We start from the raw sequence: 113,499 nt of genomic DNA, 5'->3' as shown, positions 1-113,499 counted from the left end.
TGTGTAACGCCTCTCTACATCTTTCATCTTGCGACTCTCATATGCGATCAGATGACCATCTTGCATAATAACTCCGCCAATGGCAAAGTTTGAGGCATCCGTGTGGACTTTAAAGGGTTTCGAATGATCAGACAATCGCAACACTGACTCCCTCACTAAGGCTTTCTTCAAGCCATCAAAGGCATCTTGGCACACTTCTGTCCAGAGCCATGCCCGATTTTTCTTTAACAAATCGGTGAGGGGCGCAACAATGAGGGAGTAGCCTTCGATGAAACACCGATAGTAGTTTGCCAAACCAAAGAATGACCAAAATTCTAGCACTTTGCTTGGCAGAACCCATTCATAGATGGACCTTATCTTTTGTCCATCCATAAGCAGCGCACCACGCCGCACAACGTGGCTAAGAAAGTTGATCTCCTTCTGTCCGAAACGACACTTCTCTCGTTTAACACAAAGGTCATTCTCCTTCAACACCTGAAACACGATTTGCAAGTGCCCGACATGTTCCTCCATGTTGTTGTTGTAGATCACAATATCATCCAGGTAGACTACCATGAACTTGTCTAAGTAAGGGTAAAAGATCTGGTTAATTAAAGTCGTGAACGTGGCTGGAGCATTTGTCAACCAAATGGCATTACTAAGAATTCCTAAGCACCATAGCGAGTGACACAAGTTGTCTTCGGCTCATTACCTTCAGCAATCCTCACTTGCCAGTAATCCGATCGCAGATCTAACTTGGAAAAGATACGGGAACTGCCTAGTTGGTCAAACAAGTCCGCTATCAATGGCAATGGGTACTTGTTTTTCACCATGACTTTGTTTAAAGCACGATAATCCACACATAACCGCTTGGAGCCGTTATGTTTCATCTGAAAAAGGACCGAGGTACCAAATAGGGCTTTCAATAGACGAACAATGCCTGCATCCAACATCTCATCTAGCTGTCTGCGTATCTCCTTCAGCTCAGCTGACCCTATACGGTATGAAACCATTGCAGGAGGCTTCGCTCTCGGGGTCAACTCAATCTTATGGTCGACCTCACGTCTTGGCGGAAGACGCTTTGGCAATTTCGGAGGGATCACCCCTCCGAAATTCTTCTAATAGTGGGGCTAGGGTCAGCGACATTGTTGCTTCTACCTTCCCTTCTTCTGCACCCACTGCAACTAAGAATGTCTGCTCTCCATGCTTGACACTCTTCTTTAGTTGCATTGCCGATAGCACTGAAGACTTGCCTTTCTACGCAAGGCACTGCACTGTGTGGGACAGGTCTGACCCAATTATCATCAATGTGTTAAACTTTGGTAGCATCATAACATTCTGGCTTTGCAGAAAATCCATACCCAAAATCACCTTGAAATCGTTCAGGGGCACCACAGAGAAGTTGACTTTGCTGACCCAACTCCCCACTTGAATAGCCACGTCTCTTGCTTCACCAAGGATGGGCTTGACCTCAGAGTTTACCGTTTTGATGGTCCTTTGCTTTGGCACAGGCTTTAAGCCCAACCGCTCTACCTCTTCTCGCGAGACAAAGTTGTGTATGACCCCTGAGTCTATCATTGCTAAAGTAGACTTTTCATTCATAATGACTTCCATGTACATAAGTTCCTTACTGACATGCATGTTCTTAGCGACGCAACTTCTAGCTGCATTAATCGATTGCATGACCCCCATCCTGGGTTGCATCATCTCAGTGTCACTACATTCAATATCGCTGCATTCTTCCTGTACAACATTGGCTTGCCCATCGTCCTTCACGAGGCGCTTTGGGCACTGCCTGACGATGTACCTATCGCCACTGAACCAGCATGTCATAACTGCACCCTTGTTGCTATTATTATGGTTTGTGTAATTTTGTTTCTTTTCGGATTGATGGTGTGTCGACGCCTCACCTTTATCATTGCACCGCTCATCCTTCTTGCTACCGTGGTCAGGCTACTTCCCGACTTTGGTGGATGGAGTAAAAGGCTTGTGCTGAGTGTCAACTAAAAGCTCGGTCGCCACATATATATCTTCCAAAATACGAGTGTTGCTCCTTTCCACTTCAGACTATGTCCATGGCTGAAGTCTCACAATGAACCAGTTGAGTATGTCATCTTCTGGTATGTTAGGTATCTCCAACATAAGCTTCTAGAACGTTTTGACATAGTCTTGCAACAAACCAGAGTATTTGAGGTTGCGAACCATCTGGTATGCCTGCCTCTACATGTTTCTTAGCATGAAATAGTTGCGTAACTCCATTTTGAAGTCGTTAAAAGTGTCTATCACGCATTGACCCCTCTCCATGTGGCTGCGCTTTCACCTCCACCAAGCGATGACATCTCCATCAAGTAAGGCTGCTGCGGCCTTAATCCTCAAATCCTCAATGATCACATTCTGGATATCCAAGTAGTCTTCTACTTGGAACAAAAAGTTCTCAATGACCTTGCTATCACGAGAATCATTGAATTTTGTGGGTCTTGGCACATCAATCATTGATGGCCTCTCACCATTTCTGCCATTTAGGGTCACTATCTGCTGCAACGTATGGTTCTTCAACTGAAGCTCCCCTACTTCAGTCTGCAAGTCGGCCACTATAGTCATCAACGAAGTGACCTACCTCATTAGTAAGTTTACCTGCTCTTGCAGGCTCGCCACCATATCATTCAGTCCACTGAATGATTCACATGTGTGTGAAATCATTTTCTCGTGCGAAGTCACATCTTCCACCAGCTTGTTAACAGTTGTAGCCAACTCTTCTTGGCTCCGAGGTGAACCCATCTCATCAGGTTCGGCAATTGCCTTGCCTTTGGTGTTGCACAAGTTTTGATAAGGCACCACGATGTCTTGCTCACAAATCGCAGCCTGTCGACGTGTCTATCGACACCGACTACAGAGTCCTTTCCCTAGCACAAGAACGGGCTCTAGTACCACTTGTCACAGGCCTATTTTCTTCAATGGGCCAGTGCAGCACAACGGTTCCTCCTCATCGCTGCAAGCCTACTTGTCAGCTCGCTTGCCGATCGTGGAAGCTTGTAATCAGAGTGCAAGAGAGCAAGCGAGAATAGATGGAGAGAAATTGCAATCACAAGAAGCAATCACAACTAGGGTGAACAAAAGAAAGCTCAATGCATTTACTTCATTTACAATTTTTCCCACATGCTATTACAGTTCAAATATATGGACTGCTTCTTCAGAGTATTGATTCACTTGAACTGGTCTGCTTACATCAGACTCAACAAAAGCAAAATAGACTCTAAGCACAACTGTATAATGTAAGTTGCAAGAGAACAACTTCATTAATGACAATTAAGGTTTGTTTTGGAGGTTGCCTTTCCTTAAAGTGAGACTCCTCCTCCTTCTTTACCCTACTTTTCTTCTTCTCCACCCGCTTGTTGTGATCAAGAATCGCAACACCAAGGCTCAGTCTTGATCAGAACTTTTAGCACCCTGTCAAGGGACTCTCCCTTGTCCGAACCTAATTTGTTTTAGACATCACTGCCTTTCTAAACATTGATCCTGATGGATGGGGCACAAACAGGTTTGATACATGGCTAAATGGTGATGCACACAAATCCAAAACTTAAGCAGCAGGATCATATTGAAGTCTAGATTCAAGTTAGATTTCCATATAGTTGTATATGAATCTAAATTTTTGTGTGCTAATGTCAGATTGGATAGAAACGGTTGGAAACTATGTTTTGAGGATTAGTAAAAAGATGGGAGTTACAAGTGTGATAAGCAAATGAATAGAGAAGTGCACATTACAACATGGAAGGTGAGTAAGTTTAAACAATTATCGAGTTCTTACATGTAAGCATAAACCAATTGGACTTGAATTGGATCTCTGTATAGATCCAACAAAAAATATTGATATAGATCTTGTTGGACAAAAGATCATCTCCACCATTATGCCAGCACCCTAACATATTTGGTTGCTATTTGGATCTCTGGCCAAGAGTTACCAGAAGCTTCTTAGGTAGGTAGGGAGTGTGATACTCCTCGCTTTCAAAACTTTATGGGAATCTCAATTCTCCCATGCTTCTTTATGTTTCTTATATAGTTTTCTCATGTTTCTTTTTCATGTGATTTTCTCATGCTTCTACTCACTTCTCATGTGCTTTCTTTAAATTGGTAACCATCATTGTAAAGATTTTAACAAAAAAATTATTCTTTTAGTGAAACTTATGAAATATAAGAATAATCAATTTTATTTTAATTTTTATTTGTTTTTTGTTTGATTCCTATTTAGTTCCCATATCGTCCATCATTGTTTTTTTATTCTCATTTTACATTCAAATTGTTACCTCACTTCTTGCTTCCTATAAATTTTAAAATGCCTCACTTCTTGCTTTTGCTTCTCATACTTGCTTCTGCTTCCTAACTTGTTAACCTTGCTCTACCCTATCTTATGGACTACCCTTCCAAATTGGGTTTTATCTTCTTTAACTATCCTTCCTTAATTCAAGGAAAGAATTACATTGGATCTATATATGTGGGTGTCCCATTGTACTTGGATTCATGATTCTTAGTAAAACTTTCTCTGAGCTGGTCTCATGGATGTAGGCCTCCATGGCCGAACCATGTAAATACTTGTGTTTTGATTTGCATGCTCTCTAGATCTGAACCACGTTAACATGGTATCATAGCAGCAAAGGCATTCTTGTGATCATAACATCATCAGTTTCATGCCCTCTCAATGGTGCAGCCTCATCTCAACATGGTCATTCCTCTCCCTCGAGTTGTTGCTGTCTCTTTTTGTGGTCCACCATCACCACCATCATCGGAGCTACCTCAAGCAGTCACCAAACCAAATTGTCCTCTCCCTTTAGGTCCCATATGTGTTTCCTGAGTTTTCCTCAAGGTTGAGGATAACAACCCATCTCCGCCCGAACCAGACCCCATGCCACTTAAAGTCTTGGTGCAGGACCAGCCTCACCCCAGTCTAAAAATTACCACAATCCTTTAAATGGCCTTAATTGCCTGTCATGGTCCTAAGCCGGGAAACTCAGGTATATCATGGGTAAAAGACCAACTCTTCGTCCCAACGACCCTTTGTATGAAGAATGTGAGTCTAACAACCACCTAGTGATGTCATGGTTCCTCAATTTCATGAAGCCCAGAATCGCCATGGGACTCATATTTCTTGAATTGGCCGAGGCTATATGGATTGTTGTCAAAGAGTTGTATAACGAGCAATACAACATTGCCTGACTGTACCAACTCACTCAATATATAGAGTTGAAAAAGCTTGATCATCCCTTTAATGAGTACTTTGGGAGTTTTTGAGGCATGTGGGATGAGTTTGACTTCTACTCCCATGTCTCTTCTGATCTCACTGTCCTCCAAAAACAAAAAGAACAAGAGAAGATATTTCAAATGTTTGTTGATCTTGGCTTGGATTATGCGATCCTCAGAAGTTAAATTCTTATGACTTCTCCTATGCCTTCTTTGAATGTTGTGTGCTCCACTATTAAGAGAGAAGAGACTCGGTGTAAAGTCATGAACCCCACCAAAACTGATTGGCTCAGAACCAGGAAAAAAGATGACTTGAACCTACTGCAAAAAAAATAGTCACACTCGGGAGAAATGTTGAAAATTGAATGGTAAACCAAGTACGAGTCAACCTGATAAAGAGAAGAACAAACTAACCACTCAAACTGATCAGTTTGCTCCTTCATAGACACCCTTAACATTGAAGAAACTCACTCATATCCTCTAGAATCTAAGCAAGGTTGGTCTGGTTTCATCCGAGCACTCAAATGTCATGGCCAATTTAGGTAACGCAGGTAATCTTGTCTCCTCTTCTATGAATCGATCTATATGGGTTGTCAACTCAAGGGCCACTAATCACGTAACCGAAACCAAAGACTATATAACCTGCATCAAACCCCCTAATCTCAAAGGGCTAATGACCATTGCCAACGATTCTCTTGTTCTGATTGGTGTTGGGGAAACTCACTTTTTTAACCATGATGTGGCTTGTAATGTTCTTTATATGGCTAAACTCGCATCAAACTTGCTATCTGGCCATTAGATAATTAATCAACTAGCTTGGTTTTTCTGTTGATCTTAGTACACATCTAGTGTAGCTATTGGGTCTCACACATGAAACTCATATGTTAGATTCAGGTATTGGAATCATACTATATCATTGAATCTCATAAAAATTCAATGATCCAAAGTAGTGGGTCAAAAATCCAATGGCCTACTTAAATAGTGGGCTATTGAGATAGTGGTGGCCCCACATCACATTGGATTCTCAGCATATTTGAGAATCCAATAAAACAGTTATGGTTAGGTAACAACTACCCAAGGAAGGATAAGTAGACTTAACCTTTGCCTCTGCAGGTAGAGAGCTTGAACCATACATTGAAAAAATCTCCCCTAAAGAAGGCATTTGATCTAATACAATCCCTATTCTCTCATCTCACACTATGGACACTACGGTCCTCAAATTCCAACACTTTCACGATCGAGTGACCAGGAAGATGATTGGTGAAGGAAGGGTTGTCGAAGGTCTCTACCTACTCGAAACATGAAGTGAAGTAGGCCCCAAAGATTGAGCCACCCATCCAATAAAGCTATAAAATCTTTCATGTCTCAGTTAGACTTTGATTGCTTATCATGTGATGGTTACCAATATGCTAAGCCCACTCAAGGCCCTTTTCTACATTCACATAGAGTTTCTAGTAAACCTTTTGTCTTGGGGCAGGTTTGGAAGAGAGATAAACTCTCATAGAAAAAGAAAGTTTTGCCTATAAGAGTTTTTGATACGAGAAGTTTTTCAAAAGAAAGTTTTTTGCTTATTTGTGTAGCATGAAAAAAATAGGGTGGGAAAATATGAAAAAATGAGAGAGGAGGGTGGTGGTGATGGTAGTAGGTGGTGGTGATGTTGAGATGGTGGTGGTGAGATGACCAATGGTGGAGAGTGTAAAAATAAAATTTTTCTTGGTAGGAAACATTCCTTCCACCTCTTCATGGAAGAATATTTTATATCAAAAAGTGTACTTTTTTAGAAAAACTCTCATTTAGAAGGGTCAAAAAATCGATTAAGATTTTTTATTTTGCATCACTTTTCCCACATCTTTCTCACTTCCAAACGTGACCTTGGTGCACTCTAAGGTGTGTCTTATTCAGGTTTCAAATATTATGTCACCTTTATCAACAGTTCTCAAAGGCGACTTCAGTTTATTTTATTCCCTCCAGAGAAAGTTCACTCACACTTTAAAGATTTTTTCAAGTTTGTTAAAAAGCAATACGAGACTGAGGTGAAAATTTCGAGGACCAATAATGGCATGGAGACACCAACAAGTTCGTGCAATTTACCCAGGAAGAGGGGATCAATAACCAAACCACTTATGTGGGCACTCAGCAGAATGGAGCCACTAGACACAAAAATCAAAGTCTTCTGAAAGTCGCTATGGGCTCTTCTATTCCAAATGAATATCCCAAAAAAATATTGGAGTCATGAGCAGTTGCCACTGCATGTTAATAAACTGGTTTTAAAGTGAAAAGTTTAAAGGGAAATCTCCTATGGAAATCTTGAAAAGAAATAAGGTCTCTCTCGACCATCTGCAGGTTTTTAGGTGCACTGTATATATTTTGAAAACCCTTCAAGGACGGGACAAACTTAGCCATCAGACTGTTAAGTGCTTAGTGTTAGTTAAAGGAAGATGTACATCTCCCAAGATATGAGTTTTGAAGAAAAGGTTCTCTATTTCACTGATATCTAGGTCAATCAAGTCAGAGGATAGGGGGATCAAAGCAATATTCCTGCTCTACCCAACCATAGCAATCTAGATGATCTTGGCATTCCTCAAACACACGTGATTGAGAAAAATGAGTGTGCAGTACAATGTTCTTGATAAGACTAACAATACCTAAATCACACCACCTGCACCCGACATCACCCTTAGGCGTTCAGAAAGAGTGACCCAACCTTCCCAGAGGCTCAAGACCTTATTACAGATGAATCCTCAACCTACCCAATTGAGAAATATATCTCCTATGTTCATCCTCTCACAGGTTATATGGCATTTCTTAGTAGCATTTTCTCTCACCAAGAATCGAGCAGTTTTCATGAAACCAGAACTCTGCCAGAATGAAGACAGGCTATGCAGGAGGAACTTGACACTCTCCACAGAAACCATAGATGGAATGGATGAGATTGCTTATTCAATGTAAGGGATATTCCTTTCAAAACACAAATATGCCTTGAATCTTTTAAGGGAGATTGAGAAACTTGGGGCCAAACCACCACACTCCGATAGAACTCAATAGCACTGAGAATCGCTTGAGAATGTCCAAAACTATCGAAGGCTTGTGAGGAAACTCATATACCTTACCAGACATTAGCTACGTTGTAAGCTTGGTAAGTCAATTCATGCACAAGCTTAAAAAACAACACATTGAGGCGGTGAACTGCATCCTTAGTTACATCAAGAGAACACCAGGACAAGAGATTTTGACGAAGAGGAATGGGCACACAAACATTTATGACTTCTCACTGGACATGCAATATATACGACAGAAAGTCTACAATAAGCAGATACTGCACAAGAGTAGGAGGTAATGTAGTTGCTTGAAAGAGCAAGAAACAAAAGGCGCAGAAGCTGAATATCGAGTCATAACTTCAAACATGTGCAAATTAGTATAGACCAAGGCCCTTCTCTCAAATATAAACAAGAAAATGTATTGCTGCAACCAAACTGCCACTGTCAACTTAATCTTTTAAGAAAGAACTAAACACATTGAAATAGAATGTCACTGTATCAAGGAGAAAGTACAATGGAATGAAAAATATGTACAACCTACTTAAAAAGCCAGGAGCAACTCAGATATATTCACTAAAGCAGTCACCAATAGTAGATTCTAAGAAATTCTTAGCAAGTTGGGTTCTATGAATATTTTCATTCTAACTCAAAGGGGAAGTATTGGAGATAAGATCAGCTCCACCATCACATGGCATCCATGGTCGAACCATGTAAATAACCGTGTTCTCTCTCTCTCTCTCTCTCTCTCTGTGAACCACGTTAACAGATAATCTGACAAGCGATCATATAAACACAACTCCAATCTAAATGCACAGTTGAATATTATATTAAGATAAATCACACAATACTGCATAGCATTTGGGTCTTTGGTGGTGATTTCCCATATGATATGGATGAAAAGGGTAAAAGGTTGATGCCCCAAAACTCTCTCTCCTAGAACAATGGACCCCACATGGATTGTAAAGGCGCAATTATTTGGGAGGGTGGTGCGTGCCCACCAAAGCAGTTCTTGAGCACATGCATTGGGCCCACCCCCTGACCTAGTAGGGCTGTCAATGGGTCGGGTATCCACCTTTCAGGGTGTACTCGAACCCACCCAAATAACTTGCAGCCCAACTCGGGTAACGTCCGGTCAAGCAAATGGAATCCCAAACCCAAACCGTATAATCTAAGAAGTATTTAATTTGCTTTTACATACATGCAAAGTAGTCGGGTCAGGGGTCAGATTGGGTATCTAAAGAAAAATCAAAGCTCAAACCAAACCACATATTATGCTGACAGTGTTCGGGCCAACCCGATTAACACTCAGGTTAGCATTTTTATGCCCATACCTGATTCCCTGCCTCCATTTATTCCCACATAAATGAAGCCATAAAGCTCCCTTAGAAGGGAAATGGTCCTGGGATGTGTGTTTTATCCAACAAGGATATTTGGAACTGATAGTGATAGACTGGCAGTCTGTGGGACCCAAATCCCATAAAATTTGAATTATGGGGGTTGTCATCAGCCAGTGCCATCTCAACAGTTGATCTCTAAAATCAGTGTACTATATGGGTGTGGATGCTAATGGTTTCAATTGTTATGCATACCTGACCTTGACTAAAATGAGCGGTGTCCATAGGTCGGACTTCTATGGGACCCATGTGGGTCCGAACTCGGATGGAACACTGAGGTGCCGGTACTGTGTTCAGGTATGGGTCCCACAAGACTTCCCATAGGAAAAACCATACAGGAAGAGATAAGATAAACCAGACCCGGTTCATATCCTGTAAAAATAATATTTTTACGTTTTTTTTACATTAAAAAATTGTGGATCCTAATCAGATCTGGGGCATAGTTAATGAGATTTCATAAACCATACTCGGTTCAATATACTAATTGGACCCTCTGGTTCCAACCTGAATCGATAATTTGACCACCTCTTTAATTACCAAACCTGGATTATACTGGATCCAGTAGAGTTGGAATCAGGTCATGCCCAACCTGTTGACACCCTGTAACCAGTCAGTTCTGTAACCATAACCGGTTCAATATAAGATGTTATTGAAAGCAATAACCAGTCAGTTCTGGAACCAAATGAATAGGATCCAGCACAAGGACTGGGTCAAGAATCTTTGGTATGGCTCCAGACCCAATCCAATTTTTCCATTTTAAGAGCCAGTGAATGGTTATGATTTGATTCATACTACATCCTGTTGGGTCGAACTCATCAATCAAGATCCATGTACGTCTGGATCTGGTTGGCATACCATTTTAGATAGGTTCGTGTCCTGCCCCATTTAAAAGTTTTACTCATTTCCATGCTTTCCTCTGCTTGCAAGTCTCAATCTAGATTTGGGGAAATGTTGGAAGGGTAATTGGATTCCTCCATGTGAGAATTTTTTGATGTTTGTTATTGGTGATAAGTCATTGCCATGTCCCTTTATTTTGTATTAATTCTTTATGCTTCAAAAAAAAAATAATTGGCAGAAAAAATAGAAAAACTGAAAGTTGCGGGAGCTAGGGAATGAAAACCTCCTCAAATGTAAACCCTACCAAACTTTTTCAATGGATTTTTTTGGGTATTTTTTTTTTAAATTTTGACCGTATTCAACATGATGATCATGAATTTTGGATAGAAAAAATAGTATTTGGAGCCTCAAAATTTTATGAAAATAGTAGGCTGTTGATTTTGAAACTTATGAAAACCTATGTATGCATTGGAATTAAATGCTCCAAAACCTGATTCCTATAAAAATAAGAATATAGATCACATCTGTACGGTCAAAATCTTTAAAAAAATACCAAAAATCTAATAAAATATCCATTGGGGAGGGTTTTCCATTAGGGAGGTTTTCATTTCCCTCTTCTTGGGTATCCAAAGCATATTAACATTGAAAATTTTGTGATTTTTAATGTGGCGTTCAAGGGTTGATTGTGCAAAAAAAATGATATTTAAAAAAATAAACTATTGTGCAAATATCACATTTTTAAGAAATTATAATACAATATTAAAGTGTTCAATTTTTTTTTAGAATTTTTAGAATTATTTTATATTTACATATTTACAAATAAAACAAGTAAAAAATTTTAGCCCATTCTTAATTTGAATTTTTGATCTAAAGTGACTGCCTGCAAAGGTAAGGTGGTAAATCGAACTCCATGGAAGTCACGAGGCACACGGTGTTTACAACATGTTCCATATTTCTAAGAAGCCTCGGGGTGTCAACTCGTCAGGTTCGGTTCAGATTCGGGTAGAATCAGACCCAAACCTGATTTGAGATGACGGTATCAGGTCCGGACCCGGGTCTAATTGGATTTACCATAAAAGAAACCATACCCAGATTCTATATGGATTGCATGAACCAGACCCTGACCATACCTGATAAAATAATGTTTTTTTATCATTTTTACATTGAAAAATTACGTATCTTAATCGAAACACGGGTCGGGCCCTAGTCCGATATGAAATTTTACAAACCATACCCCACTCCATATATTAATCGAACTCTTGAGGTATGACCCGGATTCTAATCGGGCCTTCTTATTTATCACCAAGTCTTGACCTTATAGGGTCTGGTACGAGTTGGGTCTGGGTCAAACCCGACCCATTGACACCCCTAATTAAATAGGACTCCAATGAAACCCCACCTTCAAGGAAATAGGAATTCCAATTCATGTTTGGAAAAGATTTTTTGGGGGATAGGTGAGAGCAAGAATCAAACAGGATGTGAGGTCAAATGTGGCATCTAAATGGCTAGGTCACACTATCATAACCAAAGGGTCTTGAGCTCGAATCCAACGGGGGAGTGACCACTCAGCTTGATTATCCAAAATAAGAAAAAACAGGATCAAAGAGGAAGCAGGGTTGCCAAGTCTATAGAGACAAAGCCAGGAAAGGAATTGAGATGTCCTCCCAAGTCTCCAAAATCAGCCGCAGGCTAAGCATCTCAGTCCAAGGAATGATGTAAGCCAAAATCCTGAGAATTCAAGATTTCTGTTGTTCCCTCATAAAAATTTATGAGGTGATGAAAAGAAATCCGTACACTTTTTTAAGTCTGGCACAATGTTGTCAGTGTCGATAGACTGTATCGGCCGATACATATCGTATCGGATACTAACCTGAATCAGCTATTTTTTAAAATAAGTAAAATTAATTTTTTAATATTATTTTAATGGTTTTAACACATGTCACGTTATGATTAACACAAAATATTTTTAAATTATTTTTAGCCAATACAAAAAGATTCACTTGAGAATCGGTATCGGCCCGATTCACCTGAATCGTTGGCCAAACGATTCAGGGACGATACTGACAACATTTTGCAGCAGTTTTCTTTGATAAAGGGGGTGCGTATCACCAAACTACAAATAGAAAAATTTAAAAGGAAGTCTAGAGTCTTGACTACAGCGACAAAAAGGTTCTTTATTGTGGATTGACTTTGATCAACAACTTCTTTAATCGCAGTTAGTGCCTTCTTTGACTAAGTATTTGTGGATGAAGGTCAAGAAATTAAAGAGTGGCTTAATCCTATGGACCACATCCATCTTTCTACTCATTGTACCACAAAAAGTATAGGTTTTCTTTCCCATTCTAGTCAAAACAACTTGTGAACTTCTTTATTTGTCAACTACCTAGACAGATTCATCCAACAAATAGAGAACAGTAGACTAATGCATACAAATATGTCAATAGACATGTGGAGAGAGAGAGAGAGAGAGAACAAATATGGCAATATGTATGAACACACACACACACACAGAGAGAGAGAGAGAGAGAGAGAGCAAATATGGCAATATGTATGAACAATATTATAAGTTTATACAAACTTTTCTTCTTTTACCAATGCTATCAGTTTTCATAAGATAGATGAATATATTGACTACAACTATAAAAACAATCAAAACCCCAGTGGTATGATTGAATAATAACTGGTGGGGGTCTTCCTAACCCCAGCTTGCCTTTCAAAAAAAAAAACTATAAAAACAATCAAACATGTTTATGCTTTATGTAAATGGGAGTATAGCTTGCTTATTTCTTAACAAAACAATAAATATCACACGTAAATTGTTTAAATGTAACATATGGTTTAATCAGTGTCGCCGGAATCGAATTGAATTGGCCCCTTTCGACTCATTGGAGCTGAGTTAGACCCCATATGAAATCGGCCGGTTCAGCCAAATTGAGCTGATTTGACCTAAATTAGGTCCGAATCGTAATATATATATATATATATATATATATATATATATATATATATATATATATAAAGGTTTTAAAATTTTGAGAAAAGTTGTTTTGAAAGACCAATCCAAGCCCATTTGATTCAATTTGATTTAGACCAATTCAGGTTTTTTTTAGTTTACATTTGATTCGGTTAACAAACTGATTTTGACAACATTGGATTTATTGGTTAAGATAGAATAGGTTCAAGAAAAAAAAGTATAACTAATGCAGTGACATTAAATTATGAGATTTCACTATTTCATTCAATACATTACATCTTTCATAACGTTAAAAATATAAAAAAATATGATTTTTCCAAAAACAAGTAATAAAAAATTTAAATAGCAAATATATTTCAAAATTTTATTAAAAGCATCTGATTTAAGTAAAATATGCGAGAAACATACAGAAAACTTGTTTCCATGATAAGGGGAATTGGTTTCCCATATAAAGTAGGTTTTTTATGCATTCTTTACAAGTTTCCTACAAGTAAACTTTAGGTTTCTGATGAAAAGAGTTTCTCAGAAAACCAGTTTTCTATATGTAAGTAGTGTTTTCAGTAACTCTAGGTTGGAATACAGTGCAAAACAAATTGTTGAAGTGCAGCAGTATGTTTAGAATTCAAATCTTAATGGTTATAACTTTAATCAAAGCTACTTCTTTCATGCCAAAAAGTATGTAACAAATTTAAGTGTTTTTCTTGCATTAATATCACTGTAAAATTGTAATTTCTAACATTGGTGATATGTTGAGAACATTGCATTTTTAGGACTTACACTGATTTTGAAATTATGAGAATAAAATCACGTTTTAGAAAGTATAACCAATATTTGTGGCATAGACATACATGCGTGCTTAAACACACACACAGTGAGAGAGAGACTAAAGAAATTCAACATTACCACTCATGTAGATCAACAAAATGTTGAACCCATGAACTGAACAAGAGCAAAAGTCAAAACAAATAAAAGAAACAAGAAGAGAAAAAGAACATCAGACAGACAAAACGGGCTCACGCAGGACATGATCGCATAAACATCCACCAAGATTTTATGCACTATGTTATGAATGTTAACCAGAATTTGACGAAAATGAGCATCATTGTGCGCCATCCAAACAAACCACCAAAAGGTAAGCAACTATGTTTGCTAGATCAACCTTCACCTCGTGCTACGCCTAATACAAACCAAACCCAAGATCAAATCGAGCGCAAAGGACTCCTCCTTACCAAACACTTCCGGATGCCTTCAGGTTCTGCTAAAGAGTTCCACAAATATTGGGCAAGACCAAAACAAGTGAAACATAAATTCTTCCGCAGCTTAACAAAGCATGCACCAACTCCGGAGCTGAAGGCTCCACTTCTTTAAATTAATGTGGGTCTGAATCCTATCGTGCAAAATTAATCAAGCTAGGACCCAAGAACGGGGAGAAGAGCCCTTCGCCCAAAGCACATTCTTGAGCAACCAATCAGCCCCAAGGGTAAGCAATGATCTATAGACTTTGGAGGTGAGGAACTCCCTGCTTGGCGACAACGCCCACTGCAACCACTGACCAAAATTTTTGGAGTTCTCAAAATGGTCATTGAATAAGGCTAAAGCCCTCAACCACTATTTACGCAAGTGCGAAAATGCCAAAACCTGGGTTCCCAGACGAACCGGGATAAGAGCAGAAGCCACATATTTAGCAAGAAGCAAACGAGCACAAAGGTTATCCGGTTGGTGGGCCAACCAACATTGCTTAGCGACAAGAACAATGCTCTGCAGTCTGGGCATAAAAATGCCTAAACTAGTCATACGCCGAGGTAAGACCATCGAACGCCAACCAATCAAGTGACGCTTACCCTTGAGTTGACACCCAGACCATAAAAAGCCTGTCAGTAAGCTCGTCAGTTGTTTCTCTACTCCCACAAGCATCACAAACATAGACATGAAAAATTCTAGAATAGTGAAAAGAACATGTCTAACTAAAGTTAGACAGCCAATGATGGAGAGATAAGACGACTGCCATGATAGTAATTTGCGCTTCATTTTTTGAAGCGTCGAATCCCACGCAGCAGAAGAGAGGCACTTCACTTGTAACGGCAATCTCAAGTACATTATAGGCATGTCAGAAATAATGCAATTAAAAATCTTCCTCACAGCTGCAAGCATATTGGACTGAACATTGAACATGGTAAGAGAACATTTGTTCTCATTTAGAAAAAGCTCGGATAGAGAGAAGAAGAACTGAAGGATAAGCTTAAACTTAAGCATCTGCTGAACATTTGCATGATAAAAAATGATCATATCATCAGCATAAGTGAGAATATGAACAGAGAAATTTGAAACATGCAAAGGATCAATGAAACGCGATGCTGCAACCCGCTTAAGTAAGACCACAAGACCCTTAGCAACCGCATTGAATAACAAAGGCGAGAGGGGGCATTCTTGCCACAGACCCCATCCCAGCTTGAACCGGTCTCCTCTAACACCATTGATATTTAGCATGGCTTGGGCATTTGAGACTAGCTCCCTCACCCAACCAGAAAAACAATGATCAATACCAAAATTTGAGAACATTTGAAATAAGAAGGCCCAATGAACGAAACCAAAAGCTTTATGAAAATCTAATTTAAAGATAAAATATGGCTGACCGCTATGCTGCAAGGAATGAACAACCTCGAATGCCATGATGAACGAGTGTTGGACCCTCTTATTATGGATTAAAATGAACTGAGAGTCTGAAAAAATCTGGTGAGCCACCGATTTCAGCCTATTTGTTAAAACTTTGGCAAACATATGATAGAGAGCACTCATAACCGAGATCAGACAGAATTGAGAAATATTAGTGGCCTCATCATCTTTCGAAATAAGCAAAATAATAGCTACGTGAAAATGATAAGGCAGTCTGGAGTTATGATAGAACTCGTCAAACATGCTCACCACGTTTGATTTAACACAGTCCTAAAAGATTATGAAAAAGTCAACATGAAACCCATCAATGTCGAGCGCTTTCCAACCCGACAGATCCTTAATGGTCCTAAAAATCTCATCTTCAGAGAACCTCCTTTGCATAGATCTGGCTTGCTCATGCTGAATCGACCCAACTAGGACATTACCAAAGACACCCTCTACAATTAACGAAACAGAATATAAAGCCTTAAAATATAGTGAGACTGTCGGATTAACATGCTGATTGAGATAGAAAACACCCCCAATGGAGATAGAAGGAACAACCTTCCTCCTATGACGATGAGAAGCATATGAGTGAAAAAATTTAGTGTTACCATCATCAGTCACAAGCCATTTCACCCTAGACCTCTGCTTCCAATGAATTTTCTCTTTGACCCTCCAGCTTTTAAAGAGCATAGTTAATTCTAAGGACCTGACCTGTAAACTGAGAAGTTGCAAATCAGAAAGAGAGTCAGGAGAAGACATAGACTGATATAACGCAAAAATCTCATGATCCCATGCAGCCATTTGCTGAAATTTCACCACATTACGACTATGAAGCCAAGCTTTGATATTCTTAGCTAGACGAGAAAGCTTTTTTTGAACCCAGAGCGCCACCCAATGCTCATCAAAAGGCTTGTTCCAAGAATTAGCAATAATCGTGAGAAAATATGGCTCTTGGAGCCATCATTCTTGAAACACAAAGCTCTTGGTAGGATGAAAGTCATCCCTCCAATGAGTGATAATCTGCTCATGGTTCGAGATTGAGGAAGCAAACAACACACACTTAACGTCAGAAATGAGGTCCAGTAAATTAGGAGTGACAAAGACCCTGTCAAGGACCCTACAGCACGGGCAAGACCGCATATTCGACCAAGAGAAGCACTCTTTGGTTAAAAGAATAGGGTAGAGGAGATGTCGATGAACAAAGTCTTGAAAACCTCGCATAGAGGGATTAGGAATGATGAGGTTATTAGAATCATGAATAGATAGCAAATAATTGAAATCCCCAATAAGAATGTGACACTTCGTGCTAGAAAAAACAACCCTATCTAAATCATCCCAAAACGTGGGCCTCATGACAGCGAAATTAGGGCCATAAACAACAGAAACTACTACCCTTTTATCAACTGCCTACAAATTAAAAGCAACAAACAGAGAGAAAAAACCCACATCCAACTGAGATAAATTTAAAGATTGCTTTCTTAAGATAAGGATACCTTCGGCATGGTTGACCGTAAGCTTAAAGAAATAGTCAGCTCTCCGCCAAATGCGAGAAGCGACCGCGAGCGGGATGACCTCCATTTTAGTTCCATATAAAACAAGCAGGTCGTGCTTCTCCTCCCTAACCCAATTAGCCAAAAACAAGTGTTTCGTGGGACAATTCGGGCCCCTAATATTCCAACAAACAGTCTTCATGGCAGAAAATTTGAAAAAACCCGGGGCTGGTGGTATCAAGATGACCTTCCTGGGAACCTAACATCAGTAGCCGAAATAATTGAGGAAGGCCTCATCCTTCTTCACTGACCATTTTTTATTTGCCGAACACCTCTGGTACTAACAGACGACCTCGAGTGACTATTGAAAACACTCATATGCTCGTAGTCTACTCCACCGAAGTGGCAAAGGAAGTCCCCAATAATAGCAAAGATAGTTGAAATCATAGAATTCATGTACAACAGCTATAGCTTGTAGCTGCGAAGAGGAGAGAGATATCCAACAACTTAGCTACGTCGACAACCTCGACACCCAGAGGCTACGAACTGGGACGTTGTCGAAGCAAAGGCATAAACAAGTGGCTACCTTAACCCCACGCTAGACTACCAGATGAGACACCGTTTGGCAGAAGACCAAAAGTCTAGGCAAAGAAAAAAACCTCAGAGACATAATGTGATACATAAAGAGGACACATAACCAAAAAGTCAAGAATCATGCATTTGATTGATGGTTCTAGCATTAAATGCGATAAGATTGATAACCAAATAATCAGAACGTCTGGAGGGAAAATAATGAGGGACGATGGCAAAATCGTTCTTTGCCCACCACGTGCAAGCGTACCCAACCGTGCCTCCAAGTTGTTACTGAAAGTGGCACAAATAGAAGCGGACACTGGGCCCCGAGCATGAGAAATAATGAACGATTGAACTTCAAGAGAGAAAACATTGCTAGTAGGGTCAGATTTTTGTGGGCCCACCCTTGACAAAACTTTCGATGGCGATAAGGGCAATATATGCTCTCCACGAGCATGCCTACCCAACCGCGCCACCAGTCCGCCTCAAAAACCAACAAAAGAATCAGACGTCAAGCTCCAGAGAAAAGATCTTCAGGAGAGAGAGAGACCCCTAGTTCAAATTCTCTATGATAGTGGAGACCAGCATTCATTGTGAGCCGCTTAAGTAGGTTGGCAGAGCTTAGTTAATGTCACCAAATACCAACCTCGCAAAAGTTATCAATGGACATCCTAGTACCACTCAAAAGTCCATGCCAGCATTCCTTCACCTAACTTGCATCCAATCTTCATAAAATTAATGTATTATGTTGATATTGTAGCTCAAGGTCCTTATTTGTTACATTATGATGCCATGACGAAAATCATACGGGCACATCTACTATCTTAAGGCTTTGCTTCAACAACAACAACAACAAAAAGAAGCCTAAGACGATGCAGGGAGGTCATAATCATATGCATGCTGATGAATTCATGCGTATCTGTGATATGAATTCTGGTACTATTGAATTAGGGTACGTTGGGGTGCCTCAACTCGCACGGCAAATCATTCTGATTTCAAATCCCAGGGCAACCGTGAGATTTGAAATCTCACGGGTTGCCATTATTTCTAATCAGAATGATTCAAAATCACGGCTGCCTGAAATCTCATGTTCAGGGCTTTTAGAATGGCGGTTCTGACGGAAACCAACCTAACATGACCTTAAAGTTTATATTAATATGTATTAGCAAATGACATGATCCTAATATGCGTGCGCATCACAATTTGTGAAAAAAATAATAAACTAAAATAATAGATGTAAAGATTATCAGTTAGTCCATCTACTCTACTAGTTGTAGGGATAGGTAGGATGAGTAGGCAAGCAACATGATGTGATCGATGAAGTGGACGTGAGCCAAGGCATACTCACATAAATCATTTACATCTTCCCAAACCTAGCAGTTAGCCAACTAAACCAACCAAACGGATAATACTCAAGGGCAGGGGTGGCAATCGGGTCGTGTTGGCCGGTCGGTGGGTCAGCATACCTCAATACGAACCCGATCCATTTATTAAACGGGTAACCCGACACGGTTAACCCGTTTAATAAATGGGTCATGTCGGGTAAACGGGTTGGGTTCGGATAAACGGGTTGACCCATCCGCCTAACCCGTTTATTAAACGGGTCAGGCGGGTTGGCATACACCTAACACGAACCCGACCCATTTAATAAACAGGTTAGGCGGGTCAACCCATTTACGATAGCCGAACCCGGCTAAGAAGCGGGTTGGCGTGTCACATTTTGCCACCCCTACTCAAGGGTGCACCTCTCAACATCTTTCAATCTCAGCATGTCCCACCACATATCCACTTCGCTCACCAAATAAATTTGATAAGCTCATCAAGGTGGACCAAATTGCATATAGAGATACTCGACTACACAACTTCATTGTTTTTTTTTTCTTTATTTTCCCTCTATACAAAATAGTATAGAACACAAAATATGCAAGCTTTAATGGGGCTTTTGATTATTCTACATATAAAACAAGGGAAAAATAGAATTATAATATTTGTGATTTTTTTATCAAAAGCACATCCATATGACTTAACATCTTATGACAAAAAAAAGGAAAATAAAGCATGCCACTAGTGGCTTTTGCAGAGTTTGGGCAGTTTCTTATTGAGCTTTGGGTTCATCTGGTGAAGGACCAAGCAGCGTGGCACTTCTCGATCATTGAAGGGCGGGGGGACAGACGGATATCATTATTTTGGACATTAAAATGTGATCACCACTCTCATTTTCAACCAATAATGGTTGCCAAAAATCATGGTACAATCCTTATCATCAGTTTCACACACGGAGCAATGCAGATGAGGTGTTAACTGAACCTAACAAAACAACCACTGTAATGAGCTGTTTTAGGAGGTGTTTAGCTTCATTGGGGTATATTTTTTTATGACAAGGAACCTTTGCCCAAGGGAGAAACCAACCCCCCCCCCCCCGCCGGCTGAGGCCCAATAACCACCCTGCCTTACGTGGCCCACCTCTGAAAGCTACGGATACACCCGTGTGCCAGTGAAGTTTCCACCCCGCTGGCTTCAGTGGTGCTTCACTGGGGTATATTACTTATCAGCTATTTGACAAATATCGGTGATATTTCGAAAATTTCATGCAAAAAAAGGCAATATTTTTTGAGGAATATTTTTATAAAAATGTAGTTAGCCCATCCTAATTGCAATATTTACATTTTTATCTGCAAATTTTCATTAAAAATGGTAATTTCATTTATATATATTTATTATTCGTGACAATCATAATTTCTCATATGGGAACTTGGCAGCTCTTACTTTGGTGTTTTAAACGTATATCAATAAGCTTATCGGTGACTCGAGCTAGCTAAAATCTAAAAAATTACTAGCTGTAACAAAAAGGAAATTACTTCAGTTAACAAACGAGACAAGGAGAGAGAGAGAGAGAGTCAAGGATCACCAAGAGCCACACCACAAGAGTGGATCACGAATGGGGCATCTTTTAAACGGAAAAAACGGTGAAAAATCGGGTCGTGATCAAACGTGGTATGCTAGTGGCCCGATGTATCTCCCCCACTTAAATATAGTTAATTCATTATAAACAAACCTTTTTATTAATATCTCTTTTTTGTTGCTGTCAGTCAGCACGGGAAATTAAAAAAAAAAAAAGTTTAAAGCAACAAGGAACCGTGAAGACTAAATAGGACAAAACCAATAGATAAATATAATATTTTGTTGTTCTTATTTTGTTAAAAAATAACAAATTAGTATAGTTAATGAAAACCCTTGATTAGATGAAAAAGAACTGAAAATAAATATAACACCAGCTTCCTCCTTTGGCCTTTGAGTTTTTTCTTCCCCTATTCTCCTTCTGTGTTGGGGGGGAACAAATTGATGAAGCAACAATCTCACACTCCATCTCTTGCTTCTCTTTATCTCTCTACCCCAAGAGAACCCAAACGGCCAAGAAACCCCTCATTCTACCACAAGTGAAGGAAAAGGAATCCCAATTCCATTCTTGTAAGTCTCCTCATTCCATATGCCTTCTCTCTTCCCTTCTTCTTTACTCTGGTTCTCTTGGCTCAAGTTGACATTTTTCTTTCATCCCAACTCTCAATCTCGGTAAAGAAACGAGTTCCCTCATCTGGGTCATCCCTCTTCCCTCAAAAATCTCATTTTTTTTCACAGTTGTGAGTGAAAAGGTGGGCCTTTTTAATGGGATCTACGTTTCCTAAGAATTCGGTTTTGCTTTTTCAGGGTGTTTTCTGCGGAAACTGAGCTCAGAGGAGAGTCTGTTTCTGCAGATGGGTGATCATTTTGTGTTGTTGGTGGATCGGTTGATCACTGCATCGACGCTGGAGGCGGCAATAGAGAGCCGTAACCTGAGCCAAATCCCAGTGGCGGTCGAGAATTCTTCGGTCGACTCAACGCCGCCACGATGGAATTCTGGCGACGAGGGATCGGGATCGCCGGTACCCAAATTAGTGGAGTGCCGGATTTGCCAGGATGAGGACCGTGACTGCAACATGGAGTCTCCTTGTGCTTGCTGTGGCAGCCTAAAGGTAATTTTTTTTTTGTTATGGTTTTTTACTTACACCGGAGCTTTCTGTGTACAGTTTCGGTGCAGGACGATGCTTCTTGGTTATTGGTTGAGATAAAAATCTGATCACACTGATTCAGCTTTTTCCTTGTTCGTTTTATTGTCTGGAGCTGTCTCTTGGTTTCAAAGTTTACTGTGAAAACTGCCCTGAGTTGGCTAGTTTGTCTTATTAAATTTGCTTTTCTCTAGATTTCCGTTTATATGAAGTTCTTAATTGAGATTAGAATGCTTTGGATGGTTTAACTAGGCTGTTATTTTAATCTTTGCAGCTTCAGTTGTTTTATATATTTGTGATGCATGATGGCTAAGAATTCTACAATTGAAAATATCATATTGGATATAGTTTTATGAGCTTTGGATGCTTCCACGTTGTTGTTTCTCATCTTCAGCTTCTTTTCGATTGAAGAACTGAGGGAATGCCTCGTGATGCACTAAGAAAAGCTGGAATCTAGTTTTGTTTTTCTTTTCTTCTTCTTTTGTGGCGAAGGAAAGAATGGCAATAAGAATGCATAAAATTCTGATAAAGTACAGAAGAAAATTAGAAAACTGAAATACAAAGATCCCGATACATGGAACCAAAAACAATAATCCATCACAGTAAGGAGAAAAAAAAGGCTTTGGATTATAATCATAACTGTGAAGTTTGTGAATGCAACCAATGGGAGATAGGTCCTATTGCAGGTTGCACCACTTGTTACCTGTCATTCAATAACTTGCCGTTGTCCCTTTGCAAGTCATGGTTGATGATAAGTCTCAGACGCATTCCAATAATTTAGTACCAAATGGTGCTAACAATTAATTCTACTTGCTGAATTTGTGTGACTTACACAAGCTATCAGTTTCTTTGTGGTCTGTTCTTCGCCCATTTTCTCAAACTGTTAGCTTCCTTCTTTCTATTTATCGCTATGTCTAAGAAGTATTAAAGGTTTTGGCCTCTAATCAGTGCTGAATTCATCTTTTTGGTGCACTTCTTCCAAAGATTTCAAAGTACATTTGGAAGCAGAGGTCTTTTATTAGTTTTTAATGGTTTCTTATAGTTGGCTCTATCAATGTTGCTTTGCGATTCATTTCCTGCTTATCCTTCTATTTCTAATGCATCAACTTCTTACATCCTGCAGTATGCTCATCGCAAATGCGTTCAGCGGTGGTGCAATGAGAAGGGAGACACCACCTGTGAGATATGTCATCAGGTGAATAAACTTTGCTTTTTTTAGGTTCTCTTATCTACTAATATAACTCATAGGGCTTTTAATTGTGAACAATAATCTTTGGTTTTGAAGATCCAACTTTTCTTTGCATGGAGTATAATTCTCTGAATGTGCAAATGTATTACCAAATTGCAGCCATTTAAGCCAAACTATACGGCACCTCCTCAGATGTTCCATTATGGAAGCATCCCAATGAACTTTAGGTAAATCATGTGCTGTTTAGCCTTCTTATATTTCCTCTTCAATACTTTGATTGTAGATATGTATGCATACAAATTTGTTCAGTTGCTTTGTAGAGTTTTCTTCTTAAGGTAATGTTTCTTTCAGGGGGAGTTGGGAAATCTCCAGACAGGACTTGCACAATCCCCAATTTATAGCAATGGTTGCAACCGACCGCAACTTTTTGGATTCTGACTATGACGAATTTGCTGCTTCTAGTACAAGAAGTGTGCTATGCTGTCGTATTATTGCTGTTATTGTGAGTCCTAAACCTGTTGAACTGAACTATGTTCCTTGCTTTTTGTTTGCTTGTTTACTGATTGGTGGCACCTTTTTCCTGTTACTGGTTTCAGTTCACGGTTCTACTGATCCTAAGACATGCCTTGCCTATCATAATTGGCAGAGCCGATGAATATGCTTTCACAATATTAACAGTAAGACATGCAGAATAGACCATTTGCTGAATGCTTATGAGATTCACCACTTTGATGTCACCCTAACTGAAAATGCCTGGATTTTTCTAACAGTTATTTCTGTTGAAGGCTGCTGGAATCCTTGTTCCTGTCTATATAATGGTGCACGTACTCGCTGCTTTTCGTCGGCGGAGACGGCGCCAGGTATTTTGCAAGTTTATGTGTTCCGTATCCTGCTTGCCATTTTTTGACGAAATAGTAAACAATCTTGACTTGAATGGCATACACAGGAGGTTTCAGATGCTTCACTTAGTGCATCTGATGATGAAGATGAGCAACAACATCTACATGTGATCCATGTAAGTTAGGCAAGTGGATTGATTCATTGAAAGCTTAGCTGCTCAATATGATGGTGGCCTTGTCCCACTGGGAAGGGCGAGTTCCTAGATGAAAAAGATGTGATAAATGAAAAGGTGTTGGAGTCAACTTGCAGGGTATATACACTCTCAGGGAAAGATTCAGCCAAGCTGTGTAAAATTATGTAAATAACAGTAACACCCCACCAAATTTGATATATAAAGGAATGCCACCTTTCTCTCTGAAACAGATACAATGATGTAACATACATGAAGGAATTTTTGTTCTTACTGATGCCTCTTCATTTAAGAACAAAAGAAAACACCATTCAAAATTTGAAAAATCAAGATTAACTGGTTTCAAGACAATGGGTGGGGGGTCAATTTTTTAACTTGAATCATAATGCCATTAATTAGTGGAAGACGGTTGCTGACTTTACCAACTCATGCCAGATTCTTCATGGTTAGTTGCATGCCCAGACAAAAGGCTGCAGAATTGCACTTTGAAGCCTAACACAAGGCTTTCTAAGATCCAACATATAAGACCTGTCAATGTTGTGTGATATAAACTGATAAGCTTATCATTATCACCTCAAGAGAGGCTTATGCTGCTATTCATTCATAACGATGATTAATGAATCATGTTATCTTCATTATGTGGTCCGAAATTCTTCAGGATCTGTTTGGTAGCCGTTGTTGGGAGCAGTGCTGGCGGCGGTGTTGAAAATGGCGGATTTGGCAACAACAGCCTGGTGAGGACATTGTTGAAATCCACCCATTTATAATGTCATCGCCCCTCCCAACACCACTCCAATATCCGTCTCCCCTCTCAAAAATGGGATTCCTGTCCATGGAAACGACTGGGATTTAGTGAATCCCCTATTGCGCCGCTCCCAAACAGAGCCTTACTCTCTTATTTGCTCCCAAGTGACTTCAGTGGAGGCTGGGGAAATCTTTGAGAACTTCTATCCATAATATCAGTTTATAGGATTAGGGTATATCTCAGCTGATACAATGATAAAAAAGATGTCCATGAATATGCATCCAGGCCAGTCCAAGGAAAGTTTTTCAAACTGTGACCGTCAAGAGTTTTCTGCTCAATAATAAAAACCATGCCTAAGTCTAATCGGGTATGGTATCAGGTCCAGACCCAAGTCTAATTGGGTCTACTATAAGAAAAACCATGCTCAGACCGAATAAGAACTACATGAACCAGTCCATGTAAAACAATATTTTTTATCATTTTTACATTGAAAAATTACGTGTCTCAATTGGAACTCAGGTCGGGCTGAAGTCTGGTATAAAATTTCACAAACTATACCAAGGTCTTAATCGGGTCTTCTTATTTGGCACCATACCTGGACCCTATAGGGTTTAGTCTGGGTCAGGTCCGAGTAAACCGAACCAGTTAGCACTCCTAATTTTTAGCAAAACTCACGAGTAAGAGGCATATGCACGATTGCCCCAAGGGGGGGTCGGAGTAGTGGGGTGGGGTCTTGGCTGCGATACGGGCAGTCAAGGTTTGATTCTCATGGGCATCACCCCTATGAGTAAGCCAATGCATAGCATAGGCCCCAGGGACAGGGGTCCTAGCCACGGAGTTTTATGCAGCCACGATTGATTTTGTTCTAATTCATAAATGAAAAGAGGGGCAAACCTATTTGAATTTTTTTATATAAAAAAGGAAAGTCATCCATAAAAAGCAAAAAAAAAAAATACAACATACTTTATTCAAATGCAAATTACATGGCACCAGAATACAATTTTAAGCTAGAACAAAAATGCGTTTTTTTTCATAAGCCTTTCAGAAATCCTTGGATAGCTTGAAATAATCAGGAACGTACTCTTTCTGAAGCTGATCCCATATATAGATCTATATCTGTGATGTTTTTTTATCAATTGCACTCCCCATCCACCTATGAGTTAAGAACATAGAACCTGTTGTGTAACTGCTCAATAATTAGTCACGCATTCTTAGGTCAATCTGAGCACCAGGTACAAACAATCCAAACAGTGCAGGAATTGGATGGTACCTTCACATCCATTCTGGCAAAATTATTACTAAAATTGACCCAAGGGGTTTAGCGTAGTGGGGATGGGGCCTAGACTGTTTGACGGGCAATCTAGGTTCAAATCCCATGGGCATCACCCCCGAGTAGGCTGAAGCTTGGCAACTCCCTGGGGTCGAGGGGTAAGCCATCGGAATTTTACGCTGACAGGACAGCGACCATAAGCACAGAAGGCTGTGCCAGAACAGCTAGGTCTCTGTGCCTGGGGCAGTTTCTCCGAGTAAAAATAATAAAAAATGATTACTAAAGAGGACTCCATATAAAATGTGCCAAAATCCTTGGAATGCGTGGGAGACAGTTGACAAGCTCTGTGTGCTTGTACAATAGAGTGATTAATTGAGACTACAAAGTCAAAATCATACATCTTCAAGCACAAAAATTCTATAACTCAATATGAAAATGTACGCGTGATTAAAAAGCAGCCATCTCCTCTTAAAGATGGATACTCAGATCCCAGTACACTGAAATTTTAAACTGATCGTTGGTGAATCAATACAATGCCTCAGGCTTGATATACAGAAGAAAAGCATAGGAAAAAGTGATGGGCTTGCATCTGGGAATAGCGGATTCAAAGATGCCATCATGCATATTCTGAGCATGCGTAAAGCCTTGAAGCAAGCACAGCAAACATACCTATTTGGTAAAAGCTTTGTTTCCATGGATAATCTCATTTAATGATCCTCCTCTGCCTAACCAAACAAAAGAATATGCCAATCAGCTTCCTGTAAGATGATTAGGAACTCTACCACTTATAACAAGACACTAAATGACAATTTACCCTCCTAATAATTATATGTTCTTTAAAGAGTGTAGGTGTAAGTACTTCCGGCTCTTCTGCTGTGATCGCCAGAAGCAAGCGAGTGCCCCAAAAGTGCAGCTGGCAAAAGCAATGGCTAATGCAGCTCCAACAGGTACTGCAACTGCATTTGATGTGGTCAGGTCATCAACCATTTCCAGATCCCTCTTTCTCCTACTCAGATCATTTGCCTCTGAAGATGACTTAATCATCTTCCCATAATAATCAATTAAGAAATGGAACACCTCTGTTTCATTCCATTCAACTTTAGCAGTGCCATTTTCTTTCCTGCTCACAGAAATGTAACAAGATGGACATAGTACCCTGGGTGGCCAGATTCGTTTTGGGAATTTTGGGTCTCCGGTACCAAGAGCTTCTTCTTCTTGCTTTAGCCTCTGATTAACCTTGTTGTGTGTTTTCCATAACCACAAAGAAAAATCTCGGGTTGTGTTGAAAGGACGAGAAACACTGCAACCACATATTAGAAACAATCATGTCAAAAGAGAGTTCTTCATGGAATGACTGCACAATAAAATCTGGAAATACCTGGAACACATCTTATAGAAATGATGGCGACATTCCTCGCAAATGAAGAAGTTATGAATGAAGTTACATATAGTAGAAAAGGCCAAATGACTCTCTCCATCAGCAACTCTAACAGACAAAGAGTGGAGCAGTACCCATAATCCACAGCTGTCACAACAATAAACAGTTAGAAAAACAGAATTAAGAATATACATTGAGGCATATGATTAATAATTCAGAACAGCATAGTTGAATAGAGCAAACCGCCAGAGGAAACAACAAAGAAGTAGCATACTCCATATATATATATATATATATATATATATATATATATATATAGGAAAACCCGTATCTTCAAACGAGCGTAATGCCGTGCATTTTTTTTTAACGACATTCAGTGGCGGTTTTGTACCGCCACTAATTGTCGTTTTTCTGCCCAGAGATTTAGCGGATATAGACCACCGCTAAATCTCCTGAGCACGCAAATAAAAAAATGATGCAGTGTCACCGTTTGATTGCACGTGATCAACAGCGACGCTTCGTCCAATGTATCTTCAAACAATTTAACTGTTTGAAGATACGGGTTATATATATATAAAGTTTCATGGGCTAAAATAGTAGAATAATACACTTTTGAACAAACAAGTCTACTTAATTAAAGCATTAGTATACCGAATATGATCATGCTGATTAACCAGAGACTGGAAGTTAAGTGCCTTCAAAGACAAGTATCCAAATTAGAAAAGAAGTTCCTTTTTGCACACTTCACACAAATGTCATTCCATTAGAACTAAAAGTTCAAGTTTAGCAAATGAGAGATGATTATCAAATAATTGAATGAGGGAAACCCATCATTCAGATGGAAAACATGTGGAACTCTTAACTGGGGCTACACAACATCCCAAGTCTTTAGCATGATGAGCCAAGCATTCATCAAAGGCGCAGGGTCAGATCATCCATGCTCTGCTTGAGCTCATTCATTTTCATATAAATTAAGTGAACTCAACTAATTCAACATTAGTTGGCAGGGGTCGCTGTTAAGATTAATGTAATATATATAATATATATGGGAGTCAAGTCAAAGCTAGTTTGACTTGCTCCCAACGGCTATAACTCTAGCCATTGAGGGCTCTCTCTCATTCTTTAATGAGAGAGGACTTCCCTTCTCTATGCCACTTCCCTTCTCTCCTCTACTTTTCTCTATAAATATGGGTGGGTGTAAGCCTTTGTAAAGTGTGAAAGTGATGGGTAGTTCTAGATATTTTTGAGTGTTCTTGAGTGCATTTTGTAGAAGGTTTTTATGTATTTATTTTTATGTATTTTATTGTCTATTATGAATGAAATTATTTATTTACCAAACTTGTATTTGTTTGTATCTTGTTAGTATTCAAATGTATTTTGATTTGGCATTTGGATTACGATTGAGAATGTCTTGGGTTCCATGCCATTTCATTACATGGTATCAGAGCAAGGTATCTTGGTCTTGGTAACTTGTTTGTGTTTGTGCTTCGAAATAAAGATGCAAAAAAAAGATATCTTGTTTGTCTTTTGATATATGCTTTTGTGTAAGTATGTTTACATGAAATATATGTTTTGATTATGAATATGTATATGTTTTGAAAAATGTTGACATGAAAATTAGATTTTACAAGAGTATGTGGTTTTCTTTAAAATCTTAAATACTATGCTTATATGTTTTTCATGTTGTTTGCAAAATACTAATTTTTGTTGTATGTATTTTGTTTTATAGTAATGATCATTGGTACCCTTAAGCATGTGTCAAAGCATGATTATTAGGTATAATAATGTATATCTTGAGTCATTATAATTTTAATTCTTTGGTAATACCATGAATAACTTGTATACTCTCATATCGACATGCTCATGTCCCATATTTTTTAAATGATTGACTTTAAGATATTGCTCTCATTGTGCTAAATTAATTCTTTGAAAAACATCCTCAATTGATTATGCTTGAGAATGATCTTGGATATTTTTATGACTTGTGTTCATTTCTGTCATTCGTATTACAAATGACTCTTGCATTAGATGTTTTGTTCACATATAATTGAATGCATTTTGTATGTCATAATATTAACTTGTTTTTCTCCTTATAGATTGCATTTTGCCCCTTAGAAGGTTTATATTTGATGCATTGTGAGTGATATTTAATATGTAGTATTAAAATTCATAGCTTTTGCATAGCCTATGTGACTATAAGTTATTAGATTATCTTATTGCTTTGAGTATTCATGATTAGTGATAATTATGTATGCTTTTGGGTTTATAAATAGTTCCTCGAGAATCTCTATTAATGTTACATGTCATTATTGTCTCATAATAAACTTATGATTTAAATCTAATGGCTTCTTTTTAGATCATATATATTGTTCTTGTCTTCGCTTTGAGAGTCATTGGATCCTTTGTATGTGATATGCCTTAGTGCACTTATTCCTTGATTGGTAGATTTATGAATTAATTTTTGAAGAATTGCTTATATTAAGCATGATTCTTGTTTGCTTATTAAAGATTGTAAAAATTGTCATGGGACATATTGTTGGGCATATGATTGCACTACATTCATTCTAAGATTTTATCTTCTTTATTGGATATTTTATTTGAAACTGTCTTTTCAAATCGTTTCTTTTATGAACTCACTTATTTGGAAAATGATTTTCAGGAGTATTTATTGCCTTCTTATGGCATTTGTTGTGTTCATCACAGAATTTTATATGACGCGTCATTTCTCTTGGCCTTGTTATTTTAGTGGCATGATGTTTATGCTCTTGTTCTACTCGTTAATATACTTGATGTTTGAGGTTTGGAGACCTAGGAGGTGATTACTTGTGGTGGTCAAACTAGTGTTTTAATTTGCAAAATTCATTCATTATGTTGTATGAGATTTTTAAAATATCTTCATAATTTTTCCTAAACTCATTTACTCTTTTATGAGGAATGGTTGTTTAAATATTTTCATGCATTTTGCACTATGCTTTAGTAGTATGAGTTATTTCATAATTGATTGTCTTGCATTATTTGTATAAGTTTATGATTTTTCAATCATATATTCGTTAAAGAATATTTTTTTTAGTTGTTTGTGTTGCCCTTCGTTGGTTCTTTGTGTTGTCCCATATTGGACTTGTGCTTTTGCACTTTTGTGCTTATATTATGCTTTTGTGCCTTTGAATTATCCACTCTTGGACTTGTATGTGCTTTTGCACTTTATTTTTGTAATTCCGCATATTTCATTACATGCTTTTCTAAGCATTTAATTAGTGAAATCTCTTATGTATATGCCCATAGTGGCTATTGTGTGAATTTGATTGCTCTTGAAATTGATCTCACTTTGTATTACTTTTTGGCAAAACTGGTGCTTGGGCACTCCTATTGTATTTATTTGGATCCTCGTTGGGAGCTTTTTTTTTCTTTTGCTTATTTTCAAGCATGTGTTCTTGAAAGATTGTTTATTGTTATTGGTCTATATGTGACTTCTTCATTGGTTCTAAATTATTGCATGATTCATTCATATATGTATTAGTTGGTTTAAATATTGCTTCTAATTTATCTATGCCTATTTATATCTTCCACTGTATAAAGATGATTTGTTATTGAGTTATTTCTTCATAGTATTAATAATGATGAAAATCTATGATTGTTATACATTAATATGTCTTTTGTGATAGATATATATGTGCATGATTTTCATAAAATAACTTTATCATTGTTTGCATCTCTCTTAATATTATTCTATTATGGTCAATTTTGTCAATGACAATCATGTTTATAGTTAATGACTGTTCAAAGTCAATTCTTACTTTAAATGATTTTGAAAAATGTTAAATAGACTTATTTTGTACATATCTTATGCTTGTGTGTTTGGTCATCCTCTCTTCATAATATATATATATATATATATATATATATATATAGTTATATATATAGTTATTTCTTGTTAGATTGCTCTTGTTTTGCTCTTTTTACAGGTTCTCCAATATGCGGTATGGATGATTCTAAAGACATTTCGAGAATATCAAGAATTGATGATATTGAAGATCCTTTATGTAATAGAGCATATGATTGAGCACCTCCCTTGAAGAGGCACCAAATGGAAGAACTTGACGAAGTCTAAGAAGACATTTTGTGTAATAGGTTTCTTCTATTGTAATTTCAAACTTATAGTGACACACTGTAAGTTTGAGGAGAGGTGTTAAGATTAATGTAATATAAGTATATATATATATATATTGTTTAATATATTATATATATTGTAATAATACATATATATGTATAATATAATAATATATATTATATATATTATAAATATATATTATATATATTGTAAATATATATAATATATATGGGAGCCAAGTCAAAGCTAGTTTGACTAGATCCCAACCTCTAGAACTCTAGCCGTTGGGAGCTCTCTCTCATGATTTAATGAGAGAGGAATTCCCCTCCCCATGCCAATTATCTTCTTCTCTCCTCTACTTTTCTCTAATAAATATGGCTGGGTGGGTGCCTTTGTAAAGTGTGAGAGTGAAGGGTAGTTCTAGATATTTTTTAGTGTTCTTGAGTGCATTTTGTAGTAAGGATTTTATGTATTTATTTTTTATGTATTTTATTGTTCATTATGAATGAAATCATTTATTCACAAAACTTGTATTAGTTTGTATCTTGTTAGTATTCAAATGTATTTTGATTTGGCATTTGGATTACAATTTGGAATGTCTTGGGTTTTGCGCCATTTCATTATAGTTGCTTGGTCACTTTAGTGCAAGAACAAGGATATCCATGTAACATTTTCATTGACTGTCCCTTGTATGTCCTACAAAAACTAGTAAGGGCAAAGAATGTGCCTCCTAGGTCATCTTGGACTGTATACATAGCCTCTTATTATAGACTTCTAACAGAAGACAGGGTGGAGCATTTCGGAGTATCCCTTCCTAATAGATGTTGTTTATGCTGTAAGGAAGAGGAGATGCAAGATCATCTGCTCTTTAGACAATGAGTGGCTGAGGTTGTTTGGAGGGAGATGACTCAGAAATTTGGTTGGCAGAGTACCTCAAAAAACTTTATCTCTGAATCAGTGGTGGTTTTCCATAAGCACCACTGGCTTGAAGAATATTTGCGGGGACTTTTTCTTTCACTTGGTTTTGTGGAAATTGTGGCACATCAGGAACAAAATTCAGCATGAAAACATCGTTTATACTAGATCAGATGTGGTTAAAAAGGTCTAGGCCACATGCACAGATAAATGATATATTATGGTCCACAAATATCATCCAACCATTAAGAACTTGATTAGATACTGACTCCATTGGGCAAACTGTTAAGATATATAGATATGTTGTATATATATATGCATGCATATCATGTTTATTGATTTGTAATAAGTATGCCGTTTAGGGGTATTTTGGTCAGTTTGTACACTTGTAATAGGGTCTGCCCAATAGGGAAAATTTGATCCTTTTGTTTTTTAGTGATATTTAGGATTTTTTCGTCTTTTAGATCAAAGAGTTGTTGGGACTCCTCAACGGCTATAAATATAGCCGTTGGGAGCTCTCCCAACGACTATATTGAACATTAATGATTGAGTTTGTTTATTTGTGCATAAGGTTTTGAGCATGTTTTCTTTATGCATCACTTGTTCCTTATGAGAATTATGCACTCACCCTTGTGGAATTTATGTTGAACTCTCCCATGAGGTTTATGAATACATTTTGATGTGCTTTTTAAAGATTATTAAAAAGATTTATCTTATTGTGTGCAAACTTGTGTGTTTAGTGGCCCTTGTGATTGTGCCCATTTGTGACTCATGTTTTTGTCCCTTGGGAGGTGTTTATGACCTAAGTAGTTTTATGAGGGCACTTAAAGCACTTGAATAATTTGTGCCCTTAGTGGCCCTTTGTGCTTGTCCACTTTGGATCTTTCTGTGGACATTTACTTGTATCTTGTCATATGGTTGCATTTATTGCATGGATCTATTAAAATTATTTGAGGATTCAAATTCTTGTTATTTGACTTGAGTTGAAAATTTTATTGTCAAATCGGTTTTTGTTTCCTTCGACTTTGGAAAGAGATTTTTCAAGGTTTTTATGGTCTCTTTGTTTTGGCTTAGTCCATCTCTTTTTTATTTGATGTATCAATTATTTTGTTCAGCCTTTTTGAGGTGAGTTATGTGCACCCAGGTGTTATGGAGCCAAAGATGTTTGTTGGGGTGAGTTGTGTGCAACTCGTTTCTTTTATCAGTTTAGATTGTTAAGTTATGTGTGTAGTATTGATGCTTGTTTTGTCTCTGACTAACAGTTGTTTAATCTCTGGTTCTATGAGTGAGTCGTATCACTCGGTTGTTTATATGACCCTTGTTATTTATTAGATGCTCACTGTCACAAGCCTACTTCTTCAATTGGCCAGCGCAGTGCGACGACCCTTCCTTATCATCGCAAGCCTTCTGATTGCTCACTTGAAGCTGCAAAAGCTTTGATATCTGAAAGTGCAATAAAGAGAGATAATAGAGAGGGAGAGAAATCGCAATCACTCGAAAGCAATCACAACGAGGGTGAACAAAAGAAATCTCTTTGCATTTACATTCATTCACATTTTTACCCGAAGGCTCGTTACAGTTCAGATCTATGAGCTGACCCTTCGGGGTATTTTTCAACCTGAACCAAAGTACATGGGTGGCCCGGAGAAAGTTACAAGTGACTCGACATTTTGCATCAAGACTCAACCAAAGCAAAACAGACTATAAACACAACTGTACAAAGTAGGTTGCAGGGGAACAGGCGGCCCCCTTCAAGTCATGCGCTGCCCTCGGCGCCATATGCTTTGTGGTAGGCCCTGACTTCAACCGGATAACGGCTCTTTATTCGGAATGCTGGCTCCTACTCCGGCTTCGCAATCTCCTCCCACTGCACCAAATACTTCTTCGTTTCGCACAAGTAATTGACCTTGTGGCAAAGGATCTTGCTGAGACATTTCTCGGCTCTTTGTGCTGTCGGGGCGTTCTACAGGATAAGAGCGCGTTGTGACATGCTACGTTCTGGATCCCCCTTGTTCGCATGGAACAGTTTCAGGTTGTACACATGAAACATCGGGTGCACCTTGAAGTTTAGGGGCAGGTCCGACTTGTACGCTAGGTTGCCCACTTTTTTTTTATGGTGAATGATCTCTCGTACTTCCTGATCAGTCTGTGGTGCCGTACACGGAAGATACATTTGCGATCCGGGTAGAGTTTTACCAACACCTGGTCCCGAACACAAAACCCAAAAGGACGACGGTGCTTGTCCGCCCATTTCTTTATCCTCTTGGCCGTATTGTGCAAAAATGTCTTCGCCAGCTCAGTTTGCTCGTGTCAATCTCGAACAAACTGATAGGCAAAAAATGACCTTCCCTTCTCTTGCACGGCTAAAGTGTGCGAGGTTAGCGGCTGTTGTACTGTGGCTATCTCGAACGGGTTGTGGCCCGAAGACTCGCTCTTCTAAAGTTTATAACAGAATTGGGCTATGTCCAAGAGTTGTGGCCTGTGTCACTCCATCAATTCAGCCAACCCCATGCGATAAGGGACAATGGCTTGTGGTCGACCTCGCGTCTCGGCGGCAGACGCTTCGACAGTTCCAGGGGCATCACTCCCCAAAACTCCGCCAATAGTGGGGCAAGGGTCGGCAGCACTATTGCTTTCACCTTCCCTTCTTCGATGCGTACGACGACTAGGAATGTTTGATCTCTACGCTTGACACCCTTCTTCAATTGCATACTCGCTGCGAAGAAACTTCATGCCCAAAATCATTTTGAAGTCGTCCAGGGGCACCACTGAGAAGTTAGCTTTGTCGTAGTCACATCCCTTGCTTCACCAAGGATTGACTTGGCCTCAAAGTTCACCGTCTTGATGGTCCTCTACTTCTGCCTAGGCTTCAAGCCCAACCGCTATGCCTCTTCCAGCGAGATGAAGTTATGCATGGCCCCGAAGTCTACCATTGCCATAGTAGACTTTTCATCCGCAATGACTCCAAGATACATGAGTTATTTGCTAACCGACATGCTTTCGACTGCGCAACTTATAATTGTGTTGATTATCTGCATGACTCCCATCCTTGGTTGCACGACCTCGGCATCATTACTCTCTACCTGCACTGCATTGGTCTGTCAGTCTTCCTTCACGAGGCGCTTTAGACATTGCCTGGCAGTATGTCTCTCGCCACAGAACCAACAAGTCACAACCGACCCTTTGTTGTTGTTATTGTTATACTTTCTATAATTCTGCTTGTCAGAATGGTGTTGGGTCGACGACTCACCTTTATTGTCGCGCTGATCCTCCTTGCCTCCGTAGTTCGGCTTCTTCCTCGCCTTAATCAATGGAGTGAAAGACTTACACTGTGTATCCACTAGTCACTTAGTCGTCACATACACATCTTCCAAAGTCTGGAGATTGCACCTTTCCACTTCAGACTATGCCCAAGATAGTGCCACAATAAACCAGTTGAGTTTGTCTTATCCGACATATTAGATACGTCTAGCATGAGCTTCTGAAACGTCCTGATGTAGTCTTGCAAGGCTCCAGTGTGCTTGAGTTTTGCCACCATCTTATTAGCTTGACATTGTGCATTCTTTGGCATAAAGTAGTTTCGTAGCTCGCTTTTGAAGGCTTCACATTGGCCCATTTCCATGTCGATATGTTTCCGTCTCCACCAAGCTATATCATCTCCATCGAGTAGAGCTACTGCCACCTTCACCCTGAGGTCTTCGACCAATACATTTTGAATGTCCAAGTAGTCTTCCACCTGAAACAAAAAGTTTTATATGGCCTTGCTATCCCTAGAACCATTGAATTTAGTTGACCTCGACACATCTATCTTTGATGGCCTATCACCATTTTCGCCATTGAAGGTAATTGTCCACTACAGAGTGTGGTTCTTCAACTGAAGCTTCTCAACTTCAGTGTGCAGGGTGGTCATTGTTGTAGTCAGCGAAGTAACTTGTCCCATCAGCATGTTTACCTGCTCTCGCAAGCTCGTCACCTCATCGTTCAGTCCTCCGAACGATTCAACTGCGCGTGAAATTGTTTCCTCGTGCGAAGTCATATCAGCCACCAGTCTGTTGACGGTTGTGGCCGTCTACTCATAGCCCCAAGGTGAACTCATCTCCTCAGTCTCAGCAACTGCCTTTCCTTTGGTGCTCCGCAAGTTATAACGGTGTTCCACAATATCTTGCTCACAAATCGCGGCTTGTCAGCACGTCTCTCGACACCGACTCCTGAGTCTGTTACCACTTGTCACGAGCCTACTTCTTCAATAGGCCAGCACGACAAGACGGTACTTCCTGACACGACCCGCCAACCCGACCCGCGAACTTGAGAAGTCATTTACCTGACCCAACCCAACCCATTTATTAAATGGGTTGTCGGGTCGTGTCGGGTTACCCGTTTATTAAACGGGTCAGGTTCGTGTTTGCCACAGCCGACCCGTTTAATAAACGGGTCGGGTTCGGGTTGAGGTATGCTGACCCGCCAACCCGACACGATTGCCACCCCTAATCTTGAGTGTATCGATGACCTAGCAGCACCCTATCCACTGTGAGTCTGCTTATTGATATTGATAGAAGCATCTTGATAGTTGGGAATTTATTCAGTTGCAGCATATTAGTGGTAGTATTCTTGTGCTATCACTTGTTCTGGTGCAGCATTGTATCATTGTAGCTATGTTTCTGACATTATATATATATATATATATATATATATATATATATATATATTGCAGCATATTAGTGGTAGTATTCTTGTGCTATCTCTTGTTCTTGTGCAACATTGTATCATTGTAGTTATGTTTCTGAGATTATATATATATATATATATATATATATATATATATATATATATATATGCTATGTCACATGGGTACGGGTGCGGGGGTGCGGCAAAAATATATAAATATATATATATATATAAAGTCCAAAAGTTGGACATAAATGACCCTAGGTGTGTTGACTGCACCCAGGGTCAGGTTGACCGCATCGGGTGCGGGTGTGGCACCTATTTGGAGAATCCCTGTGACATATATTAAAAAAAAAAATCTTGGAAAATTTTTTTAAGTCCGAAAAATTGGACCAAAATGACCCTGGGTGTGTTGACCGCACCCAGGGTCGGGTTGACCGCACCCACGTCGCGTCGCGTCGACGCGGGTGTGGCACCCTGCTAGCCGAATCCCTGTGACATTGTATATATGTGTGTGTAATTTATATATAATCTATTTTCTTGTTTTTTCTTTTTTTTTTCTTTTTCCCATAGAATATGTTTTGCGCACACACACACACACACACACACACATATATATATATATATATATATGTTTTCTGTGTAAATATATATAATTATATATATTAACATATCATAAGCATATATTATAATATTCTATATTTCAGTTATATATTATATAAATTATAATATTCTGTATTTCAGTTATATTATATATTTTGTATTTCAGTTATTATAATATGTATATTAATCTTAGTTGTCATAGGCGCTAGGTGGAGCCTAGGCGGTGAGCTCTCTAAAAAGCCTAGGTGGTCTAGGCAGTACCCCAAATAAAAAAACAAAAAAAATATACAAATATGTAAACAAACTATTAAAACTAATAACATGTATACAACATAAAATCAATCAACAATAAGCAATAGCAAAACAAAATATGTCGTTGAACACTATAAGATAATTATATTAAATAATATGCTCAATACATTGTCCAACACAAAACATTTAACATTTAACAACACAATACATTTAACTAAACATAGAGCTCAAAAGCATATCTATACATGAACGTCATCTTCATTCTTATGTAGCAAACTTTATTTCAACGATTTTCTTCGTCTATTGCATCGTTTAATTGCTTGAGATGATGATGGCGGGTCATCTTCATCTTCTGAATCAAAGACCACCTCTGGCAATTTCTGTCCAACAAATGTTGCATGTACTTGTGCCTTTCTCGCATCATCTTTTTTAAGACTAGTAAGAAGCTCAACATGAATATCCGAAAGAATGCTATGTATACATAATTTTACAATGAAGTTGATATGCCCCACAACATGACATTTAAACCTATACAATCCTCCATGCAATATAAAATTACAGAAGTTACACATCACTATTCCTTTAGGAGGCAAATCTAAGTCAACTAGTGTAGAATATTTCAATATAGGATCTTTTTGAGAGGCATCCTCCAAGACCTTCACTCTCTATCAACAAATGCCAAATAATTTAAAAATAATCTAAATTCTTAAAACAAGGTGCTAAAACTAACAACAAACATGTATCAAATATAAAATTAATCAACACCAAATGCACAAAGCATAAGATATTGCTATCGTCAAGCATACTAAACATGTTATATTACAAAACGTACCCAAATATTATTAAGACTAACAGCTTGTTCAACACACAATTTAGAAGGAAAAAAGTTGATAATACTAACAGCTTGCCCAAATCTCTCTCTCTCTCTCTCTCTCTCTCTATATATATATATATATATATCACCCAGTTAAAAAAGTTCATAAAAACACACAATTTTGAGGAAAAAAATTAATCACAAACATATTACATGGATACTAATAAGTAATAACAGTTCAACACACAATCACAAAATTAGCCGTAGCAAAAACTCATTTCATCTAAAAATGAACTTGCGCGAGCGAGCCAAAGAGAGAGAGAGAGAGAGAGAGAGAGAGAGAGACCGAGCGAGTGACAAAGAGAGAGAGAGAGAGAGTCATAACTTTTTTTTTCTTCTTCTTCTTTGTGCCATAATGGGAGAGAGTCAGAATGAAAAGAAAAGGGGGAAAAGCCCTTTTCCCCCTTTTTATAGTCATTGACACTTGGTCAACGACTTTTTTTTTTCGCCTAAGCGTTCCTCGCCTAGGCGTGCTAGGAAGAATAGTAGGGCCCCACCGCCCAAACTGTATCGCCCAGGTGGTGGGCCTGCGCCTAGTGTTAGAAATGGTATCCCACCTTCAACACAAGAGAAAGAGAAGTAGAGAGGGAGAGAGATATAGGTGGCTACAGAAAACTCACTCAATTAGGGTCTATTGATTTCTCTATTAGATATACACACGTACACTTTTATTAGGGTACAAAAACACCCTTTACACAAAGTATGGAATTCACAACATGCCATTAATGAGCATGTGTTTAAATACAACTAAAATAGATTGGGTCTGGATCCTGAGATACAGACCCAGTCGTGATAATCTTTTCACCCTCCCTCAAGTTGTACATGGTTTTGAACCATGAACAACTTGCATTTTAACATCCAAAATATGTCCTTGATAAGTCCTTTTGTAAACAAGTCAGCAACTTGATCAGCAGTCCGAACGTATTCTGGTTCAATTTCCTTCTCTTCGACCTTTTGTCTTACAAAATGCTGATTAATTTTAATATGCTTGGCACGACTGTGGTAGATGGGATTGAATGACATGTTGATATCACTTTGATTGCCACACAAGAGAATGCTTTTAGAAATCAATTCTCCTACTTCTGCCAACAGGTGTCTGATCCATGTCACTTCGACTGTAGCAACTACCATTGATCTGTATTCAGCTTTTGTGCTCGACCTGGCAATAGCCTTTTGTTTTCTACTGCTCCAGGAGATAAGATTTAGGCCAATGAAAACACAGTATCCAAAGACTGATCTACGCTCATCTGGATTTCCTGCCCAATCTGCATCTGTGTAAGGAAGAAGTTCATGCATGTGATGGTTATGTTAAAATGTATTTCCAAAACCTTTGTTGTAAGTATAAATATATATACTTATATACATAGAGATACATATACATATACATATATATATTATATGTATATGTATCTCTATATATATAAATATATATATTTATATACATTTTTTATTTTCTTATTTTCTTACCCAAAAAGGGTATTCTTGTAATTTCCTATCTTGCGCATATTCCATTTGGAATATGTTGTAATTTCCCTCTTTATTTTTTTTGTATTTCTTTTTTATTTTTTATTTCTTTTCTTTTTTTCATAAAGGTGCATTGGGGGTCCCCCAATAGAGTCGTTGAGGGCTCCCCAACGACTCCTTTGGGAGCCCCCCTTTGCACCTCTTTGCTTTTGTATAAATAGGGGTGTTCCCCCTTGTTATTCTTTAAGCTTGAGAGTCTCAAGCATTTGCTCTTTTCTATAAAATACATGCCTTAGTGCATGTTTGCTACTTTTACACTTTTTTGCGTATTTTGTTCAAGTGTTGTGAGAGTGCCTTCGTGCACATCTTTTATAAAGTATTTATGCTTGTATGCGTATTGTCTCTTCATAGACACTTTCACAGGTTATGCATACTCTTTCTGTACAGAAGACCATCACCAATAGTTTCCTTCAAATATCAAAGAATGCGTTTAACAGCTTCCATATGTCCAATATGTGGTTCATGCATGAACTGAGATACTTGATTGACCGAATAAACAATGTCAGGTCGAGTGAAGGTAAGATACTGAATCATTCCGACTACCCTGCGATATCCTGTAGGGTCTTCATACAAATCTCCATCTTGGGAACTTAGTTTCTGATGAAGTACATTGGGTGTGCTTAGAGGCTTGCAATCGGTCATACCTGCCTTGACAAGAACATCAACAATATACTTATGTTGAGTAAGTGTCATACATTCAAGAGTCCTATCAACTTCTACTCCAAGAAAGTATCGCAGTTTACCAAGATCTTTCATCTTAAATCTATGGTTCAAAAGTTCTTTGACCTGTTTAATATGTTCATTAGAGTTACCTGTAATGATAATGTCATCAACATATATCAATAATAGGGTAACTATATCTTTGCATTTGAATATGAAAAGGGAATGGTCAAGAAGAGACCGACTAAAACAATATTTTTCTACTTCAAGAGAAAAACTATCAAACCAAGATCAAGATGCCGGTTTCAGACCATATATAGCTCTCTTTAATTTGCACACGTATTCTAGAAAAGCATTTTTTAGTGAGAGTCCATTGGTGCTCAATAGCCAATGACAATATAATGTGGATAGTGCCTATTTTCACGACTGGACTGAAGGTCTCATCGTAGTCTTGTCCTGGCTCCTGTGTGAAGCCTTTGGCAACCAATCGAGCCTTGTATCGCTCGATAGTACCATCTGGCTTATACTTTATCTTATACACCCACTTTAAACCAACCACATTTCGATTGTGTGGTCTGGGAACTATATCCCAAGTGTCATACTCATGAAGAGCCTTCATTTCTTCGTTCATAGCTTCAATCCATCTTTTAGAATTTACTGCTTGATAAAACGTGGTGGGTTGATCTTCTTTGCCCAAGGCGGTTAAGAAAAATTGAAAATTCATTGTGAAATTCTCATAACTAACCCACCTATCAATAGGATGTTGAGGCCGGGTGTACAGGTGATTGAATGGAAGCAGAAGGATAATTCAGCTCCTGATTAGGGTTGGGGAAGATCTCCTTCTCACGTCGAGAGTAAACAATGCCTTTATACCTTTCGGGAGCCAATGATGATTAAGAGATACACTTTCCTGAGTTCTTTGCACAACAATAGACATGTTTTCCTCATCTCTTTGATTGCAGTATGTAGAACAAACAACGTCAATACTAGAAAAGAGATCTGAGTTCAGCCAAGGGTGGTAAGTTTCAATTTCAAGAGGAGTGTCAACATTATGACCAAAATTTGATTCATCAAACACAACATTTCTGGATATCTTGATGTGTTTGCTCACGAGATCATAGCATCTATATCCTTTGTAATCATCAGCATATCCCACAAATCTGCACTGTAAGGCTTTATCCTGAAACTTGTGTCACATTGAACTGTCAACATGAACATAACATACACACCCAAATACATGCAAATCGTGATAATTTGGATGCACACCATGCAAAGAAAATGGGGTGATTTGTTTTCCAAGATTTTCATGGGCAATCGATTTATGACATAGACTGTTGTATGAAAGGTCTCTGCCCACAAGGTTGTAAGAAAGTGAAAAATACGCTACAACAAATGTCTCTCAACAAGTTCTCACAAATACATCATAAGAACCACAAAGGTTCACAAAGAGAACTTAAGAATACACACAACCCGAAACGGGTATAAAAATGAAAAATAAACAATTTTATTGATTTGAGATAAAAACACAAAACAAAAGTCTTTACAAGGGGAATAGCCCCATATTTATAGAGAGGTAGAGAGAAGCCTTAAGAGAGCTGTTGGACTCTCCAACGACTCTAATAGAGCTGTTGGGGAGTCCAACAACTCTTTTTGGATTTACCTTTTTGACTTGGTCAAAAAGGTAAAGGCCAAATCAGTCCAATGATGGACTGGTTTGGCTAATTCTAGTTGTATTTTAACTAAAATTAATTAAACGAAAAATCCTAACTAGAAAGGAGATAAAACATTACATGTCTATGAGATTACATATGAGATATTATATGAGATTACATATTTTAACACTCCCCCTCAAACTTACGGTTGGATAACCGAAAGTTTGCCTAAGAGAAAGTGAAACCTAGGAGCAGCGAGAGGCTTGGTGAAGAAATCGGCCAGCTGATATTCTGAAGCAACATAGAGAAGATTGATGGTGCCACGCAAAAATTCCTCTCGAACATAATGGCAATCCATTTCTATATGCTTGGTGTGTTCATGAAATGTCTGATTGCTTGCAATATAGATAGAGCTCTTGTTGTCACAACACAGATTTGATGCTTTTGGACTTTCAACTCCCATATCGGAAAGTAGACGTCGAAGCCAGACTAATTCCATAGTAGTTGTAGCCATTGCCCTATATTCAGCTTCAGTTGATGAGAGAGACCTTTTGTTGCTTCTTACATCGCCAAGACACCAAGGATTCTCCTAAAAAGACACAAAAACCTGTAGTTGAGTGGCGGTCATTTGGATCACCACCCCAATCTGCATCAGTATAAGCAAGCAATTCTAAGTTAGAGGAAGCAGATAAAAATAATCCTCCAGAAATAAAATTTTTGATATATCTAATAATACGCAAAACTGCTCCCATATGAACAGAAGTTGGAGCATGTTGAAATTGACTGGCTGTATGGACCACATGTGTAATGTCAGGTCTTGTGATAGATAGATATGATAGAGCCCCAACAAGTTGCCTATACGGAGTCAGATTCTCGAGTGACTCTCCATCATCAATCTTCATTTTGACATTCACAATCTCAGGAGTATCAACATGTCTTTCATCTGAAATACCCGACCTGACAACAATATCTAATGCAAACTTAGATTGAGTTAGCAAGTAACCTCTAGGTGAGTAGGCAACTTCTATATCAAGAAAATATTTCAAAAAACCCAAATCACTCATTTCAAAATGTGTTTTGAGAAATTTTTTAATATCATAAACTCCCTGTTTATCACTTCCAGTGATGATCATGTCGTCAACATAGAGTAGAAGGATGATAATACCTGCATCAGAATTCTTAACAAACAAAGTTGTGTCAGTAAGACAAAATCGAAAACCAAAATCAAGCATAACCTTACTAAACTTATCATACCAAGCTTTTGGAGCTTGCTTGAGACCATATAAAGCCTTGTTTAGGCGAAGTGTTTTCCCTTTAGGTATATTCATTCTTGGTGGTGGGTCCATGTATACTTCTTCAGCTAAAGTTCCATTTAGAAAAGCATTTTTAACATCCATTTGAAAGATATGCCATCCCTTTATTGATGCAAGAGTTATTAGAATTCTAACAGTGGTCATTCTAGCTACTGGGGCAAAGGTCTCTTCATAGTCTATTCCATATTCTTGAGAATAGCCTTTTGCCACCAATCGGGCCTTGAATCTTTCAAGAGTGCCATCACTCTTGGTTTTCACCTTGTACACCCAGCGACAACCAATAGGTTTCTTGTTGTTTGGAGGATGGTCTTGAATGGTCCAAGTATTTGCTTTTTCTAAGGCTTCTAATTCGACTTTCATAGCCTTGACCCATTCTGGTTGATCCTTGACTATATTGGGAGGTTCTTCATAAGAATGAATTAGAGCAATAAAGGCTTGATGTTTTGGTGAAAAAGACTGATATGACACAAACTTTGCAGGAACCCTTGAGATCCTAGTGGATTTTCTAGATGAAGAGGCAGATTCATGTTCCCTTGTGTATTTATCCAGGGCACACTGTCTTTCTAAATTTCCTCGTCTAGAGTATTGAATACAATCTTGACTATTTCTATGAGGATCAGAATCAATCACATCCATCTGATCATCTAGATCAATTTCTCTTTCACCACCCTTTGGAACTAGATCCAACAAGAAGGAATACTCATCTATTTTAGTAGAATTTTTGTTTTCAAAAAAACTTTCATTTTCTAGAAAGGATACATTCCTTGAAACGTATAACTTGTTTTTAGGGTCAAAACATATGTATCATTTTTTATTATTTGCATATCCTAAAAAAGTACAGGGTATAGCACGATGAGAGAATTTATCATTCTTATCTGTAAAAACAAAGCACTTGCACCCAAACACCCTCAGTCTAGAATAATCAGGTTTTTGTTTATAAAGCTTTTCAGTAGGAGAAATATTCTTTATTGAGGATGAGGGCATCCTATTAATAAGATACACAACAGTTAAAATAGCTTCGACCCAAAAAACTTTAGGAACTTGATGTGTGATAAGTAGTGTTCTAGTTGTTTCTATAATGTGTCTGTGTTTTCTCTCAGGTAACCCATTTTGTTGAGGGGTATAGGGACAAGATTTTTTGTGTGAAATTCCATGTGAGTTCAAATATTCTTTAAATTCAGTTGATAAAAATTCTCCCCCTGAATCAGTGCGAAATATTGAAATATCATTCTTAAATTGATTTTTGACCATATTATGAAATATTTGAAAAAAAGAGAACACTTCAAATTTGTGTTTGAGAAAGTAAATCCAGGTATATCGTGTAAAGTCATCCACGAAAATTACATAGTATAAAAACCCACCTTTTGACGTAACTGGTGCAGGACCCCAAACATCAGAGTGAATTAATTCAAGTGGTCGAGTGGAGACAAAAGTTCTTTCTTGAAATGCTAGTCGTTTCATTTTTCCAAAAATACATTTTTCACAAGTGAAAGTTTCAAAATTACAATTTTTTCCATGTTTGGAAAGTACTGAAGCTTAGATATACAAGGGTGACCAAATCTTTGGTGTAAAAGATCCAAGCCTACTTTTTGAACATTGCAGCATAATGTTTTCTTGGGTAATTCCAAAAAATCCATATAATATAAGTCTCCTTCTCTATGGCCTTCCCCAATCAGCTTCCCTGACTGGTGATCCTGTACTTGACAATCATGAGAAGAGAAGGAAACATTACACCCATGATCAGTTAATTGAGAAATAGATAAGAGATTTAGATTAAGTTTGGGGATATATCTAATCTTTGGAACACAAAATCCTTTTGAGTTTTGAGAGTTATTTTCGAAATTTCCTATTCCTTTTATCTCAAGGGATGTTTCATCCGCAGTAAAAACACTCGATCCACTTGAGTCATAACAATGCGACAGTAATTTTAAATTTGGTGTCATGTGAAAAGAAGCACCAGAGTCAAGAAGCCATAGGGGTTTACCTGGATTGGAGGTGCCAACAGAAGAGATTGCAACTCCAGCTGAGGGAGAAGTTCCTTTAAGAAGAGGTTGTAGAGCCTCCACCAGCTGAGACAGGGACATGTTTCCAATGGATGTCTCATTTGATTCTTTTGATTCAACAACAGCTACCTTCTTCTCATAAGATTTTTTCAACTTTGGACAGTAAGTTTTAACATGTTCGGGTTCATGACAGTAATAACAAATAATTTTTCTCCTTTCAAAATCGCCTCCTTGCCTTTCATTGTTTATTCTCCCAATATGTGGAGGTTTGTATGTGCGAATGTGATTACCTGGTCTAGATACAACTAAAAATGTATCATCATCGCTTTTGTCGACTCGTTTCTTGAGTCTATTTTCTTTCATACTTAGCGCTTCAATGGTATCTTCAATAGAGGAAACATTTCCCCGATGTAGAAGAACGGACTTGGTTGATTCAAATTCGGGTCTCAACCCATTTATAAATTGAAAAAAATGCTCCGCATTTACTTGATTTTGGCGAAGCTCAATGTCTTGTGAACAATGCCACTTTGGTTCAAGAAGAGCCAACTCTTCCCATAGTTCGGATAAGCTATTGTAGTATTCTCTAATACTTCTATCTCCTTGAACCATATTCCGAACATTTTCTTGTAAGTTACATATATGAGCAATATCTTTAAGAGAATACATTCTCTTAAGATATTCCCACGCATCATTGGCATGTTCAAATTTTGCGAGACTTGAACACTTCTTTATGTTTACACTAGAAATTAGCCAAGACATGATCTTGGCGTGACCCATTCTCCATTCTTTCCATTCCTTTTCATATGTGGAGATGGCCTTAGTTTTTTCCACCTCCGAAAGAGGTACTTCTCTTCCACCTTCTTCTTTAGTGAGTGTTAGTTTAGGTTCCTTATCGGTTCCATCAACTAAGCCCCATAGACCCTTTCCCCAAATAAGATGCTTCATGATTGAAGCCCATGTTACATAGTTTGAATCGTTGAGTTTTATGGACTTAATGGTGACATTATCATTGTCATCTATTTTACAAGCTTGGGAATGAGAGGAGAAGAAGAAAAGCAAGTGGGAAGAGGAATATTTTAACCACAAAGATCGAAAATAAGTAGCCTTCCACGCCCTTCCAGGCTACACACGAGCACTCCTTCAAAGAGACTTCACTTTCTTGTAGAGTAGTTGCATGGCACGCTTCCCAATACACGTCCACCGACCTTGCTCTGATACCATGTAAGAAAGTGAAAAATACGCTACAACAAATGTCTCTCAACAAGTTCTCACAAATACATCATAAGAACCACAAAGGTTCACAAAGAGAACTTAAGAATACACACAACCCGAAACGGGTATAAAAATGAAAAATAAACAATTTTATTGATTTGAGATAAAAACCCAAAACAAGAGTAAGTCTTTACAAGGGGAATAGACCCATATTTATAGAGAGGTAGAGAGAAGCCTTAAGAGAAATGCTGGACTCTCCAACGGCTCTAATAGAGCTGTTGGGGAGTCCAACAGCTCTTTTTGGATTTACCTTTTTGACTTGGTCAAAAAGGTACCTTTTTTACTAGTCAAAAAGGTAAAGGCCAAATCAGTCCAATGATGGACTGGTTTGGCTAATTCTAGTTGTATTTTAACTAGAATTAATTAAACGAAAAATCCTAACCAGAAAGGAGATAAAACATTACATGTCTATGAGATTACATATGAGATATTACATGAGATTACATATTTTAACAAAGGTAACTGGAAGATTACTATCATGCATCATGCTCATTGCACTTTCGACAATATGACGATGCTTCTGTTCAGCAATCTCATTCTGTTGAGGTGTATGAGGGCAAGACACCTGCCTACTTATTCCATTTGTCTGGAGGAAATTGATAAAGTCATTTGAAGAGAACTCACCCCCTCCATCACATTGGAAACACGTAATATTTTCAGAGAATTTATTTTGAACAAAGGTATGAAAATTCTGAAACAATTTGAAGGTTTCAGATTTACTTTTCATGAAGAAGATCCATGTATATCGAGAATAGCTATCAACAAAAATGAGATAATATCAAGTGCCAGACATGGAAGGAACTGGAGCGGGACCCCAAACATCAGAACATATAATTTCAAATGGTCTTGAAGCTCTTTTATTAATGGAATGAAATGGGAGAACATGACTCTTACACTGAAGACAACTGGAACATTTTTTATTATCGACACTTAAATTCAGACTTCACTTGGGAATAAGACTGCTTGAAATAAGCTTATCAATAAAATGACTATTACAATGACCCAGACGACCATGCCAAAGATTCGGCTCAATACATTCAGAAAGATTAAAAACACTCTCAGGAGAAGCTAAAGATGATGATGTGAGCTTCAAGATGGAATCAACAGGTTAAACATGAGAGGAAGGATTCTCTTGAAACACATACATATTCCCTTGCCGTTTTCCTTCAGCGAACGTTTCCCTCGTGTAAAGGTCCTTAACATGAACAGAAAAAGGGGTAAACTCGACTGAAACATTAATGTCATCGACAAGTTTAGAGACTGAAACAATATTTTTCTTGATATTAGGAGCATGAATGATATTTGAAAGAGCAAGAGAAGAGTTAGACATAGAAATTACAGAATTTCCAATGTGCAAAATATGGTGATGAGACCCATCCCTAGTGACAATACTATTTCTACCAACATAAGGAGCAAGATTTAGGAGCTTACCAGCATCACCAATAACATGGGTGGTTGCACCAGAATCAACATACCAAGTACCGTGATCATTCTGTTTGATGTTCAATTCAGCCAAGGCAGATAACAACTCCTTGACTTCCACAGTATTATTCAATGTATCTGTTCCCTTTCTTGTCTTCAATTGTTTCCCTTCATTTTGCGGGTTATACCAGCAATTTGCTTTGATGTGCCCCCTTTTGTTGCAGAGAAAGCAGGTAGGTATCATCCTTTGCCTTTGCAGATTAGGAGACATACTGGGAGTAGGTAAAATTCCACAGGCTCCTTGTCCATTCTTCTCTTGACCTCCTCTTTCTCGAGATTCACACCTGCCACGTACTCGACCAAAAGTAACACCTGTAGCAAGGACCTCATATGCTCCAAGAGGATTGTGAATACCTTCAAAGTCATCTCATATTGTAAGAGCTTAGCACGAATGTCTTCAAAAGTAGGTAAGTCTGGCAAACACAGTAAATAAGTAACCATCATGTGATAATCGGGTCTCAGCCCGCTCAAAGTCTGTTGCACCATATCTTTGTCACTGATCGCGCAACCCACGATGGCCAACTGATCTGTGATAGTCTTCATTTTGTTTAAGTACTCCATGACCGCCATAACTCCGCCTGTGTATAACTGTTTAGTTATACACTGCCGGTCCCAAGCCCGGATAAAGGAGGGTTGCGGTAGGCCTGTGACAGCCAGCATAAAAACTTAGTCATACCCTATGAATATGAACCAATATGAGAATTTCGTTGGGGCGTTCCCTACTGAGCGACGCGCTGTACTCTATAGGCCCGGAGGCAGTGATAAATGGGCAAGGGTTGCTAGGTCGTCGCCCGGAAGCGACGCGTCACACCGGCGCCCGGGTGTGGTGTCAAATAGGCAAGGGTTCCCTCACTTTGTTGGACGGGTGGGGGTAAAGAAGTTAGTCCAAGACCATAAAATTAGGTTAGCCACTTAGAACATAAGGTCTTTAACTGGTAAGTTGGTAGAGTTAGTAGATGTTATGTGTAGGAGAAAGATTGATATTTTATGTCTACAAGAGACCAAATGGGTAGGTGAGAAAGCAAAAGTGATAGAACCTTGGGGATATAAGATTTGGTATAAAAGAATAAATAGGAATAGGAATGGAGTAGGGATTGTTATGAGTCGTGAGTTTATAGATAATGTAGTTGAGGTCCGTAGGAAGGGTGATAGGATTTTACTTATTAAATTAGTATTAGGTACGAATATTATTAATATTATTAGTGTTTATGCACCTCAAGTAGGTTTAGATGATTCCACTAAGCGTCAATTTTGGGAAGATTTAGATGGAGTAGTACAAGGGATATCTTATGGAGAAAGGCTTTTCATCGGCGGTGACCTTAATGGGCATGTAGGCATTAGTAGGGATGGATTTGAGAGTATCCATGGAGGCTATGGTATAGGAGAAAGAAACGATAGTGGAGAAAGGATTTTAGATTTTGGTTTGTCCTATGATATGATCTTAGCAAACACTTGGTTTAGGAAGAGGGAGTCTCACCTAGTAACATTTAAAAGTGGGGTTAATACGAGTCAGATAGATTTTTTCCTACTTAGAAAGAGAGATAGGGGTTGTTGCATCGATTGTAAGGTTATACCGGGAGAAAGTGTAGCTACACAACATAGAGTCTTAATTTTAGATCTTAGAATTAGACAATACCGCAAAAGGGATAGACATAGGATAGATCCTAGAATTAAGTGGTGGGCACTAAAATGAGCTAAACAAGGAATGTTTGTAGAGCGGGTAGTTAAGGAAGTTGATTGGTGTCTCGAGGAGGATTCAGAATCTATGTGGAATAAGATAGCGGGTGGCATGAGAAAGGTGGCTAAGGAGGTATTGGGTGAGTCTAAAGGCGGTGCACCGCTAGGTAAGGATACATCGTGGTGGAACGAGGATGTCAAATTAGCTATTAAGGTTAAAAGAGAGTGTTATAGAAATCTAAATAAAAGTCGTGATAATGAGAATTTGGAGAAGTATATGATAGCAAAGAAGGAAGCTAAAAAAGTAGTTCGAAACGCGAGGGATAAGGTATATAAGGAGGTTTATGACAAGTTGGATACCAAAGAGGGTGAGAAGGATATTTATAGGATTGCAAAAATGAGAGATAGGAAATCGAGGGATCTGGGTATGGTTAGATGTATCAAAGATGAAACACAAAGGGTTTTAGTCAAAGATGAGGAGATTAAGGAGAGATGGAAAGATTATTTTGATAAGCTATTTAATGAAAGTCATGCTCAGGATCTTGGAGACTTTTCCATTCCTTTTCATGAGATGAATCGTGACTTCATGCGCAAGATTCAAAAGAAAGAAATTGCAGAGGCTTTGAAGAAAATGAAATCAAGAAGGGCAGTTGGCCCAGATGGTATACCTATCGAGGCTTGGAAATGCTTGGGAGAGAAAGGTTTAGAATGGTTGACAAATCTTTTTAACAAGATTTGGCGGACAAATAAGATGCCTAACGAGTGGAGGAAGAGTACTTTGGTGCCTCTATATAAGAATAAGGGTGATATACAAGATTGCACAAACTATCGTGGTATAAAACTCATGAGTCATACTATGAAGCTTTGGGAGAGGGTGATTGAGTCTAGGTTGAGGAAGGTTGTCATGATATCGGAGAATCAATTTGGTTTTATGCCTGGAAGATCTACTATGGAAGCTATACATCTTCTTAGACAACTTATTGAGAGAAATAGAGAGAGGAACAAAGATTTGCATATGGTTTTTATTGATTTGGAGAAGGCTTACGATAGAGTACCTAGGGACGTTCTCTGGTGGACAATGATGAAAAAAAGTGTTTCTCTCAAGTACATTAGTATAATTAAAGATATGTATGAAGGAGTAGTAACCAATGTCCGCACTTGTGGAGGGGTGACAACCAATTTTCCTATAACGGTTGGGTTACATCAAGGATCTGCTTTAAGCCCTTTCCTATTTGCTATAGTGATGGATGAGCTTACGAGATCAATTCAAGAAAATGTGTCGTGGTGTATGTTGTTTGCTGATGATATTGTTTTGATTGATGAGTCTAGAGCTGGGGTTAATGCTAAGTTAGAATTATGGAGACAGACATTGGAAGCAAGAGGTTTTAAGTTGAGTAAGAGTAAGACAGAATACATGGAATGTCAATTTAGTAAGCAACGAAATAGAGATGGGAGTGTAGTGAAGCTTGGTGAGCAAGAAATACCGATGGATGATTCTTTCAAATATTTGGGATCTATCATTCAAAAGTATGGAGAAATTGATGGAGATATAAATCATAGGATAAAGGTTGGGTGGATGAAATGGAAGAGTGCAACTGGAGTGTTGTGCGATCGTAGAATGCCATTGCGGTTGAAGGGAAAGTTTTATAGGACGACTATTAGGCCCGCTTTACTATATGGTACAGAATGTTGGGCTGCCAAGAGACGTCATATTCAAAAAATGAGTGTAGCTGAGATGCGTATGCTGAGATGGATGTGTGGAAATACAATAAAAGATAAGATTCGGAACGAGGAGATACATAAGAAGGTAGGCGTTGCACCCATTGAAAATAAGATGAGAGAGAATCGTTTACGGTGGTTTGGACATATTTGACGAAGGCCTAATGATGCTCCAGTTAGAAGGATGGAGAAATGGGAAAATATATTAGTTAAAAGAGGTCGGAGTAGGCCTAGAAAGACATGGATGGAGGTGATAGGAAAGGATATGAATGCTTTGAACCTCACCGAGGACATGGCATTGGATAGAAATGATTGGAGGAGAAGGATTCATGTGGAAGACCCAGAATGATTTTCTTTTTTGGTTCATATCGCCAACCCCAATTGTTTTGGGATGAAGGCGTAGTAGTTGTTGTCGTGTTTGTTGTACTCCATGACCGCCATGGAGTCCTTCCTCAGCATTTGAAACTCTTTCTTTAAAAATAAAATTCTAGCATGAGAAACTTGAGAATATGTCTCAACAAGACGGTGCCATAACTGCATAGCTGAGCAGTTATCTGGGATTGCCATAAGCACCTCCTGTGACAGAGTGGTGATGTAGGCAACCAAAGCCTGATCTCGCTTCATCTAGGATACGTACTCTGGATTTCTAACAAATGAATTGAAGTTTCATCCTCCCCATTCTTGCCTTCTTGTGATAAGAACTCTGAAGGGACAGGAACAACGCCATCCAGATGTCCAGAAAGATCCTGACTCCTTATGAATAGGATGATTTGTCTCTTCCAGGTTAAAAAGTTGGAATTGTTCAATTTCTCAGACACAAACTGACTGAGAAAGTTGGAAGATAGGCCAGAGTGCGAAGAAATGAATGAGTCCATAGTCAATGGGTGAAAAACAAGAAGGATTAAGAGACCGGAAAGAGAAATCACTTTTAGAGCAAACAATGTAAACTTAGAACTCGGCTGCTGTTTTTTTTTAAACATGCAGACCCAAGACAGAAAACATAATATGCAGTAAGAAAGAAAAGAAAATGCTCTAAAGGAAATATGGATCAATCAGTAAGGCACGTTAATATGAAAATAACATGTTTTATTTAATCGTATTTTCTTTCTAAAAGGAAAAATTCCAAAGTTGAGAGGTAGACAGAATGATATTAATCAATCAAGGAAGTACAGTGAACGTCAGATTCAGTTCTGACGTTGATTATGAGGAAAGATAAGGAACAAATTTGACGTGATTTCAAACTTTGAAATCACGCAAACACGAATTCAGATTTGTGGGGTTAGAAAAGATTATTTTATGGGTGAAATCAGAAAAGAATATGTTGTATGAAGAAAGGAATAGAGAAAGAGGAAACAAACAGGATAAGAAGAAATCTTTGGATTGGGAAGAAAGGAAGAGATGATGGGAATCAAGAGAAAAATACCTTAGAGAATAGCAAGGAGGCTGGACACGATCTTCAAGGGATTTGTTGCTCTGATACCATGTTAGAAATGGTATCCCACCTTCAACACAAGAGAAAGAGAAGTAGAGAGGGAGAGAGATATCGGTGGCTGCAGAAAACTCACTCAATTAGGCTCTGCTGTTTTCTCTATTAGATATATACACGTACACTTTTATTAGGGTACAAAAACACCCTTTAGACAAAGTATGGAATTTACAACATGCCATTAATAAGCATGTGTTTAAATACAACTAAAACAGATTGGGTCTGGATCATGAGATCCAGACCCAGTTGTGATAATCTTTTCACCTAGATGTCGCCTTTAACAACCAAGATATATATATTTTTGTGTTTGTGTGTTTCATTTATTTTTATATATATTATATATATACATATCTATATAGCTTCAGACTTGGATGAACAAATAATTCAAATTTGTATCTCTTTTTATCACCCCTCAATATTCCTAGCCTTATTATCCGCATCCACCTTGTCCCTTCAATTGTTTGTAGTTGTGCTTATTTTTTCTATTCCAAACCAATTCTGAGAAACTTTGTTCTTTTCTCACTTCATTATTTTCTCTTTTAAATTTTCATGTATATTTTTCGATATTGCCTTCACGAGATGATCTTGCATGGCAAAACTGCAGAAACATTGATAATTAACAAGACCATATGTGTGTTTTGTAGTTATATTGTTAAAGGTGGATTGCATATGTTTAAACAACTGCAGGTCTTCCTCAAAACGTACGCCCATATCCTTATCCATATATTCTTATCACTTTTCGTGATGTTATTATTGATGAACTAGAATAAGCTAAAAGAAAAAGAAGGTTGCAAAATTGCAAAGAAGAAACATTCCAAGTATTATTTCAAATTCTGAAGATGATGATGATGACCCATGGTAAACTCAGTTAACTTTACTTGCCAAAAAGAAGCGCGAATATGAATAGACTATGGCGCAGCAATTGGATGCAACAATGAGGATTGTTTGTCCTAATTCTTGGCTTATAAAAAAATAAGATCTTTATAGTTTAGACTTTAGAGATGAAGATTACATATAAGAGTCATAATACATCGGTTATATGTGATGTTTTTAGTTATCATAAACTTTCAATAGTTTAATTACGACTTATGACATTTTTGTATGACTTGGATATGAACTTAATATTGTTAAGGCTTTAATTGTGTTTAAATTATGTAGTTGCCAACTTGCTTTTTATTTACATTAGGCAAGTTATCAATTGTATGGTTTGTTTATTTAATTGTTCATTTCTTCTTATTTTTCTATTGCTTATATTATGTCTATTGTTGTTAATTTTTTGTATACATGATTTTTTTTGTATATTGTTTATTCACATTGTTAGTTGTATAATTTGGTTATTCAATTGTTCATTTATTCTTAATTTTTTTTAGCAGGTTATCAGTTGTATGGTTTACAACAACAACAACTACGCCTTCATCCCAAAATAATTGGGGTCGGCGATATGAACCAAAAAAGAAAATCATTATGGGTCTTCCACATGAATCCTTCTCCTCCAATCATTTCTATCCAATGCCATGTCCTTGGTGAGGTTCAAAGCATTCATATCCTTTCCTATCACCTCCATCCATGTCTTCCTAGGCCTACCCTGACCTCTTTTAACTAATATATTTTTCCATTTCTCCATCCTTCTAACTGGAGCATCATTAGGCCTTCGCCGAATATGTCCAAACCACCGTAAACGATTCTCTCTCATCTTATTTTCAATGGGTGCAACGCCTACCTTCTTACGTATCTCCTCGTTCCGAATCTTATCTTTTATTGTATTTCCACACATCCATCTCAGCATACGCATCTCAGCTACACTCATTTTTTGAATATGATATCAGTTGTATGGTTTGTTTATTCAAATTCAATTGTTCATTTTTCTTCTTATTTGTCTATTGCTTATATTATGTCTATTGTTGACTTGTTAATTTTTTTGTATTCATGATTTTATTTTTTGTATATTGTTCATTCACATTGTTAGTTGTATGGTTTGTTTATTTATTCTTTATTTTTTTTAGCAGATTATTTAATATAATTGATTGATAATGTTCGACGATTGTTGATTAATTTTATGTTGTATACATGTTTGTTATTAATTTTAGCAATTTGTTTACATATTTTGTATGTTTTTTTAATTTTTTTATTTGGGGTACCACCTAGGCTCCACCTAGTCTTTTTAGGGGCTCACCGCCTAGGCTTTGCCTAGCGCCTTTGACAACTAAGGTTTAGATAAACAGTATTGTTAGTGCATGGCCACTGGTATAGTTATTGCTGACATTTGTGTCTGATCTCTTGTCCTATGGGCAGATACAATCGAATTTTGAGGATATTGAGTTGGAGGTCAAACAGGTGATTAATTGTGGTGAGCAAACTATTGTTGATATTTGTAAATATCATTTCTCTTGTTATAATTTGTTGTATATAGGATTTTTTAAAATCTCTTTATATGTTTTCTAATCTTTTTCATTTCCCATTTGCTTAATTGTCATAGGTGCTAGGCAGAGCCTAGGCGGTGAGCCCTTAAAAAGCCTAGGCGAGGCCTAGGAGGTACCCCAAATAAAATATATATATATATATATATATATATATATATATACATATATATATATATACAAATACACTACTAAAATTAATAACAAACATGTATACAACATAAAATCAATCAACAATAAGCAATATACAAAACAAAATATATCGTCGAACACTTTGCTCTTAGAATTGAGGTATGAACTCAAAAAACTCAAATCAATTCATGATGTTAGTTTGATCCAGAATGTGTCTAACTATTTGTTGTAGACCCTTTCCAGATCTGTCGAGGACCAAGGATTGAGGGTGCAATCAGGCGGAATTGAACTTTGTTGGTGCTGTGTTTTTGAGGCGAAATTGGACTGCCCAAGCCTGTGCCTTGCTTTATATAGTGTGTCTTCATATTTGAAATGTGGAAAAGTGGCATCACAATGAAAGGATGTACCTTGGGAAAACAGAAAAAGCAAAAGCAGAGAAACACAACCAACATAATGACCAAGGGATCAACCCCTTCCCAAAATCAAATGACCAAGAAGAAATTATACATTTGACAGAAAAAGTACACAACCAATCATGTAGATCAAATGGAAGCCAGGTCAACAAAGAAAAACCAATATTTAGAGAGACAGAAAACTCAAAAAAGAACATCATTACTAATAAAGATGAAAAACCCATAAATAAAAAGAGCATCATATCCATGGAATCAACCAAGAAATAAACAATACCCTAAAAAATAATCCTACCCATAACCTTGCAAGAAATAATTACCAACAAAAATCAAAAGGGAAACCAAATAAGATTATGGGTTTTTTAAGATCTACATAAGCAATCCATAAAAACTCAAATGGGCTTTTCTCCTAAAAACCCAAAAACCACCAAGAAAGAAAGTATCAAACATACATCTCCAAAACCAAATAAGAAAACCCAGAACAAGATTTCCCTATGCCAAACCCCAAAATAAAGAGAGAGAGAGAGGTGCATGTACGCGAGAGTGAGAGCGTTGATGCTTCTTCTTCTTCTTCTTCGTTTTCTTCTTCTGCCCTATCGAGAGAGAGCAAACACGAGGGGTGAAAAGGTCCCCCTTTTATAAGTTGATTTAACTCAACCAAAAAAACAGGTGGACCGTCCTAGGCTTAAGCCTAAGCAGCAATATAGGGCCCCACCACCCAAACCTGGTCGCCCAGGTGGTGGGGCTACGCCTAGGCGGTGCCTAGGTGCCTAGGTGCCACCTTTGATTCCATTTGGCTTTGTATGGAAAATGGTTATCCATTAAAAAAATTTCATGCATTTTGGGTGCATCTCTCCTTAATAAAATTATTATTTTTATGTGTGTCTTCTTGGTCCTTAGTGGCTTTTGTGCTTAAAGCCATATTTAGATTGTGTGACTCTATGAACCTTATTGGGTTATCATGCATTATTATGTGCATTAAATATGCTTTAATTGCATGTTGATATATATGTTGAGGATATTTCAATTTGTTCCATGTTGGTTATCATGTTTTTTTGTATGAATTTAATTAGTTCTTTTGTTGTGAGCTCCTTTGTGCTCTTGTAGTTAATATGCATGTGTTTTGTTTAATATAATTAATGATTAGTACTTTCATTTGAAATGTTTACCTAAGCCTTTGGGACTCTATTTATGCTTATTTGTTTATATCTTCTTCATATTGTATGTCTAATATGTTCTTGTCTTTGGACTTTAGTGGTCAAAATTCTTCTATGATCAATATTTATGTTTTTCTTGAAAAATATGTTGATTTTATGATTATGATTATCTAAACGAGAATTATTAAAAATTGTTTTTGAAGTATAATATTTGTGTCTATCTTAATGACTATTGTACCTTGCTTGTATTGGTGGTAATTTTCTTAATACTAGCTTTTAAAATTGATTAGTTTATTTTCTATATATGGTACTTTTATGTTTTGTTGGCATGCTTATATAATATATATATATAGGAAAAATGGTAGTTGTGAAATACTTAGGTACCAAATCGGTGCTCAATCTCACTGGCCGTCCATCACGCACGTTGATGGATAGTCACGCGCAAACAAAATAGCGTCAAAATGACGAGTTTGTCCGCCAAAAGGGCATTAGCGGCGACGAAAATCGCAGCTAAAGGTCATTATCCGCGATTTTTATCATTGCTAATACTCATTTTTTTCCACCCAGAGCATTAGCAGGGACAATTTTGTCATCGCTAATGCCCCTTTGGTGGAAAAACTCGTCAAAAACGCAATTTTTTGTTTTGTTTTGCGTTGACCGTCAATCAATGCGTGCGATGGAAGGTCAGCATGTTTGACCATGGATTTAGTACCTATGGATTTTGCAGCTACCAATCACTATATATATAATATTCGATCTATTTTAATTTGTGTTGTTCTTGCTAAAAATATACTTTGAATCTATATACATATACAATGCACAAGCCAATCAATGGCAAACACACAAGATCACAATAGCCACTAATGGGCATACAAAAGAACACAAAACACTTAAAAAATATGATTTTTATTATGAGAGAATACTTAGAAAAGCATTCAAAGACAAGAGGGGAAAGCACCCCTTTATATACACTCTTAGAGGACTCAAAGAGCTGTTTGGGATCTCCCTAATGGCTAGAAAAAGAGTTGTTGGGGAGATCCCGATGACTCTTTGGACATTTCACCAAAATTCCCATAACAATTAAAAACAAAATAAAAAAAACAATAAAAATGTAAAAGACGGTTGTGCCTCTAATGAGCACAATCTATTACAATACTATGAAAAGACAAAAATACCCCTAAAGGGTATTACTTATTATAATATATATATATATATATATATATATAACTTAACACCCCTCCCCTCAAACTTAGCGTGATTACCAAAAGTTTGAAAATACAAAAAACAATGTGGAACAAGTCTTCATTGATAATCTTCTCCAAATGCCTTCATCAACTATCTCCATCTTCATGATATGATGCTTCAAACACAAAATTTCTCTCATCCCGTATCATCTTTAAGAATCTGCAAAGAGAAAAAAACAAAAGTTCCAACTAGACAAAGGAAGATATCCTAACCAAATAGTTATTAAAAGAAAATGTTATAGGATATATGTATATAGTTTCAAAACAAATATATATTTTGAACAAGAATAACACAGATTAACTCATATATATATATATATATATATATATAGGAAGAGAGGATGATTAAGTTTTCCAACAAAACATAGAGGTACTATAAACTAAAGAATTTTTAAAAGCGAGTCAAATATGCACCTTAAGCAATAATTTTTAAGATTTTAGAAACATTAACAACAATTCAAGGTACAATAGCCATTAAGATAAACAGAAGGAATATACTTCAAAATCAATTTTTAAGAATTTTTCATTTAGACAATCATATAAAAACATATTTTTCAAGGAAACAATTTCTGAACATAGTAGAATTTTGATCACTTAAGTTCAAAAGACAAGCACATATTAGACATAAAATAAACAAATTTGCAATAATGTCCCAAAGGCTTAGGTAAACATTTCAAATAAAGATACAACTCATCAAAAAACACGACAACATGTACATTAAATGTAAGAACTCAAAGGAGCTCACAATAAAATGGGAATTAATTAAATTCATACAAAAATGCAAGATAACCAACACGGAACAAATCCAAATACCCTCAACATATATATATCCAACATGCAATTAAAGTATAATACCACGTAATGAAACGAAGATGTTCTCACAAACCAATAGGGTTCATGCACAAGAGTCACTTCACAAACCAAAGAAAGCTTTTACCGTGGAGTTCTTTTCTGCGGAAAGCCCCAGCTTTCTGTGGCATGCAAATGCGCCCTAAGGATTTTGAGGCTGAGAGAGAGAGAGAGATTTTCTAAAAAATCATGTTAATCCAAGATTCTGGTGACCAACAAGGAACAAATACGTACAACCAATGGCAGCCTATGATGGATATGAGAGTTTTAGCCTAGTATGCAGTTATCATTTTTCTCATACATTAATTAACTCCGCCTGTGTATAACTGTTTAGTTATACACTGCCGGTCCCAAGCCCGGATAAAGGAGGAGGGTTGTGGTAGGCCTGTGACAGCCAGCATAAAAACTTAGTCATACCCTATGATTATGAACCAATATGAGAATTTCGTTGGGGCGTTCCCTACTGAGCGACGTGTTGTACTCTATAGGCCCGGAGGCAGTGATAAATGGGCAAGGGTTGCTAGGTCGTCGCCCGGAAGCGACGCGTCACACCGGCGCCCGGGTGTGGTGTCAAATAGGCAAGGGTTCCCTCACTTTGTTGGACGGGTGGGGGTAAAGAAGTTAGTCCAAGACTATAAAATTAGGTTAGCCACTTGGAACATAGGAACTTTAACTGGTAAGTTGGTAGAGTTAGTAGATGTTATGTGTAGGAGAAAGATTGATATTTTATGTCTGCAAGAGACCAAATGGGTAGGTGAGAAAGCAAAAGTGATAGAACCTTGGGGATATAAGATTTGGTATACAGGAATAAATAGGAATAGGAATGAAGTAGGGATTGTTATGAGACGTGAGTTTATAGATAATGTAGTTGAGGTCCGTAGGAAGGGTGATAGGATTTTACTTATTAAATTAGTATTAGGTTCGGATATTATTAATATTATTAGTGTTTATGCATCTCAAGTAGGTTTAGATGATTCCATTAAGCGTCAATTTTGGGAAGATTTAGATGGAGTAGTACAAGGGATATCTTATGGAGAAAGGCTTTTCATCGACGGTGACCTTAATGAACATGTAGGCATTAGTAGGGATGGATTTGAGAGTATCCATGGAGGCTATGGCATAGGAGAAAGAAACGAAAGTGGAGAAAGGATTTTAGATTTTGGTTTGTCCTATGATACGATCTTAGCAAACACTTGGTTTAGGAAGAGGGAGTCTCACCTAGTAACATTTAAAAGTGGGGTTAATACGAGTCAGATAGATTTTTTCCTACTTAGAAAGAGAGATAGGGGTTGTTGCATCGATTGTAAGGTTATACCGGGAGAAAGTGTAGCTACACAACATAGAGTCTTAATTTTAGATCTTAGAATTAGACAATGCCACAAAAGGGATAGACATAGGATAGATCCTAGAATTAAGTGGTCACCCTCCTTCCAGACTGCCTTTCTCCCAATATATTTTCAAGAGCATTATGCAATGAAATCCCCTGTAATTTACACAGAGAAACCTTCTTATCAGTTTTTAGGCTTCACTTTATTAAATTATTGAAAGAAAGGCATGATAAACAATGAAAGAGATTTCCCCCATGTCATAGTTTATTTGAAATCAACAAAAACACTAAGACTTATAAAAAATAATATTAAAAAAAAGAGAATAAGACTACAAGCTTGAAGCTTGAACTGGCTAACAAAATCGAAACAATACTACAAACAGTAAGATGCATAACGATCTCCAATCGACAACACCACACAGACACCATAACCAAAACAATAACAACATTAAGACAAATAACAATAATGTGCAACTGGAGTGTTGTGCGATCGTAGAATGTCATTGCGGTTAAAGGGAAAGTTTTATAGGACGACTATTAGGCCCGCTTTACTATATGGTACAGAATGTTGGGCTGCCAAGAGACATCATACTCAAAAAATGAGTGTAGCTGAGATGCGTATGCTGAGATGGATGTGTGGAAATACAATAAAAGATAAGATTCGGAACGAGGAGATACGTAAGAAAGTAGGCGTTGCATCCATTGAAAATAAGATGAGAGAGAATCGTTTACGGTGGTTTGGACATATTCGGCGAAGGCCTAATGATGCTCCAATTAGAAGGATAGAGAAATGGAAAAATATATTATTTAAAAGAGGTCGGGGTAGGCCTAGGAAGACATGGATGGAGGTGATAGGAAAGGATATGAATGCTTTGAACCTCACCGAGGACATGGCATTGGATAGAAATGATTGGAGGAGAAGGATTCATGTGGAAGACCCAGAATGATTTTCTTTTTTGGTTCATATCGCCGACCCCAATTGTTTTGGGATGAAGGCGTAGTTGTTGTTGTTTGTTGTTGTTGTATTAATTTGTGATGGAGTTCAGGGTTTCACATTTTGGTGTTTTGTTTAGCTCTGAATATCTGATCATAGGATTTTGGTGAATTGGCAGGTTCAAATCCCCCTCCTTCCACTGCCTTTATTTAACAGCCAAAAGTTAAAGGGCTAAAAAAATTTGTCTCAGCTCTAACATAGTTAATCTGAGTTTCAGCTCTCTCAGATTAACCCAAGTTGAACTTCAACATGATTGTTCAAGCTTGGAGCCGAGATCAAACCTGGTTCAGGAATGACTACTATTCAAGTAACCCCATCACATAAACTAAACAGATATAGACAAAACAGGAATAAGAGATGTGGTTTACAAATATGCAAAACTAAACAAAACTACGTTGCTCCCAAATTCAGTCCTAGTCTGAAGTCGATCAACATATGATAAGCTGACAATATTCAAAAGCACGGAAGAGAAACAAACATATCCGTGAAAATGAAGTTATTTAAGTAAAAAAAGTACACACGCAAATAAGATATTGCAATGAAGAAATTCAAACATGACATATTTTGTGGAATATAAAATATACAGATGCAAAAACTTTACATATCGTTATCATCAAATTAGCAGAATGTGGCAGGTTCAAGGAAACAGAACTAAATAATCATCTAGTAGCTATGTCAGAGGCATAAGGAATTGACAAACCTGAATCCCCTCGTGTCATTTTTACTGCCATGACAAAATATCTGCAATATGATAGATAATCAGGGTGAAGACAGTCATTATGTAACAGAAAATCCAGAGTTTGCTGGGTTAGCATAAAATAACATCAAACTGACATTTAACCAAAAAAGGTCACCGTGGACTTTCGAAAAAAAAGAATGCATTTAGACATACATGGGATGGTGAACCTCTGTCAATTTTCATATGCTCGTCTCTGAAAATTGGAGACTAACATAATTAAATAAAAGGGTTTTAAAATAGTTAGTGGTACAAGGCCATTAAGTTTTCAAACATTTTAGAACAAGGGTTATTACAAATTTCAATAGGAGAAAAGATGGCCTAGAAGAGCTCTCATAAAGAAGATACAGATAACCACGCCATAGCTTAACATAAAGTATAAAAAGAAGTGAGCAACTTTGAACTGTTCTACAGACAGTAGCCTGGTCAGATTGTTATATACAATCATTCATGCACCTATACTTCCAAACAGAGACAGATATGGACCCAAGCTACTCTCCAGGGCATCTAAATGTATCTATATTGGGTGCTTTGTAATTTACTGAAACACCATTGTGTTGTGGTAATAATAAAAATCCACAGACAGGAGACATATACGACCATATTCCTCCAGATCATGCCACCTCACTCAGTTAATCTCAAGCCTTGGGGTTTCCACATAGCCTGCATGCTATATGTGCAAGCAAAATTAAGAATCCATTTAGCATATCCTATGGGTTTGACCATCCCTTAAGTCATTGCAGTCTTGGACATGGCCTGACTGGGATTTGTAATACTGGAACATCATTGCATACAGCATTTCCTTTGGCATTGGGTGAAGAAAGGAAAGAGAAGGAAAACCATTTGGAAATGGTGGTTAATTTTGGCATGGTGACCAAAAAATTTTGGGGAGGAAGAAATAATCGTATCTTCAAAGGAGAGAAGACATATTTCACACACTCAAAGGAAGAATTCAATCACAGTTGTTACTTTATGTAAAAGACAAACAGGCAGGAGAGGGTCTCAGCTGCATCGGCAACAGAAGGCTAGGGAATCTCAGCTGTAATTTGATGTGTGATTTTGTCTCTTATCAGGATTCACCTTTCACTTTCTTTTACTGTGCTTTTTCTTTTCTTTTCTGTATTGCAGTTTTCTCAGTGATACCTCATCACCGACCATCTCTACTCTATTTTTACCGAAGATACTCTTTCTTTTATAAAATATATAGGTTAGGAACATGGTTGCAAGTTGAGGAAGCGGGAAGCGATACGGGAAGCGGGAGCGGGAAGCGAGGCACTTTCAAAATTTTAGGAAGCGGGAAAGCGTGGGACCACTTAGGAGCGATTCGGGAAGTGTCTCGGAAGCGACCTAGGAAGCGTCTCGAAAGCGAGGGGGAAGCGAAAAAAATAAAAATAAAAAATAAAAAATACAAAAAAATTGAAAAAAACAGGGGAAGCGAGGGGGAAGCGTGATGGGAAGCGCGCTTCCCATTAAAGGGAAGCGCGTCCCCCATTAAAGGGAAACGCGTCCCCCATTAAAGGGAAGCGTACTTCCCAAAAAAGGGGGACGCTTCCCCCCACGCTTCGGAAGCGCGACGTTTCGCGCTTCCCTTTTAGCTAGGCGCTTCCGGTAACCCTGGTTAGGAATGTACAATATGAGAAACGTTAAGAAAAACAAGGGAACCATAGGAAGTTAAGATTAGAGCATTTCCAAAAAGGGAAATATGATGGTTCTTCATCTCCGGTATTAAGCATAATGTGAGCAAGATAAGAATGTGCTTTTGGACTATGCCATCTATGGCATAGGATTATATTATGTCATGTGAATATTTCCTACATTCCATGATCTTTTAGACTATGCCATATTCATACTCCATTTTGATTCCTTTAGTGAATCCTCTATTGCAAATTTGCAATGGAAATCTCCAAAAAAAATATATATTCCAATATCCAACAGCTGTAAATATGGGACACAAAATTTAGAGGGCACAAACTTCTGGTAGAACACTCATAGAGTTCCAACAGGTGATGCAGATATCATGTATTAAAGATAGTAGATAATGTTTTGTGGCTACTAATGTAGATGCAACCAAGGTGCAAGAAATATTGGAGAAAAATAGTACAAAATATGCAGACAAGCTCTTGGACAAGTATAAAGCAGTACACCATTGAGAGTAATTAGCAAAAATATGCCCCCTCTTGTTACAAATCCAACATACAATTGTAGCATAGACTTGCATGTAACCACTGTAACAAAGCACTTATAATGTGATCCAAGACCACAGAGTGCTAGCATAACAGTATCATCATCAGATATTGAACTCCCTACAACAACAAAATGGTCCATAATGGATTTGATGTGATTCTGATATAGCATTCATTCAATTTTCATGTCTTGTGTTTCCAAATCTACCTTTTTAGAACTTTGGATTGGAAACTTGTTGAATCATTTGTGCAATAAACTCCATAGTTTAATCGCTGATATTCTTGTGATTCTCAGGAACTTCTTGTGGCAATGTGGCTATGACATGTGTAACCAGAGTTGTCATTTGAGGAAGCGGGAGCTGAAAGCGATTTGGGAAGCCGGAGTGGAAAGCGACTAGGAATCAAACCGGAAGTGAACCAAGATTCAAAGGGGGAACGAAGGAGGTGACCTAGGATTCGAGTGGGAAGTGAATAGAAATTGAAAGGGAAGCGAAAATATAATTATATATTTTTTTAATTTACCAAAATATAAGATTTATGTTATCATAGACAAAATAAAACATGAATAGATAACATTAAATTTGATCTATTAATCTCAAAACTCAATTATATATGCAAGTGCAACCATTTAATAAATAACTTGAGAGTGATATCGCACATGCACACGGAAAAAAACAACCAGGCCAAACAATAAACAGATATTTCCATGCATGCTAAAATGAAGATGGATCTAAAAGGTGCATGTTTGTGCAGTGTAGTTGCCAAACACAAGCATAATTACTTTAGAAGAGAAGGGTCTGAAAAATACCCTAAAATCCACATCCAAGAGCGAGATACAAAAAAAAAGTGAGAGACAGAGAGAGCAAGAAGGAGAAAGAGTGATAGACCGAGAGAGCGAGAGTAGAGTGAGAGAGAGTGAGAGGCAGACAAGGCGAGAGAGTGAGAGCAGAGGGAGAGAGAGACAAACAGGGAGAGAGAGACAGAGAGAGAGGGAGGGAGTGGGAGAGCAGAGGGAGAGGAGAATTAGAAAGAGAGAGTGAGATAGAGATAGAGAGAAAAAAATTGAGCGACAGTGTTGAGTGTGAGACCGACAGAGTGAGAGAGAGTTGAGAGACTGAGAGTGAGACTAAGAGAGAGAGAACGAGGGCGAGCGAAAGTGAGACAGAGAGGGAGAGTGAGACAGAGCGAGTGAAAGACATGGATAGCGAGAGACTGAGAGAGATAGAGAGAGAGAGAGAGAGAGAGAGAGATCGGGCGTACCTAAAGGCCCTGAAGAAGTCCATGGTCACGGAGGTCGCCGGAGCCCGATAAACATCACCAGAGGTCGTTGAAAAATGCTGGAGACAGTCACCGGAGAGAGAGAGAACCTATTCAACTTTCCATTTTTATAAGGGATAATGACCATTATACCCTTAAGAAAAGGGTATTTTACTACTTTTTGTTATCTTTTTGGTAAAAAAACTTGAAGATAAACATGGAATCTCGCTTCCCATTATTAGGAAGCTCGCTTCCCTATTTAGGAGAAGTGTGCTTCCCTATTTAGGAGAAGTGCGCTTCCTATTTAGGAGAAGCGTGCTTCCCCAATGTTAAAGGCCCTTCCCCTGACGTTTCGAAAGCGCAACGTTTCCCGCTTCCGAAGTGCGTCTCGGGGAAGCATGATTCCCCACTCCCTGTAGCGCTTCGGGTAACCATGTATGTAACCACAAACCATCAATTTTTACCAGTAATAAATCTGGCTTCCTCCTCAAGACCACCTTCTTACTTTCATCTTCATCTCTCATAGAGATGCTACCTCAAAATATAAGAGCAGAGAAATGGAATAATTTGTTTCTTCCATTATATGAAGTTGGAAGAATTCAAATTTTCAGTGATAAGTTTAAAAGGGATAAATTTGTGGAAAAGGCATGATTGAATTGAAACTGAATAGAGTCCAAGAATTAAGTAAAAGGAAAAAGATCTAGAATAAAGGATGGACATATGCCCTATGACATATTCAGTTTGTTTTCTTTCCTCCTTCCCCACTTCCCCTTGTTCTTAAATAATAAAACAAAGAGGAGCAAAATAGAAACACTGAAACGTTTGGCATTGACAGCATATTTTAAAGTTTTTACCTGGGTTTTCTAATGTGTGGTATATTATTGAAAGTTTGGAACCCTTTCAGGAGTTTCAGTTGAGATTATAAAAGATTTATTGAGAAAAGGGGTAAGCAAGATTTTTCCCCTTTCTCCTTGGTTCTTGATTTCTTCTAAATGTTCCTAATTTAGTCAGCAGATATGAAGTTTCTATTTACTTTCTTTTTACATTTCAGTTATCTTCCCACACTTGATATTTCTTTGTTTTGCTCATCTTTGCATATTGTAGGTCTACATTTGGATTCTACGGATAGGTTGGATCTTTAACTAGGCAGTTTAGATGAAGCAGCTGTTAGGTGAGATTGAGCTTATAATATGTCTTAATTAAACCAATATGGATGTGGTCTAAGCTAATGGGCCCAAGCATAGATATAGTAGGTCTTATTTAGATCTGGGTAACTTAACTATAAAGCTAACCATTTGGACTTCAATTCCAAATTATGACCTAAAGGGCCTTTTATCAGTTGGGTTAGGGTACAAAAACAGATCTAGGTACAGATACTAGTTAGAATTATATTTTATTTAGTTTATAAGGTATTTAAGGTTTGTTATGTAATATTGAATATGCCTAATTTAGATAAGTCAATAGTGTTTAATACCCTGTCTTAATTTCTTTTTGTATTTTAAATATTCATTAGATTGCCAATACATTGACAATATATAGTTGATACATAGCTGAAATCTGCCAAGAATGACAAACAATAATTCACCTATGTATTGGCTTGTGACTGTGGTGAATTGGCTGCTTATATGAGTCCATGTTGGCATGAACCCCAAGGTTCCAATTTGAAATGTCTTTCAGTAAATATGTATCTAATTTATGCAAAAATGCTTGCAACCTGTGGGATTGAAACAAGGTTGACCCTGATCTGATCATTGCAACATAATCTTCATGTTTTGAAGAACTCTAATCTTCTACGATAAAAATAATAATAATCAATCATTTCACCAACTGTGATGAGTTAATTAGCAGCTGAGAAGGCAGATTGTATACAAATTGGCTCTTGATTTTATATTAGTGATAGTCAACACTATCAGTTTCATCATAATGTTGCTATGTGATCTCAGGAAAGTTTAAAAGTAAGCTTATTTTGAGAAAATCTCAGTGATTTTTAAATAAAAATGATCCATTTAATAAAAATTTTGATCTAAAAAAATATATAGTATTAACATTTATATATTTTTGTTAAAAAAGAAATGTCTGGATATTTCGTGATTATGATATTAAATTATTAATTTTTCATACAAACTTCTATTATGAAACATAGGCCGAGTGAGTTCAAGTGTCGTTCTGAGAGGAGAGGAACAGAGTTACAGTTACTATTCAGTTTAACTGCAGAAAAAAGTTTAGTTACAATAACAGGTATTACTAGTCACAATCCCTTACAGAACTCTGGACCAGTTTAAGTGCTGTATCTAAGTATAAATTAAAGAGAGAAAACTACCCAATATCCACGAGGGACCTCTTCACCGCAAATACCAATGCTTCTCATTGTATCATTTTTATCAGAAATAACATCTTTCTTGGTATGAATTGACCACAAATTTGAAGGCCATGTGTCATCAAAGTTGACAAGTATCTCAGAACTTCCTCTTCGACACCTAAAATATTATCAACTGTAAATAAAAAGAAAGCAATGGTAATATGCATTACAATCACTATGGATCAAAGTCGATATACCACTTAGATGGATGATGAGCCACCAAAAGTTGCAGAAACTGTATAAGAGGAGCTCGAGTATCTGGCTTTATCATCTGCAACCGTGGCCAAGAAATTGACCATATGAGTTGGTGGATGAGATAAATAAAATATGATAGACATGGAAAAATGCTACCTTATGTTCCAAGATGATGTCAAAAGCTTTAGCTGTTGCTTCCTCAAGATCAAATGCGGCTTGCAAAATCTTTCACCAGTTACATGCCACAAACATTGAATAGTATCACTAAACGAATAAGTGACGGTTAATGGAGTATAATAAACATGGAAAATATGTTAATATCAGTCAAGCATTCTTTAAAATACCTGACCAGAATCTGAAATATTGTGTGTATACAGAAACACTTTTTCAGTTTTCTCATCATCAAAGGAAAATGCCCTGTAAAGTTGACATGTAAAAAATTTTAAGATGGTATATTTTTGGTATAGTGCAAAAATGAAAACCACGGCATCAGTTCACAACTTCACATAAAAATCATACAAAGAAATGGACTACAGTCTAATGAATAAATTTCAAATCCAGGGTTCACTAGTAATTTTGTTCAAATAGGTCGTACAATAGTTAAATAAGGAGATTTGACTGCCAAACATCTATTTGCCTAATCCTGAAATAAAGTGCAAACTATCTTTAATGATACAATATGAATCTTCTTTTGTGATGATACCGATGCCAGATCCACCAGAAACACAACAATTCTTCCATGATGAGAGAGAGAGAGAGAGTTATGAACTAATACTCCATGATTTCATTATAGAAAACACCCTAAATGACCTCTTCGTAAGAATCAATATTTCCTTTTATACTATGATTTCACCAAACTTTCTGCAACATGCCTCTGCACTTAGCCATGTAAACCTGCCTCAAACTGATCTGTACATAAGAGAGAGAGAGTTGCTGAGATCACCTAGACTCAGTGAGGAAGAGATGTGACTTAAAAAGAAATTAAAGATGATGTCATCTATAAGTATTTTGGCCACTGTGGAACCAATAATGACCTTCTATAAACATTTTACAACAATGCTGGCAAAAAGGACAGCCAAAATTGTCTCCGCTTTGGTGTTCTGAAGCCATGTCCATAAATCACCATCTGTCCCTCCCTGCTCCACCAACCTCACCCTTTGTGCAAAACAGCAGTCTCGATCTCTCAATCTTGGTGTTTGTTATTCAATTATGTTTCTAAAGACAGGGTCTCTTTACCCTGGAAGAATAAACATCCTAATTGGATTGCAAGTGCAGAATCCATGCAAGCTGCTAATTCCATTTAATTCAAGAAGGGGGCCTTAATCCCCAGGTTTTTTATTGAAAGAGATTATTGAGCAATTGCCATAATCATGATGAACTAACAACAATGAAGTCTCACAAAAATCATTGACTGATACCATCATTACCCTGACCTTTATTCATGTTACATGATAATTACTAGTTATCTGCTCCTATCTTATACATTCAACAATGCTGACATGTTTTCAGAATAAAAATCCCAGGCTTCCATCCCCAAATGTATGTATGAAATTTCGATCTTAAAATTACTATAAACAGCAAGCAACCATGTAAACATCATTTAGCCCACTAATATCAAGAGGTTTTCTGAAGCTTGAACTTTCAAGGAACACAACAGATCCCGCATTAAGTGTTCAAGAAGGAAATGAACTCCAAATTTGAAAATTAAGCAAGATTAGTTAATGCAGCAAAGTTTGAAAGATAATTAACATTTCCATGTTCAAGTAGCCATGAAAAGACAAAAATAAAGTGATTTATGATGACATTCTAAGCTTGAGAAGTGAAATGAGCCAAACTCTTTCCAGTTTAGGATCTCATATACCAACGGACAATAGCACAGCAACCTCTTGAAACTGGAAGAATAAAAAAAGAAGGATTCAAGGGAACATGCCTGCCTAATCTTTTGTTTATCCAGTTAAGCAAGCGATCAGCTGTCCGTGCATCATCAATTGCTTGTATTTTACCTTTGTCATGTTTAGGTCCCCAGCTGCCAGATGCAAATTCAGCTGGAGGACCCCAAAAAAGCATAGGGTAATGGCCAACAGAAAATCTATCACATAGATTTGTATTTATCTGCACTGCGATGCATTCGGAAGAGAAAAATAACGATGGACAAGTCAGAGTGCTATCTATAAATAGATGAATATGCCTAAAATCAAATGAAGTCATTCATTGACTGGTGAAGAATAATTAAACAAAGTACCCTTCCCATGCATATCAGATATTATTCACCCAATTTTATGAATAACATCAGGCACAGGAATTAATGCACTCTCTGAAGTCAAGCAATCAAAACAGAAATTTAAGAAATCTATTGTTCAAAGGTTGGCTCTAGGATACAAAGAGAAAAATCAAAATAATAGAGATAGAAGAACAATAAAGACAAATCCAGAAGACCACTTTAGGAATTGAGAAACTTGTGGACTGCTAATATCCCTAACCTTCATAAGCCACTGGAAATTTTATGGAATTAAAAATAGAAGACAGGGAAGGCTTTCCCCCTAATAAATACATATCAAGTTGGAAACTGATCTGAAAACAGAAGAGTTGAGGTTTTCAAGGAATTTCAATGATCTATTCCCATAAAAAAATAGCTAAAAATAAAATACATAAATAGGAGGACCAGAGGGAAATACAAAGACCACAACAGATATTCAATATATGCATAACCTCAAAGTCAAAGAAAAACACATGCCGAACAATGGATACCTTATGTCATAGGTATGGGTGTGGGTACAAGTATGGGTATGAAGAGTACGACCCGGCAACTTTTAAAGGTATGGGTACAAGGGTTATGACTATATGTGTGTGTGGAAGCATCCATAAAAACCCAACACCCACCAGCCCAAAATACAAACTTCAATACAAGAATGCTAGTCATTTTGAAGTACTCACGTTACACAGATAGGTGCATGTCCGTGTGCACCTGCATATACATGTGTTGTAATGTAAACTAGGTCCTAGTTTAGGATCTGGAGTTCAGGATTTTAGATCCTAGCCTAAATCTCTATCTTTTATCATGTTTCATCTACAGAGGTTACTTGCATATGGTAGGTTCTGGTTTCAAGCATAAAGCAACGCTGAAACACATAAAATTTACATGCAATCAATCACCTATGCCATCTTCACATATATAGCGATACCAATAGTAAATACCAATAAATTTTTTTTCTGGATGGATGTCAAATAAGAAAGACAAAAACCAGCAGTCAGTCTTTAAATACACCTAAATCTATGGGAAGCTCTAAAAATCAACAGGTAAAAAGATATAAGATGGTTTATCACATAATATCAACAATAGGGCACTCTACCTTCAACGCACAATCTACCCTTGTCATAAATATAATCCCACTGTGCACTGCATCTGCTCCATTGAAAAGCCTAGCCACTTTTTCATAATGAGGCTGCAAAATTATCGCACATCTGAGAAATCACAATAAATAACTCTGATTTCCAGATACCACTAAAACATATGCAACAAATTACCTTGTAATTTCGACAAGCAGGACACCTGAAAAACAACCAAAGCACAATCAGACTAACAGTGTATGTACAAACAGCTCTTTCCTATTTGGTTGGGAAAGCAACCACCCACAACATCCAAGCATTAACCTGACAAGACCTCTTAAAATAGCTAAAATTTATTTATGCTAGGAAACGACAGCTCATAAAGAGTTCGTTTGAATTTGTGAAATAGACTCAGCAAACCAAAGACAAAAGTTAGATGGATGTGCACGGCTTAGGTGCACAGCCCCAAAGAGCACTGGTGATAGCCACCGTCTTCTGGCAATCTGACCACACAGATAAGACCAAAATAGCTAAAATTTATTTATGCTAGGAAATGAGACAAGCCACTCGTTTGAATTTGTGAAAATAGACTCAGCCAGCCAAAAAAGTTATATATATGAAAAAGGATGGATGTGCACGGCCTAGGTGCACAGACCCCAAGAGCACTGGTGATAGCCACTGTCTTTCGGCAATCTGACCACATGGATGCATCTGGCATGGTCTGTTTGCTAGGAACAGGCCGTTGGTTTGTGTTTTTTGATGAAAAAACATAACTTGTAATATTTGACCATCTAGAACACATCTATATGGTCAGAATTCTGAAAAAATGAAAAAATTATGGTGAAAAATGGCATGCACAGTGTTTCATGCAGTGTTATTAAAAATGCACTTCAAGGTGCAAAAAGTGCGCCTCGCCTCAAGGCGAGGGCCTTTGGGCCTTGAGGCGCAGGTATAAAGCGCAAAAGCCCCGAGGCGTGTGCCTCATACGCCTTGAGGTGTACGCCTCGGGGTGAGGCGTATACACCTCAGATTTTTGGTCAAATGAGGGTCAAAGCCCCCATTTGACCAAAAATTAGGTTTAAAAAAACAGGGCCCCTGACCCTAATGTTTTATTGTCTAAGAAACACGCAGTCGGTGGCATGAATATTGTTCAACTCCTCATTTGGGTGTATTAGGGTTTGGTGCCGGAGAGAAAGGAGGAGACAATTTCGTTCACAGCGGAGAGCCGAGGCGGATCGGCAGCGCAGCATGTGCGGTGTTGCTGACTATCTGTATCAGGTTAAAATGTTGTTCTTGATCGGCCCTTTGTTTGATTTTGGATTGATTGTAAAGGTAGTTTTTCTTGAAATAGAGAAGTTTCTTATTAATCTTGGGCCTTATTTCATGGGATTCATCGTTGCTTTGTTTTTGTTTATGTATCTCGTGGCCTTGTGGTTTGTTTTTGCTCCTTTTTCTTTTATTTAATTAAATAAATACACGGGAAATGCTGAAACGTGAATCATGCGATTGTGATTTTGTATTGCACGGGCCATGGATATGAATCTGTATGTTTCATCGTCGTATTTTACGCCTTTACTTCCTTTAATCAGTGAGAAGAAGACTTCTTTCAAGATCTTAAAACTCTCAAAACTAATAGTTAATGGTCAAAGGTCCAAAACAAAGATATGCATGACATCCACCAAGAAGTAGCAAAAGGTCAAAGCATGATCGCTTTTCCTGGATGTGCAGAAAAAAACAAGGTATTGTAAGAATTTTAAAAGATGAAGGCATAAGACTTCTGTCAGCGGGCTTATCTGAAAATATAGGAAACAAGATGAGAAGCTTGGCAAAATCAAAGAGAACATGCTACCAGCTAATGAAAGGAAGATTAATTTATCAAGGTCCGATAAGGAACAAGGTGTGCATATAATCATCATTTCATGCAGGAAACATAACATGGTGTCAACAATCATGGGAAACCTTTAAAATTTAAATAATCTCCCAATATATCATAGGTACAGATTGACCCTAACTAGCACATAAGCAAATTCAAAGGTTAAGATTCTGAAAGTTGTAGATACCAATTAAGCTTATAGCACATGCCTGTTAGTAAAAAAAAGAACAGAATGCAAGATCGATGACCCTTTAGATATCAAACAAGCAATATGAAATGATTTTCAAATCTATTCAAATCTGGAAATAAAAATTAGACATCTGAAAACACCACTTAGTTTTACGCTACAAGATATGGAAGTAAAGGCCTAATTGTTCATCTGAAAATAAAAATTACTGATTAAAGGAAGTAAAAGCCTAATTCTTGTTCACTGATATGAATCTGAAGATAAAATAAAGTTACTTATTTTGAATTTTACGCTACAGGATAATTTTTTCACAGTTATATAATTTGTTTCCAAGTTATATAATTAGTTTTCAAGATATTTAATTAGCTTACAAGTTATATATGTTGATTCTTATTGAATATGAATTTGAATTTATTGGATTATATAAAGTATTGTCCCTGTTCCCTTGCGACTTACAGTGTACAGTTGCGTTTAGAGTCTATTTTGCTTTTGTTGAGTCTGATGTAAGCTGCCCGGTTCAGGTGAATCAATACCCCGAAGGGGCAGCCCGTATACTTGAACTGTAATAGCCTGCGGGCAAAATTGTGAATGAAGTAAATGCATTGAGCTTTCTTTTGTTCACCCTCGTTGTGATTGCTTCTTGTGATTGCAATTTCTCTCTCTCTATTCTCTCCTGCTTTCTTGCACTCTGATTATAAGCTTTCGTGACCGGCAAGCGAGCTGACGAGTAGGCTTGCGGCGGTGAGGAAGGACCGTCGCGCCGCGCTGGCCCATTGAAGGAAATAGGCCCGTGACAAGTGGTACCAGAGCCTGTTCTCGTGCTGGGAAGGGACTCCGGAGTCGGTGTCGACAGACATGCCGACAGGCTGCGATTTGTGAGCAAGACATTGTGGCGCCTTATCAATACTTGCGCAACACCAAAGGCAAGGCAGTTGCCGAAGCTGAGGAGATGGGTTCACCTCGGGGCCAAGAAGAGTTGGCTGCAACTGTTAACAAGCTGGTGGAAGATGTGACTTCGCATGATGAAGCGATTTCACGCGCATGTGAATCATTCAATGAATTGAATGATATGGTGGCGAGCCTGCAAGAGCAGGTGAACTTACTAATCGGCAGGTCACTTCATTGACGACTACAGTGATCGATCTTGAGTTTAAGAACCGTACGTTGCAGCGGGCGGTGACCCTAAATGGTGAAAATGGTGAAAGACCATCAAGGATTGATGTACCTAGACTCGCAAAATTCAATGGTTCTCGCGACAACAAGGCCATTGAGAACTTCTTGTTCCAAGTAGAAGACTACTTGGATATCCAGAATGTGACCCTCGAAGATCTAAGAATCAAGGCTACAGCGGCCTTACTTGATGGGGATGCTATCGCTTGGTGGAGGCGGAAGCGCAATGACATGGAAATGGGTCAATGTGTGATAGACACCTTTGATGACTTCAAAGTAGAGTTGCGCAACTACTTCATGCCAAGAAATGCGCAGAGACAGGCTTACCGGATGGTTCGTGAGCTCAAACATACTGGTTCGTTGCAAGACTATGTCAGAACGTTCCAGAAGCTTATGCTGGAGATACCTAACATGCCAGAAGACGACATGCTCAACTGGTTCATTGTGGGACTTCAACCATGGGCACAGTCGGAAGTGGAAAGAAGCAACCCCCGTATTTTGGAAGATGAAATGCATATGTGGCGGCAGAGCGCTTAGTTGACACTCAGCGCAAGCCTTTCACCCCATCAACCAAAGTTGGGAAGAAGCCTGACCACGGAGGCAAGAAGGATGAGCAGCGCAACGATAAAGGTGAGGCGTCGACACGCCATCAATCCGAAAAGAAACAGAACTTCACAAAGCATAACAACAGCAACAAGAGTGCGGTTGTGACATGTTGCATCTGCGGCGATAGACATATCGTCAGGCAGTGCCCAAAGCACCTTGTAAAGGACGACGGGCAAGCCAATGCTACACGGGAAAAATGCAGCGATACTGAATGCAATGACACTGAGACCATGCAACCAAGGATGGGGGTCATGCGATCGATTAACGCAGCTAGAAGTTGCGCAGCTAAGAACATGCAGGTCAGTAAGGAACTTATGTACGTAGAAGTCATTATGAATGGAAAGTCTACTTCAGCAATGGTAGACTCGGGGGCCACACACAACTTTGTCTCGCGGGAAGAGGCAGAGCGGTTGGGCTTGAAAACTGGGCCAAAGCAGAGGACTATCAAAACAGTAAACTCTGAGGCCAAGCCCATCCTTGGTGAAGCAAGAGATGTGGCTACTCAAGTGGGGAGTTGGGTCGGCAAAGCCAACTTCTTTGTGGTGCCCCTGGACGATTTGAACGTGATTCTGGGTATGGAGTTTCTGCGAAGCCAGAATGTTATGATGCTGCCAAAGTTTAACACGTTGACGATCATGGGGTCAGACCTGTCACACACGGTGCAGTGCCTTACGCAGAAAGGCAAGTCTTCCGTGTTATCGGCAATGCAACTGAAGAAGGGTGTCAAGCATGGGGAGCAGACATTCTTAGTTGCAGTGCGTGCAGATGGAGGGAAGGTAGAAGCAGCAGTGCCGCCGACCCTAGCCCCACTATTGAAGGAGTTTCGGGGGGTGATGCCCCCGGAATTGCCAAAGCGTCTTCCGCCAAGACGCGAGGTCGACCACAAGATTGAGTTGACCCCGGGAGTGAAGCCCCCTGCAATGGTTCCATACCGTATGGGGCCAGCTGAGCTGAAGGAGTTGCGCAAGCAGCTAGACGAGATGTTGGACGCAGGCATTGTTTGTCCATCAAAAGCCCCATTTGGTGCCCCGGTCCTTTTCCAGATGAAACATGATGGCTCTAAACGGTTATGTGTGGATTATCGTGCCTTGAACAAGGTCACGGTGAAGAACAAGTACCCATTGTCATTGATAGCGAACTTGTTCGATCAGCTAGGCAGTGCCCGTATCTTTTCCAAGTTAGATCTGCGATCGGGTTACTGGCAGGTAAGGATTGCCGAAGGTGATGAGCCGAAAACAACTTGCGTCACCCGCTATGGTGCTTACGAATTTCTAGTAATGCCATTTGGGTTGACAAATGCTCCAGCCACGTTCACGACTTTAATGAACCAGATCTTCTACCCTTAGACAAGTTTGTGGTAGTCTACCTGGATGATATCGTGATCTACAGCAGCAACATGGAGGAACATGTCGAGCACTTGCGAACAGTGTTTCAGGTGTTGAAAGAGAATGACCTTTGTGTCAAACGAGAGAAGTGTCTCTTCGGGCAGGAGGAGATCAGTTTCCTTGGCCACGTTGTGGGGCGTAGTATGCTGCGTATGGATGGGCAGAAGATAAGGGTCATCCAAGAATGGGTTCCGCCAAGCAAAGTGTCAGAATTGCGGTCATTCCTCGGTTTGGCAAACTATTATCGGCGCTTCATCGAAGGTTATTCCCTCATTGTTGCGCCCCTTACAGATTTGTTAAAGAAGAATCGGGTATGGCTCTGGACAGAAGCGTGCCAAGATGCCTTCGATGGCTTGAAGAAAGCCTTAGTGAGGGAGTCAGTGCTGCGACTGCCTGATCATTCGAGACCGTTTGAAATCCACACGGATGCCTCAGACTTTGCCATTGGCGGAGTTATTATGCAAGATGGTCATCCGATCGCATATGAGAGTCGCAAGCTGAAGGATGCAGAGAGGCGTTACACATTGCACGAACGTGAGATGACCGCCATTGTGTATTGCCTCAGGACCTGGCGATACTACCTTTTGGGTGTCGAGTTCGTCGTCAAGACGGACAATGTGGCCACGAGCTATTTTCAGACACAAAAGAAGTTGACGCCTAAACAAGCTCGATGGCAGATGTTTTTGGCTGAGTTCGACTTTGCCTTGGAGTACAAGGTGGGAAAGACCAATGTTGTGGCGGATGCCCTGAGCCGTAGGGCTGAACTGGCAGTTGCGCGCGCGGATTCTTCTGAAGTGCATTTGGAGGGTGCATTGCTGAGCCGCATCTGCGAGGGTACGCAGCAGGATCCGACCGCACAACACCTTGTTTCTCTAGCGCAGGCAGGGAAGACTCGGTGATTTTGGCTACAGGATGGCCTCCTCGTAACAAAAGGGGGGCGCATCTTTGTACCACGGTGGGAAAGCCTTCGCCGAGAGCTACTCAAGGAGTGCCATGATACACTATGGGCCGGCCATCCTGGTCAGGAGCGGACCCTAGCACTCCTTGAGCGAGGCTACTATTGGCCGCAGATAAGAGACGACGTTGAGGGGTATGTGCGGACATGCCTCATCTGCCAGCAAGATAAGGGGACAAACCAGAAGGTTGTCGGTCTCCTTGAGCCTCTACCAATTCCAGAACGTCCTTGAATAGCATCTCCATGGACTTTATTGTTAGTCTGCCGAAGGTAGAGGGCCTCAGTTCTATTTTGGTTGTGGTGGATCGTTTCTCAAAGTATGTCACATTCATCCCAGCTTCCAAGGAGTGCCCTGCAGAGAAGACTGCAGAGTTGTTCGTAAAGCATGTGGTGAAGCATTGGGGCATACCAAAGAGCATTGTGAGTGATCGCGATGCTCGCTTCACGGGCAAGTTCTGGCGTGAAGTATTTCGGCTACTTGGCTCTGAGTTGCTGTTTTCAACTAGCTTTCATCCGCAGACAGATGGGCAAATAGAGCGTATCAATGGGATACTGGAGCAGTACCTTAGGCACTTTGTTAGTGTCAATCAGAAGAATTGAGTGAAGCTCCTTGATGTGGCACAGTTTTGTTATAATCTGCAGAAGAGCGAGTCTTCAGGCCACAATCCGTTCGAGATAGCCACGAGGCAGCAGTCACTGACCTCGCACACTCTTGCCACACAAGAAAAGGAAAGGCCATCATTCGCCTATCAGTTTGTTCGTGACTGGCACGAGCAAAACGAGTTGGCGAAGGCATTCTTACACAAAGCGACAAAGAGAATGAAGAAGTGGGCGGACAAACACCGTCGGCCCGCAGGGTTTCAAGTTGGGGACCAAGTGTTGGTGAAGTTATATCCTGATCGCACAGGCATCTTCCGCGGGCGGCACCGCAGACTACTCAGAAAGTATGAGGGACCCTTCACCATCGCAAAGAAGGTGGGCAAGCTGGCATACAAGCTGGAGTTGCCCCCAGACTTAAAGGTGCACCCGGTGTTCCACGTGTGCAACCTCAAGCAGTTTCATCCAGATGATGGAGACCCAGAACGAGTGTGCCACAACGCGCTCTCATCATGCAAAGGGCCCCGGGAACACAACGGGCCGAGAAGCACCTCAGTCAGATCCTTCGCCACAAGGTCAACTACTTGGGACAAGCGAAGAAATACTTGGTGAAGTGGGAGGAAACAACGGAACCAACGTGGGAGCCTGCATTTCGAATGAACAGCCGCTACCCGGCTGAAGTCAGGGCTTACCACGAAACAGATGGCGCCGAGGACGGCGCATGATTTGAAGGGGGGAGCATGTTCTCTTGCGACTTACAGTGTATAGTTGCGCTTAGAGTCTGTTTTGCTTTTGTTGCGTCTAATGTAAGTTGCCCGGTTCAAGTGAATCAATACCCCGAAGGGGCAACCCGTATACTTGAACTGTAATAGACTGCGGGCAAAATTGTGAATGAAGTAAATGCGTTGAGCTTTCTTTTGTTCACCCTCGTTGTGATTGCTTCTTGTGATTGCAATTTCTCTCCCTCTATTCTCTCTTGCTCTCTTGCACTCTGATTACAAGCTTCCGCGACCGGCAAGCGAGCTGACGAGTAGGCTTGCGGCGGTGAGGAAGGACTGTCGCGCCGCGCTGGCCCATTGAAGGAAATAGGCCCGTGATAGTCTCAGTTTTTTTTTTTACTCTATGAGTTTTTATAAACTTTTGTGTTAATATATATTTTCTTATATGCAACTTTGCAGTTCAACAATGAGAAGAGATGTAAGATGGGATCATGGAACTAAAGTTTCAAATCCCACTAAAGATCTCAAACTCGTAGGACATGTAATTTGCAATTACTATCATAAAGAGACTACAGGAGTCATCTATAGGTTAAAACATCACTTAGCTAACACGAAACATGATGTAAGCATGTGTGAAGCGGTTTCACTTAATGTGAAAAGGTTTTTCCAGAATCATCTAAGAGATTATAAGCAAAAAAAACAAAAGGATGAACAAAATAAGTTCAAAATCGAGAGGAGTGTTTATTTTGGATCATCAATAAGTGATAATTTGAACAAAGAAGCCACTGGATCATATAGTGTTGCAAAAACAAGCACAGGTCATCTCATAGACCTCTTTGTGAATAAAGAAGCACGACAAACCACAATAAACACTGCTTTCAAAAGGAATGAGAGAGAAAACGTATGTCGTGCCATTGGTAGATTTTTTTATTCAAATGTCCTATCATTTAATCTTTGCAACAGTCCATATTTTGGTGCAATGGTAGAATCCATTGCAAATTATGGGCGAGGGTTCAAACTGTCTTCTTACTACAAGATCAGAACATGGATTTTGATGGACGAGGTAGATTGTACTCATGAAATTTTAAAAGAGTTAAAAAATGAATGGTCAAGAGTTGGTTGAAACATTATGACAGATGGTTGGACAGATGAAAAAGAAAGAAACTTAATTAATTTTCTTGTGAATAGCTCATATGAGACAGTATTTTTTAAGTTCATTGACATCAGCGACATGAAAAAAACTGGTACAAATTTGTCTAAGTTGTTTGAAGAAGTTGTTAAAGAAGTTGGTGGAGGTAATGCGGTGTAATTCATTACAGATAATGCACAAAATTATGTATCAGCTGGAAATATGTTAATAATAGGAAAAACATGTTTTTGGATACCATGTGTGGCGCATTGCTTGGATCTAATGTTAGAAGATATTGGAAGATATCAATTTTTAAAGATACAGTGAAAAAGGCAAAAAAAATTACAAGATATATCTATAGTCATTAGTCATGCATGGGTATTAAATTTGATGAGAAAGTTCACAAAGAATAAAGAACTTCTACGTTCAGTCGTCACTCATTTTACCACAACATATCTCACGCTTCATAGTATTGCATGTTATAAGAAAGAGTTGAAGTCGATGTTCTTGTCTTCAAATTTTAGATCATCTAATTACTATAAGAAATATGATGCTAAAAATATTTCTTATATTGTTCTTAATGATCATAAGTTTTGGGTTGTCATATCATATGCAATTAAAGCTACACTATCTCTCATAAAAGTATTGTGATTAGTGGATGCATATGAGCCTATTATGAAATTTTTGTACGAGGCAATGGATAGAGCAAAGAAGAAAATTGCTTCAAACCATGACAATGTTGAAAAAAAATATAAACCTATTTGAGATATCATTGATAGACGATAGGACTTGCAACTTCATAAGCCCTTGCATGTAGCTGCCTATTATTTAAATCTTCATTTTCATTATACTGACAACTTCAACCCAAATGGAGAAGTTATGAGTAGCTTTTATGATTGTGTTGAAAAATTGATTTCTGATGCAAATGTTCAGTTGAAAATTACAACACAAATCGATGCATTCAAAAAGGCAAAGGGGTTGTTTGGTAGAAAGGCAATCGTTATAACAAGAAAATTAAAAAACCCTGGTAAGTTTGCAATTATGTTGTTATTTATTAATATTTTCTTTATGTTTTTATTAATTATGATATTTTAATATTTTTATCAATTTTTTTATTGTTTTATTTGAATGCAGATAATTGGTGGAATTCATTTGGGCACAAAAATCCTGAATTGATGAATTTTGCAATTCAAATTCTAAGTTTGACGTGTAGTGCATTGGGTTGTGAGAGGAATTAGATTACTTTCTCATTTGTTTGTGACTTTGTATTTTATTTTTGAAATACATTTTTATAAGTGTAATTATTTTATAATTGATTATCAATGATTTTGAATTATAAGTGCATACAAAACGGAAGAATAGACTTGAACAAGAGAAGATGAATGCATTGGTTTTTGTAATGTACAACATGAAATTAAGAGAGAAAAATATAAGAAGGGCTACCAAAGACCCTATATGTCTAGATCATAAGACTCAGATGATGAGTAGATTGTGAAGAAGGAAGAATCCAGTATTGCCTAGCAATCTCAATTGGTTGGAGGATTCATGGTTGGATCTGAACTTCGACATAAATGCCATTGAGTATATGCTTATTGAAAAAGTCACTTCACGTCATGATTCACAAAGTGGTTCTAGGCAAGACAGGTCTCTAAGAGATCCAGATAAAGCTATATTCTTTTTACCTTGCTATGAATATAAATATATTTTTTTAATTAAATAAATAAGTATTTAATATATGATTTTTTATTGAAGAAAAAAGAAAAGCAAAAGAAGTGAATGAGGATTTGGAGGAAGAAAGTGTAGATGATAAAGAGTCAGAAAATGAGGATGAAGGAGAACCTATTTATATGGATTCCTCAGATGATGACATTGAAGACTTAGATATTGATGATGACGAAACACAACATAGGGCTATGGGCATTTATATGTTTTTTGGGGCCTTTCATTTGCACTTGTGAATGTTAACACTTTCATTTTGAAGAGTTATGTTAATGCTCACATGCATTTTCTAATTATGTCCATATGATGTTGTTAATGCTAATATGCATTTCGTTGTTAATTTTTTGTTGAATGAATGCTCATATTTTATTTCTTAGATACTTACATAGATCAAGTTGTTGCATTAATGTTATTTTTACATGTTAATCTCATAATTTTTCAGTATTTATTTGAGATTTTTTATTTCTTGTTGGTTATTGCTTCATTAATAAAGCATTTTTTATTTATTTATAATTTTAGATATTTTTTATAGTTTTTTTAAGTTTAAAAAAAATTGAGGCTTACGCTTTACGCCTTGAGGCTTATGCTTTACGCCTCGAGGCTTATGCCTCGCCTCAGATTTTGGTGGAGCGCCACGCTATGCCTCAACGCTTTTCACAACACATGGTTTCATGTATAAATCCGTGCACCCCTGCCCTCTCTACCAAATATATATATATATATATATATATATATATATATATATATATATATATATATATATATATATATATATATATATATATATATATATATATATATATTGAGTTTAAACTGCACATGGACCAACCCAACAGAAAAGAAAAGCCAAAAATGTTTCTTACTAGGCTAAAAGTAGCTTCTTGATGGTTCTTGATTTGCACGATCTCAGTTCCAGTTTTGGTCATCTTTTGTTTATACTTTTGGGTTCATAACCAGCTTGGCTAATTCTTGTGGCAAGCTGAGCAGAGCCTTGGTTAAACGAGCTGAGCTCAAGTTGCCTTGTTAACAAAAAGAATACATTTCTTAAAACTGAAATGAGAAAATTAGACCCTAAACCTACTAACCCAAGCTCAAACAGGGTAGTTTACAAAATAAGTACGTTGCTTCAAAGATGTAAGCAATAGGATTTGAACTCTAAACTTATTGCTTGCAAGACAAACACTTCAAGCATCTAAACTCTATGATATAGAATATGTGAAAAAAATATTTGTTACTAGTTAACGAGCCTATATATAATTACACAAACGAAAGATCTATCCATCTATATGGTACTCCCGTCAATCTCTAAAAATGAACCACAAATTTAACCATTGCAGTTGATGTTAGATCCCGAAGTTGAAAAACAGACTTTCGGGAAGTAGGGGTAATAAAGTATCAAACTTATTCATATGCTACTGATATTCCAAATTCCAAGCTTCAAACTTTAGTTCAACCCACTCACAAAATGACATGTCAATAAAGGAGCTGTGTTACCAGAAGTTGAATTTTAACGATCATTCCCTTGAAAAGAGAAAGGAAATGAGAGAAAAAACAACAATAAACCCTATAGAGACAATGAAAAAATCCATATCTTCTACATCACACTTGTTCTCGGCCGGTCGAAAACCCCCACCCCAAAAAGAACGTACAAGAATGGGAATCCCTCAACTTATTTTCAACTGAAACCTTTACAAACCAAAATTTGCACAGCCATAACATTTCTCAATCGATACCTTTAAAGATCCAATGTGATAGAAATGGACAGAATCTGAAGCAAACAGAGTAAGAGAAGAAGAAGAGGAAGAAGACGTTCGCTTACCAGTGTGCGAAGAACTCGGCGATTGCCCAGGGAGTGGGGGCGTCCTTGAGAACCTGATCGAAGTTGGAGCTATTCAATTCCACAGCGAAATCAGTCGAGTCCGGCACGTTCAGAGATCTCAATAGCGATCTCCTCGGGCCTATCTGAGATCCATCGTTTCCTTCGACGCTTTGGACACGAGCAGATTGGATGGCCGTCGGCAGAACCATCAACAAAACAAAAACAACAATCTTCATCATCACCATCTTCCTCGTTTCACGTGACGCCATCGAATCGGGATGAAATAGAAAGAGACCACTCTCCCTCTCTCCTGCGGATCAGAATGGGGAAGAGGGCGTCAAGAAAAATAAGACCACCATAGTTTTCCGTCCTTCTCGATCGATGGGGAAGGGAGGAATCGAGAGGGAGATAGACCAAACGCAGCCTCCGTTCTTCTTCCTGGATTTCTCTGCGTCGGTTTTTGGTATCTCCGGAGAGAGAGAGAGGGCCTTTAAAGGAGGTGAAAAAATCGGTAAAAACTAGTGACCTCTGGAAATGATCGGCAAAAACTCGGCCAGAGAAAGGAAGCAGTCCTCTCAGGACAAGGCTAGGGATTGCAGTGATCGGGTCGGGGCGGGGCGGGGCGGGTGACAAGCTCTCCACTTCCGCCCCGTCTTAAAATCCTGTTCTCTGTCCCTGCCTCTATTCTGGAACGGGTTTTGATTTTAACCGCCATTCCTACTTTCATTCTTGTTTCATGTCCTCCATTCCCGATTCAAATGGGACAAGGCGGGGCAAGGCCTTGTTTCCCTTTGGTCCACGAACATCCCTAAAGATGGATCGGATACGGGGCAGAGATTGGAGATGGGGACGGGACAGGGCAAAGCAAGGCGGGGATTGGAGATGGGGCCGGGGCAGGACAGAGAAAAACATAAATCCATCCTGCCTCCATCCTTGCACTGGTTTTAATTTTAACCCTCATCCCTGCCTTCATGTCCTCCATCTTTGATCCAAACGGAACGAGGCGGGGCAGGGCCCCATTTTGCTCCGGTCTACTGCCATCCTTAGAGAAGGCTGTGAATTGCCGTCTTAACATGTTTTGACTTTTGGGAACAGCCTTGTCAACTGCCCCTTTCAAATAGTCCGACTCGGAGATGACCGGGTCGGATCTCCCCTGCCCCATACTCAACCCAGTCATGTCTAGAACAATGTCTAAGCCGGACCCTTGTTTGGGTCTGCTTCAGATAGGTATGCAAACGGGTCAGATATGTTGACTTCGACACTATATCCGATTTTGAAGGGTGGGTCTAGTTCGGGATCCTGATCCCATTAAGAACTTATGCTTTAGTATCAAATCTTAGTTATAATGTGTCACTATTCCATGGGTCCACTTAAAAAGGATAAAATTTGTTGATTTCATTTGCGTCTGCGATGTGGACGCAAAAGGGTCTCGAGGCCTGAACTCGTCATTTTTACAATAAGCAAGACATAAATATGTATTTTTTAAAGGGTTAACTTAATAGTCATTATTAATAATGAAGGTAAGGAACTATTGAGTAAAAAATTACTTTATTTTCAATTTTTTGGCTTATTTAATATGTCTGACCTTATGGGTGTAGAAAATGAGTTTGAAATAATGTGATTGTGACATATAAATATGTTTTTTTAATAGCTTTAAAAATCATCTGCTCACAATGCACCAAAATTTCATGACTCAAAAAAACATATTTTTTATATTAAAAAAGGTTTCAAGGTTTGATCCTTAGCAAACAAAGGATGCTGAAGACATCTTTGTGGTCAGATTGAGTTGGTACAGTTTGAAACCTTGATATTGAGCTCAATAGTTGTCTACCTCCATTAGTGCCAAATGTAAACCCTTTTTCATTTTTAAAATACTAATATATAATGAATATTACATTAAAAATAATTGTTTGCATAAATAAAACATAAAACGTGTCATCCATGTTCCTATGCTGCATCGGGTCTCCTAAATGCTGGACCATAAATAGTGTATATCTATAACATAGATTTTCGTGTGTAAAATGGATCAGGTTAGAACAGATTTAAACCCAAATGCAGCCATATTTGTATCCCATTCAACCTGGGTCCAACTAAACCCCACCATATCTGTTCCTCTATCTGAATCTGATAATATGGGTTAGATCCGTTTCAGTCCTGGGCCAGGCTCAGATACTCAAACGGTTTTTGCCCCTAGCTCAGACATGGATCGATGTCATCACATCCAAATTAGACAGAATCCTCTCTTCTTTAACAGATAATAGCTTCAATGTTTTGAGATCCAGATCCATGTTTGAGCAGTTGGTAGATGGTCGGTCCCGTCTCTGTTTAGATGTGACATATAGAAAAAAATTGTTTCTGGGTCCCACTGAGGCCCACTCCATTGACTGTGCTAGGTCCACATGGGGCGGCTGTTGTTCTGATAGGGGTCCGCTTAACCCCAGCTTCCCTTTGAAAAAAAATTAAAATCTATATAAACCATATATTTTTCTTGTACTCTTCATATAAATACCATAAAAATCATGCATTCATCCTCCATCTGCTCCCATATCCGATCGTGTGTGTGTGTGTATATATATATATATATATATATATATATATATATATATATATATATATATATATATATATATATATATATATATATATATATATATATATATATATATATATTCATATTCTTTTATGATATTTTGATTACATATTTATTTATATTATTATTTAAAAACCGGTATTTTCCCAATAAAAACAAAAACAAGGGCTTTAAAAATCTGCTCAGATATTCCCTTGCCAGGAATTTGCCAAGAATGACATTTGTGACTGCTCTAGATGAACTGGTTGTGTTTCACCAACTCTGGCTGGTAGAATTTGGACATGGATTCACATAAGTAGATCCAATATTATAAAAGATATTGGATCCGAAACAAGACCAAGTTACGGAAGTCATTGTTATGCTTGTAAATATTATAGAAAACAAGTGTGGATTGATAAACTGACCGCATTTCACAGCTAGTGTTATAGAACGAGGGGTGTTCATCCGGCTGGCCCGGTCCCAATTGGAGCTCGGCCCATCAAACTTTGAGCGTGACCCGGCCCATCAAACCCATGAATGAACTAGCCCTTTGGGACCAATGGGCCAATGTTTAGCGGGGTGGTTCAATCTGCCCAAACCCATTTATAACTCATTTTGAAAATTAAGTTAACAAATTTATTCCAAAAGCAATAAATTAATGAAAATCATAAAATTTTCAATACAATTAATGCAACTATTAGATTTAGTTTCTGTATTGCTAAAATAATTAATCAGATAGCTCAGGACCATTGGTTTGTCTGGTAGCCCGTGGGCTGATCTGAGTCCGGGCATTTATATAACGGGCCGGGTTTCAGCCCTGTTGCATACAGGTCAGGGCCTAAAACCTTGACCCAAACCTGGTCCATGGTGGGTTGGGTAGGATTGGCTCATTGGGCTGCCCGACCCATCTCCCAATTCCAGCTACAGATTCATATCTGCATCCATCCAAGCTAGATCCAATTGGGGCAAGGTTGCTAGGGTGTGGACTTGAACTTACAGGATCTGGACCGAGATCAACTGTTCAAATATCTAGTCTAGAGCCATTCCAAGTATAGACAAGCCAGACTAGATCTGGGGGGCATCCAGAGACATAGAAGGATGGGAATATTGGGTCCAAAGTCCAGGACATTATCACATGGAAACATCGAGACAAGTTATCCAAGAATGGGTCGACCCAGATTTTGGCGTTACTGACACTTCAAGCATCAACAAATGGGCTGGATATGGTCGGGTTATGAATGAATTGACAGTTTATTCAACCCTTGACAGTGTGGTATCGGTCTGGGTCCATATTTAACTCGGACATCACTGCAGAGTCCAGGGTCTTGGCTGGGATCTGATTTCATGAACCATGATGTGGTTTATCTAAAATGGGCAAATTCTATTAGTTTTCTGTGGAAAAGTTAAACAGGTTCGTTAGAACTAAGGGTGTTTACCCGGACCCGAAAGTTTGATTAATACATGGACCCGGGTATAGTTTGAACTTTTATACCAGACCCAGGCACCACCTGAGTTCCGATTAAGACCCACAAATTTTCAATGTAAAAATGATAAAAAAATATTGTTTTACCACATATGACCCAGGTCTGGTTTATGTAGTTCTTATCGGGTTTGGGTACAGTTTCTCTTATGGTGGATCCAATTAGACTCGGGTCCGGACTGGATACCATACCCAAAAATCAAGGCCAGGTCTGGTTCCACCTGGGTCTGAACCAAACCTGACCCATTGACACCACCTAGTTAGAAGCGATTCAGACCGGATACGAGTTATGATTATCTATTTATCCAATTCTGATCTGAATTAATGGACCAACATATTTGCTTTGAATCATAGGCACATTCGGATATATACTAACTGGACTCAGGAATACAGGCCAAATCTGTTTCAAACCTGGTTGAAAGTTGGAACTCCAACCCATTTGCATACTTAATGACAAAGATAACCCTTTTTACCAATCGGCAAGAGCAATCTGATTACTTTATTTTAAAAGATTTATTCACCTAATGCTCTTGACTGATGTTACACTTCTCACAAGTCAACAAGGGAATCGCTTCAATACTTGTTTTTATTAGTATTAGCCTGTTAGAGTATTAAGTAATGATGCTAAGAATTGGATCTATATGTTTATTCCAATCAGAAATGAAATAGTAGAATTTGGGACTCACCATTTTTGTGAGAAATTACGTATTGAGGATTAGGAAGGACAATTTTTTAAGCCGGATAATTAGGGTGTTAACAGGTCATACCTTCCATTGGACCCAGCGGGTCCAGACCCAGATCTTATAGGGGTGACGCAACCAGAGAACGCAAAATACCAATCCTTTACACATTTCAAATTAAGAAAATGGGGATTTTAATCAAAGACTCGGGTCAAACCCAGGTCTAGTATGAAATTTCATGACTCATACCCTTCTTATGCCAATCGAACCTCACTTGTCTGACCCGGATAGTTCATCAGACCCCTTTTCTTGTTACCAAATCCTGACCCTACCAGACCTGGAAGAGCCAGAAGAGAAGATATGAAAGAGAGGTAACACATAGCAAGACTTGGGCATTACTCAACCACCTCTTCCTCGGCTCATAATAACATCCCTAGCTAGGCACTGTGTTAATTCAGTGTTCCCACATGAGGGAACCCACAACTGCAGGGACCTGGTTGTTGACATTGGCAATACAGTTGAAAATGTAATTGAAGCATTTCTATCTTGGCTTACATAATATGAACATCAAGTTGAATCAGAAAGGATTTGAACATTATTTGGTCCCTTATCTTGATCCAGTATTTACAGCCTATAATCCAGAAAAGACCCAAAATACTTATATGAACAAACAGAGAAATAAGGATCTACTTAATACAGACTACTTTGTAGTTAGAACTTGGACTCAAATCCACCTACACCAGATCCAGGCAGTATTTTTCATCTAGAGGATGCAGATTTTAGGATGGTTAAAGCCAGAATTAATGCATAATGCAAGAAATTATTTAAAATATCCTAATACAAATTTATCAATACTTGACCAAATACGTATAATTAATGCATGATTGACTAGTTAAACACACCCTTTGAAAGAGACAGCCAGCATTGAATTCCAAAAATTTGATATCAGTTCAGGATTTTGAAACCTGGAATTCTGGCAATCTAGAAATTTGCACTTAACCAAATTCAGTCTAACATGTGAACTGTTAGCTGGTTTGAATTTCCAGTTTGGGAACCCAAAATCCATCTATCAGACTCACCTTAAGATCCTATACAAAAGCTCAGTTCTTATTCTGATTGATCATAGATTTTCCTTTTTTGGGATAAAAGATCGTATTGGCTTGTCTCCATGATCATATATTGGGTTTTAACAACACGGTTCTTAATAACCTTTTATCAAGCTTCTGCTTTCATTAGTCTAGAACAAAAGAACTCAATAGAGAAAAGGAAAAAAAGAATCGATGAACACATAAAATTATCAAAGAGAATATTACCTATATGCCAAGCATATCCTGTTAAATTTTTGGAAATAACTATAACAATATGCTTAAGTTGCATGCCTGAAAACACATGAAGAATAGACCGATTATCACAATCAAAAGAAAAACTGAATCTCATGGGGCATCTTTTTTTCATTTTTTACTCTTAAAGCATTGTCATCAGTATACACAGGATTTCCTTAACACAACCGCTAAGAGTAGAATCTAGAGGGCAGGAGAAATGATAAAAGAAACTGTAACTGCGAACAACCAATGGTGACGCATTAAGTGGTTCCAAACAGAAGCATTAAAGGAAAAGACAGGACCTTCAGTCAAGACCTGACCCTTCTCACAAATGCAACAGTTGCTACCCGGCTCCCTTCCACACCACCAAACCTAAATGTTGGATACGACTTGACATGGTCCAGATATCTAAATGGTGGGAGAATAGGCTCACTGGCTTGTGCATCCAATGCCGTAGGTGCAGCTGACCTAGGACAGAAGCTCTCAGCTTCTTGCACCAATTCGTCTTTTGTGTTATTACATGATGTGATCACCTATAACCACAGGGAGAATCGAGCTTTAATCACACACACACACATGCGCGCGCGCACACACACACACACACACACACACACACACAAGGATTTTGAAAGCATAAACTGCCAGAGCATATAAGCATGCCCAGCAGGCAAGGAAGTACCCTTCCAACATAGAGCCTAGTGGATGGGGATCATTGAACCCAGGTTTGGAATTCCACCAGCCTCATAAATTTCTAATTTCTAAAAGCTCCATCAGACCCAGCTACCATTTAATGGCCAGGACTATCCTGGTATCCACTGGGCCTAGTCCTCTTGACGAAGGGATGATTGCGAAAATACTCAACCTCCAAATGCTGGCAGAATATGAAGTAGCTAAAGGGCATGAAACATACGCAGGAATTCACGAGGCAGAAATAGTACCAGTAATCCACCAGGAGCAACCAACTTTGAGACTGATTCCCAATACATAATCCTGCCAAAATAGCAGAATAATGTAAATATCAGTTTCCATCAAACTTTTTCCATAAAACAAGTGTTCTATCTATACTCTGAACTTGGCTGCAGAGTTAGGAAACAGATTTGAAGAAGTCCATAATTCCTTCTTCGACACTAAAAACCACAACCATTTGATGCTCATGGGCAGAAAGTAAAAGCTGTCAGTAAGAAGAGTTCAAAACTAAAAGCAGGGCTGGTACTTAGGCAGATTAGACATGACAATGGTATAACCTGAGATTGGATCCTGGTGGTTTGAAACATAACTTGTCAAAAATGTCATGCCTTCAAAAAAAGCAACATGATTGTAACCATTGACATGCTATGTAGTATGTAATTCTGACACAGAATAGTCTTACTCGAATCTCCATCTCATCTAAGGTATACCCTTAACCAGACCCATGCATGAATGAGTTTTTGTGAACACAATGATCAAAGCTAATCGTTAGGGGCAGTCAAATATTCTTGAACTGTGATGTTATTAATTGATATTCTTAACATGTGAAGTCTAATATTTGTTTTGGTTGTTCTTTAATTTTGATCATTGATCTTGATCTATGTCACATGGGTCCGGTGTGACACGGGTGCGGAGCAATTTCAAAAACTTTGGACACGGAGACACGGCTATATATATATATATATATATATATATATATATATATATATATATATATATATATATATATATATATATATATATATATATAACAATAATAAGATTATAAATTTTAAAGCAAAAACAAAAAAGTAATTTTGTTGAAGTAACAACACAAACTTACCAAAATATAACACATAAAGAAGCTTCTGAGTGTGATAACAACAAAACTTATCATAAATTTGCCTCATCGTCTGAATTAGAGGGAAGAATAGGATCGAAGTAGTCCATGTTGAGAGTATGCAAATCATGTTCTTCCTCCAAGTCAAAATCTTCTGGATTTACATCCCAATACTTGGATGGTCCACAACTGCATCAAAATATGACTAACTTAGTATCTAACTTCAAACTTTGAATACAAATATTTAAACACGAACTTTGAATACAAAAGAAAAAAAAAGTACATATACTCATCTTTGGTGTGGCGAGAAATTAATCGTACATTAGAGTGAACATAAACCAAATCATCTGCTCTTTTACTAGTGAGTTTGTTTCTTTTAATGCTGTGAATTTGAGCATATGTACTTGAATTTCTTTCATAACACGATGATGTACCAGGTTAGGATAACAACTTCATTGCAAGACGTTGCAGATTTGGTGTCTCTGATCCATATGTTGCCCACCAATTAAGAGGATCTTCCTCGTCCCTTGCCATAAGTGTTGCTAAAGAATCAAATCTCCCAGTAGAGAACTTTTCAAACTCACTATTTACAACCTTAAACATGTAAGGATCATTAAAAAGTCTTCTCAAACATATCATTTTATTTCTTGATATCTCAGGATCTTCATTTAGAGAAACACGACTAAGACCTTCTGTCAACCATTTTTTTGCATAATATTTTGGATTGAGAGAGTGTGTCATGTAATACAAAGGTGTATTGCTTTTATCCCATCTCACTAAAACTGAATGTACATGGTTGTAAAATTCGGAATCATCAAGTGCAACATCTTTCTTCTCATGTTTGAAAATGATACTTTGAACTTTTTCAATCATATTATCCCATATTTCATAAATTCTATGAAGCATGGGTACATCACTGTCAACTTTTCCCAACATTTCTCAAATAGGCTCTGTAAATTCAACAAAATATGTAATTTTATCCCACCAAAAATCATCACAGATGCATTTTTTGATAGCTTGAACCTTAACATCATCTTCAGTACGATAAAAATCCCAATCTTGATCAGTCACCATCATCATCAATACATTCTTGAGTTGCTTAATTCTTTTCATCATAACAATGAGAAAAGCAAAACGAGTTTCAGTAACTTGAGATCAGAATGCCTATTAAATATAGAAAGGGCATGATGATGGTTTACAACAAAATTTCTAATATTTCGAATATCATGCTCTATTTTTTCAATTCATAAACACATTTCACGTGCATGTACATCATCCTTTGATGGATTGCATATACTCTTAAGGGTCAAATTTAACATGTGTGTTGCACAAAGAGTCCAAAAAACATGTGAATACGTATCTTCACTTGCCAAATTCATTCCAGAACGACCGCAAACTGGAGCGTTGTCAGTATTGATTTGCATCACACTTTTTTCACCCACTTCTTTTATCACTTCGACAAATAATCTTTTTAAATATTCAGCATCTTTATACTCCCTAGATGCATCAACAGTCTTAAAAGATTGGCCCATTAAGTGAGTAAGCAATGAAGTTTATCAGTGGTCGCCTATGTATATCAATTCACCCATCAGAAACAATAGACACTCCATGTTGTTTCCATGCAAATTTTTGGGTCTCTAATAAGTCTTTAATTCTATTTTTTTCCTCTGCAAAAATGGATGTTCTTAGTTTTTCTGAACTATGAGGCACATAACCACTCAAATTACAATTAGCCAAAGATGTAATAATATCTTTTCAGTATGGACTTCTAGCTACATTAAAAAGAATTGAGCTTGAGTAAAAGAATCAACCAATCTTTTTATCAATTTCTGCTCTTGCCATGTTTTTTAATGACCCTTGTATTGTTTTATTGCCTTACATCTTTCTTTTCTTCAAAAGCACTTTTTGTTCATCACTAGCAATAGCAAAAGGTTAATCGAATCGCTTCTCATCTATGCAATTTTCTTTTTTTCAACTTTTTCTTGTTCTTTCTTTAATTGATTTAACAAGTCTTTGTCAACCCCAGAACATGGCCTAATTCCTTGACCACGAATATGCAAAAGATGTGCTTTCACACGCGTATAAGAACCCGTAAAAGCAGTCTTACATAGATTACAAAGAAACTACACATTCCCACCATCACCACTAGCTTTTATCCCTTTTGTCACAAGCCTCCAAAGTGGTTGAGAAACTTCTAATTCAAAGTTAGAACTTGAACCAACTGTATTGACAGTGCCACTAGAACTTGCAATTATATCTGAAAACTAAAAAGAAAAGTGAAACTGAAAACTGAACACAAAATCTTATGCAGTATGCACCAAAATATGTAAATAAAGTTAATAAACACTTCAAAAAATAGTAATAGGAACTCCACCCCTCTCATTATGTGCCTGATAGAAAATAACAGAGGCAGGGGGCTTTGCCAACTGTCGAAAAAATGCGATTGAGGCAGGGGGTGGAGCCCCTTGCTAAAAAACAGATCCAAGGCAGGGGCCTCCGCCCTCTGCTGAAAAACTGTGACTGAGGCAGGGGGCGGAGCCCCTTGCCGGAAAACCAAACAGGGGTAGGGGGCTCCGCCCCCTGCCGAAAAAACAAATTGAGGCAGGGGGCGAAGCCTCCTACCAAAAAACAGATATGAGGCAAGGGGCTCCGCCCCCTGCCAGAAAACACGAAGGACGCAGGGGACTCCACCCCCTGCCGGAGGAAGAGGAAGAAGAACAGAAGAGGGAGGAGGGATATACCTGAGAGGACCGGTGGTTGGCATCGCCAATGGCTACGGTTGCCGACGAGCCTGAAGGGGACGAGGAGCGAGGGACAGGTGGGGGAGAGGGAGCGATCAGCAGGGAGGGGTCTGCCGTCTAGCCCTCCCCCTGCGTAGCCTTTTAAGGGTCGGACCCCGACCCCGATACCGTCTTGGATCCGGATCCGGACCCGAGTCCAAATTAATTTTAATAAATGGACAAAAATAGACTCGGTCAAAGTTGATCGAGTCCAAAATGTGGATGGACTCGGCCCCAGTGCATTGACCGAGTCTAACACTTAGTTGACTATGTCTGCCCCCCGTGTCCGAAGCTGCACCCGTATCGAGGCATGTCGACGCGGGTGCGTCGACCTTTTAGCAGAGTTCGTGTGACTTAGATCTTGATAGTTAGTCATGATGTATGTCAAACAATATAATTTTATACACTAGCTTCGTTGTTCAATTTCTTATTGCTAAATGAGTAATGTAGCCTATGTGCAGCTTTGTACGACATTATTTGACTTATTTCTTGATTTTAAAAGTAATCATACCATTATATAGATTTTTAGCTATTGATATGATAATTAATACAATATTCTTTCATAGAATTAAGAGTTAACAAAACCTGATCTAGTCACTGAGTTGACCCACCCAAGTTCCTGAGTCATTGGGTTTCTGAACACTGATTAAAACTCTTTCCCTTATCACTTTTCTAGCAACATCTGGTCTAGTTATGACCAGCAAAAGATACATCCAGTAATAACGACAGAGGGTATCATTTTCAGCCTTCCTATAGCTAGCTGAGCACCTGCAAACCGAGGTTTTTGAGTCACTCCATAGCCAGATGAGGATCCAAAATTGAAAGAAAAACAAGAGGGTTTTTGTTGAAGTAAAAAGTATTAGAAAAGTTTTTGAAAGCAAACATTGGCAGCCAAATACCATTTTGAAGATTTTTTATTTTGAAGAATTAGATTTCAGCAATCTGGATTCCAAAACTAATTTTTAGAAAATCAATTCTGGAAAGCCTCTCTCTCAAAAAAAACAAAAACAAAGAAAATCAATTTTGGAAAGTAATCCAAATGGTGCCTAAGAAACATGAGGCAGCGTAACCATGGATAAGCAAGGGTAAATATTACAATAAACCAAAGAGAGCCAAGCTATATACATAATACAATTAGAAAAGATTTGAGCCTTGTAGGTAAGCAACCACGCAGACCATATAAGCCATCAGTTCAGGTACAAGATAATATCATTATCGCTTGAACAATTAGGCATTTAACCAAAGAGAACCTATCGAAGTAGGGGTACCATTACCGCTTGTCAGGGCCATCAGGATGCAGCCCTACTGCATCAAATGTCCCTTTATCTGTAACAAGTTGGAATTGCTTCTCCAGTTTTGTCTCAAGAACATCATCAACCTACAATAAATAAGTTAAAATTAATAATTTACCATATAGATTTTTTTTTATAAAACCAAAAGCACCGCACGAGGATAATTACAAGGTACACAATTAAGTCCAATTTAAAACTAAACTGTGTCACACAAACACTTCACTTAGCATGTGTACCCCCGTCAACATGACATGACACTCAAACACACCAGGACACTTCATGAACACAGTCAAACATGTGTCAGACACAATAACATTGTGTTATTACTTATTAACTTTATCTATTTCTTTTTATGATCTTGATTACTTATTTTGTATTGAATTGCATTCTGTTTCTATTAAAATTTGACATCAATTACATTTTAATTTCAACTTAGTTTTATTATTTGATATATTTAATTATAGTGATCCAGAATTGTTGCTCAAGAGCGTACACCTAGTTGATATTCATGTTTTATTGCTTCAGGTTAAGAATTATATATATAAGGGCACCTAGGTGCAGGCTTTGCCTGACTCACCTAAGTGCACTAGAGTATAATGTCCAAAAAGAAAAAAGGTCACCTAATTGCTTGCCCATATCACAGTCTCTCACTTAGCTTGTTAAGTCCTTGCATAGCTCACTTATACCCGCTCTTAGTTTCCGTTGAGTAAGAAAGTACAGTCTGGTTACGATCCAATGCTTGGGCTGATTAGGCCAACAACACAAGGCCTAGTTGCACAATTTACTACAGTTTACTAGGCAATGATGAAGAAATTTAAAAACTGGCAAGTAACAGCCCTACAATTAGAGAGTTGTACCACATATAGGTGAAATTGCTTCAGAGATCTTCAAGATTTTCTGCCATTGACCAAGTGTGATAAACCCTAATTTTCTAGTCCTTTTATTGAGATAGATAAGTGGAAGCAAAGCCTCCAAAAGGAGTTCCAATGGTGGAATTTTCCTCATTAAACAATACTGCTAACCAGGCAACAGAAACAGAAGTCAGTTCTTTTGTATGGAGTGACAAACAAACACCCCTGAAGAATTATTTCAGAACCATGGTATATTCAATAGAAAACAGCAGAACCGAAAAAATATAATGCTTCCGTCAACTGTATGTCATTAAAAGTACAAATGAACATGTGAAAATTTGTTTTTTTTTCATGTTAAGTATAACCTTATTATCTGCCAATAGAAAATGATATCGCTAATAAAATACAAAAAACATGCAAAATGCCTGATTCCAAGTTGTGTAATCTAACATTTCTCGCCAGGTCTCCACTCATAGAATGGATGCATATTTCTTATAGCTTACTTCCTAAAAAATAAATTTTTGCACAGAAACAAGGGAAATGATTTTACTATTAACATACAGGAAACAAGTTAGAGACCTTGGTGCATAGAGGATCAGATCACAAGTAACTCTATATCAAGTGCAGAAAATATGAGTACAAATGTGAAGAAGTTTTCGAGAAATGGAAGTACCAAAAACTGGATATTAGGAAAGCCATCACGGTCAGCGAGATTTCTTGCAAGGTCTACTGCTCCTTCACTATAGTCAACTCCAGTCAGATCCGAGAACCTGGATAGAGAAATTAAGAAGGGTGTTACATTTCTGCAGTCAATATTGAGATCCAACAATGTAGTAATCATTGAAAAGGAAAAAAACTAAGACGCTGAAGAGATACTTAAACAACCTTTCCAATCTAAAAACTACAAAAGGATGGGCACGTGCACTTGACAGAAGGAACTTACTGCACTTAAGAACATGTAAATTTTTTGGCTGTCCATGATACATTTGATAGTTGCTTCTTGCAAGTGGATCATCAAGATAAAAGCAAAATTTAGGATGAGAATGTTGAAGACCATTGTTAGCTCTTACAGACAAAGGATGCCTCAACATTGGCAAGGAATTAACAAGAAGGATTCTTGTTATATATCACTCTGTCTCGCTTGACATTTGTGGATAAAATGCAATACATTCATCACTACAAAATGAAATAGCAGTTCTTCATGATCATCTTCAAGATTACATCCATATAGCAGTTCTTCATGGCCATCCAGCTCATGAGTCATGACACATCTTCAACCTCAAAAAACATCAGACCAACCAAGGCCCTTGATTCTACTTTGGTCTCTTTAGTTCTGAAATTGCTTAAACAGTTCCACAGAAACATTAATTGAATTACTTTGTTTGTCACATACAATATCACCATGCACCTTATTCATGTGATATTATCTGTACCTGAGGATAATCACAAGCAAGCCGGTTTTCTAACAAGCTGCTCACAGAATTCCGCTTTCTATCTATCTAGGTTGGAAGCTAATTGCACAGAACCCCTTCTTCATTCTAATTTTCACTCATCCAGTAAATGCAAGTAACTGGATCAAACCCCGCTGGCGCAAGGGTGTGTCCGTAGCTTTTAGAGGTGGGCCAGTGGTCGTGGGGCCCCACCCGGGGTTTTCCTTTGCTTCGGTGAGGGTTCCTCGTCATATAAAAAAACACTTAACTTCTGATGAGATGTTAATTCTGAAAGGTAATGACACTTTTCTAAGGCCCAAAGAAAAATAACAGTAAAAAATAGATGAAATGGATATTCACATTTTTATCACCAAAGAATTTGTAACTGAAAAAAAAATGTAGTTTTGTCACAATCCGGCATTGCTTCTGTAATCAATGTCACATGCCAAGGTTGCCTAGATGAGAAGTGGAACTGAGGAAGTAACATGGAAAGTGGAAATAAGAAGCAAATATATCCTAGGTTCATGTGAAATGAAAGTAGAAAGCAAAGGCTGTTTTTAATTTTTAATGTTAAAAAGGTTAAAATGAATAATAATCTATAAATCTTGAAGTTTTTTTCATGACTTATCCTCTTATACCAGCATAAAAAACAAACTTATATCTAACTTGCACTGCATTTATTAGTCTAATTCATAGAATATTGTTACACAAGCATCCAGAATATTGATTGAGTAACCAGTCCTGAAAGATGTGTTACCTTCCACTCAGCCTCTCACATGGCATGTTTAACTAAAGTAAAAAGTTTAATTATTAATGATCTCTTTCTATTTCATAACTTCCACTTATTTGTAAGTAACTCCTAAAACATAACTGTCCTCCCGCATAAAGGGAGGAAATCAAATAACATTGCTCTAAAAAGTTTAGGCATGTCCATGAAAAGCAACATACAGAAACAAGACTAACTAAATACAAATTTAAGTGAACTAAGAGAATGATAATATCAACACTCTAGAGCACAAATAGGAGTGACAGTTTCAAAAATTAAGACTATAGCATAATAACCAGGACATCTACTTTATGCGACAACTAGGGATGGTAAATGAGCCAAACGAGCTGACATTGACAATAATAGGCAACTGCTCTACACTTCAAAATATAATTGTGCATTCGTTGCTCATGCGTGCTCAGTAACCTTCACAAGCAGCTTGAGGCTTGGCTTGTAGAACCTACTTTATGAGCCCGAATGAGCTCTTAACAAGCTATCAGCTATGAGATGCTTGTCTTTTTTTCAACCCTACCTAACAATCAGCGACCTACAGTCCAGCCTTCTGAGCAAAGCAGGGCTTATGCCAACATACTCTTTGAGGATATGGTTTCCTGCAAAACACACTCTATAACACCAGTAACTGTGGGCTATTACCACTGCCACTTTATATTCCTAGGCAACTGTGGGGCCACCAAATGACAGATATAGGATCCAAATAATTAAAAATTGCAAGTTTATGAACATTAAGCAAGTGAACTATGAATACTAAGATATCAAGTGATCTAAATATGCAAGAAAACAGAAATTAAATGCAAAAGCAACTCAAAGTGGTACCCTTGTTTGGCAAGTTCTTGAAGAAATACGCCATTTCCAGTCCCAAGATCAAGCACACTCCATCTAGCCAAAACCTTTGAGACTTCTTCACCAGGATTGGATTTGGGGATGATCTCACCACTCAGATTCTTACAATGCCCTTGAGGGAAATTGACACAGAGATTCATTGTCCAAACTGCCACAATTTCCATCACTTCAACACCAAACCTATATGAAGATCATAAAGGGATCAAAAGTTTTGCCACACAACCACACAGATCTTTAGTACTAAGCTCTAGCATGCAAAAGGAACTCAAAGATACAGCAAACCATTAAACCCATTTTTCCTTGTAGATTTAGTTGGTTTTTTCCAATCAAATTTTATGAATATGCACCGAGTTGTTACTGAGTGGTTTCTAACTATAAAATATAAATGTTATTATGAAAGACTTTCATGGGCAGAAATTTTCATTCATCGTTCTTTTTTTGACAAGCAAACAGGGTTTAGTCATTTGGGAATCAAACCTAAGAGTCTGAGACCCCCTTGGTTACGATAATGCATCCTTACCATCCACGTATCTCACTTGTCTCCCAGAAGATAGCTAATCATAAGAATTGGCAAAAAAAATGTGAGACTGGGGCAGAGGGCATACATATTTAGGAAAGTACAGCGAAATGGGTTGGCAGAAATGAAAACTTTTTGAATTTGCTCTTTTACTTGAGCTTTAATACTCGATTTGTCTTAAGTTCTTAACAAGTCATTTAGACCTAGATTTTGTCAAAACAAGTTTTAGGCTGACTGATGCCTCAGGAACAGGATAGGGGCGATTATTGTTGTCCACAAACTGCATTTCACTTTTTGACAGGAGTGATGACTGGCATAATTCTCAATTGAGACAAGAAACTGAAATTGAGAAAAATAAGTTTGCTAAAGAAAATGGTGGTTTTAAGACAATAGTTGTGCAGTTTTTTATAGCAATAAAAGACTAAATAGAGATGTTGAAGCAAGAAAACATGGTGATCAAACATTTAGTATGTCATCTTCCTTGCAATAACAGTGAGCATCTCCTGCATGGCAAAGGAAAAACATAGGGAAGAAAGGAGACAAAGAGGCTAGTATCTAGAATAGATCAGATCTCATAATTGAGGGACCCTTTTGCACTGCTGGAAATTTTGACACAAATACCCCAATAAAAATCAGACTAAGTGCACCAAAGGCCATCACAATGAGATTCTATCATCACCATATGATTTTTGTCAATTGATCTCTCAAAGGGGTATTTAGTTACTTGGACAAACAATAATGAAACAAAAAGATGAAAAGGAAAGATAACAAAAAAAAAATCCCCTTCATCTCCTTCCTGTACAACTGATTGAACCCCTTAAATTGTTTCTCCATAGACCAAAATGCGATGAATATGCACCAGGTCGGACCCAGGATGAATACATGATAATGAGACCAAACTCGTTTCTCCATAGACCAAAATGCGAGATTTGACTCTGTTCAAAATAAGATGTCTTCACGTTGGAACTGAATGCATAAACACTGGGCACCAGAAATTCTCAATCTAGAGGCTAGGAGCAAAAGGATAGCGTCACAAGAGTACAATAATGAATAATTCAAGGGCTCCAACATGGGGCTACAAGAAAAAGCATTGGGATGGGTTGAAGGAGGTCAAAAATTTAGGTGGTGATGTGGAAAGTTAGGTGATCATAGTTATTGCCAAGCCAATATGGAAAACTCTGTCCAGCACCACTTATCCAAATATGAGATAGTGACAGCATTCCTATCAAAATGTACTATGCCAAAGTCATGAACATCAATATCTAAACACAATAACCCAAAAAATCAAAATATATAACCCACCAGCAAGTGTGATACAAAAAGTGGAGAAAAAAATTCCCATTGCACTATACCACAAATGAATTAAGCAAAATCCCAGCAAAAGAAAAGGAAGCAACAGATTCAGAATAACAATTTAAAAGAACATGATCAAGACGAAGTACAAAAGAAACCAACAAGATCATCCAGGGTCCAATTCGTTGCAATCATAGGGACTTACCACACTTCGCCGGCATGGCCATGCTCATGGAAATTCACAAGCTCGTCAGCATATGCAGAATCCCAGTAACTCTGCAAACCTAGCAGCGAGTTTTCTGCTTCCGGCTCCTGATCGTCCTTATCGGAACTGCTTAGGACCATCAAAACATAAAAAAAACACAGAAAAAACTACAGAAAATAAAGAAAGAAAAAGAGAGAAAATCCCTGCATCGCCATGAATTTCTCAAACATATACAATCCTCCAAGAACATATCAATGTAGCATCAAAACCCCATAACAAGAAGAAAAAATAGAAACCTAGCACTACAGAATACCAAAATAACCATTGAACTCCGCAAAACCCCCCACCAAAAAAGAACACAACACCAAAAAGATCAAAACTTGAGAGCTGCCCATATCAGAACTCGAATAAAAATGCCAACCACCGAACGGGAAGGAAAAAAATCACGAAAAAAAGACAAAATTTCCGAACAAACCAGGCGAAGGACGAAATCTTCAACTAAGTGGTGAAGGGAAAGAGGAGAGGAAAAGGAAATAGGGGTGGGAGGAAGCCATAGAAGGGATCGGTGCTTTACCTGTAATCGGAGGTCGCCCTGAAGGCGCCGAAGGAGAGGGCGTCGGAGGCGTCGGCATGGCGCTGCTCGTCATCGAGTGTGCTCCCGTAGTCGCTCTTTATCGACCACGAGTCGGCAGCGACGGATCTGTCGTCGTCGGAGAACAGGTCGGCGGCGGACAGGACGCGCACCTGCGCCGGCTCCGCGTCTTCCGGCGGCCAACGGAGTCCGGCCATCTAGGTAGTTCTCCGGTAGCCGGAAAATATGAGAGAAAGAGAGAGAGGATTACCGTTCTCGCCCTTGCTGAATATGCAGGGTAATTTAATGAAAAGACCCCTTCTCAAAGAAAATATTACGATAATACTATCCCTCGTGCTACGCTGCGACATGTTGTTGTTTGTATCAATCTCTCAACATAACGGGGCCACGTGTGAAGCTTTGGGATGTCACAATCGATCGGGTTTGGCTTGAAAATTTGATGATCCACAGATCTCTGAGTTTCACCATATTCGATAAGCCTCTCCGGACCCGATCAGCTAAATGGATCAGATCTGGTTTCTGCTTTTCAAATCCAAATCCAAAAAAAAAGAAAAAACAGATTGACTATATTAAAAAACGCATTATATAAAGGTAAGCAGCTTTCGGATCTGGGTCCGATGAAAGTTTTCAAATCCCTAGCCGGTCTATCTCAAAATATTTTGGATTGGTTGATGCCAACATCCGACCCGAATCTGAACTGTTTATATGATTATATCCCTACCCAAAATAGGTCTCTTTAAAATCTATTTTATGTTTGCCAGAAACAATGTTACTTATCTGGTATGCAGTATTTTCTAGGTGAGGAAAATTTTTGTAGAAAAATGTCAGGAAAATATCAGAGGGATATAAAAATTAAGAAAATAAATAATTTGAAAGAAAAAATAAAATATAAACATTAAAAAAGGTGATTGTTATCAGGTTAATATCAAAATGTTTTCAAAAGAGGTGATATTTTGAAAATAATGTGACTTTACAGATTGTATTGGTATTTGAAAATATTTCCAGAATACCATACTTAGGTCAGAAAATGATATGCTTATATGCACAGGCATCACTTAGTACTAGTGGGGATGCAAATGGGTCGGACCCAGGATGGAGCTTTTGCAATGTTTGACTGTTCTGGATTTGATTCTGATCAGAATCTCTGTATTTATCTGTTACAGATCCAAACTGTTTGCATCCCTATCGCAGTGGCTTTGGTTATTGGATTTGAAGGGGTGTGGTTCAGACACATGCCCGATCACGGTTGATCCAAACCCAAATCTGAATCCTAAGCAATAGTTTTGAATCTGTTTTTGAGATACAAACAAGATCCAATGATGTAGATTAAACCTGGATCAGAATCTTATGTGGCAATACTATGTCAACGATCTCAAACTGATAGTAGCAATGCTGGAGTTTGTGAATCATGATCATGATTAAGATTGAATTAACGACGCTTTGGGACCTGTATCACAGGAGTTCTTCAACTTTAACTTGATCCTGTGTCCCTCATTGAAACCCACCATATCCAGTGGTTTGTTCTAGGGCTTCCAATGAACACCCACCATCGATGCTTGTTCAAATGGTAGAAATGCGGTTGAGTAGTAAGTCTCCCAACTGTGCTGGAGATTGAGGTAGTTGTTGATTCACTATCCCTTCATCTTCTTCTCAATTGAAGCAATCAGAGGAGGGAGGATCCATCTATACATCAACCAACCACTGGATATGGTGGGTTGGTTGCTCTCCCATATGTCGACCCTAGCACACCCATCAAAGAGCTACCATCCCCTCCCATCAACCACATTTGGGGAGGGAGGGAGGGAGTGTGCTCTCCACCTCTTTTCCTTCTTTCTCTTTTTTGTTAGGGTAAGGCTGGCCCACTAGCAGGCTGCCATTCGGCTAGCTTGCGCCAAATGGGACAAGTTGGCAAGTGCCCTGTCAGCGAGAGGACCCCCTTCATGGCATATGGATGAGGTGGGGAGTGAGCTCCCACCCGAGTGGAGAACTGATTCGCCAGAGAAATTGGACCCCAGCCGTGTTTAGAGGTCCAGCCCCCGATTTCTTCGAATTTGGGCTCAGTTTCAGCCCAATGTCCACTGATTCCTAACCCATTGCACCCTATCCACTATCCAGGTCCATCAGATTAGATCTAACCTCTCATTTTTTGCTTAAATTAGACCTAATACCCACTATCTCAAACCTTACCTATTGTATCCTATTCAATTTTGGATCCATATCTAACCCAAAACTCTTTAGAATCACCCCCAATTGAACTATTCAAACCCAAACACCACCCCAAACCCATCAATAACTATTCATGTTCATTTATTATTTAAAAAATCCTCGAAGTACCCATTTGTCCCAGGTGGAGCCAATTTGGACCCAATCTGTCTTAATTAGATCCAAAAGCATTTACAATTGGGCCTTTCTACTTTGACTCGTATATTGCAAGAGAATCCATTTAACATTGTTTTATATCAATCGCTCTAAATATTCTCCTTATTTTGATTATTAGAAAAACTAAGCATCATGTTCTCAACATTGATGCTTAATATGTCTATATCTGATTGGAGATTGCATAATCTTTGTGGACATCCTCGGTTAAAGCCAAAGACAAGGGAAAATGGTAGCACAAGGTCAAAAGAAGTGTCATATAAGTCATTCCGCTACTTCCCTCTCACCCCTAGATTGCAACGACTGTGTATGTCTTCGAGGACAACTAAACAAATGATATGGCATGCAAATAAAGTTCAACATAATGAAGACAAGATCATACATCCTGTTGACGCGGAAGCTTGGAGATACTTTGATCGTACTCATCAGAACTTCACAATGAAAGTGAGAAATGTTAGGCTAGGTTTATGTATAGATGGATTTAATTCATTTGGGGGTAGATCAACCTCATACTCGTGTTGGCTGGTATTTGTCACCCCATACAACCTTCCTCCAAGTTTATGTATGAAGCATCAAAATCTTTTCTTGTCTCTATTGATCCCTGATCCGACTTCTCCGAGCCAAAATCTTGAAGTATATTTAAGGTCATTGATTGATGAATTAAAAATATCGTGGGATGACGATGTTCTCACGTACGATGCCCACAAAAAACAAAACTTCAATATGAAGGTTGTTGTTCTATGGACAATCAGTGACTTCCCTGTATATGGTAAGTTATCTGGTTGGAGCACACATGGGAGGTTGGCATGTCCGTACTGCATGGAGGATACAGAATCTTTTAGATTGACGCATGGAAGGAAGTCGTGCTGGTTTGATTGTTACCGTCAATTTCTACCCAGTGACCATCCGTTCTAACGACAAAGAAATGTGTTTCGAGCAGACACAACTGAAATGAAAGGTTCACCCACAAGGTTGTCTGACATGGAGATTTTAAGAAGATTGTGATACTTTTCATGTGGACTGACAGATGCCCGTAGGCTGACGCCCTTCCTTGAATTTGGGAAGGATCACAATTGGACAAAGAAATCTATATTTTAGGAACTACCATACTGGCTGACCTTATTGATACGACATAATTTGGATGGCATGCATGTGAAGAAAAATGTGTTTGATAATGTGTTCAATACGGTAATGAATGCGAAAGGAAAAATGAAGGATAATTCGAAGGCCCGTATGGATTAAAAAGTAATATATAAAAGACCAGAATTGGAACTCAAAAAGTACAATGACAAAGTACTAAAACCAAAGACAAGGTACGTGCTTGGACCAGATCAAGTAAAGCAGGCATGTCAATGGTTGAGACAGTTGAGATTTTCAGATGGATACGTCTCTAACATTACTCAGGCTATGAAGATAGACGAGGGACAGTTATATGGGTTGAAGAGCCATAATTGTCATGTCATTATGCAACGATTGATACCCCTAGCATTCCATGATATGTTAGACAAACCTATATGGGCGGTATTGTCCGAGTTGAGTAGATTTTTTATAACATTGTGCGCATTAAAAGTCGTAGTATCTGAGGTAAAGAATCTCAAGGATTTTGTCGTCACTACTATTTGTCAGCTAGATAAGTTTTTTCCACCAGCATTTTTCAATGTTATGAAACATGTGATCATATATTTTCCATATGAACTAAGGGTTGGTGGTCCTGTGTTATATCGGTGGATGTACCCATTTGAAAGGTATATGTTTTTTTATATTTTTCTTTTCAATACTATTGAAAAATTTATTGTAATTCGAGATGTGTATTGTTGACAGATGCATGTTTGACCTAAAAAAAAAAGGTTCAGAATAAAGCAAGAGTAGAGGGCTCTATTTGTGAGGCGTACACTTTAGAAGAAATTTTAAATTTCTTATCTATGTACTTTGAACCTCACATTCCAAAACGTTACACATACCTACCTCATAATGATGATGAAGAACAATTTACTGTAACTGACAAATTGTCGATATTTCAACCACTTAGGCATGCATTTGGCAGTTGTCAGTCAAGACTCTTGAAAGATCAAGAGCAAGATGCATCACAAATCTATATCCTTTTTAATTGCTCAGCAATCGACCCATATATCGAGTAAGTATACTTAATATGTAACACTAAGTTCTATACGTACGTACATGGTTCGGTAATATAAGTATTTATTAAGTGCAGATGATTTGATCTGGAGTTGCGAAGAAAACTTTCATATCTCACTGATGCAAAAGTACAGAAAGAACGTGAAAATAAGTTTGTGACATAGTTGAAAGAGTTGATAAGGACGATGACATACATTCTTTCCGTGTAAACAATAATAAGATACGTAATTGGTCGTGATCACAGTCAATGTTTATGTTTGTAGGTCCGCCATTGTGATGTTAAAGATCAAGGAATATGTGATTTACAAAATGGTCTGACCAAAGTTATGCAATGTTACAACGGGTACATCGTAAATGGTTATCGATTTTATACAAAAAACTATGGTGTCAACAAGTCAACGATGAATAGTGGTGTGTGCGTCAAGGGTAGCAGCTACGGTGAAAATGAACATAACTACTATGATGTTATAGAAGAAATAATGGATTTGACTTACTTAGGCATAAATAATAGCTTAACTTTATTCAAGTGTCAATGGTTTGATCCCACAATAACTAGAGTCGACAAAGTCTCAGGCATTGTGGAGGTGAATGGTAAGTCAAGGTTTGGAACATATGAACCATTCATTTTAGCCTCGCAAGCTCAACAAATGTACTACACTTCATATCCGAGTACAAGGAAGTCAGATAGAAATGAATGATGGACAGTCTGTAAGGTGAAGTCTAAACTCTACCTCGAGTATGATCAGTTACAAGAAGACAAGATTGCTAAAAAGGGTGAATACTATCAATCAGATGATATGTATGACTTCTCTTATGGTCACGATGTCACACATGGTATGCATGTCATATCTCTATTGTCCGATAGCACATGCATGGAAGAATGTGATCCAAATGATATACCAAGTGGATGCAGGCTCAATAAAGAAGAAGAAGATGACGAAGAGGAGGAGGAGGAAGAGGAAGAAGAAGAATATAAAAGTCAAATAAGTGATGAGGAAGCATTCTCGAGCTAGTGAAATACATCTTGTAATGCATACCGCTATTTTATGTGAATGATTTGAATGTATTGAAATATAGTACAATGATTTGAATGGTTTGAATGATTTGAAGGTATTACAATGTTTGAATGTATTGCATGCAGTTATTTTCGATTTGATTATGTATCTTTGATAGGTATAGAGTTATGATTTGAATGTATTGTAACGTGTTTGAATTATTTGAATGTATTACAATATTTGAATGTCTTGCATAAAGCTTTTTTCAATTTGATTATGTATCCATGAAGATATAGAGTTGTGTAACTGATCTAATTGTATTGCAAGTTAAGGATAAATTATCCATGATTAGCAAGTGATGTCATATCTTATGTTTTAATGTATTGCAATATTTGATGTGAATGATTTGAATGTATTGAAATATATTGTAATGATTTGAATGATTTGAAGGTATTGCAATGTTTGAATGTATTACATAATATTTTTTATTTGTTAGAATATGGTTCGTGGAGGTCACAGTCATCGAGCACCCAGTAGTAGTCAGTCTCAGCCTTCATCTTCATGGGCTACTTCGATAGGTATATCATTTAAATAATTATATACTTGATTAGTTTAAATGTGCATTGTGTGAATTTCTAACTCATTGTTCTGTAAGTGATGTTTCGCCTACACATGACCCACCTACACCAGCTACGCATACACATCACGAGACAACGCCGGATGCATGGTCTTCTCAGTGTGATACACGATGACTAATTCAAATAGTGTATATCGATAGTCGACCGTAAGTATTTCATTGTCACTTGTCCAATACTTATCTTATAAATAGTGTATATCGACAGTCAATTATTAATGTGTATCAATTCATGTGCAGTGTGAGGTTTGAGCAACAAGAAGTAATATGAGAAATTAGGAAGTCACTACTACAGCATCTTCCAGGAGCGATAGCGCAATAGAAAGAGTACCCGACGGAGGTATTGAACAGATTAATGTCCTCATTCATGGTATGCAATCGTTTATCATAACTAATGTGTTTCATATTTATATGTGCTAACTTTCTGAAAATATTTGTAGGCTTCCCATCGCTTCGCGACTGTAAACGAGGAGAAAGATGCGAGGGTAGTGTGGCAGAAAGTGGATGCTAATCAATTTGCCAACATGCTGCACAATATGAGGACTGCAGCAAAAAAAGCAACTGGTGGGATAGATGATCCACTGCAGTGGAAAAGCCATGGGCCTTCTACTATCAGAAGAGATTATTGTGAGAGCATGTAAGACAAGTGGGCGAGCAATGAATTTTGAAACCGCTCAGCAAAGGCTGCACAAAACTGAGCGAAGATGCCCGATGCCCATCTACACACAGGTGTATTTAGGACTTTTGGGAGCCACCAGAAGAAAATGGTAACTCATTAATATATATATATATATTGTCAAATTTGTAAGTATTTATGCATACTTATTAATCAATTTTTTTATCATTTAACATTGCAGAAAGCAGAAAAAGGAGACATTGTGCCTTACAAGGATGTGTTTGTTGAAACACATAAACGTAAGAGCATGAAAGATTTTGTATCATAGAAGACGAGAGTGACATCGGTATATATTTATTGTATTAATAAATATTATAATATACAAGTTACTATGAATTACGTTATCATAAACATTGTAATTCTTAATTCTTAATTCATATTCTAATCATTACTTTGTAGGAGTCATACAAGCAACAAATGGTACAACGATATGGCGATGACTCCATTCAGCATCCGCCTTTTGATCCTGAAGCATGGGTGACTGCAACTGGTGAACCCAAAAAGGGTCATGTGTTCGAGTTTGGGAGTAACATGAACACCACACCAGTCGTTGCCTTCTGCAGCTATGACTCGCAGAGTTCTCCCGCCAGCATCAACTCTCAACGTCCAATTGACCCTGCTATGTCTTGGAATGGTGTTTGTCAGCGTCTTGAGAATAAAATGCAGTACTTTTTAAATGAAGTCATTCCCAACATTGTCCGTAATGAGTTGTGCAACTTTTTTCAGAACAGGAGAACTTCGTCTGCATTAAACATGAGCTCCGGTGCCCGTCAGGTATAAAAATTCATGTCATTTATTTCATGTCGTTAGATTTCAAGCTAATATATGCATGATTGAATACATATATGCATGATTGTCTCACTATGAATTTTTTTGACACCTTATAACACATATATGCATGATTGATTCGCTATACAATTTTTATGGCACCCTTATAACACATATATGCATGATTAAATCACTATGAAAGTTTTTTTACAACCTTACAACACATATATGCATGATTTCATTACTATAAAATTTTCTTAGTGCCTTATAACACATATATGCATGATTTAATCGTTATAAATTTTTTTTTGACAACCTTAGAACACATACAAGCATGCTTTCATCACTATGACAACCTTAGAACACATATGAGCCTGATATTAGCATATATGAAAGTTTTTTAATGCCTTATAACACATATATGCATGATTGAATCACTATAATTTTTTTTGACTGCCTTAGAACATGATATGCATGATTGAATCATATATAAAGTTTTTTGATTGCCTTAGAACACATATGAGCATGATTGAATCACTATAACATTTTTTGACAACCTTAGAACACATATTTGCATAATTGAATCACTATAAATTTTTTTTCAGTCTTAGAACACATATTTGAATTCTGTTAATGTCCTTCAGTTTATTGCTAGTCTATGTGTTATTCGGCTATTTACTTTGTTGCATTAGATTAGGTGCATTGCATATAATTTATTTTATTATATTTTGTTTATAAATACTAACATTTTGGTTCTCTTGTAGGATGCTAGAAATGATCAGCGTAGAGGAGCTGATGGAGGCATGGAGGGAGGGGCAAATCGTGAAAATGAAGAAGATGATGCCCAAAATCTTGGCGAGGATTAGATTTGTTTGTTTAATTTGTTTGACGTACTTGTAATTAATTATAACTTGGCAAGGACTGTATTTGGTTGTTAAAGTTTGCTTAACTTAGAACTTGTGTTAAATTGGTTTCACCTGTATATGTATTTTTTATGTGTACTTTTTTTTATAAGCAGGTTATATGAATTGTATAACGAGAATTTTTTCTCGAGTTTTAAAATATTTTAAAAAAAATTAATTTTTTATTAAAAATTAACGACGGATAATATCCGTCGCTAATCCGTCTCCAATTTGAAGCAGTCGTTGGTTTGCGACTGAATTTAAGATGTCGCTAATGGTCGTCGCCAAATTGGCGATGGACATTAGCGACATATATGTATTCCTCGTTAAATAGTAGCGATGGATTAGCGACAGATTAAATTCCATCGTATAACCAAATCAGTCTCTAATTAACGACGGATTAGCGATGGACATGATCTGTCGCTACTTAGCGACAGACATGATCCGTCGCTACTTAGCGACGAATTGGCAACAGATAAATTTTGTCGCAATTTAGTGACTAGGGTTATGTGACAGACACTATTCATTGCAAAATCCGTCGCTAACGTATTTTGCGATGGCTTAGCGATGAATAATGTTTGTCGCTAATACACATTTTTCTTGTAGTGATCGGGAACGGGATGGGGCGAGAGTAAGCGTAGGTTCATCCTCACCTCCATCCTCACATGGGTTTTAATTTTAACATCCACCCCCATTTCATGTTCTCCATCTCTGGTCCAAATAGGGCGAGGTGGGACCGAGCCCCGTTTTTGCCAAGTCCACTGCCTTCCTTAATAGTAATATTACCGTTATAGTAATATTACCATTTACAAGCAATAATATGAACCAACGTTTGCTAGAACCGTGTGGTAGTTTGAAATTATTTTATTGTTATTTTATTTAACCATATTTGTACTACTACAAGTTTTTCTTTGTTTGCAATCAAATCATACAAACAATATTGTAGAATTATTGTTCTCGGTTTTCTTGCATAAGGATTGTTCTCATGTTATGTAGTGCTATGATATGTTATGAGCATGGTTACACATGAATCGGCCGTTAAGATGTGTGAACGGTGGTCTCTTTAAAAGTGCAAAATTTATTTTTAATATTTTGTGAAAATTTACATTATGTGACAGAAATGAAAAGCATAGTATGTGCCATGATCAGATTTATTAAAAACAAACTTTATGATTAACCACGTTTAAAATCTGATTTAACTTTAAAAGAAATTAATTTAATTTAATTAATTAAGATCTATAGGTTATTTTACGATCCTAACCTACCACATTTTCCTTCAATTTCTACTAAAGGGTGCGGTAGCTGATATTATCCTGTTATAATTAAAGAATACCATCTTTCATCCCACCTCCAACTCCCAAACAGAGCCTTAGCTGATAGGGGGATGGGTGGCTGTCTGTTGAAAACTGGGCTTAGGGACGCAAACAGATCGGATTTGGGTCATCTAAATACATGGGAGTCAGATCCGGATCTGGCCGAAAAAGCCAAAAATCACAAAACCCTAATACTGGATCCGACCCATTTGCATCCCTAATGGGCTCTTTTTTTCCCAGCAAGGATGTGCCCATTTGCATTGCCGTGGTGGGGATCACAAAAACAAATTGAGTAAGGTGTATTTCCTTTCAATAAAAAAAAAGTATGGTATGTTTTCACAGAAACCCCTTGGTTTCCACAGCACACAAATGCACCCTAAAGGTGGTTTCTCTTCAAATAATAAAAAACAGAAAACAATGTTATTCTATGATTTTGTTTTTTTTAATCACTGGGGAATTAAGGCTCACTGCTCCTCAATAGTAAATCGAAT

The 113,499-nt window shown here is 38.1% G+C and overlaps 3 protein-coding genes across 11 annotated transcripts; 1 reads left to right on the top strand and 2 right to left on the bottom strand.

The window, feature by feature from the left end:
• The first annotated feature begins 21,506 nt into the window (after positions 1 to 21,506).
• LOC149834048 (uncharacterized) lies at positions 21,507 to 24,670 on the top strand. 2 transcript variants are annotated; one of them, XM_090009943.1, is made up of 8 exons: positions 21,507 to 21,646; positions 21,884 to 22,188; positions 23,345 to 23,416; positions 23,570 to 23,637; positions 23,762 to 23,912; positions 24,007 to 24,087; positions 24,196 to 24,270; positions 24,357 to 24,670. In XM_090009943.1, exons 2-8 carry the CDS (start codon positions 21,931 to 21,933, stop codon positions 24,432 to 24,434), a joined length of 783 nt encoding a protein of 260 aa, XP_089866069.1. In that variant the 5' UTR covers positions 21,507 to 21,646; positions 21,884 to 21,930; the 3' UTR covers positions 24,435 to 24,670. The 2 variants fall into 2 exon arrangements, with proteins under 2 accessions (XP_089866069.1, XP_089866070.1); XM_090009944.1 differs by having other exon boundaries at positions 21,512 to 21,646; positions 24,181 to 24,270.
• A 1,393-nt stretch (positions 24,671 to 26,063) lies between these two features.
• Positions 26,064 to 85,249, bottom strand: LOC149834047 (sulfhydryl oxidase 2-like). Of its 7 annotated transcripts, none has more exons than XM_090011192.1 (13): positions 84,785 to 85,249; positions 72,824 to 72,848; positions 72,649 to 72,741; positions 71,229 to 71,410; positions 69,643 to 69,715; positions 69,455 to 69,523; positions 69,301 to 69,374; positions 69,065 to 69,221; positions 63,269 to 63,309; positions 27,834 to 27,980; positions 27,315 to 27,755; positions 27,125 to 27,180; positions 26,064 to 26,371 (listed from the first exon to the last, which is right to left on the bottom strand). In XM_090011192.1, exons 1-12 carry the CDS (start codon positions 85,051 to 85,053, stop codon positions 27,159 to 27,161), a joined length of 1,593 nt encoding a protein of 530 aa, XP_089867318.1. In that variant the 5' UTR covers positions 85,054 to 85,249; the 3' UTR covers positions 26,064 to 26,371; positions 27,125 to 27,158. The 7 variants fall into 7 exon arrangements, 4 of the variants coding, with proteins under 4 accessions (XP_089867318.1, XP_089867317.1, XP_089867315.1 ...); XM_090011191.1 differs by having other exon boundaries at positions 26,224 to 26,360; XR_016432742.1 differs by having other exon boundaries at positions 26,284 to 26,360; positions 27,270 to 27,755.
• A 5,700-nt stretch (positions 85,250 to 90,949) lies between these two features.
• Positions 90,950 to 103,432, bottom strand: LOC149834046 (uncharacterized). 2 transcript variants are annotated; one of them, XM_090009941.1, is made up of 7 exons: positions 103,191 to 103,432; positions 102,617 to 102,742; positions 100,575 to 100,781; positions 98,218 to 98,314; positions 96,676 to 96,779; positions 91,774 to 91,825; positions 90,950 to 91,368 (listed from the first exon to the last, which is right to left on the bottom strand). In XM_090009941.1, the coding sequence occupies exons 1-7, from the start codon at positions 103,403 to 103,405 to the stop codon at positions 91,144 to 91,146; spliced, it is 1,026 nt and encodes a 341-aa protein (XP_089866067.1). In that variant the 5' UTR covers positions 103,406 to 103,432; the 3' UTR covers positions 90,950 to 91,143. The 2 variants fall into 2 exon arrangements, with proteins under 2 accessions (XP_089866067.1, XP_089866068.1); XM_090009942.1 differs by having other exon boundaries at positions 91,216 to 91,368; positions 91,746 to 91,825.
• Positions 103,433 to 113,499: the final 10,067 nt, after the last annotated feature.

Source organism: Nuphar pumila, chromosome 6 (assembly GCF_984573655.1).
Source record: "Nuphar pumila chromosome 6, dmNupPumi1.hap1.1, whole genome shotgun sequence".
In the NCBI taxonomy this organism is placed as follows: Eukaryota; Viridiplantae; Streptophyta; class Magnoliopsida; order Nymphaeales; family Nymphaeaceae; genus Nuphar; species Nuphar pumila.
The sequence above is the reverse complement of the archived record's forward strand: the minus strand, read 5'-3'. Positions and strand labels throughout refer to the sequence as shown.

Coding starts and splice junctions, on each gene's coding strand:
- LOC149834046 (XM_090009941.1), bottom strand. CDS start 103,405: ATGGCCGGACTCCGTTGGCCGCCGGAAGACGCGGAGCCGGCGCAGGTG. Junction 98,315..100,574: donor CAAGAACTTGCCAAACAAGG/GTACCACTTTGA, acceptor TTCTCTATCCAG/GTTCTCGGATCTGACTGGAG. Junction 91,826..96,675: donor CCTGATGGCCCTGACAAGCG/GTAATGGTACCC, acceptor CTATTTTGGCAG/GATTATGTATTGGGAATCAG.
- LOC149834047 (XM_090011189.1), bottom strand. CDS start 85,053: ATGGCGTCACGTGAAACGAGGAAGATGGTGATGATGAAGATTGTTGTT. Junction 72,849..84,784: donor GCCGAGTTCTTCGCACACTG/GTAAGCGAACGT, acceptor GTTGTTTTTCAG/GTGTCCTGCTTGTCGAAATT. Junction 27,981..63,268: donor AATGACACGAGGGGATTCAG/GTTTGTCAATTC, acceptor TTGTTGTGACAG/CTGTGGATTATGGGTACTGC.
- LOC149834048 (XM_090009944.1), top strand. CDS start 21,931: ATGGGTGATCATTTTGTGTTGTTGGTGGATCGGTTGATCACTGCATCG. Junction 23,417..23,569: donor CCTGTGAGATATGTCATCAG/GTGAATAAACTT, acceptor ACCAAATTGCAG/CCATTTAAGCCAAACTATAC. Junction 23,638..23,761: donor AGCATCCCAATGAACTTTAG/GTAAATCATGTG, acceptor TGTTTCTTTCAG/GGGGAGTTGGGAAATCTCCA.